Source organism: Hyperolius riggenbachi, chromosome 1 (assembly GCF_040937935.1).
Source record: "Hyperolius riggenbachi isolate aHypRig1 chromosome 1, aHypRig1.pri, whole genome shotgun sequence".
NCBI lineage: Eukaryota > Metazoa > Chordata > Amphibia > Anura > Hyperoliidae > Hyperolius > Hyperolius riggenbachi.
Window position 1 is genome coordinate 341819567 of NC_090646.1, and position 144179 is coordinate 341963745.

Sequence of the window (144179 nt, forward strand, 5' to 3'; positions counted from 1 at the left end):
ACAGGGCAATCATACGGCCGATGAGGTGGAAGAGAATCTGCCCCAGCTTTATCCAAGACATCTAGGAAATCATGGTACACGGCAGGGATAATGTCCTTCTTAGGGGAACTCAAACAAAACAGAGCTCCAGCTCGAGAGAAACAATAACGTAGACAGTATTTGGAGCGAAAGGACACTTCTCCAGTAGTCCAATTGATGGCAGGGTCGTGGATACGTAACCAGGGCATACCCAGGATCACAGGAAATAAAGGTGATGGAAGTAAATCGAAGGATAGGTACTCCTGATGCTCCTCTTGAATGGTCACTAGTAATGGTAGGGTCTCGGAGATGATAGGACCAGACCCAAGACTGGATCCATAGGCCAGTAGGATGGTAAGCGGTTGGCGTCTGGAACGCGTAGGGAGTTGGAGTCTTTGAGCCACAGACAGATCCAAAAAGCAGGAACAGGCTCCAGAGTCAATGATGGCTCTAATTTCGATTGTCCTTCCTCTGGGACCCTGCAACGAAAGCATAAGGGGAATATGAGTAGATGCAGGCGGAAGACAGGGAACCCTGTAGAATCAGGCTCACCCGAATATGCGGACAGGGCAATTCAACCGGAAATGGCCAGACGCTCCACAGTAGAGGCACAGATTGGATGCCCTTCTACGTTGCCTTTCCTCAGGGGAGATAGCTGGCCGAGCCAACCCCAATTGCATTGGTTCAGGCTCTTCAATCGCGAAAGTTGGGTCAAAGACCGGACCAGGGAAGCTAGGAGGAGTGGGAAGACTCCCTAAGGGACAAGAACTCCCAGACCTCTCCGCTCGTCTCTCTCTAAGACGCCTGTCTATCTGGATGGCAAGACGAATAAGTTCCTTTAGGGTGTCTGGAACTCCCGCCCTGGCCAGTTCATCCTTGAAGGCATCTGATAGCCCTTGACGGAAACGGAACTTTAATGCAGAGGCATTCCATGAAACGTCAGCCTCGCAACGTCTTAACTCCGTGACATAATCCTCTACTGGCCTTCTTCCTTGCCGCAGGGTCTCAAGAGCCAGCTTAGTAGATGAGGCTCTTCCCGGGTCGTCATACAGCTCTGCCATGGTAAAGAAGGAATTCAGATCGCTCAAGGCGGGATGCTGCTGTTCCACCATACGGAGTGCCCAGGCCTGTGGTTCTCCTTGCAGCAGAGAAATGACAGCACCCACTTTTATCTTCCCATTAGAATAGGTCCTCGGGAGTAATGAAAAATGAAGTCGGCAGGCACTCTGGAACCAGCGAAACTTCGTGCGGTTGCCAGAAAACCGCTCGGGAAGAGGCAACCTCGGTTCAGGTGCGGGCCCCACAGCACCTTGCACTGGAGCAGAATCAGGACTGGCAGGAGGAGCAGGAGCAAGCACAGCGGATCCGGCAGGCGGAGTAGGGGTGCCCGTAGCTGGTCTCGGATCTCCATATAACCTTTTTGGACCTCATCCACAGACAGACGTAACTGCGCAACGAGTTTGTATAAGATCTCCACCGGTGAACGATTCTCACTAGCGTCCATTCTGGCTGCTCGTTACTGTTAACGTTGATCTTCAGGCGCTGTTGACCTTCCCACTGAAGGGAGAGGCGTTACCCAGTAGTGGATCTAAGCGACCACGGGTCTTCGCCCACAACCCCTTGAGGGGAGTGCAGGATTTAGCTGCCTAGTGCCCAGCCAGGTCACTACTAGGATAACCTCAGCAAGTGGTCAGGAGAACAACGACGCTAATGTGTGAGAGGAGACAGACGTAGTCAGACAGTAGCCAGAGGTCTAGGGCAGGAGATAGCAGCGTAGTCGGGTCGCAGGCCAGAGGTCGGGCCAGGTGGAGAACAAGCAGAACGAGGTCACAATCCAAGAGTCGGGGCAGGCGGCAATCAGCAGGAGTCAGGGTCACAAGCCAAGGGTCAAATCCAGGAGTCATTTAGAGAAATAAACAACAGAGTTTCCACGGGGCTTATGCCAAGCTGTCAGAACGAGCAGCACTGGAGTAATGGCCAGTGCTGCTTTTATACAGGATTTTGGTGCCGAAATTAACGCCCTGCGCATGCGCAGTGCGCGCCCCGTGCAACGCCGCGTGCCGCCAACCAGGAAGTCCACACACAAGACCTAAGGACCCCCTGTGCGTGCGCGCCCCCGGAACGGCCACGAGACAGTCGTAGGGACCTGGAGCGGTGAGTGTGACAATAGTGTTGTGTGTTTCTTCCAAACAACTCAACTTTGGTTTAATCTGTCCACAGAATATTTTGCCAGTACTGCTGTGGAACATACAGGTGCTCTTTTGCAAACTTTAACCACTTGAGGACCGCAGGCTTTACCCCCCCTTAAGGACCAGACCCTTTTTTTCCATTCAGACCTCTGCAGCTTTCACGGTTTATTGCTCACTCATACAACCTACCACCTAAATGAATTTTGGCTCCTTTTCTTGTCACTAATAAAGCTTTCTTTTGGTGCTATTTGATTGCTGCTGCGATTCTTACTTTTATTATATTCATCAAAAAAGACATGAATTTTGTCAAAAAAATGATTTTTTTAACTTTCTGTGCTGACATTTTTCAAATAAAGTTAAATTTCTGTATACATGCAGCACGAATGTGGACAAACATGTTTTTAATTTAAAAAAACCCATTCAGCCTATATTGATTGCTTTGGGTAAAAGTTATAGCGTTTACAAACTATGGTGCAAAAAGTGAATTTTCCCATTTTGAAGCATCTATGACTTTTCTGACCACCTGTCATGTTTCATGAGGGGCTAGAATTCCAGGATAGTATAAATACCCCCCAAATGACCCCATTTTGGAAAGAAGACATCCCAAAGTATTCACTGAGAGGCATGGTGAGTTCATAGAAGATTTTATTTGTTGTCACAAGTTAGCGGAAATGACACTTTGTGACAAAAAAGAAAGAAAAAAAGTTTCCATTTCTGCTAACTTGCGACAAAAAAAAAAAATGAAATCTGCCACGGACTCACTATGCTTCTCTCTGAATACCTTGAAGTGTCTACTTTCCAAAATGGGGTAATTTGTGGGGTGTGTTTACTGTCCTGGCATTTTGGGGAGTGCCTAATTGTAAGCACCTCTGTAAAGCCTAAAGGTGCTCATTGGACTTTGGGCCCCTTAGCGCAGTTAGGCTGCAAAAAAGTGCCACACATGTGGTATTGCTGTACTCAGGAGAAGTAGTATAATGTGTTTTGGGGTGTATTTTTACACATACCCATGCTGGGTGGGAGAAATATCTCTGTAAATGACAATTGTTTGATTTTTTTTTACACACAATTGTCCATTTACAGAGATATTTCTCTCACTCAGCATGGGTATGTGTAAAAATACACCCCAAAACACATTATACTACTTCTCCTGAGTACGGCGATACCACATGTGTGGCACTTTTTTGCACCCTAACTGCGCTAAGGGGCCCAAAGTCCAATGAGTACCTTTAGGATTTCACAGGTCATTTTTGTTTCAAGACTACTCCTCACGGTTTAGGGCCCCTAAAATGCCAGGGCAGTATAGGAACCCCACTAATGACCCCATTTTAGAAAGAAGACACCCCAAGGTATTCCGTTAGGAGTATGGTGAGTTCATAGAAGATTTTATTTTTTGTCACAAGTTAGCGGAAATTGATTATAATAGTTTTTTTTCACAAAGTGTCATTTTCCGCTAACTTGTGACAAAAAATAAAATCTTCTATGAACTCACCATTCTCCTAACGGAATACCTTTGGGTATCTTCTTTCTAGAATGGGGTCATTTGTGGGGTTCCTATACTGCCCTAGCATTTTAGGGGCCCTAAACCGTGAGGAGTAGTCTTGAAACCAAATGTCGCAAAATGACCTGTGAAATCCTAAAGGTACTCATTGGACTTTGGGCCCCTTAGCGCACTTAGGGTGTAAAAAAGTGCCACACATGTGGTACCGTCGTACTCAGGAGAAGTAGTATAATGTGTTTTGTGGTGTATTTTTACACATACCCATGCTGGGAGGGAGAAATATCTCTGTAAATGACAATTGTTTGATTTTTTTTTTACACACAATTGTCTATTTACAGAGAGATTTCTCCCACCCAGCATGGGTATGTGTAAAAATACACCCCAAAACACATTATACTACTTCTCCTGAGTACGGCGATACCACATGTGTGACACTTTTTTTTGCAGCTTAGGTGTGCTAAGGGGCCCAACGTCCTATTCACAGGTCATTTTGAGGCATTTGTTTTCTAGACTACTCCTCACGGTTTAGGGCCCCTAAAATGCCAGGGCAGTATAGGAACCCCACAAGTGACCCCATTTTAGAAAGAAGACACCCCAAGGTATTCCGTTAGGTGTATGGCGAGTTCATAGAAGATTTTATTTTTTGTCACAAGTTAGTGAAAAATGACACTTTGTGAAAAAAAACAATAAAAATCAATTTCCGCTAACTTTTGACAAAAAATTAAATCTTCTATGAACTCGTCATACACCTAACAGAATACCTTGGGGTGTCTTTTTTCTAAAATGGGTTCACTTGTGGGGTTCCTATACCGCCCTGGCATTTTACGGGCCCAAAACCGTGAGTAGTCTGGAAACCAAATGTCTCAAAATGACTGTTCAGGGGTATAAGCATCTGCAAATTTTGATGACAGGTGGTCTATGAGGGGGCGAATTTTGTGGAACCGGTCATAAGCAGGGTGGCCTTTTAGATGACAGGTTGTATTGGGCCTGATCTGATGGATAGGAGTGCTAGGGGGGTGACAGGAGGTGATTGATGGATGTCTCAGGGGGTGGTTAGAGGGGAAAATAGATGCAATCAATGCACTGGGGAGGTGATCGGAAGGGGGTCTGAGGGGGATCTGAGGGTTTGGCCGAGTGATCAGGAGCCCACACGGGGCAAATTAGGGCCTGATCTGATGGGTAGGTGTGCTAGGGGGTGACAGGAGGTGATTGATGGGTGTCTCAAGGTGTGATTAGAGGGGGGAATAGATGCAAGCAATGCACTGGCGAGGTGATCAGGGCTGGGGTCTGAGGGCGTTCTGAGGGTGTGGGCGGGTGATTGAGTGCCCTAGGGGCAGATAGGGGTCTAATCTGATGGGTAGCAGTGACAGGGGGTGATTGATGGGTAATTAGTGGGTGTTTAGGGTAGAGAACAGATGTAAACAATGCACTTGGGAGGTGATCTGACGTCGGATCTGCGGGCGATCTATTGGTGTGGGTGGGTGATCAGATTGCCCGCAAGGGGCAGGTTAGGGGCTGATTGATGGGTGGCAGTGACAGGGGGTGATTGATGGGTGGCAGTGACAGGGGATGATTGATGGGTGATTAACCTCATTAGCGGTATGGACGACTATATACGTCCATTACCGCCGGAGGTCGCCGCTCAGGCCCTGCTGGGCTGATTTTTATCAAATAAAAAGCAGCACACGCAGCCGGCACTTTGCCAGCCATGCGTGCTGCCTGATCGCCGCGAGCAGCGGCGAAAGAGGGTCCCCCCAGCCGCCCGAGCCCTGCGCAGCTGGAACAAATAGTTCCGGCCAGCGCTAAGGGCTGGATCGGAGGCGGCTGACGTCAGGACGTTGGCTGACGTCCATGACGTCACTCCACTCGTCGCTATGGTGACGAGGTAAGCGAAACAAGGGAGCCTGCTCATTGCAGCCTTCCTTGTTAATTCTGATCGCCTGAGGCGATCAGAATTACGCTTCAGGAGCGCCCTCTAGTGGGCTTTTGCTGTGTCATTGCTGTGTTATACTTTATACCAGTTCCGGGTGTTGTGACCAAGGACCTCACACCCAAGCTTAGGAATACTGTGTCATTGCTGTGTTATACTTTAGACCAGTTCCGGGGTGTTGTGACCAAGGACCTCACACCCAAGCTTAGGAATACTGTGTCATTGCTGTGTTATACTTTAGACCAGTTCCGGGGTGTTGTGACCAAGGACCTCACACTCAAGCTTAGGAAAACTGTGTCATTGCTGTGTTATACTTTAGACCAGTTCCGGGGTGTTGTGACCAAGGACCTCACACCGAAGCTTAGGAATACTGTGTCATTGCTGTGTTATACTTTAGACCAGTTCCTGGGCGTTGAGACCACAGACCTCACACCCTAGATTAGAATCTTGTTCTATATCTGTTATGACCATTTGCTCTGTCGTAATCTGGAAGCGTGAATTCCCAGGTCCACCTGGTTCTAACACACTGTGGGATCTGACTATGGTCTGAGTGCTCACACGTATGTATTCGCAACGGCAGACAACCTGAAACTGACCAGTGAGATCTATATATAGTGCAGCGCTCCTCAGTGCCACCCAGCGCCACTCAGCCAATGACAATCTGCGCTGGGATCAGCTGACCAACCTGATCAGCTGATCCCTCTCCTCCTGGCATAAAGGTCCTGCCTCCCAGCGCGCGCGCGCGTAGCTCTCCATCTGTGTGCACTGGAAGGCTCAGACAAACCAGACGCATGCTGCTGTGCGGAAACCGCCGGTCTGAACGTGGAGACAGCCGCCCTGCCGCCAGACCGCGCGGCGGGATCTCCGCAATCCTTTACAGCAGGGCAGCTGTAACCAACGCCTCCAATCTCATCTCATTGATTGGACTCCAGCTGGCTGACACCTGACTCCAATTAGCTCTTGGAGATGTCATTAGTCTAGGGGTTAACATACTTTTTCCACCTGCACTGTGAATGTTTACATGGTGTGTTCAATAAAAACATGGAAACATTTAATTATGTGTGTGGTATTAGTTTAAAGAGAAACTCCAACCAAGAATTGAACTTTATCCCAATCAGTAGCTGATACCCCCTTTTACATGAGAAATATATTGCTTTTCACAAACAGACCATCAGGGGGCGCTGTATGACTGATTTTGTGCTGAAACCCATTCCACAAGAAGCTCTGAGTACCGCGGTACTCTGGGCAAACTGCCACAATGTAACAAGGTTCACAGACAAGACTTAGCTGTTTACAGTTGTCTCTAACAGCCAAAACAGCATGCAGCAGCTACATAACCTGCCCACAGTAAAAAGGTCACCATGTAATAAATGTCAGAATGTTAATCGGGGAGAGGAAAGATTTTACAATGAGCAAACACTGACTAAATCATTTATACATAATTATTGTAAAAATGAAGCACTTTTTTATTACATTATTTTCACTGGAGTTCCTCTTTAAGCAGACTGTGATTGTCCATTGTTGTGACTTAGATGAAGATCAGATCACATTTTACAACTAATTATAGAAATCTATATAATTCTAAAGGGGTTCACATACTTTTTCTTGCTACTGTACACATATTCCTAGCATTGCTGTGCAGCCAAGACTTGCGCAGTTGAGGACAGAGTGGATAAGTCGGCACTTGCTGTAAACTTCCATTTATTCCAAGAGGTAGTGACACATCATATCAATACAGTGTATCAAAGGTAAACATACCATATACAAAGGCTGTGCGGTGGTGGTGGTTGCTGGGCCAGAGGAGCCTAAACCCAAGACTTGCAACAAAATATAGCTTTATGTTTGCATTTGTCTAAGTGAGATGATTAAACAGAAGCTTGGAGGATATAGCCCTATTACCAGGAATATCACCACTTCTCCAGATTTATGCTGATATCACCCCAATAACCTTACCTTAGACTCCCACTTGAGCTGGGTTTCCTAGTAAGGGCGCGTGTGTGACGTTGTATGTAGATCAGAGTGCGTCCGGAGCCAGCAGAGGGACAAGCGGAGGTCGCGGACAGGTAAAGGTATGGCCAGGTGGCCATATATCAGGCGATTTGGTGGCCAATCGACCATCCGATTCGATTATTATAATTGAATTGGATGAAAATCAGTGCTGTCAAGTGCATGCCCAACCGACAACGTGACCAATTTCAGGACAAAAACTAGTTGCATTGTCAATCACGCATGCTGCAAGATGTTGGGCCGACTTGCTCAATCGGGTGCGTGGCGGGAAAGGCGTGCAATTTTGCGATAATCGACAAATGCGGCAAAACCCCGGCGCTGTGCCCCCAGTTATGAATGTCCCCCCAGTGCCCCGTGCAAGGTATATATTACCTGTCCGCAACCTCCACTTGTCCTTCCACTGGCTCTGGGTGAACTCCAATCTACATACACGCACGCCCTGTGTGGTTTCCTAGTAAGGGTGTGCGTGTGACATCACACACACACGCCCTTACGAGGAAACCACATGGGGTGCGCGTGTATACAGAGGAGGTATCCCGGAAGCAGCGGAGGGACAAGAAGAGGCCGTGGACAGGTAATGTATATCTTGCAAGGGGCACCAGGGGGACATTCATCATTAGAGGACAGCGTGAAGATGGCAAGGCGGATGGATGTGGCATCACAAGGCTGATTCCGGATCGATTTCTGCGTGAAATTGATCGGGAATCGACCTGTGGCGTATGGGCAGCTGTCAGATCTCTCTTATCAGATTCGATGAGAGATTTGTCTCTTGGTCGAATCTGCCCATCATCGCTAGATGTATAGCTACCTTTAAGAATAAAATAAACAGAAAAACAGCTTAAAGAAGCAGCACAGCATTGTTCTACTATTATCTGGCCATGCAGGCTAAAGGTGCCCATACATCTAGTGATTTTTCTGTACGATCGACCATTCGATTCCATCAATTTATCAAATCGAGATGGAATCGAGAGAGGAGCGAGTGTGTTGTGTTCCAGTATGTCCAATCGATGAAAAGTGGCTGATAACATGTCAAATTGACCTGCTTAGTCGAACGAGCAGGTTGCCAGATATCAGTCAATCGCACAAGAATCGGCTACTGTTTACACATCATTCGATCAATTCTGAATTGATTTTTGCATTCAGATCATGGAGTCATAACATCAGTCAGATTGATTAGTGAAGGTGAATCGCATAGGAATCCCTTGTGTGGGACACTAGTTGATCGACCTTCTGCGCATATGCAGAAGGGCCGCGCACGCGCAGAAGAGACCGAAGGTGCGATTGAGCCAGTTACCGGGACTGCTAGCAGAAGAACGGAGGCACTCGGCAGGGGTGAGAAAAAAAAAACATAGGATATAATGAATTGTATGTGTAGTACGGATAATTAATAGAACAATTAGTACCAAAGAAAAGAGTCTCATATTTTTATTTTCAGTTTTCTCCCCCTTTTGTGTCTTGGAAATCATTACTTTTATCATTGTCATTACCAATTCTGTATTCTGTATTTGTCACCAATTATGTATTTTGTATATTAGTGTACACCATTGTCTGTATTATTATGTACCCCATGTTCGTTTCTTACTTTGTACAGCGCCACGGAATATGTTGGTGCTTTATAAATCAATAATAATAATTATACAGTATTAATAAAAAATACTTTTCCATCTCAGTCTTCTTTCAGTTATAATGTTCTGCTACTAGTAAAAATAATCACACAGCTTGCTTGAAACCATGACAGCAGTATATGATTTGATACGCAGCACAAAACTTCTAAAAAAGAATTCTCATCTCTCTGTGTCACTCCAGGCTCACCCAGAAATCTGAACAATTCAGAAAGTACAATTTCTAGTAATTCTAGGCCTACAAATTACTAAGTATGGTAAATAAGATGCTATTTATTATTATTTTGGTTTATATAGTGCCTACACATTGCTAGACAATAAATAAGGTTACAGACAATGGTAATAGGGTGACAGACAACACAATACAGGTAATAATAAGCAGTAAGACACAATGCTAGGTCATACTCTGGAGTAGTAGTCCAAGTAATTCACGTTCACATTGTTCTGTGAGCAGGATGCAGAATCAGGTAGGATACACAAGGAGTGAGGGCCCTGCCAAAGGCTTAAAGGATACCCAATTAGTGACATGTGACGTGATGAGATAGACGTGTGTATGTACAGTACCAAGCACACAAATAACTATGCTGTGTTCCTTTTTTTCTTTCTCTGCCTGAAAGAGTTAAATATCAGGTATGTAAGTGGCTGACTCAGTCCTGACTCGGACAGGAAGTAACTACAGTGTGACCCTCACTGATAAGAAATTCCCCTTTTTATCTTTTTCTTGCTCTCGGAAGCCATTTTCTGCTAGGAAAGTGTTTTATAGTTGGAATTTCTTATCTGTGAGGGTCACACTGTAGTCACTTCCTGCCTGAGTCAGCCACTTACACACCTATTTAACTCTTTCAGGCAGAGAAATAAAAAAGGAACACAGCATAGTTATTTGTGTGCTAGGCACTGTATATACACGTCTATCTCATGTCACGTCACTTCGGGTATCCTTTAAATTCTTAAAGGATGTGGGCTAGGGGCTGACATGATAGAAAGGGGGGTGTATAAAGAGGTTCTTGGCAGAGAGAGTTAGGGAATCGATGAGGTGGGGCAGGCCTTCTTAAAGAGGGGAGTCTCGAAGGCCTGTTTGAAGATGCTAAAAGAGGGGGCAAGCCTGTTGGGCAATAGGAGAGAGGTCCACAGGATGGGGGCGGCTCTAGTGAAGTCCTGTAGTCATACATGGGAGTGGTAGATTCGTGGGGTAAATAGGAAGAGGTCGTTGGAGTGACGGCCAGGTATGTATCTTTTGACCAGGTCAGAGGTGTAGGTGGGGCAGGACTTGTATCTTGTTTATAGATCTGTAGGCCAGACATAGGATCTTGAAGCTGGGATTTTGAAGCTAGCTCTGAAGTAGATTGGGAGCCATTGGAGGGATTTGCATTGTGTAGTCGTGGAGATGAAGCGGTGGGAGGAGTAGAGGAGTCTGGCTGCTGCGTTCATGATGGAATGTAGGTTCAGAGGGAGGCCTGACTGTAGGGTGTTGCAGTTGCAGCAATCCAGGCTGTAGATGATGAGGCTTTGGACAAGGAGTTTAGCAGTGTCTAGCATCATAAAGGTGCCGAGTCCAGGGTGACACCAAGGCAGCAGGCCATTGCGTCCGGGCACATGATTTAAGCAGTGCAGGAAGAGAAGAGGTTAATCTGAGAGATTTGCAAGTTAAATTACACAGTATGAATACCTTGTGTGGTAGATAAAAGCCAGCAGCTGTTACTTTCTGGACAACCACTGTATATTGGCTACCACTTCTGTATGATGTACCAATGTCTAAATCTTTATTAATACCAGTTCATGTATTTTATGTACCCAAGTTTGTTTAGATTACATTTCCACTGAAATTGATTCACAACATTTCCTCACATTCTACTACGGAAGCAGAATTGCAGCCTATTGACATCAATAGGCTGTTTTTAATTTTTGCGCAGGGGAAAAAAATAGAGCCTGCTGCATTTTTTTGGACAACACATCCAAGTCCTGGTAGCCATGGGTGGCACAGCTAGGCAATTCAGTTGCTATTTGATCAGCACAAGTGTTGGCATCTGTCTTGCAAGCGGATGCTGGTAAAAGTGGAAACAGGGTCTTACTCTGTACAGCTCCACAGATGATGTAATTATATAAATTATATATAAATCATTAGTAATCATAATAGTGCTGTTTTAATTGGGTGTCAGATAAGACCAGCAGAATATTGCTAAAGTGTGATTATTGATATTCTACTGTATTGACTTTGTGACAATGCTTCATCTGGGTTTTTGTTGTTTCTCCCATCTCCCCTAAATTATCCCCTTTTCACGTCTAATTACCACACCACTAATGCTGCATACACACTTGAGATAAAAGTCTTTGGAAAAGGCAAGATCACAGACCAATTTACCCCCTTCCATGTAGTATGAGAGCCATACCTACACAGTCTATTCTATGGAGCTGAACTCCCCATCAGATAAAATCTTTGCAAGATGCTGCACATAAAGATGCTGTACACATTCAAAAGATCATTATCTGCAAAAGATCTCTTCCTGCAATAGATCCATTCCTGCAAAATGCATTCATAGTCTATGAGATCTGCAGATCATCATACACACCTTGTTTAACAGGCAATCATCTGCAGATCAGATCCACCAGGATGGATTTTCAGATCTGCAGATGATTGCCAGATATGCAGATGAAGTCTGTTAAACAAGGTGTGTATGAGGATCTGCAGATCTCATAGACTATGAATGCATTTTGCAGGAATGGATCTATTGAAGGAAGAGATCTTTTGCAGATAATGATCTTTTGAATGTGTACAGCATCTTTGTGTGCAGCATCTTGCAAAGATTTTATCTGATGGGGAGTTCAGCTCCATAGAATAGACGGTGTAGAGTATTGCTCTCATACTACATGGAATGGGGTAAAATTGGTCTGTGATCTTGCCTTTTCCAAAGACTTATCTCAAGTGTGTATGCAGCATTATATAAAGGCCCATACACATCAGTGTTCTCCCCAGGCTCTTTTAGCTGGGTGCTCCACCCGGCTAATTTTGGTGAGCACCCGGCTGTCATCAGCTCACCTCCTCCTATGCTCTAACAGAGTTGCGCCAACCCTGCATTCCCCTTTCATGCCCCACCCGGCTACTTTTTCATGCCACCCGGCTAAAAGAAAAATCTGGGGAAAACACTGCACATGCTAGACAAATGTCGCCCGACGAGAATGGGGACCTGATCCCTTGTGCAACATTGCTGCGTCAAGGCGGTACAGACACATAGTTAGTCTGCACGGTGGGGGGAGAGGATGGCTGATAGAGGGGTGCCGATGTAACGTCACGCGGAGGCCTGGATGAGCGGTGGGCATAATTCATAGGCCTGGCGGTTTGCTGGCCAGGCGGCAGTTGGGGGCTGCTGTATACATGCCGGATCATCGGCAGAGGTGATCATTATTGGCTGCTTCAGATGACTTTAATCTAGACGAGCCTTAAAGCACACCTGAAGTGAGAGGAATATGAAAGCTGACATTAATTTCATTTTAAACAATGCAAATTGCCTGATTGGCTGTCCTGCTGATGTTCTGCCTCTAATACTTTCAGCCACAGACCCTGAACAAGCATATGCAGAGCAGGTGTTTCAGCATGCCTGTTTCTGGTGTGATTCAGACACTTCTGCAGCCAAATAGATCAGCAGGGCTGCCAGGCAACTGGTATTGTAATAAGAACATATACATAATAAGAATGGTACAAGAATATATGGAAGCCTCCATATGACTCTCACGTTGTAATTTGATCCTTTAACTGTGTCACCTGAGACAAAGACAGGATGTTAACAATGTCTACTTCCATGAAAGCAGGAAGTAGACAAACTGCAGATGTATTGCAGGATTTGTATCAGTTGTAACACAGGGGTGTTTTTCTTTAAAGGTTATTATGCTGTTGCTTATCTTTTAGAGCAGAGAGGAAGTTGTGAGTTCAGTTTTGCTTAGTGGTTTAACAATGCCCATGATAACCTTCTCTGGTGCCTGATCAAAGGAAAATCTATGTGGATGGTGATGACAATAGTCAGAAATGTGACCAGGGTTGTATCAGCATTACAATGCATACAACTCGTCCACAACAATAATTTATTGAACATCAGATTGGGACAGTATTTCCTCTTGTGATCCACAGAGGAGAGATCTACAATTATCTTCCAATTTACTTTTAACAGACATGAGCAGAACATATTACCATTCACACTTCCAATAAAACAAAGTGAAAGCTGCTTGCAACACTAGTGTGTTATCTGTTGCCCAAACAAAGAAGAAACCGCAGCCTATCACATGGATCCCATCATTTCGTAAGTCTCCAAAGTACTCCCTATGATGCACGTTCTCGTTCCCATATGTCCCCATTATGCCGTAGTATGCCACCCGTTACTTTGATCCTCACATGCCCCATTGTGCAATTATAAATAACAGGTTCGGGAAAACCGTTTTTCCAGCTTCCTACACGAGCGCCGCTGAAAAGGCAAGCCCTCCATATGCGCGGCACCCATTTCACGAGTGGCCGGTCACCTGACGTATTGTCTCTGACAAAATGGCTATACTTGGGAACACAAACAGGCAGCGTGTCTGTCCTCTAGTGTTCAATAAACCTCTCCTCAGCTCCACCCCCTCGAGCCGCTGCGCTTCTACCACAGGGACTACGTACGCACTCTTCCGTGATTCGCACATGCGTGGTAACGTTGACGCCGCCCCCTGCCTGGAAACCCCGTAGCCTCGCGCCGTGTTACCGTTGGCCGGAGTTAGGGAGAGAAGCGCCGGATAGTCGCAGTCTGGCCACGGAGAAATGAACAGTCAGAGCGGGGATGAGATCGGGTGAGTGGGCGCCAGTGGCGCACGGAGAGCAGGGCATTTCCACTGGCTGGTTCAGCCTGGCCTTTTGGGAAGCCGAGGCCTACTGTGACCCTGAGGAAGTGTGCGGGGACTGCCAGGCCCGAGTGTATGGTGCGCCACAGCGAGCACTGCAGCCGGGAGGTCAGGCAGGACAGACAGGGAGACATTGCGCGCCAGATGTTAGGAGGATGGAGTGCTGCTGAGACGGATGTATGGCTCTTCCTGCTCAGCCCACATGCAGTGTCTGCCTCCGCTCAGCCAGCTCTCTCACCATAACCAACAGGGATCACTTGTTCTGACCTATTTTTATTTCTGCGCACCGATAGGAAACGGACAATAAAGGTTACGCCTATAGTGCTGATACTTGTCTATTAAATATTGACCTTTATTTTCAAATCTAGAAGTTGAAAAAATGTTTGCTGTAAAAGTGTTGTTTTTTTCTGGGCAAAATAAATAATTGCCCCAAGGGATAATGATACTTTACAGTATGCTCCCCTATACGCCCATCTCATCCTTTATTATTGTTGTGATTTTACATTTGAACTCAGCTTTTTTTGTATATGAAATGTAGAGATGAGTGCCACTGAACTGTCTCTTTACATTTAATCAGATTTGAAAGCATATTATAAACAAGAATCAACAACTTAATTCATTAATAAAGCTGTCTGTTAATCATTGCTTTGAATCTGATTAGTCCTGTGCATCATTCTAGTTCAGCGCTTGTTAGTGCTGGCTCTCTGATTCCCATGGATGGATCAAAGTCCAATTTTACACTCCTCCCTATTCTTTAGACTGAGAGCACACTTGGGTCAGTAATGTTGCTTTCATTTTCAAAGTTTCTGCTTTTGGTTTTATGATCATGTGCAATAAGGTTTACCGATTTAATAATTGCAATTTTTTAATGATTGTGGCACAATACATTTAAAAGAGAAATACATGAGGTCAAAAGCAAATTGCTGTCACATTTTTTTCATTTAATTGTAGCAAAATGCGTAAGTGACATGATTTCTGAGCAAACCATTCAAATCAATGGCCAACGTAGCTGTGTCTGTTGTGAACAATTCTGTCGAATGTACTTCCAGCATCAATCTAAAGGAGCCCATACATATAGTGATATATGGGCAGATCAACCATCAGATCTGATCAGACAGAGATCTGTTGCCTGCCTATAAACTGCAGTCTGATTCCTGATAATCAAACAGGAATCAGCCTAGCAATGTCACCACCTGCCTGGCTCTCCCCGAAATGTTAAATGGAGTGGCCAGGAATTGCACCAATGGACAGGTGAGAATTTTCAAAGTGGGGAGTGTTTAACACTTGGCGGGACAGTGGCTGGGGATCTGTCACTATATTGTACACTGTTACTGTGCCGCACAACTGATAGCCCACGTGCAACCAAGATTTTCCATCATGTCTTGTCAATGCTTTCAACTGATTTGGGCCCAAAATGGATTGTCATCGATTGAGTGGGCAGGTTGTGGCACCAATAAACTTAACAAAACAAATGGTTGATCAGGTCACTAAATTAGTAGTTTATGGCTACCTTAAGTGCTCAGTCACATTATAAGCACTTTTTGGCCCTAAGGGCTTTCTCATAGCTTGTTATAAAACGCTCTCATTGCCTTACATTAAAATCGCAGTAAAATCACGCGATTTTAATGTAAGTCAATGGGAGCATTTTTTAAAAAGCCAAAAAACGCTTATTGTTTGTCTGAGCCCTTTATCTATTCTTACCCAGAACCATGGCACATCTCCCAATCCTGAATGTTCTGCTTTGAGAAAGAGGGACACTCTTTGTGTGTGTGTGTGCAAGCAGTCAAACAATATACACACTCCCAGACTGACATGGCATGAAGAAACCAAGGGCAATTCTTTTTTTATATGCCTGTCATTTTGTCCATAATTAATCTTCCATGAGATCAAAAAGTAGCACCTAACGCTGGAAATACACGGCTCGATTCTGGAACATTTAGATGACTCAATGGATAATTTCTGACATGTCCGATCTCCCGTCTGATCGTTTCCGTGCTTGATTCCGCATTGAAGACGATGGAAAAAAGATAAGAAAAACGAGCGGAAGATAAGAGAACCGCATGTGGAGTCGAGCGGGGAATCGATTGGGCGGGAGAATCGAGCGGCAAAATCGAGCCGTGTATGCCCAGCATTAGAGAGATTTGTAAATGATGTGTTTTGTGGGGGGCAGTGTTGATTTACTTAGTGGGCTGCTCTGTAGCCTCTCTTTACCTTTCTTGCTTTAGTTCACTGCTCTTTATATTCCAGAACTTTTTAGTTAATGGGGCACTGTAGTGAGATGGATATTGAGACTGCCGTATTTATTTCCATTTGAAGAAATTCACATTGCCTGGTAATTGTCTTTCTGATTGTTTTAGCTGTAGTTGTGTTTAAATCGCATATCTGAAGCAAGTGTGATGCTCATACTAATTCTGGGTCAGTGACTAAAAGGAAGTTTTCATAGCGTAATAGGGAAAAAAAATACAGCCTTTTTCATTCCACTTACAACAGTGTCCTTTTTTAATTTGTCATTCTTTGGCTTCTGAATCTGGCTGTGAAGTATGTCCCTTCAGTGGTGAGTCTTTTGGTAGCCTTGACAGCATGCATGTCCTCGGGAGCCCGGAAGATGTAGTCATAGCAGAGAACTACATTTACTTGCATGCAGGGCAGCGGAGTAATGAATTAAAGGAGAACCCTAGGGTGGTAAATAAGCATTTTCCTTTGCAAAAACACTGCCAATTCTATTTTTATAGTATACTTAATATTGCAATAATGTCTATTTACTTGGCCAGTATTACAGGTGCATACACCTGCATAAAGGATGGTGGCCGAAGGGATCATGACTTGATCCCTCAGGTGATAGCAAGACTCTCTCGCTCTCATATTATAGCAAAACAAATCATTTTTCTGCAGGGAAGGTAGGAGGGTCAACTGCACGGAGGTGCAGCTTCATGTGGGAGGAGTAAGAAGGCAAAACAATGTGCTTGAAGGTCGCTGCCGGATCTTTTATATAGCATATGTATTCAACTTTAGTCTAATTTAAAGCAAACTTGAGCTCAACCTTTCTTTACTTGATCTCATCTCTACCATAATTTAACACCTAATGTAATTTTACAAATGCACTGTATGCTCATAGGATTCTCAATTCCTTTGACGGTTTAGGACGGAGCGGTGCTTTTCAGCGCTGCTAGATGTAGGTGCAGCTGGCGCCTCCATAGACTAGAATAGTAATTACTTCTATCAGGCTCTCAGTGAGTAAGTGAGGTTGCTTAAAAAACATAATAATTTGGCCTCCAGCAATCGCTGGAAGCCGAATTATATCATTCCCCCACTATCCATGGCGGCCTGGAGGGGTAATAGTAATTAACATGGCCCGGACTTGTGCAGCAGCAGGATCAGCCATATACTGGCTGTATCCTGCGCCAAAATCTACCGGTGCCCATTTCATATGTATGTGGTTAGGACCGTCAGTAGCATAGAGTACACGTACTGGATAGTGTAATGGCTAAGGGCTCTGCCTCTGACACAGGAGACCAGGGTTCGAATCTCTGCTCTGCCTGTTCAGTGAGCCAGCACCTATTCAGTAGGAGACCTTAGGCAAGTCTACCTAACACTGCTACTGCCTATAGAGCGGGTCCTAGTGGCTGCAGCTCTGGCGCTATGAGTCCGCCAGGAGAAAAGCACTATACAAGTGTTTGTCTTTTAGAGGCTAGCCTCACATATGTCCCTATAAAGGGAGGAAGCACAACAGCAGCTTCCAGATGGCAAGGTAATTCGAAAAACCATGCACAATGGGGATCAGTTGGAAGTCACTTAAGATCTGGTGTGTCGGGAGGAACCTGTATACACACTAGAATTTTGGCCGATGTGGTCCTTAACAGCTGCCTTGGCAGAGTTTAAACAAGCATGTGTACTTAATTCATGCAAATTGCCATCTAACCTTTCTGGCCAGAGCTGCAAAATGTGTTGACAGTTTTATTATAAGGCTGCCAACTTGCCTTATGCAGATTTTGAAAATCCTTCTTCTGACTCCAGATAGTTAAATCCTGTCTCTTAAGCCTAATTTATACACATACTGTTTAAACAATTACGTGTCCTTAAACTGCTCTTGCGTGAATTCTTCACTAGTGTGGATGTGCCAGTACGCAAGAGGCGTTTGATTCCCTCTGTTCTCTGCATGTGGTTCCTAGATTTTGTTAAAATGGATCCAGCAATGCAAGTTGGCCATACACTAGTAGATTACTGGTAGATCAGGTAAAATATTGATCTTTGGTTTTCGCTGCTACAGAAAATCGTATTTACACAGCTGTGTATTGTGTATTTTCTGCTGTACTTGAAATTTGTGTTACTTTACTGAGTACTGCGTGTCCTATCTCATACTGTAAGTCCTGTATGTGCCAAATCCAGCATGACCCAATTGTGCTTGGCAAATAAAATGATCCTGATTTATGTATAATAAGGCTTAGCAATGTTGGATGTCAAGGTCCATAGACACACACGATTAATTGCTTCCTGTCCGCCTAACGCAGGATGGCGTCAGGAACGTGGCTCTCTCAGGTCTCTGCGACGCCATATGGCGTTATCTCGCGAGGAGCAAGATTTGACAGGAGCTTGCATGAGCTCCCGTCAGTAAACAGAGGGTATCCCAGCCATCAGCCTGCCAGCCAGCGATCGGAGCTTGCAGGCTAAGTATTTAATGATCATATATAGCGATGACATCTTACGCAGCGCTGCAGAGTATTGTTTTGTCACTTAACTGTCACTCGGAGGGGTTCACAATCTAATCCCTAGCATAGGCAAATGTCTATCTATGATTTGTGTAATGTTTGTATCGCAGTCTAGGGCCAATTAAAGAGGAAGCCAATTAACTAATCTGGATGTGTATTTTTAAATAAATGCAGATATTTTTTCATTAGAATAAACTAAACCTAACATCAGCAATCACATACCACCAAAAGAAAGCTCTGTTTGTGAGAAGAAAAGGAGATAAAATTCATTTGGGAGTAATAAACCATTAAAGTTGTGAAGTGCCGAATTGTAAAAAATGGCCTGGACACTAGGAAGGTATAAACCTCTGGTCCTCAAGTGGTTAAAGTCGGCTGAAGTGGCCGATAACAACCGCCTCGGTCTGAACAAGACCCTGAACAAGCACGCAGTTCAGATACTTGACTGCAATTACTGCATGCTGGTTTCAGGTGTGTGATTCAGTCACTACTGATGCATCAAAGATCAGCAGTACTCCAGGCAACTGGTATTGTTTAGAAGGAAATAAATAGCCTCTATATTCCTCAAGTCAGTTGTCCTTTAACTCTTTGGATTTGTCCCCTCAGACATAGGCCTCAATTCACTAAGCTTATCTCCTGTCTTTAATAATGTTTCTAGAGTTATCCCTATGGTGATGAGGCAAGTAGTATTCAGGAAACATGTTACCTCAGGCAAACCTAAAGTTAACTCTTCTGTCTTTAAGTTAACTCTTCGATCCTTACAATAACTCCAGAATTCTAAAGTTAAAGACAGGCTGTTATTTAACTGCATGTGAAAATAACTACAGAGGAGGTAACTTAAAGAGAAACTCCAACCTAGAATTGAACTTTATCCCAATCAGTAGTTGATACCCCCTTTTACATGAGAAATATGATTTTCACAAACAGACCATCAGGGGGCGCTGTATGACTGATTTTGTGCTGAAAGCCCTCCCACAAGAAGCTCTGAGTACCGCGGTACTCTGGGCAAACTGCCACAATGTAACAATGTTCACAGACAGGAATTAGCTGTTTACAGCTGTCTCTAACAGCCAAAACAGCTAGCAGCAGCTACATAACCTGCCCACAGTAACAATGTCACCATGTAATACATGTCAGAATGTGAATCTGGGAGAGGAAAGATTTTACAAGGAGCAAACACTGACTAAATCATACATAATTACTGTAAAAATGAAGCACTTTTTTTTACTACATTATTTTCACTGGAGTTCCTCTTTAAAGAATGAAGAGATAAGATAACTCTCTCACTGTGTGGAGGTAAGTTTTTTTTCTCTTGCCTTATTATCTCCAGCATGATCTTAGTGAATTGAGGCCATACCGCCGCCTAGTCATCAGTCTGCCAGGTGGATCAATTCGACCACACTACAGCCGATGGGTTTGTTCTCCCCTCTCGCCCTGCAACAGAACGCATAATCAACCTGTTGGCTGCCTGTGCATCTGCACAGCCACGGCCCAGCGATGTTACCTCAGGGATCGGGTCCGATCCTTGTCGGGCGACATCAATCTAAGGTGTATGGGCCTAAAGTCTGACATTTGATCACCACCATCCCCATGCTGCGCCAAATAGTGTCAGACCAAGTCCCACACTTTCAGCTCCTTTGGCACAACTCTGCTGTGCATAATCACTTATTACACTGGTGCACGTGCTTTGTGGGGCGCTGCTACAGTGTGAGAGTTGGCATTCTTAGATTTTTTTTTTTAGAGGAAAACCCCTCTGGGGGGATACTTATCTCGGGAGGGGGAAGCCGTAGGGTCCCAATGAGGCTTCCCCGTCCTCTGTAGTTGGTCACACCGTTGATCGGGCATGCTCTTGGCAGCACCGATAATTATCAAATCGGATGGTTAATCACCAGCCAAGTCGAATAGTGCATGTCCACTTGAAGGATTCACAAGTGGACATTTGTTTGTAAATCAATTTGGACACATTCATAGAAAAATATATTGAAATTTGAAGGGTCCTCAGAACTTTCAACACTGTACATAAATATGAAGCTTTGTGTAATTCATATGCAACCACTTATCAGAAGCTTACCTATTTCTATTCTAATATGCTTGTTCTCTATAAAGCTCTAATTACTATATGTGATGCACCTGTGCTACTACAGTTCCTCCTTTTTATGCTTGGCTGACATGAATGCCAAATACAATTGTTTGGCAGGTTAGAATGCCCTGCGTTTACAGCTATCCCTGTTTATCATTTGCCTTCTCCAAGGTTTGGGATAAGAACAGGCCTGACAGGTTTTTTTCTTTGTTTGATAATTGCAGTTCACTGCACCTGCTTATTATTCTGATTAGGTAGTAGATGCTGTTCTAGCACATGTAAGGTATATGTAGACCCACAGGGGGTATAGAATTCTGCACTGCCTTTAATGGAAGAAGATCCCTACAGACTTCATCCTCATTCCCTGTTCTAAAAGTGTTTTCATGCAGAGTAATTGCCTCAGCTCCCTGAAAATAACTGATTATCATATGTACATTTTTCCCTTCTTCATTTGATTTCTTTATTGTAGTTTCTTGTTATTTTCAGGACAAAATGTACCAAAAATACATTTGCTGTACTTGTTATTTCTAAGTAAAATTACAAGACTCATTGTTATGGTATATTCTTTTTGTCTGCTGTATGCTAGCGCCTCTAGATGTATAATAATCCAAAAAGATGTAAAGAAACTATTTGCCCAGTGTCCTTAACCACTTAAGCCCGAAGGGTTGAATTTTTTTTTACATCCGAGCAACTTTCACCTCCCATTCATTTGCCAATAACTTTATCACTACTCATCACAATGAATTGATCTATATGTTGTTTTTTCCGCCACCAATTAGGCTTTCTGTGGGTGGTACATTTTGCTAAGAGCCACTTTACTGTAAATGCATTTTAACAGGAAGAATAAGAAAAAAACGGAAAAAATTCATTATTTCTCAGTTTTCAACCATTATAGTTTTAAAATAATACATGCCTCCATAATTAAAACTCACGTATTGTATTTGCCCATATGCCCTGGGTATTACACCGTTAAAATTATGTCCCTATCACAATGTATGGCGACAATATTTTATTTGGAAATAAAGGTGCATTTTTTCAATTTGCGTCCATCACTATTTAGAAGCCCATAATTTATTAAATCATGTTGATATACTCCTTTGACATGCATATTTAAAAAGTTCAGACCCTTAGGTAACTGGTTTTTTTTTGTTTTGTTTTTTTTTATTATTGTAATTTTTTTTTTTTTAATTTAAACTTGTATGTGGGTATTTTTTGGTGTGGGAGGTAAACAGGGAATCGTAAATGTTTGTAAATGTATTTTATTCAGTGTTAAGTTTTTTTGGTGTAGTTAGCTATTTGGCCACAAGATGGCCACAATCAAAAAGTCCTGGGAGCGATCGATCTCGCTCCCAGGCAGAAGAAAGGAGACCAGAGCGCAAAAAAGCCGCAGCGTCTGAAGAGACGCTGTCGGCTTTTCTCCGGGGGGGTCCGATCAGCGAAAGGGATTTATAATCCCTTTCACTGATCGGTGGGCTAGCGGCCAGCAGCGGGGGTGCGCACGGGGGGGCCCGCGGGAGTGCGCGCAGCCTAACTGGACGAAAATTTTCGTCCAGTTAGGCTTAAGTGGTTAAAGTGAACCCGAGGTGAGAGTGATATGGAGGCTTCCATATTTATTTCTTTTTAAGCAATACCAGTTTCCTGGGTATCCAGCTGATCCTCTGCCTCTAATACGTTTATCCTTGAACAAGAATGCAGCAGATCAGGTGTTACTGACAATACTGTCAGATCTGACAAGATTAGCTGCATGCTTGTTCCTGGTGTAATTCAGCCACTACTGCAGCCAAATAGATGCAAAAGGCTGCCAGGCAACTAGTATTGTTTAAAAGGAAATAAATATGGCAGCCTCCATATCACTCTCACCTCAGGTTCACTTTAAAGCAGACTTGTCAGAGAAGGCTGTGTTGATACTTGCTCTTAGTCAGAACAGAGTAAAATTACTAGTTAGGGCCCTTTGCACCATATGTGTTGGATTTTCACAGACTATCAACATACTCTCCATGTTGTGCTATGGGATCATCATTCACATATATCTGTCGCTTTGCCGTGTGAAATAGCGAGGCCCTTTTGCATGAACTGTAGTTAATAGCAGTTGCATTTACCATTTATCATAATAAATGCCACTGATACTGCAGTGGAAATGTCTGTGCGTTGTGCTAAACTACACACAGCATACATTACTCAGTTGAATTGAATGGGAAAAATCAATGATCGTATGGGTACCACACGTGTAAACTAAACCCCAAGCTACAGGCTATGGATGATCATTTAGATGCATTTAGTTTCCCCTTGCATTCAAATTTCATGTAAATTATATGCAGCTTCAGTGTTCTCCCCAGGATTTTTTTCCAGCCGGGTGGCATGAAAAAGTAGCCGGGTCGCGTGCGATGGGGAAGTGCAGGACAAGTGCAACTCTGCTTACAGCATAGGGGGAGGATGAGGAGACGAGCTGATGTAGCTGCTAGGTACACACGATGCAATTTTCTGACTGATTTACTGTCGCATGGACTATTTCCAACATGTTTAATCTGATTTTCAATCGATTTTCCGATTACTTCTATGGGAAATCAAGCTGAAATTTGATCAGAAATCAGATTGGACATGTTGGAAATAATCCATCTGACAGTAAATCTGTCAGAAAATTGCATCGTGTATACCTAGCATTAGGGAGAACGTATCTCAGATTACGGTGCTCAGGTTCCTTTAAAGCAGACCAGCACTCAGAACTTCCTCTCTTCTCTAAAACCTAGGTTCTCAATGTGTGGTACGCGTACCCCAGGGGGTACTTCTGATGATTCCAGGGGGTACTTGGGCTTGAAAAACTTAACTAAGAATAACAAATTTAGAGTTTTAGAAAAGGATAAATACTATTTAAACACCAAATTAGTGTTTTAGCTAATTCAAAGCCATTGTAAATGTTTAGAAATTGTTTAGAGCCAATTATCATGTACTATGATTAAATATATATTTCTCAAGGGGTACTTGGAATAATGTTTACTAGGCTAGGGGGTACTTGGCAAGTACAGGATTTGAAAAGGGGTACATACCAATAAAATGTTGAGAAACACTGCTCTAAAAGATAAGCAACAACATAATAAACTTTAATGGAAGACATTTCATTGTTACAGCTGATACAAATTCTACAATAAATCTGCACTGTTTCTACTTCCTGCTTTCAAGGAAGCAGACATTGTTAACCTCCTGTGCTTTCAAATTAGTTTATCTGCCATAGCAGTCAGGTGACACGGGAGAAATAAAACTACAAATTGTGATTAGACAAGAGGGTTAATTAGACAGGCCAGACTCTATAAATAATGCAGGGTATATTTCACTGTTTTCCTTCTATGCAAGAGTTCAGGTCCACTTTGTTCCTGCAGAGTGATTGTTGAAGGGGGGATCATTACTGACAGGATGCAAGCTGGGGGGGGGGGGGGGGGTAGATACAGACACAGCAGGAGAGATTGCTTTTTTTTCTTTTTACTTTAAGTTTGGGACAGAGCAGAAAAGAGCTGAGTGCAGAGGAGGCTGCCTCTGAAACACCGTCACTGTACATGCCCTGTAATGCTCGATCCTCCTCTTCCCCAGCCCGAGAGCTGCCAGCATAAAATAAAGCCTGTTTCATTGGAGGGCGGGAGGCAGAGACGGAGCAGAAGTTTCCAGCTAGATAACATGCATGGTGCCGCCCCTTACAACCCGCCCAGCCAATCCCTGCTCCACCAGACCAGACAGCGTGAGGTGACGGGAAGAGGAGCGCTCCTCAGCTCCTGCAGTGTACAACGTCAGCTCTCCCTATTGTGCGAGAGCTGGACGCTGATTGCTAGCAGGCAATGGAGCGCTCCTGCCTGGGTTTTTTTTGTAGCTGGGTGGGTGATTAACAGCTGGGCTGGGTCAGAAAACAGCCGGGCGGCCCGCCCACTTGGCCCTGGGGAGAACACTGAGCTTGAATCTGGACCAATCAGAATAACTTTCTGTCAATTTTTAATGGGCCAAGTTCAAGCTGCATAATATTTACATGGAATGTGATTGCAAGCAGATATTCTTTGAAACTCATTGATCATCCCTAGTCTGTAGCCTTGGGGATTGGTTTACACTTTGTGTACCCATATGCTCACTGATTCTCCCATTTGATTCCCTGCAGGTTTGATTCATCGGCTGGGGGTCGAAACCCCGCAAATATCCCATTTATCTGCTTTTGTAGTATTGCTGTAGAATAGATTGTAAGCTCGCAAGGGCAGGGCTCTCTCCCCCTTTTGTGTCTTGGTAACCATTATACATTTTATTCATCATGTTAATTTTATCACTGTCATTACCAGTTCTATAATTTGTATTTTGTATCATTCTTTGTATTTTGTCACTAATTATGTATCTTGTATATTGGTGTACACCATTGTCTGTATTATTATGTACCCCATGTTTGTTTCTTACTTTGTACAGCTCCACGGAATATGTTGGCGCTTTATAAATCAATAATAATAATATTGCTGTAAAGTATTGAGCAGACAGGACTGAGGATTGGGGCAGAGCAGGTGTGGCGGTAGATCGACAGCTCATGTCGTTACATCGCATAATACATTTTTCTGCGCTCTCTCTCTGTTGCAATGCATTTTAATGTTCTTTTATATGTTTCTGGTCCAAACTTTGTTAAAATGCATAGATATAAACTGAGACAAAGGGAAACACGCACACTTTGATGTGCATAAGTTGTCCATTGGTATTTAACCACTTCAGCCTGCAGTCGTTTTTCACCTTATGCATCCGAGAAATCTTCACCTCCCATTCATTCGCCAACAACTTTATTAGGCTTTCTTTGGGTGGTAAATTTTGCTAAGAATTATTTTTTCCTAAATGCATTTTAACATGAATATTAAGAAAACATTGAAAAAATTCATTATTTCTCAGTTTTCGGCCATTATAGTTTTAAAATAATACATGCTTCCATAATTAAAACCTACGTATCTTATTTGCCCATTTGTCCTGGTTATTACACCATTTAAAGTATGTCCCTATCACAATGTATGGCGCCAATATTTTATTCGGAAATAAAGGTGCATTTTTTTATTTTTGCGTCCACTATTTACAAGCTTACAAGCTTATAATTTCAAAAAATATTAGTTGTATACCCTCTTCACATGCATATTAAAAGTTCAGACCCTTATGTAAATATTTTTTTTTTAGTTAACATTTTTATTTGGGTAATTTTTGGTGTGGGAGGTAAACCGTTAATTTTAAATGTAATTAGTTTTTCCATCCTGCAAGCTCACAGGAACTACAAGGAGGACACTGCCTCTAAAAATAATCAGGCGGTTTTTCTATCGGGGACTTAGATCAATGAATGGGAGCATTGTTCCCATTCATTGATCTCCGGACTACCGGGGGGGGGGGGGGGGCTGCATGATCACGCGCGGGGGCAGACCAGCAGCATTTTGGACGTGAAAGTCACGTGCAAAAGGCGAAGATGTGTAAACTCACTACAACTGATTCACTTTACCTTGATAAGGGTATGCAGCTTACAGTGCTGTGAAAAACTGTTTGCCCCCTTCCTGATTTCTTATTCTTTTGCATGTTTGTCACACTTAAATGTTTCTGCTCTTGAAAAACCGTTAACTATTAGTCAAAGATAACATAATTGGACACAAAATGCTGTTTGTTTTTATTTTTTAGTGAGAAAAAAACTCCAAATCTACATGGCCCTGTGTGAAAAAGTGATTGCCCCCCCCTTGTTAAAAAAATAACTTAACTGTGGTTTATCACACCTGAGTTCAATTTCTGTAGTCACCCCCAGGCCTGATTACCTCCACACCTGGTTCAATCAAGAAATCACTTAAATAGGAGCTATCTGACACAAAGAAGTAGACCAAAAGCACCTCAAAAGCTAGACATCATGCCAAGATCCAAAGAAATTCAGGAACAAATGAGAACAAAAGTAATTGAGATCTATCAGTCTGGTAAAGGTTATAAAGCCATTTCTAAAGCCTTGGGACTCCAGCGAACCACAGTGAGAGCCATTATCCACAAATGGCAAAAACATGGAACAGTGATGAACCTTCCCAGGAGTGGCTGGCCGACCAAAATTACCCCAAGAGCGCAGAGAAAACTCATCCGAGAGGCTACAAAAGACCCCAGGACAACATCTAAAGAACTGCAGGCCTCACTTGCCTCAATTAAGGTCAGTGTTCACGACTCCACCATAAGAAAGAGACTGGGCAAAAACGGCCTGCATGGCAGATATCCAAGGCGCAAACCACTTTTAAGCAAAAAGAAAATTAAGGTTCATCTCAATTTTGCTAAAAAACATCTCAATAATTGCCAAGACTTTTGGGAAAAAACCTTGTGGACCAACGAGACAAAAGTTGAACTTTTTGGAAGATGCGTGTCCCGTTACATCTGGCGTAGAAGTAACACAGCATTTCAGCAAAAGAACATCATACCAACAGTAAAATATGGTGGTGGTAGTGTGATGGCCTGGGGTTGTTTTGCTGCTTCAGGACCTGGAAGGCTTGCTGTGATAGATGGAACCATGAATTCTACTGTCTACCAAAAAATCCTGAAGGAGAATGTCCGGCCATCTGTTCGTCAACTCAAGCTGAAGCGATCTTGGGTGCTGCAGCAGGACAATGACCCAAAACACACCAGCAAATCCACCTTTGAATGGCTGAAGAAAAAGAAAATGAAGACTTTGGAGTGGCCTAGTCAAAGCCCTGACCTGAATCCTATTGAGATGTTGTGGCATGACCTTAAAAAGGCGGTTCATGCTAGAAAATCCTCAAAGCTGAATTACAACAATTCTGCAAAGATGAGTTGGCCAAAATTCCTTGAGCGCTGTAAAAGACCCGTTGCAAGTTATCGCAAACGCTTGATTGCAGTTATTGCTACTAAGGGTGGCCCAACCAGTTATTAGGTTCAGGGGGCAATTTCTTTTTCACACAGGGCCATGTAGGTTTTTAGTTTTTTTTTCTCACTAAATAATAAAAAACATCATTTAAAGCTGCATTTTGTGTTCAATTATGTTATCTTTGACTAATAGTTAAATGTTTCTGCTCATCAAAAACCGTTAAGTGTGACAAACATGCAAAAGAATAAGAAATCAGGAAGGGGGCAAATAGTTTTTCACAGCACTGTAGAAAAAGAGAGAAGGAAAGGTTTCATTCCGACTGTCTTGGGCTTCTTTTATATATTTTGGTTAGAATAACTATTGTAATTCTTCTTGATTTAGCATTATAAATGACTACCTTGGCACAGAGAGGGGTATGCAGATTGGGAGGAAGTTCAAGAACAAAATATTTTATTTACCATATGCGAAGGACCCCATGGGACAGCTCCCCCCACGTGACACCACGTCTACCTCACAGCATGACACATCATTGCACAAATGCATGCACAGTGAAGAGAGACATAAGGAGAGGGGTGTGCTGCAGAGTGCTCCTAAGTAAGGGTGCATACGCCCATCAGACCATAGTCTTTGGAAAATGAAAGCTCACAGACCAATTTTACCCCCTTCCATGTAGTATGAGAGCCATACTTACACAGTCTATTCTATGGAGCTGAACTCATCAGATAAAAATCTTTGCAAGATGCTGCACACAAAGATGCTGTACACATGCAACAGATCAGTATCTACAAAAGATCCGTTCCTGCAAAATGCATTCATAGTCTGATACCTGCAGATCTCGTACACACCTTGTTTAACGGACAATTATCTGCAGATCAGATCCACCAGGATGGATCTTCAGATCGGCAGATAATTGTCTGATCTGCAGATGAATGTCCGTTAAACAAGGTGTGTATGAGATCTGCAGATATCATAGACTATGATTGAATTTTGCAGGAACAGATCTTTTGCAGATACTGATCTTTTGAATGTGTACAGCATCTTTGTGTGCAGCCTCTTGCAAAGATTTCTATCTGATGGGGAGTTCAGCTCAATAGAATAGACTGTGTAGGTATGGCTCTCATACTGCATGGAAGGGGGTAAAATTGGTCTGTGATCTTTCATTTTTCAAAGACTATGGTCTGTGTGTATGCATCCTTAACCTATTTCGGTTCCTGGACGTAGACTACGTCCAGGAACCATGCGCGCTCCTGCAGCCGATTGCACGCGCGCTCCCGGCCCGCGGTTCATTAGCCAGGCAATCAGTGAATCGGGCTATGGTGCCCGATCACTGATTCCTCTCCTCCGCTGAAAAAGCGACAGCTTCTCTCGGAAGCTGCGCCTTTTCTGGCTGTTACCTCCCCCATGCGTCGCTCTAAGCGTATGTTACGCTTAGAGTGACGTCATGTAAACAAACTCATGGCCGCCATCTTGTGGCCAAAAAGTAAAACTACAACTAAAAGTAAAAAAAAAAAAAAAAATCAACACACATTTACATTATAAACCTATAGTTTACATCCCACCCTCCCAAAACTACCCAAATAAAATGTTGAACATATAAAAAAAAAACCATTACAATAAAAAAAAAACAAAAAAAGTAACTATTTACCTAAGGGTCTAAACTTTTTAAATATCAATGTAAAGATATGTTTCTATTTTTTTTTATTTTAAACTTGTAAATAGTGATAAATGCAAAACGAAAAAAATGCACCTTTATTTCCAAATAAAATTATTGTCGCCATACATTGTGATAGGGACATAATTTTAACGGTGTAATAACTGGGACATATGGGCAAATACAATACGTGAGTTTTAATTATGGAGGCATGTATTATTTTAAAACTATAATGGCTGAAAACTAAGAAAAAAACGGAAAAAAATCATTATTTCTCATTCTTCCTGTTAAAATGCATTTACAGTAAAGTGGCTCTTAGCAAAATGTACCCCCCAAAGAAAGCCTAATTGGTGGCGGAAAAAACAAGATATAGATCAGTTTATTGTGATAAGTAGTGATAATTATAGGCTAATGAATGGGAGGTGAACATTTCTCAAGTGAAAACGACGGAACGCGAAGTAGTAGTGGTTACCGTGGAGAAAAAAACGTATAGCTGGCCATACACTAATAGATTTCCACCCAATGTTCCAAAACAATGAATTCCTTTCTGACAATAATTCGGAAGGAATCGATTACTATACACTGCACATCAATTTCTAATACATACCAGCAGGAAATCTATTGAAAATTGAGCTGAATTTTCAGTCCTGTCTGATCGATTCTTTACTTTTTTGGGGCAAAGTAGTTTGATCTGACATTTGGTGGAATCGACTCCCAGCAGATTAATCTAGTGTGCAAGGGATTGATTGGGAAAATCGATGAGTGTATGGGAACCTTAAGACTGCTCAGATGCTGCATGTTTAGGTGGTATTCTTTACAGTTTGTGCTACCAAGAACATGATCAAGCTAAAATCTTTTGGATATATGATTGCTGCTGGCCTGTGTAATGAACGTGCGTTTTTTTCCCCCTCCTCCAGAAAACTTTTCGTTGGTGGACTTGATTGGAGTACAACGCAAGGTAAGAAAGACCTCTCCTTTTGGGATAGGTTTTGCAATTTAAAATGAGTATTGCAAGTCTCATGAGAGTACCAGTGCTGACTGAAGTACCGTAATAGTATTTCAGCCATACTTAAAGGGAGTGAGGTTAGACTAAGATTTTTCAGTGGCGTAATGGTGGACCAGGAAGTTGCGTTCTAAATCAAATTGCATGGTGACATCACCCTGTAGTCCAGTAAAGTTTTACATATTTTACTAAAGAAAAAAAAAATTGGTAGCCACAAGTTTTGGTTGTCCTATGACTGAAGCATGTGTGACCATCTTGGACTTTTTGAGGTTTAAAGTGAATCCGAGGTGAGAATATGTAGGCTGCCATATTTATTTCCTTTTAAGCAATCCCAGTTGCCTGGCTGCCCTGCTGGTCTTCTGCCTCGAATACTTTCAACCATAGACCCCGCACAAGCATGCAGCAGGTCGGGGGTTTCTGACAGTCTTGTCATAACTGACAAGATTAGCTGCATGCTTGTATCTGGTGTAATTCAGTTCACTACTGCAGCCAAATAGATCAGCAGGGCAGCCAGACAACTGGTATTGCTTAAAAGGAAATAAATATGGCAGCCTCCATATTATTCTCACCTCCGGTCCCCTTTAAGGAGGCAGAGAAGAGAACAATTGTTTTAATACTACATGTTTAGTCTTAAAGAGAATCTGTATTGTTAAAATCGCACAAAAGTAAACATACCAGTGTGTTAGGGGACATCTCCTATTACCCTCTGTCACAATTTCACCGCTCCCCGCCGCATTAAAAGTAGTCAAAAACAGTTTTAAAAAGTTTGTTTATAAACAAACAAAATGGCCACCAAAACAGGAAGTAGGTTGATGTACAGCATGTCCACACATAGAAAATACATCCATACACAAGCAGGCTGTATACAGCCTTACTTCTGAATCTCAAGAGATCACTTGTGTGTGTTTACCTTCTGTCCCCAGCTTCTCTCATGCACTGAACATTACAGGCTTCCTGCAGACAGCTCTACCTATGTCGTTAATTCCTCAGTATGTGACAGACCAGCTCCTTTCACAGCCTCCAGAGGAGGATTTTTATCCAGCTCTCTTCTATCACTGATAAGATAGCAGAGAAGCTGCTGGCTTATGTAAATAAAACACACACTGGAGTGTGCATAGAGGAACAGTTCAACACTGAAGAACTTGGCAGCCTTCCAGACACAGGCCGACAAGTCTGACAGGGGAAAGATACATTGATTCATTACAGAGATGGTTATAGTAGAAAGCGCTACAGTGAGGGCTGGTTCAGACGGACGTTTGGAGGCGTTGCGTTTGCTGGCGTCGCGTTCAGCAGCGTTCGTGTGCGTTTGGATGCGGTCGCGTTTTTTCTTCCCCTAGGGGGACATTAGCCGTCGCGGTTAACCTCCCCTGGAAGCTACATGTAGCTTCCAGGGGCTCCTTGAACGCCAGAGAAAATCGGGACCCAAACGCCGCGTTTGTGTAAACGCGCTTGAAAGCTTGGTACAAACGCTCCCATTCACTTGAATGGGAGCGTTTAACACCAAGCCCTGAACGCTGGCTGTAAACGCTCTGCAAACGTCCGTCTGAACCAGCCCTGAGCCAGAACACATAAGAATAGGTTTAGGAACTTGTAGGATGGTAGAAAAAACGTTGTAATTTTTGTTAGTCACTTTAAGATTTATGCTTTGTATGTTACATTTTCTATTTTTCTTCTCACTGCCAAGTATTCTTGTCATTTTTCACTTGCACGAATAAGTGCTCTAGGGCAAAGGCTGTGTGACATTAAGCACAGCCTAAACCTCACATGAAGGGAGACCACATACCAATAAGGTTATTATAACGTGTTTGACACTGAACATATGGTTATAAAGTGTTTGACACCTAAACCAAGATATTTAATTTAAAAATGGGTATCTTGAATAATGTTTTGCTATTACAGGTGCTTTTTAAAGAGTACTTAAATTATAAATTATGATTTTCTTTAAAGCGAACCCGAGGGGGGTTCTAAGAATCCTAATAGCAGACAGAGGCTGGCTTTGCATATAATCACCAGCCTCTGTTGCTCTATATTGTCCCTCCAGGGCCCCCCTGCGCTCTGCCCCCCAGAAATCACAGCCGCGCTGTCGACACGCAGCGTGTCACCACCCGACTGTTTACAATTGCGGACAGGGACCGGCGCTATGGAGGAGGCGGGGGAGCGGCGGAGATTGATAGGCAATTGTAAGCAGTCGGATGGTGACACGCTGCGTGTCGACAGCGCGGCTGTGATATATGGGGGGCAGAGCGCAGGGGGGCCCTGGAGGGACGATATATAGCAACAGAGGCTGGTGATTATATGCACAGCCAGCCTCTGTCTGCTATTAGGATTCTTAGACCCCACCTCGGGTTCTCTTTAAACCTAATAAGTTTCCAAGATATATAAAATGACACTTGATAAAGCGTGATTCTCTCACCCCCAGAGTCCATATTTAACATATGGTCTTGAAATCCCCGCCCCCAGTGTGAAATTGGGCCCTGGCATTTTTTTTTCTTTCCAGACCATATGTGCAAAGCAGGGCTGTGGAGTCGGTACAAAAATCATCCGACTCCTCATTTTATGAAACCTCCGACTCCAGGTACCCAAAATTGCTCTGACTCCTTAAGTCTAATTTTTACAAAGGCTATGGAGTTGGTTCAAAAATCATCCGACTCGGACTCCTCAGTTTACTGAAACCACCGATTCAGACTTCAACTCCAGGTACCCAAAATTACTCCGACTCCTCAACTCCAACTCCACAGCCCTGGTGCAAAGGATGCTGGGGGATTGATGTCATAACTTCACCCCTCATGTCCTAGTGATCTAATCTAGGCAGGCAGACAGACAGACATCTGAAATAAGAATTAGAGCAAACAGACTTGCTAAGACAGACTACAGCAGTTCTCCTGTGTCTCCTCTCGGTTACATACTGTGAAAAGAAAAGTAATTTGATCCAGGCAGGGGAGGGAACCAGGCTGGAGGGAAGACACAAAGCTTCAGCTTCAGGAGGAATAAGGAAGTGCTGCTACAGATATAAATGTGAGTCTGTTCTATCCACTATGATGTACCAGATGTAAACTTTATATGTTCATCTAACTCTACACAGTGCATAGACTACATAAATGTATTGCCATTCAGACCTTTTTTTTGCCTGGAGGTGGTCTTTTAGCAGATTACATAAACAAATATGTCTGAATTTAAAAAGTGCATATTTATAAAACCGCGAAATCCAAGTAAATGCAAAAAATAAGTGTTATATCTTATAAACCAGGGCTGTGGAGTCGGTACAAAAATCATCTCACTCCTCAGTTTATTGAAACTTCCAACTCCAGGTATCCAAAAATTATTCTGACTCTACAGCCCTGTTACAAACTGTACTTCTTAGATGTAATTAGAATATAATAATGTGTCTAAAATTTTTGCTACATTTTACGTGTGGCGATGTATAGTGTCATAGTAAATATATTTACAGTATATGTTGGTGGTGCGCTCCAATTTTGCATGTGGTGATTGTGTTTGAAGAGGTATATGGTTAACTTAATTTTTCTTTCATTAAATTTTGTTAAATGTTTTGTTTTTTCCTCTTTATTCATTTTGGCACTAGGGGGCATGCATATCCCCCGTGTAGTAGCTTGTTTGACAGGGTCTTTTTATTAAGACATTAGATGGAAAATTTGACTTCTGATGCTTCCAGTGTTTATAGCAGGGGGCATCAAAACAATTACAAACGAATACTATGGTTTTTCCAGAGCCCTCATATGCTGCGGATGCCTAAGGAATCGGTGCAAGCCTATGTGAACAGACACTGTCCGTTCTCACTAGGCTATTTCCCCCCCTCTGTTCTTGATCTAGTAACCTGTCTTCTGTGTCTTCAGTCGCCATTCGGGTCCTCTGGCCGCTGCTGGGCTCAGGGACAAATGGAGGCTTCGGTGTCCCGGTAGAAGCGCAGAGGTCTAACATTGGATTGCAAAACACCGATCCATAGCACCAGGGAGGATTCTAATTGGTTCAGTGGTGGACCAATGAGAATTCTCTATGTTGCTAGGTAGGATTCCCATTGATCCAGTGGTAGCCCTATGTTTCTGCTGGGGCTCTAAGCTTACCGGTGCTTGTCCATGAGCACAGCGGGCTAAATGCACAACGGTGGTGAGTGTTATCTTGCCGGACACTGCATCAGGGCACAGCATTTCTACCCAGGATACGCTGTACACACCATTGTGCATCGGCGTAGTGTAGACCTAGCCTAAATCTATTACTTACAAAAGAAGGCTCTGCACTAGTTTTTGCATTAATTTCCTGAAATTTTGTGCTTGTAAAACATTCATAGAAATACTGGTAAGTAGTTTAAACCATTTTTAAATCTCGTGCAATGCTGCCACACTGGGAGATTGAACTGTCAGCGTGTACGTGCTTTCATTCCCCACTTGATTGAATTAAAGTTATTTTAGTGCTGTCAGTCACATCTCTTCCTTAAGGCTACTTGCACACTAAGACGTTGCGTTAGGTGCCACGTTAAGGTCGCATAACGTGCACCTAACGCGACGCCTGGTGCTCTTTGATGTGGACGTCAGAGTGAGCCGCGCTGTGCAGCTCACTCTGGCGTCCGTGATGCGTACTCTTGTGCGCATGCGGCATCACGTGGTCCCGCCGGCCAATCACCGCACAGAGCGGCCGCTCCAGGAAGTAAACACTGCATGCCACAACGTGCAGTGAATATTAATTAGCCATGTGCCTGGCCGTTCTCCGCTCCTCCCCAACATGACTGCGCATGTGCAGACAGTCTAACGCGGCTTAAGCCGCTCTAACGCCGTAGCATGCTGCACTTTCGGGAGAACGTGCAGCGTTACATGTAATGCAACGTGGGCTGTGTGAACAGCCCACTTGTGTTACATTGCTGTGCGTTGGGGGAGCGTTACAGGCGCCTGTAACGTCCCTGTGTGTAAGCAGCCTTAATCTAGGCTAGCTACAATACTGTGAGATGGGAGAAATCCACATTATTTTATGAAAGTTGGAGTATCTGGACTGACTGACATAATTCAATTCACCCAACGCTAAGAATTGGTCTGAGTCTTTACCATTAAAATACTATTGTGAGTCCCCTATTTTTGTTTTTATAGCTTTCACAGTATATCTTGACTCAGAGGACTCTCTCTCATAGACTGCACTAATTCTGAGAACCCTACCTATCTCCTTTTTGTTTTACTACAGTTTTAATACGAAACTGCACTATTTTTAGACATCTGAAACAGTTCTTCACTGATTTCTAGAAACCTCCTAAGATTTTTTATCTCCGGCACCATTGATAAATCTGCCCAGCTGCCACCCCCCACCCAACACCAGTGCTGCCTAGTGCCCATGACCACATTTCTGGATGTGTACTATGTAATCACTTCTAATGTAAAGCAACAGTGTTGTTGGCTGTGCACCAATGGTTTAGCAGGGGGCATTCTATTCCTGGATGTTGTAGGAATAATTGTGTGATTTACAGTCTCCTAACTACTTCTACTGAATGCAGAGAGCTGACGGGATGAAAAAAAAATAGCTTGAGATCAGAGCCAGTAGTTTTTCAGCCCTTTAAAGGGATACTGTAGTGAGGAGGATATGGAGGCTGCAATATATTTCTCCTTATAAAGTATGCCAATTGCCAATCTGTTTGGCTGCAGTAGTGTCTGAATTGCACACCTGGAACAAGCATGTGGCTAATATGACCACTGGAACAAGCATGTGGCTAATATGACCACATCATGATGCTAATACTCATTTTGGGTCAGTGAATGAAAGTATTAGAGATGATGGTAACAATAAAATTTCTATAGCGCTTTTCCTCCCATAGGACTCAAAGTGCTTAGGGTCTCTTATGGTGGCCATACATGGTACAATAAAAACTTTCGATTATCCCATCTATTCGATCTAAGTGATCAAATCAAATGAAAGTTGAAAATATTTTTTTTTCTTTCAATCAAGAAATTTGAACGATTATCCCATTTTTTTTCGAGAAAAATCAGATCGGACTTGCTAGAAAAATCTTTATATTCGATCTAATGGAATAATCGAACTAAATTATCTAATCGAAAAAAATGAAAAATTGTACCATGTATGGTGCCCTTTAGATTAATTATTAGGTAGTAGGATGAAGTATTAACACAGAGGATGCTTGATGTGACTTCATCAATTTCCTTGACGTTTGACCAACGTGTTACGTTGTCTTTGCTAATGTTTTTCGGCGCTATATTAGGCTCAGATGCTGTAAGTTGGATGGCAGACTGGATAGCAGAGACTTTGCCTTAGAAGAAATGGGCAAATTGCTCACAGAGGTCCATTGAAGATTAGATATTACATGTTTGGCATGCCGGGTTGCAGAGATTTTCTAATGTGCCTGGTACTAGCTAGCCGGTTAAGGTAGTATATCGGCGCACTTTGGGTATAATTAGACTAACTGATAGGCTGTTAGTAGCCAATTGGCTAGCAATTTTTGTTTTTACTTTGGACATTTGGGTGCCAGGGGGTTAGTGTTAGGGATTAGAAGGGGAGGTTACTGTAAGAATAGGGTGCTGGGTAAGGCCTGAGACACACTGCAGAGTGCTTTTTGGCCCGTCAGTGCTGCATTTCCATTAAAAAAAAAAAAAAAAAAAAAAGCTTCCATTGATTTAAAAATCGTGATTGCGGGCAATTTTGCCATATTTCCTGCGATTTTAGTGCAACTCAAAGGGGCAGTTACATCACTGACTGATCAAAGAGCGCTCTGCAGTGTGTCTTAGGCTTAAGTCTATATTGAAATATTACATTACCAATATTTTCATTATCTGTACCAACACAAAGAAGCCCTAACGGGGCTGGTTCAATATGAAAACCCCCTGCTGGGTTAATTAAACAAAATCAATACAATCGTAATGATCACAATCCATCATATAAGAGGTCAAATAATGTCATCAATTTTGTTAGGGACTTATCCCATAAAAATAATTCAATTAAAGTCTTCCTAGAAGCTGAATATAATTAGCACCCCTCATAGCAATGTGCTGCATATAACATACATAAAAAATGACAGTAAATGGTATATTGGGGAGCCTCACACAGTGCTATACCCCAGAAAAAAGAAAATCAATGCAGATACAATATAAATATATAACCACCAAAAAAATCAGTGCAAAAACATCAAAATATAAAATGAACTACAACATATGTTAAACCACAAACTGCGAACTACCACAATGAGAACAAAGCGACCTGTGCATAGAGCATGGAAAAGTGAATGGCAATGAGGTAAATACAAAAATGATTGTATGACCATCTATAAAAAAAGTGCCACAGTCCAAAGGAGGTCGTAAATAATATTGGCTCGACCAATCGTTGCAGCGCCCGGGGAGGGGAAAGGTAAGGGAGACAGCTATTTCGAATAGCCTTAGATGTACACTCTGTTTTATGTATCAGTTTATGCTCTATTTTTGATTTACACAATACTTCAATTATCCGCAATACCCGGTGCCCAATTCAAGAGGTGGCAGCGCTGTATGTAATCAGGAAGTTGACATAGTTTCAAGGGGGGGTGGGGGGGAGGCAGCCTTTTAGTCCCTTCACTATAGTTTCTTTAAATGTCATTATGGTAGACTTTGTCAGTTGCAGTCTAAGGGCTTGATTCACAAAGCGGTGCTATCTGTTAGCACGCTTGTGAAAAGCCCCTCATCACACCTAAAGAAACTTAACGCGTGCTAATTAGCGCTCGTGCGCAAAGGCCGGTGCGCGCAAAATGAAAACGAAATGAACCCTATGCGCCTATAAGGACGCATTAGATGTGCCCTAAACGTCGCACCCCTGCGACGTTTAGGGCGCATCCAATGCGACCTTCTGTCGCACCCGGTGTGATGTTTCAGGCGCACCGGTCTTTGCGCGCGTAAAGTTTTGCGTGCTGTATTTGGCGCGCGATCTGATTCCGCTTAGCACCCTAGTTGGCACGCCCAAAGCCTTTAGACGTGCTAACTAGGTTAGCACCAGCTAGTGAATCAGGCCCTAAGGGTTCAACCTTACCTGAAGAGCAAAGTAATCTGCACAGTTTGTAAGAATGGTATGCCAGGATCAAGGGAAGCTAGGAATGAGAACAAAAATGTTGAAATATTGGTCTGGAAACTGCTGGAAGGCTGCATTCACAATACCAATTTTAACAAAAGAAAATGTAAAAATATATATTTATGTTTGCATGCATTTGTACGGGACATTCCATGCTATGCAAAGTGTTGGTATGCACAAACTTTTGAAATCCACACCGTTTGGACACTCTTATCTCTGCTAGGGCATATATTTCCTTGTCCGGGCTCTGTGGATTCCTGCTGTGATCGCGCTGCCGCCACAACTACACTCAGCTGTCGGTGACAGCAGAGCTCCATTAGCCGGTTAGGTTCCAATTAAATTGTGAGTCAATCTGTTATCACTTTGTAAAAACAGAACGAAAGGCACTGGTTCCTAAAAGACTACTGAAGTGAGAAGGATATAGAGGCTGCCATATGTATTTCCTTTTATTTAAGTATTTATATAGCACCGACATATTACGCAGCGATGCGCAGAGTATATATTGTCTTGTTACTAACAGTCCCTCAGAGCGGCTCACAATCTAGTCCCCACCATAGTCCTATGTCTATATCTTGTAGTGCATGTATAATAGTCTAGGGCCAATTAACTTATCCATTAACTTGTTTTTGGGATGTGGGAGGAAACCGGAGTGTCCGGAGGAAACCCACACAGACATGGGGAGAACATACAAACTCCTTGCAGATGTTTTCCTGACTGGGATTCGAACTGGGGACCCAGTGCTGCAAGGCAAGAGCGCTAACCACTATGCCACCATGCTGCCCTTCCTTTTAACCATTTCAGCCCGCGGATATTTTTCATCTTATGGACGAGAGGAATTTTCCCCTTTCAGCGCTCCTCCCTTTCATTCCCCAATAACTTTATCACTACTTATCACAAATAAATTATCTATACCTTGTTTTTCCCGACACCAATTACCGTATATACTCGCAAGCAAGCCGAATTTTGACCCACAAAAAGTGGGTCAAAAGTTGGGGGGTCGGCTTGCTTGCGAGTGATGTGCCTGAGGGTCGTCCCGCCCTCTCCCACCCGCTCCCCCCGCGGCCGCTGCTATTACCTTAGCTCTGCGGCTTCCTATTCCCTTGTCCTGCTCTTCATTCACAGCAGCTCGCCCCACGGTGGCTGCTGCGTGATGACGGAGGAAGTGCAGAGAGAGGTTCCCATAGTAACCAGGAAGCCGCTCTCTGCCACTTCCTCCGTCATCACGCAGCAGCCACCGTGGGGCGAGCTGCTGTGAATGAAAAGCAGGACAGGGGAATAGGAAGCCGCGGAGCTAAGGTAATAGCAGCGGCCGCGGGGGGAGCGGGTGGGAGAGGGCGGGGGGTGCTAAACTCTCTAACCTGGGCACTTTACAAGCTATCCTGGGCACTTTACAAGCTATCCTGGGCACTTTACAAGCTATCCTGGGCACTTTACAAGCTATCCTGGGCACGATACTAGCTATCCTGGGCACGATACTAGCTATCCTGGGCACGATACTAGCTATCCTGGGCACGATACTAGCTATCCTGGGCACGATACTAGCTATCCTGGGCACGATACTAGCTATCCTGGGCACGATACTAGCTATCCTGGGCACGATACTAGCTATCCTGGGCACGATACTAGCTATCCTGGGCACGATACTAGCTATCCTGGGCACGATACTAGCTATCCTGGGCACGATACTAGCTATCCTGGGCACGATACTAGCTATCCTGGGCACGATACTAGCTATCCTGGGCACGATACTAGCTATCCTGGGCACGATACTAGCTATCCTGGGCACGATACTAGCTATCCTGGGCACGATACTAGCTATCCTGGGCACGATACTAGCTATCCTGGGCACGATACTAGCTATCCTGGGCACGATACTAGCTATCCTGGGCACGATACTAGCTATCCTGGGCACGATACTAGCTATCCTGGGCACGATACTAGCTATCCTGGGCACGATACTAGCTATCCTGGGCACGATACTAGCTATCCTGGGCACGATACTAGCTATCCTGGGCACGATACTAGCTATCCTGGGCACGATACTAGCTATCCTGGGCACGATACTAGCTATCCTGGGCACGATACTAGCTATCCTGGGCACGATACTAGCTATCCTGGGCACGATACTAGCTATCCTGGGCACGATACTAGCTATCCTGGGCACGATACTAGCTATCCTGGGCACGATACTAGCTATCCTGGGCACGATACTAGCTATCCTGGGCACGATACCAGCTATCCTGGTCACTATACCAGCTATCCTGGTCACTATACCAGCTATCCTGGTCACTATACCAGCTATCCTGGTCACTATACCAGCTATCCTGGTCACTATACCAGCTATCCTGGTCACTATACCAGCTATCCTGGTCACTATACCAGCTATCCTGGTCACTATACCAGCTATCCTGGTCACTATACCAGCTATCCTGGTCACTATACCAGCTATCCGGGTCACTATACCAGCTATCCGGGTCACTATACCAGCTATCCTGGTCACTATACCAGCTATCCTGGTCACTATACCAGCTATCCTGGTCACTATACCAGCTATCCTGGTCACTATACCAGCTATCCTGGGCACTATACCAGCTATCCTGGGCACTATACCAGCTATCCTGGGCACTATACCAGCTATCCTGGGCACTATACCAGCTATCCTGGGCACTATACCTGCTATCTTGGGCACTATACCTGCTATCTTGGGCACTATACCTGCTATCCTGGGCACTATACCTGCTATCCTGGGCACTATACCTGCTATCCTGGGCACGATACTAGCTATACTGAGGCACTACCTTCCCATACTGGGCACTATACTAGCTATACTGGGACACACTGGGGGGGATCATGCGGCCAGCATTCCTACCCCCGACTTATATGATGGTCAATCATTTTTTCCTGGTTTTTCAGGCAAAAGTTGGGGGGTCGGCTTGCTTGCGAGTATATACGGTAGGCTTTCTTTGGGTGGTACATTATGTTAAATTTTTTTATTCTAAATGCATTTTGACAGGAATAATACAAAAAAATGAAAAAAAATCATTTCTCATTTTTCGGCCATTATAGTTTAAAAATAATACATGCTACCGTAGTTAAAATCCACACATTGTATTTGCCCATTTGTCCCGGTTAAAACGTTAAAATTATATACCTAGTATAATGTATGGTGACAATAAACAATGCTACCGTAGTTAAAATCCACACATTGTATTTGCCCATTTGTCCCGGTTAAAACGTTAAAATTATATACCTAGTATAATGTATGGTGACAATAAACAATACCTGTTGCCTGGCTGTCCTGCTAATCTGTTTGGCTGCAGTAGTGTCTCTGAATCACACCAGAAACAAGCGAGTAGCTAATCTTCAGTCATATCGGACAATGTCATAAAACACCTGATCTGCTGCAGAGTCTGGCTAAAAGTACTAGAAGCAGAGAATCAGCAGGATAGCCACACAAATGGTAATGCTTAAAAGGAATAAATATTGCAGCCTCCATATGCCTCTTGCTTCAGTGGACCTTTAAAGGGAACTGAGATGGCACGATAGAAGAAACCTGCGCAGGCACTTGCCAGGTTGGCATTTTCTGCACGGCCGAGCCACTCGCGATTGTGCTCATGTGGCCTGGAGAGTGTAGAAGTACTGAACACTCCAGGCCACGTGAGCGGCTCGGCCTCGCACTTACGCAGGAGCAGCAGATGCCAACCTGGCAAGGTCGGCATCTGCAACGGAGGGGATCCCGGGACACAAGCTCTGGAGAGGGACAGATAGGCTGCCAGGGACTGGACAAAGCCCCAGGTAAGTATATCTTGTTTGTTTTTTATTTTTTTATTTTTTTTTCCACCTCGTACCTGTCCTTTAAATACTTGCGCCCTGAAATGCATGTGCACAACAGTTCATGTTGCTTACCTTGTGCCTTACCTTTAGGTAGGCCAACACTTCCTTTTTAAACTGCTTTTAATTATATTCTACTTTCATGCATATATATTAGGTTCTGAGCCTCTTAGCCTAGCACCACACTATGCCTGTAAGCCAATTTATGTGGAGCAATCAACACTCAAACTTACCATTTATAAAACTAAGAGCAATAGATTCAAGACAGACAATATTTCTTTCAAACAAATATTTGCACAAAAATGCAACTGATCGTTATTTTCAGCATAGTCCATTTTTAAAATGGTTTGGGTTTGAAAGTTTGCTCTATGTAAATTGGGTTGCGTAATAGGTTACCCTGCTCACAGCCTCATATGCTTCCAGTTAGGTATGAGAATTGAAGTACTGTATGCGCTTGCTGTGCTGTTTTGTTGCATGGTGTACTGTAGGGACCAATTTAATGGAGGAAACACTTTTTTTTTTTTAGCACAAAATATTGTTGTTTTTTTGTCTTTTAGGTTGTTTTTTTTTTTTTTTTTTTTTTTTTTTTTTGTTTGTTTTAGAAAGGCAAGAAGTTTTTAATCAGAATACCATTTATTGGCTAGAGACTCGGTAATTACAAAAAGAAAAAGAAAAAAGTTCCCCCGGGGGGTACTCACCTCAGTAGGTGGAAGCATCTGTATCCTATCGAGGCTTTCCCCATCCTCCTGTGTCCCACTGTGGTCTCTGTCTGCCCCTTTGTCAGGCTGTGCAATATTTACCTTTCCCTGGCTCCAGCGGGGAGCTGTTGCAGCTCTCAGCTCAGAAATAGGCGAAAATCGCCGATCTCAGTGGGGTCCGCTCTACTGTGCAGGCTCCGGAGTCTTGCCCAGTACGGACCCGACTTGGATTGGATATTTCCGAGCCGCTCCTGCGCTGGAGCCGGCAAGGTAAATATTTACATGTCCGCTGTTCGGAGGGGCACAGCGAGACCACCGTGCGACACAGGAGGAGGAGGGAAGTCTCGATAGGTTCCAGAGGCTTCCCCCTCCTGAAGGGAGTACCCCCCAGGGGAATTTGTTACTGTTACATATCCTCTTTAAAGAATAAGTGTAAGCTTTCGGCTATTCCGCCTTCTTCAGACTGATTTAAAAAGGAAGATGCTTATAAAATTGGTGTTTTTAACTGCTGTTCATGTGGCAAATTTTGAGCATTTTTCTCCATTTGGTTCATGTCTTCAACAGAAACCTTGCGCACATACTTCTCACAATATGGTGAAGTCGTAGACTGTGTTATAATGAAAGACAAAACAACAAACCAATCGAGAGGGTTTGGATTTGTCAAATTTAAAGATCCCAATTGTGTTGGGACAGTTTTAGCCAGCAGACCTCACACGTTGGATGGAAGGAATGTAAGTACTTCACTTTCTATCAACTTGTATGTCTTAAATGATCAGCTCTTGCCAATTGCAGTGATATCAGACAAATGTCTTAGGCTCCTTTCACATCTAACAACGCGTGCAGGAGCCGTTCTCCTGCTCGCGTTGACTAGCCTGCGGCTGTCATCGGGAATCTGCGGTGCGACGGTAGTATTAATTAACCCGACGGGAAAACGCTGTTTCCCGACGAGAAACAGCTCCTGGGTGCGTCGTACCGAAACGCAGCGTTGGGTGTGAAAGGTAAAATGAAAGTCTATGGACTTTCCTTTTACCTTGGTTAACGCAAAGTATAGACTTTGCGTTAAAACGCTGAAAAAGGGCTCTGATGTGAAAGAGCTCTCAAGGCTTCTTTGTTATGAATTAAAAAATGGAGGTATTGCTTTTTTGGGGGGCTTTGATGATTTGGCACATGAACTACATCAGTGCTGTCCAACTTCACGGGCATGGAGGGTCTTTTTTCTTCAGACCCCATGGTGGAGGGCCGAAGGTTCTTGCTAGAGCCGCAGACACTCCCTCCCCCCTCCTCAGGAAAAAAAATGCAATTAAAGGACAATTAGATTGGCAGCAATTTTAGATTTTGGTGAAGTTGCGTGGCGCACACAGCGTGCCAAAAACCATGGGGGTTCCGTTGCGAGTAAATGGGTGTGGCCATGGACCAGAATGTGGGTGTGGCCACGGGTGGAGACAAATTTACATGTACTTAGCAATGTGGGACATTAGATTAGGACAGTGGTGGCGAACCTTTTGGAGGCCGAGTGCCCAAACTGCAACCCAAAAGTCACTTATCTATCGCAAAGTGGCAACAGCAATTTAAACTAAATACAAAAACCTCCCAGTTTTATTTTCCGTTTTTAAAAAGCTAAAACAGGTTTAATGCTATTGTCTCATGATGATGATTCAGCTTTTCCATAGTCTTGCAGTTCGCAATCATGTGACCCCCAACAAGAGAAATTCAGCAATCATGAGGCCCCCAACAAATCATGAGGCCCCCAACACGACAAATTCAGCAGTCCCGAGACACATAAATAGAGAGCATTTCACATAAATAGGCAGACATATGGTATATGGTAGACACCTCTCACCTGGCTTCTGTATTCTCCTCTACTGGCTGCTGTGCCTGGCTGGCCTGGCAAGTGGTTTTGGCCAGATTTTTGATGATGTGTAGGCTGAAAGGCCTTGCGGTGCTGCTGTGGCCGGGCTGGCGGTGATGCTGTGGTGTGGCCGGATGAGGTAGTAACAAGTGCCCCCCCCAGTTAGTGACAGGTGTCCCCCCAGTTAGTGACAGGTGTCCCCCTAGTTAGTGACAGGTGTCCCCCTAGTTAGTGACAGGTGTCCCCCTAGTTAGTGACAGGTGTCCCCCTAGTTAGTGACAGGTGTCCCCCTAGTTAGTGACAGGTGTCCCCCTAGTTAGTGACAGGTGTCCCCCTAGTTAGTGACAGGTGTCCCCCTAGTTAGTGACAGGTGTCCCCCTAGTTAGTGACAGGTGTCCCCCTAGTTAGTGACAGGTGTCCCCCTAGTTAGTGACAGGTGTCCCCCTAGTTAGTGACAGGTGTCCCCCCCCAGTGAGATAGTGACAGGTGTCCCCCCCCCCAGTGAGATAGTGACAGGTGTCCCCCCCCCCCCCCAGTGAGATAGTGACAGGTGTCCCCCCCCCCCCCCCAGTGAGATAGTGACAGGTGTCCCCCCCCCCCCCCAGTGAGATAGTGACAGGTGTCCCCCCCCCCCCCAGTGAGATAGTGACAGGTGTCCCCCCCCCCAGTGAGATAGTGACAGGTGTCCCCCCCCAGTGAGATAGTGACAGGTGTCCCCCCCCAGTGAGATAGTGACAGGTGTCCCCCCAGTGAGATAGTGACAGGTGTCCCCCCAGTGAGATAGTGACAGGTGTCCCCCCAGTGAGATAGTGACAGGTGTCCCCCCAGTGAGATAGTGACAGGTGTCCCCCCAGTGAGATAGTGACAGGTGTCCCCCCAGTGAGATAGTGACAGGTGTCCCCCCAGTGAGATAGTGACAGGTGTCCCCCCAGTGAGATAGTGACAGGTGTCCCCCCAGTGAGATAGTGACAGGTGTCCCCCCAGTGAGATAGTGACAGGTGTCCCCCCAGTGAGATAGTGACAGGTGTCCCCCCAGTGAGATAGTGACAGGTGTCCCCCCAGTGAGATAGTGACAAGTGTCCCCCCAGTGAGATAGTGACAGGTGTCCCCCCAGTGAGATAGTGACAGGTGTCCCCCCAGTGAGATAGTGACAGGTGTCCCCCCCAGTGAGATAGTGACAGGTGCCCCCCCAGTGAGATAGTGACAGGTGCCCCCCCAGTGAGATAGTGACAGGTGGTGCCCCCCCAGTGAGATAGTGACAGGTGCCCCCCCCAGTGAGATAGTGACAGGTGCCCCCCCCCCCCAGTGAGATAGTGACAGGTGCCCCCCCCCCCAGTGAGATAGTGACAGGTGCCCCCCCCCCCCAGTGAGATAGACAGGTGTGTCCCCCCAGTTAGATAGTGACAGGTCCCCCCCCCCCCGTTAGATAGTGACAGGTGCCTCCCCAGTAAGTGACAGGTGCCCCCCCCCCCCAGTTAGATAGTGACAGGTGCCCCCCCCCCAGTTAGTGACAGGTGCCCCCCCCCCCAGTTAGTGACAGGTGCCCCCCCAGTTAGATAGTGACAGGTGTCCCCCCAGTTAGATAGTGACAGGTGTCCCCCCAGTTAGTGACAGGTGTCCCCCCAGTTAGTGACAGGTGTCCCCCCAGTTAGTGACAGGTGTCCCCCCAGTTAGTGACAGGTGTCCCCCCAGTTAGTGACAGGTGTCCCCCCAGTTAGTGACAGGTGTCCCCCCAGTTAGTGACAGGTGTCCCCCCAGTTAGTGACAGGTGTCCCCCCAGTTAGTGACAGGTGTCCCCCCAGTTAGTGACAGGTGTCCCCCCAGTTAGTGACAGGTGTCCCCCCAGTTAGTGACAGGTGTCCCCCCAGTTAGTGACAGGTGTCCCCCCAGTTAGTGACAGGTGTCCCCCCAGTTAGTGACAGGTGTCCCCCCAGTTAGTGACAGGTGTCCCCCCCCCCCAGTTAGTGACAGGTGTCCCCCCCCCCCAGTTAGTGACAGGTGTCCCCCCCCCCCAGTTAGTGACAGGTGTCCCCCCCCCCCCCAGTTAGTGACAGGTGTCCCCCCCCCCAGTTAGTGACAGGTGTCCCCCCCCCCAGTTAGTGACAGGTGTCCCCCCCCCAGTTAGTGACAGGGCCCCCCCCCCAGTTATAGTGACAGGTGTCCCCCCCAGTTATAGTGACAGGTGTCCCCCCCCAGTTATAGTGACAGGTGTCCCCCCCCAGTTATAGTGACAGGTGTCCCCCCCCAGTTATAGTGACAGGTGTGTCCCCCCCCCAGTTATAGTGACAGGTGTGTCCCCCCCCCAGTTATAGTGACAGGTGTGTCCCCCCCCAGTTATAGTGACAGGTGTGTCCCCCCCCAGTTATAGTGACAGGTGTCCCCCCCCCCCCAGTTATAGTGACAGGTGTCCCCCCCCCAGTTATAGTGACAGGTGTCCCTCCCCAGTGAGATAGTGATAGGTGTCCCCCCCCCCCCCCAGTGAGATAGTGACAGGTGTCCCCCCCCCCCCCCCCAGTGAGATAGTGACAGGTGTCCCCCCCCCCCCCAGTGAGATAGTGACAGGTGCCCCCCCCCCCCCGTGAGATAGTGACAGGTGCCCCCCCCCCAGTGAGATAGTGACAGGTGTCCCCCCCCCCAGTGAGATAGTGACAGGTGTCCCCCCCCAGTGAGATAGTGACAGGTGTCCCCCCCCAGTGAGATAGTGACAGGTGTCCCCCCCGTGAGATAGTGACAGGTGTCCCCCCAGTGAGATAGTGACAGGTGTCCCCCCAGTGAGATAGTGACAGGTGTCCCCCCAGTGAGATAGTGACAGGTGTCCCCCCAGTGAGATAGTGACAGGTGCCCCCCCAGTGAGATAGTGACAGGTGCCCCCCCAGTGAGATAGTGACAGGTGCCCCCCCAGTGAGATAGTGACAGGTGCCCCCCCAGTTATGGTGACAGGTGGTGCCCCCCCCAGTGAGATAGTGACAGGTGTCCCCCCCCAGTGAGATAGTGACAGGTGTCCCCCCCCAGTGAGATAGTGACAGGTGTCCCCCCCCAGTGAGATAGTGACAGGTGTCCCCCCCCCAGTGAGATGGTGACAGGTGCCCCCCCAGTGAGATGGTGACAGGTGGTGCCCCCCCCCAGTGAGATGGTGACAGGTGCCCCCCCCCCCCCCAGTGAGATGGTGACAGGTGGTGCCCCCCCCCAGTGAGATAGTGACAGGTGCCCCCCCCCCAGTGAGATAGTGACAGGTGCGTCCCCCCAGTTAGATAGTGACAGGTCCCCCCCCCCCCCCGTTAGATAGTGACAGGTGCCTCCCCAGTAAGTGACAGGTGTTCCCCCAGTTAGCGTCCATTGACTCTGTGCGGGTAATATGCGCACTCTGTTTGCCTCAGTCGCCACGATCTGTGAGGTCTGAGCTGTGAGGCAGCGGCAGCGGGGGACACAGGAGAGGCCACACAAGAGGGAGCAGGCATGGCGCCCATAGCGCACGCCATGCCTGCATCTCGGGGAGAGAAGCGGGCCACAACAAGAGGCCCGGCGGGCCGGATGCGGCTCGCGGGCCGCCAGTTGGACAGCGCTGAACTGCATCAACCTAGCAGAGCATAGGAATATTTATTTAATTCCCTGACAGTGTTATACTGCACCCACATAACTAAAGGCTTCTTAACCAAAGATGGACAAAATCATTGTGAACTTTTCCTTTTTTTTTTCCAATAGAAAAGGTTTCCAAAAATATAGGGCTGGGAAAACCTTTGTGCTTGAATTTGGGTTTTTAGAGTTGGATTGTACAAACAGATGCTGTTAAGATTTTCATTCATAGACCAGTGCATACATTTTATTTTCAGATTGATCCAAAGCCTTGTACCCCTCGTGGAATGCAGCCAGAAAGGTCACGGACGCGAGAAGGATGGGTAAGGGCTGCATATGAAAGTATGTTTAAGGCTTCGTACACATGCCTGACTAAAGGCGGCTAATAGGGGCCGCCTCAGCCGATAATTAGGCATGTGTACAGCGGCTCACAAAGGATCCGGTAGATTAACTCGCCCCCAGCGACGGTCGATCATTGCTCATACCGCTCCTGTGCCCGCCACATGACGCCATGCAGGTGTCGCTTTATCGTCCCTCCGTGTCCCCACATAGCATCACAGCGCATCGTCAGCTACAAAGCTGATATGCGTCTTTGCAGCTCAGCAATGCTTCCCAAGGTAATCAGGTCCTGATGCCCAACGGACGACATCCATCAAAGGTGTGTACGCACCTTTAGGAAATAACGGGTTTTAAAATTATCAGCAGTGGAAATCCCTCATGTTGACAGTATTTGTCTGTTTTCACAGCAGCCGAAAAGTCCACGAACTGAAAGCAATAAGTCTAACAAGGTGTTTGTTGGTGGAATTCCACACAACTGTGGTGAAGCTGAGCTTAAAGAGTACTTCAAGAGATTTGGTGTGGTAAGTCCTTATGCGAAGTTCATATGCAGTTTTTTTTTTCATATTACCATGTAGACTACAAGGTAAAGTGGACCTTAACTGGCATGTGACATGAGATAAACATGGGTACATAATAATACTAGGTCTACTTAGAACCTGCCTGTATTTACTCTAGCAAGAGAGAACTGAAATAGTTTTGTTCAGTTTTATTTTATTGACTGGTGAATTAACCAGATTATAGTCACACTGAAATAGATGCTGTGCAGACTTCAAACTTGAAATTTAACTCCTTAAATTGAAAATTGGAATAGGAGACTACATGGAGGTTCTTTATACTATTGCTGTTACACATACACTAATCTCATAGGTTTATTCTCAGTTCAGGTTTGCTTTACGTTTGGCATAAAATTACTGTAGAACAAAATAATTAAAGACCGCACCCTACTTGCAAACGACCCCAATTACAAACGTCTGTGCTTTAAAGTGACACTTAAGTGAAAAAATGAGTTCTACTCACCTGGGGCTTTCCTCAGCCCCCTGCAACTGATCAGTGCTCTCGACGTGTCTCTCCGATCCTCCCGTCCCCGCCGGCGGCTACTTCGGGTTCCGCCGTCAGGACCAGACAGGCTGGGAACGCGAGTGATTCTTTGCGTTCCCAGCCACAATATCGCCCCCTATGTTGCCATTGTGACCATAGCAGCATAGGGGGCGATATTGTGGCTGGGAACGCGAAGAATCTCTCGCGTTCCCAGCCTGTCGAGTCCTGACGGTGAAACCGGAAGTAGCCGCCGGCGGGGACGGGAGGATCGGAGAGACACGTCGAGGGCACCGATCAGCTGCAGGGGGCTGAGGAGAGAGAGTTTTTTTTTTTTTTTTTTTTTTTTTTTTTACTTTAAGAGGAACTCCAGTAAAAATAATGTAGTAAAAAAAGTGCTTCATTTTTTACCATAATTATGTATAAATTATTTAGTCAGTGTTTGCTCATTGTAAAATCTTTCCTCTCCCAGATTAACATTCTGACATTTATTACATGGTGACATTGTTACTGTGGGCAGGTTATTTAGCTGTTTCTAGCTGCTCTGTCTGTTACAGACAGCTAATAACAGCTATTTCCTGTCTCTGAACATTGTTACATTGTGGCCGTTTGCCAGCAGTACCGCGGTATTCAGAGCCTCTTGTGGGAGGGGTTTCAGCACAAAATCAGTCACACAGCGCCCCCTGATGGTCTGTTTGTGAAAATCATTGTATTTCTTATGTAAAATGGGGTATCAGCTACTGATTGAGATAAAGTTCAATTCTTGGTTGGAGTTTCTCTTTAAGGTTCACTTTAAGTAGTTTAAAAGGACACCTGAAGTGAGAGGGATATGAAAGCTGACATATTTATTTGTTTTTAATCAATGCAAATTACCTGTCTGTCCTGCTGATTCTCTGCCTCTGATACTTTTAACCCCCCGCGCGTACGTATTTCTCCGCCCCTTTTTCCATCCTTTAACAACCAGGGACGGAGAAATACGTACTTTCCGCGTTCCCGACGCTGCCCGCGCTCCCGCTCGTAAACACGCCGCCCGCCGCTAGTAAGTACGCCGCCGCCCGCTCGCCCAGAGATCAATGAACGGGAAAATCCATTCCCGTTCGTTGATCTAAGCCCCGCAATGATCCGCTGCTCTCCTATGGGCAGCGCGATCATTGTGAGAAAAAACTCACGTGTCCAGCCTCCTTATTCTTCCTCCAAGCTTCCGGAAGGAAGCTTGGAGGTCGCATTAAAACAAAAAGTTACTGTGGCCATCTTGTGGCCAAATAGTAAACTACACCCTACACATTTTTCACATACAAATAAATGACTTTTACACACAAAATTAACTCATTACCTCCCACACTCCCCATTTTTTTTTTTTTTGTAATTAAAAAAAAATTAAAAAATTTACAATTAAAAAAAATACATAAATAGTTACCTTAGGGACTGAACTTTTTAAATATTTATGTCAAGAGGGTATAACACTGTTACTTTATAAACTATGGGCTTGTAATTAGGGATGGACGCAAAAATGAAAAAAATGCACCTTTATTTCCAAATAAAATATTGGCGCCAAACATTGTGATAGGGACATAATTTAAATGGTTTTATAACCGGGACAAAAGGGCAAATACATTTCATGGGTTTTAACTACAGTAGCATGCATTATTTAAAAACTATAATGGCCGAAAACTGAAAAATAATTATTTTTTCCCCACATTTTTCCTATTTTCCCATTAAAACACATTTAGAAAAAAATAATTCTTGGCATAATGTCCCACCTAAAGAAAGCCTAATTGGTGGCGGAAAAAACAAGATATAGTTCATTTCATTGCGATAAGTAATGATCAAGTTATAGGGGAATGAATGGAAGGAGCGCTGAAAGGTGAAAATTGCTCTGGTGCTCAGGGGGTAAAACCCCTCAGTGGTGAAGTGGTTAAACATAGACCATTAATAAGCATACAAATTATATGTCTGACTGGATTTGCTGCATGGTTGTTTCCAGTTTGTGATTCTGACACTACTTAAAGAGGGACTGTTGCAAAAATCTTAAAATTTTAAACGTATACAAATAAGAAGTACATTTCTGCCAGAGTAAAATGAGCCATAAATTACTTCTCGCCTATGTTGCTGTCACGTACAGTAGGCAGTAGAAATCTGACATTAACGACAGGTTTTGGGCTTGTCCATTTCTTCATGGGGGATTCTCAGCAGGGCCTTAATTCTTTATAAAGACATTCTCTGAAAATTATTAATACAAAGATGCTGGCCAGCCTCCCTGCTCGCTGCACACTATTTTGGCAGTTGAACGGAGCAACTGCCATTCACCAAGTGCATTTAAAAATGAAGAAAACCCTGAGAACCCCCCTATTAGAAAATGGGCTAGTCCAAACTCTGTTGGGAATGTCAGATTTCTAGTACCTACTGTAAGTGACAGCAACAAAAGAGAAAAGTAATTTATAGCTCATTTTACTCTGGGAGAAATGTACTTTTATTTGTATGTGTTGTAAATTTTAAGATTTTCGCGACCGTTCCTCTTTAAGCCAGAAACATCAGCAGGGCAGCCAGGCAACAGGTATTGTTTAAAAGGAAATAAATGACAGCCTCCATATCCCTCTCACTTCAGGGTCTTAAAAGCACATGGAAAACAATCAAAACATATTGTTTATACGATGTGTCCACATCCACAGTTGTCTGAAAGTAATCTGCTTGTACCAGTATGCATAGCACATGACTCAACTTGCAAACAAATTTAACTTAAAGGACCACTCCAGCGAAAAAAAGTAAGCTGATTAAAGTCTGACAGAACCGACAGGGTTTGACTAGTCCATCTCCTCATGGGGTATTCTCATGGTTTTCTTTATTTACAAAAGCTTTTCCTGAACGTCAGTTTAACTGCCAAAATAGTAACATGCCAGCCTCGCTACTCACTTTCACACTATTTTGTCAGTTAGACTTAGCAACTGCCATTCAGGGAATGCTTTTGAACGCCAAGAAAGCCATAAGAATCCCTCTTGAGGAAAAGGAGTAGTCCAAAACCTGTCAATATTGTAAAGGGAACCAAGGGCCACTTTTTTTCCTGGTTTCTAATAGCTATATGAACTGCCTTGTTCCCCCTCACTTTCTAGCTGCCTTTGATTCATCCAGGGGAGGTGTGAAGATAGCATCTGTGGCTTCTATAAAGTCTTTGAAGCCTAATGTCCTACATCCCCAACCCCCCTGCTGATGAAAGATTTTGTTTGCGCTCTGCTAATGTGTGCAATAAAATAATTACACTTTTTTTTCCTGGTTTCTAATAGCTATATGAACTGCCTTGTTCCCCCTCACTTTCTAGCTGCCTTTGATTCATCCAGGGGAGGTGTGAAGATAGCATCTGTGGCTTCTATAAAGTCTTTGAAGCCTAATGTCCTACATCCCCAACCCCCCTGCTGATGAAAGATTTTGTTTGCGCTCTGCTAATGTGTGCAATAAAATAATTACATCAGTCCTTATCACCCTGCAATTTCTGTGAAATTGAAGGGTTTTTTTAGTAATGAGTCACTTTATTGACATGCATTTGTAATGTGCTGTTAAGATGCCCTGGGTGCTAAAAATGTTGCTTTGTTCACTTAAAAGGACAACTGAAGTGAGAGGGATATGGAGGCTGCCATATTTATTTCCTTTTAAACAATACCAGTTGCCTGACAGCCCTGCTGATCTATTTGGCTGTATTATGCTGGGAATACACGGTAAGATAATGCGCTGGAATCGAGCCAGCGCGTCCCCGTTGGTCGCTGAGGCCGCCCGGATCGATTCCCACTTGTCCCCGCAGGCACTTCTTATCGGCTGTTCGTTTTTTTTGCATTGTCCGCCCGCGGGGATCGAGCGCGGAATCGATCCGCTGCGGTGATTGGACACGTCGGAAATTATCAATCGAGCCATTAGCGGCTCGATTGATAAGGAAAAACTCACCGTGTTTGCCCAGCATTCGTGTCCAAATCACACCAGAAATAAGCATTCAGCTAATCTTGTCAGATCTGACAATGTCAAACACCTGATCTGCTGCATGCTTGTTCAGGGTCTATGGCTAAAAAGATTAGAGGCAGAGGATCAGCAGGGCAGCCAGGCAACTGGTATTGCTTAAAATGCTTAAAAGGAAATAAATATGGTAGCCTCCTTAGTCTTCTCACATCAGTTGTCCTTTTACGGTTTACTTTTTCCGATGGAGAGGTATTTAAAAAAAAAAAAAAAAAAAAGCTTCCGGAATGGAACCTGTTTGTAAGTAGGGGACTGCCTGTACTGAATTTTTTATGTGTATAGTTAATAACTATATTTGATCTACCTATAAATTGTTGTGTGTATACATGTTTTAACTCATAATTCTGCAGGAGACTACATAAATCACAATTCCAGACAAACCGAAATCATTTTTTTTAACATAGATCCTACAGGTGCACAAAGCTAAGACACAAACATTATACTTTCATTGGCTTACATTCCAAATGCTGAAAATCAAACATCTACAGGACAATTTACCCCATCTAAATTGCAGTTATTCTTTTTCTAGCATTACTATGCACAACATTAAAATAACTAGTTATAAAATAAGCATTAACATAATTCACTGGTATTACATTTAAAAACTTAAATGCTAAGCTAGCTGTTGGGAGTTGAGACTTATGTTCTACAGATGACCAGTTTTGGTACACTCGCGCACCAAAAAATATGTAGATGTTGACACTATAATGCCTATAAAGTGTTTTTTCTTTATGCTAACAGATTAGGTCTGTGTAGGCAAATGTACAATTTCCAGTCAGTAAATGCTTGATTCCTGACATTTACTTCTTTTTAATGGAATACACACTGTGAGGTCTTTTTATATATGAGACATTTTCTCTCTCTCTTTCTGTCACAATTAATTGAAATGATTGCTGCTGTCTCCCCAATTGTATATTTTTATAAAGATATTAAATATAAATGACATTTCCCATTTTGATAGTGGTGGACAACTGCAGGCTTCAATGAGGAGTATGTAGTGCATTTTTAGCACATTCTTATTGTAATTAGAAACTTGAATTATTATGTCGAAGTAAAGGTAGTCCCCAGTTAACGAACGATAGGGACTGTGTTTGTTCTGAAGTCGGAATGCTGGGACATCTTTGTCCCCTTTGCCTGCTTCCTGCCCTTCAGTGTTCCCTCCCCATGCCTCCGTTTGCCCCCATGTGCCTCTGTTGCCCCTCCCGGTGTGTGCCTTTATTTCCCCCTCTGTTCCCCCCCCCCTCCTTTTTCCCCCCCATGTGCCTCTGTTCCCCCCCCCCCCCCCCATGTGCCTAATTTCTCCCCATGTGCCTCTGGTGTTCTCCTCCTCCCCTAGCCCCCCACCCCCCCCCACCCTCCCCACTGTACTCCGTTTCACCTTCCTTAAAGGGGTTCTTTCGCGAAAAAAGTAGGCAGTTAAAAAATGTGACAGATGACAGGTTTTGGGCCAGTCCATCTTTTTAAGGGGGATTCTCAGGGCTTTCTTTGTTTTCAACAGCATTTCCTGAACAACAGTTTAACTGCCAAAATAGCAAGATACCAGCCGGCCTCCCTAATCACTTGCACACTATTATGTCAGTTAGATTTTGAAACTGTTGTGGGAAATGCTGTTGAAAACAAAGAAAGCCCTGAGAATCCCCCTTAAAAAGATGGACTGGCCCAAAACCTGTCATCTGTCACATTTTTTAACTGCCTACTTTTTTCGCGAAAGAACCCCTTTAATGCTTCGGTTTGCCGACCATGTGCCTCCATTTGTCTCCCCTTAGTGCATCGATTTGTCTCCCCTTTGTGCAAGTAGCAGAGCTGAACTCTCCTTCCAGCCTGAGTCCATTGCTGTCTGTCTAGCCACTCCTCCTCCTGAAGCCTTTAGTGTACCACACTGCTTCCTGTATGTCATGTGACATACAGGAAGCGATGCTGTACACAAGAGGCAGAAGGTGGCGGAGAGAGGATGACTGACAGAGTTGGACTCTATTCGGAGGCGAGTTTAACACTGCTGCTGTGGGGGACATGCGCTTGCACTCGGGTAAAGTATGAAGCCGCTTCTTCAAATTTCCCCTCGCGGAAATGACATCGCCATGGGATCGGGCCGTTTGTACCTGTAGTTTTGTCTTATGGGGAGCTATGTAATCTATCTATACACAGTGGCAAAATTTTGGCTTTTCTTCAAATTGCAATGTGAAACCAGCAGGTGGAGATCCAAACTTTTTTTTTTTTTTCCCCTTGTTTTGGTGCTTCATATTTTTTTTTATTTTTATTTTTTTTTAATTTTTGTAAATGTTGTTCTATTTATAATGCTAAAGCTAATACAATTATCTGAAATCCTGATTGGATGCTTCTAACTGGCTGCAAGTTCTTCTGTTTTCTTGGAGAGGAAAATTCCCCTGCATAATTATCTGTTTATATGCCATGCAGGCAGAATTGATGCATATTCTTTCTGTATTGCTAGAATGTGTGCAGCTTATATACTGTAGGTCTACTGTGATAACCTTTGTTCACTTTAGCAGCTGTTGTCTTTTTTACCCATGTCACCATCAGCTGTTTGATTCTAGTTCATTTGTTGCAGTTTTGTTAGAACATGGGCTTAGCAAGCCATTGACTGTATGTTCTTGGTGATGAACAAACGTCAGATGACCATGACTCTTTTACTAAAAGACCTGGTAGCACAAACACAATGCAACCAAAGCACAGACATGGTGTAATCATGCCGTGGTTGTTCTCAAACACCTGTTTCTTGTTCTTTTATACTTATTATTTTAAGTGATCCCGGTGGGTAGCCTCTGTTGACAACTGAGCTTCCCTGGCTCCCAATGGGTTTCTAAAGTATAAGTCTGACACAAGACCCGACTTTTGGGCTGTCTGCACCTCATCCCATCTAACCATCACACAGACACTGCATTGATTTAGATATCTATAATGCAGAAGAGGACATGGCAGGCTTGGCTGACTTGAAGTCCAGCTAGTTTCAAAGAACCCACTGTGGCTCAAAGGAGTCTCTGAGCAAAAAGAAGTTGCAGGGGGAATGGTAAGTCGGTATAGTATGCTGTTTTTTTTCACTGGTTTTAGCATAGTAAACCACTACTGTATATTACCTTTTTTTAAAACAATTACAGTAACTGAAAAACTATTTTTCCTGTAGTTTTTTTTAATTCTTTCATATTAACCCATTCAGGTTCCATCGTTTTCACGTGAGAAATGTTCACCTCCCATTCATTAGCCTATAACTTTATCACTACTTATCACAATGCACTGATCTATATCTTGTTTTTTCCGCCACCAATTAGGCTTTCTTTGGGGGGTACATTTTGCTAAGAGCCACTTTACTGTAAATGCATTTTAACAGGAAGAATAAGAAAAAACGGAAAAAACTCATTATTTCTCAGTTTTCAGCCATTATAGTTTTAAAATAATACATGCCTCCATAATTAAAACTCACGTATTGTATTTGCCCATATGTCCCGGTTATAACACTGTTAAAATTATGTCCCTATCACAATGTATGGCGACAATATTTTATTTGGAAATAAAGGTGCATTTTTTCCGTTTTGCATCTATCACTATTTACAAGTTTAAAATAAAAAAAATATAGAAATATTTTATCTTTACATTGATATTTAAAAAGTTTAGACCCTTAGGTAAATATTTACATGTTTTTTTTTTTTTTTTTATTGTAATGGTTTTTTTTTATTGTAAACATTTTATTTGGGTAGTTTTGGGAGGGTGGGGGAGGTAAACAATAGATTTATAATGTAAATGTGTGTTAATTTAAAAATTTTTTTTTACAGGTGTAGTATTACTTTTTGGCCACAAGATGGTGGCCATGAGTTTGTTTACATGACGTCACTCTAAGCGTAACTTACGCTTACAGTGACGCATCGGGAAGGGAATGGCCAGAAAAGGCGCAGCTTCTGAGAGAAGCTGTCGCTTTTTCAGCAGGGGAGAGGAATCAATGATCGGGCACCGTAGCCCGATACATTGATTCCCTGGCTACCGAATCCGCGGCCGGGAGTGCGCGTGCACGCGCGCGATCGGCCGCGGTAGCGCGCATGGTTCCTGGACGTAGAAACTACGTCCAGGAACCAAAATAGGTTAAATAGTTTTTTTGTTAAGGTAGGGGTAGATTAAAGAAATCTCAAAGTGAATTGCTTAAATTAGGTTGTGGAGGTGCACACTAAGCAGCCTTTCTATTTTTTTCTTCGCAACTATTACATTCTTTTAAATAGGCTGTAATTCCTGTGTAAGGGCAGCCATCCCCATTTTGTATGCTGCCGTACCACCTATTTTAGCTTGTGCAATCACTTAAATATGTCAGTGTACTTGCGTTAAAGAGTATATCAAATGAGAACTGATTAATAAGGGCTGGTTCAGACGGATGTCTGGGTGGCGTCGCGATTGGGGGTGTTGCGGCGGCTGCGCGGTCAGGCTTTTATTAGCCGTCGCGTTCTGATGCAGTTGCGTTAGCTGCGTTAGTTGCGCTAGCGAAAATCGGGACCCGAACGCCGCGATCGTGTAAACGCACGCAAAATCTCTGTGTATACGCTCTTATTCACTTGAATGGGAGCGTTTACAGCGACGTTCCGAACGCTTGCGGTAAACGCTCCACAAGCGTCCGTCTGAACCAGCCCTAATGCAGTTTATAATATATTTTGCCCTATTTGATAACATACTGGCATCACCCCTTGTGTGTACAACAAAAGCTGTTAGTGTGCTTGCGCTACTAGTTATTTATGGCTTGCCACTGTTTACATTGCAAAATTGAATCAAGAAGAGGACATCACACAGATAAATATTAGCACAAGCACACTGGAACAGCTTTAAGAGCTGGTTCACACTGCAAGAGCTTTTTAAGCACTAGAGATTTGAAAAGCTCTTGCTAATGCAATGCTATGGGGGAAAACACATCGCTCCAGTGAGATCACCACACAGCATTACATTAGCAAGAGCTGTTCAAATCACTGGCTCTTAGAAAAAGTGAACCAGCCATTAGTGTGTGGTGGGCTCGTTTTGCCTCTGTTTTGCAGTGTAAACAGTGGTAAGCCCTAAGCTTGTATTCTAGAGCAGAAGCCAGATAAGTAATATGACCAGAGTGTCATTGTAAGTTGTCCTACAAAAAAAGTTTGGGTTTTTGTGTATTTATTTTTTGACTGTATACAATGACAACTTTCGGCACAATCAGAGGACATGTTGGCCAAATATTTGCCTTTATTCTCTAAACTCTGTCAGTTTCTCAATGGGAGAAAGTGACTTCACGCAGAGTGCATGGGGAAAACCGTGCTTTCCACCGAAGTGATCCATCAGGATAGATTGCTAGCTGTGCGGTCTGTGGCTGTTATGCACATGTTGGATTTGTTTCATCAAGCATGTCTGGGTCTCTACATAGAAAACCTTACAGAGTTTAGAAAATAAAACAAATATTTTACCAAGCAAAGTGTTCTCTATGATTGGTCATCAAGGTATGGGAATCAAACAAGTGCCCTTTAGCATTCCTTTTTTTAATCATATTTTTAAATTATTTTACCTCTTCTGTAAACACAACTGCCATTCATCCAAATTTTACTTTATACGACAAATGTCAGTCTAGTGTTCTGAAAACCAGTATGAGATTCCCTTTTCTCCTTTTCTTTATAGGTATCTGAGGTTGTGATGATTTATGATGCTGAGAAACAAAGGCCCAGAGGTAAATAAAGGCTGATCCATCTTACTCTGCAGTCTCATCATTCTTTTCATTTAGATGGCAAACAATTTTACAAGTGACAGAACTCCACACATTCCTCTCTTCACCTTCCTATGGGATTTTATTCCTGCTCCATTTTGCATTGGAGATGTTACTATATCATACAAACCTATGAGTCAAAAATTAGGAAAGTAGAATTCTTTCCCAAATTGTGAGCAGTACTGTCAGTTGCTGCAGGATCCAATTTGGGTCATTTCCAAGCTGTGTCTCGGACATCTGACATTTTCCACTTTCACATAAACTATTTTTTTTAATCTACCACCTTTGCTTTTCCTTTGTTACACATGAATGGCACTTCTGACATAGTGCCAGCGCACCAATCAGAATGCTGTGTCTTCTGTATTGCGTGCAGGAAGCATAATTTGTGTCCTCTTGATGTGTCCTCTTTGAACAATTCAATGTTCTTCTCCTGAGCTCAGGATACATGCTGGTACTGGCTGCAGAACATTCATTGTTTGTTCCATTTGTAGTGTCAAATAGTTTGCCATCTGAATGTCCTCCTGTCCATTTCATCATTACAACATTGATATGGTAGAATGCTCCTTGCTTTTTAAGCTAAGTTATATTGTGTTTCTCATTTTACATTCTTACTCATTTAAGTTAAAGTAAAGTATTGTTAAGTTGTCTGTTTTGTTTGTTTGACTGTGATTAATGTTATTTCTCTAGCTCTTTTTTCTCTAGGTGTTTAAGCTCTATCACTCAGGTACAGGCCAGTTCATTAATGTAAGGGACGGGCACTGTAAATTTGGGGTCTAAATGAAGTGTCAGCGGATTAAGATTTTGTCACAAATGTATGGTGTGTATGAATTTGGTGTGTATCATTCGGTCTGGTGAGTGGAAAGCATATCTTTACACTCCCAAAATGTTACAGCGCAGACAGACATATTTGCCATGCACTAAGCAGGGCACAGTTTTAAGTTTCTCAAAATGGCATAGAGGAGGATAAGCCATTTCAGTAAATCAAACTTTTCTGTGCTTTTATTTAAAGAACTGTGACTGCAAAGATGTAACTGTCACCTGTAATCAGTCTCTTACTTTTTTTTTATCGAGTGTTCCCTTCCCAGATAGTTTCTGTCAGCTTTTAGTGTAATTTGGACAGTGTTACGTGTGGGTGGATGTCCTCATCATAATTCTTTAGTTCTCGCTCAGTTTGAAAGTGTAAGATCTACTAGTTGGGCACTTAACCCCTTCCTGACCACCTAACGCTGTTCAGTGTCGGGAAGGAAGCTCCCCCAGGACTGCCGAACACCGATCGGCGTCAAGTCCTGGAGGCTGAGATTGGCGGGATCATCCCAACTGAGTAACGGAGCTAACCTGTCGCGGCTGGCAAGGCTGTAGGACAACAAAAACAAAAATTGCTTGTACAGCGCTGCGATCTAGTGCAGCGCTGTACTGGGGACAGCTCTGTCACTGAACTGTCCCCAGGGGAGGCTCAAAAAGCGATCCCTCTCATAGGCTGATGTCTATGAGACAATGTTGCTGATTTGGGTCTGAAGGGGTAGGCATAAATTAAAAGAATAGAGATTTTTATTATAAAAAAGTACAATTAAATTAATTAAAAAAAACAAAACACATGGCAGCAGCAATCAGATGCCACCAAAAGAAAGCTCTGTTGGTGGCAAGAAAAGGAGGGCAGATTCATTTGTGTGCTAAGTTGTATCTCCGTGCACGGTGAAAGCTGCAGTGTGCTGAATTATAAAAAATCGCCTGGCCACTAAGTAGTGTAAGCCTGTGGTCCTCATGCAGTTAAGCTTTATTAGCTGCAAGAAGGTGTTTCTTTAAAGGTCATTATGCTGTCGCTTATCTATTATAGCAGAGAGGAAGTTCTGAGATCAGGTCTGCTCTAAACAATACCAGTTGCCTAGCAGCCCTGCTGAACTTTCTAATCAGTAGTGTCTGATCACACACCTCAAACAAGCATGCAGCTAATCTTGTCTCGTTTTTATCAGAAACATCTGATGTACATGCTTGTTCAGGATGAGTTAGACAGTGGATCAGGAGTGGATGACAGCATCCGTCTCTTACTTCGGGTTCCCTTTAATGCTGGGCATACACGGCGCGTTTATGGCCTGGAATCGATGCCGGCAAGTGTCCGTGCGGATCGATTCCCGCTCGTCCCCGTGGGCACTTCCTTATCTGTGCTGCGCTTCTGTTCATTGTCCGCCTGTGGGAATCGAGCGCGGTATCGATTCGCCGCAGTGATCGGACAGGTTGGGTATTATCAATCGAGCCATCAGCGGCTCGATTGATAATATAAAACGAGCCGTGTATGCCTAGCATAAGTGTCATGCACACTTTCAATGACTATCATCCAAAATGACTCTCACAGATCATTTCAGGTGTCTGTTTACAAGTGAAGGGGTAGAAAGAATAAGTTTGAGGTGCCCTGCTGAGGGAAAGAGGAGTATCAATAGTGTTGATCGTTGGTGATCCAATACAATCACAAATGACTGTCATCAGCAATCTTTGGGGGATGTGTTTACTGACACTAGATTGTCTGGAGCAGTCATGAACGATCGTTTTGGACAATGAAACTCCAATGTGTGAGCATGGTTTGTTTTATCCATCTCATTGCTGCTGTCCTTTGGCTTGTGGGAGAGAAAAGTAGGTAGAATCTACAGAAGTAGTATGCCAATTCAGATAACTGGCTTCTTCATAAATCACTACCTCTGTGCCACTGTATTTGTGTAAAAAAGCTGGGGGGGGGCAGTAACAACAACCTTGTGACAGCAATGCCTATTCTGCAGTATTGTGATGCTTTTGGGGGCCAGCATCTTGGAGGTACAGACAGTGTATTATTCATATACAGGTTGTGTCTGTACAGGGAAGAACTAAAGAACAGTGTAGGTCAGTATAAAAAATGCACTCGTGTATGTCCACCCACCTTGTTTCTTTTACTACTACAAGTGGGTGGATCTGAAGAACTGGTCATGAGGACATCCAACCATGCATACTTGGTGTGGTCCTATTAGGGCCCTTTTCCACTAGTGCAGAAAGCGGGTCGAATCCGCAGAGTTTCCCCGCAGGCAAATCGCTCGGGGAAACTCTGCCATAGGTAATAATGGCGCCGCCGGCCAAATCACTTGCCCTAGCGATCCAGCCAGCATTGCCCTCATTTTTCGCGCAGGAGGCAGCGAATCATGCATGGCTTCTGGGATTCGTCTGCGTACCCGCAGACCCGGTAGTGCTGCCGCGTGTCTCGCAACCGCGCGCGGTGGCTAGTGTTCACATTATTTTTTTTATCATTTACGTAAAGCTGACATATGTACTTATTTTTAAATGGTTAATTTGCATATATTCAGCAGTGGTGCCTGGGAGACATCTCGAGCTCACTCTAACCTGAATTATCGCAAATTCTTTCTGTTTTAGGAAAGCAAACGTTTGTTTTTCTTATTTTTAAAGGGGCACTATGGCGAAAAATTGTAAAATGTAATAAAAAATATGTACAAACATATACAAATAAGAACATTTTTTTTCCAGAGTAAAATGAGCCATAAATTACTTTTCTCCTTTGTTGCTGTCACTTACAGTAGGTAGTAGAAATTTGACAGAAGTGACAGGTTTTGGGCTAGCCCATCTCTTCATAGGGGATTCTCAGCAAGGCTTTTATTCTTTATAAAGATATTCCCTAAAAGGGATTTAAACAATGATGCTGGCCAGCTTCCCTGCTCCCTACACAGTTTTTTTGACAATTGGACGGAGCAACTGCCATTCACGAAGTGCTTTTGAAGATAAATAAATCCCTGAGAATCCCCCCCCCCCCCCATGAAGAGATGGACTAGTCCAAAACCTGTCACTTCTGTCAGATTTCTACTACCTACTGTAAGTGACAGCAACATAGAAGAAAAGTAATTTATGGCTCATTTTACTCTGGAAAAAAATGTTCTTATTTGTATATGTTTGTACATATTTTACATTTTGCAATTTTCCGCCATAGTGCCCTTTTAAAAAACTGACAATAGTAACTGAAAAAAGATTTTTAATAGTCACAAACTATTATATCTGTAGTTACTTTTTTGCATTTACTTCAACTGAATTCCCTTAATAGTTTACATAATAGTCCATACATATTTAGCATTTGTAGGGACTGTTATGTTTATAAGTTTAGTTATATGATTTTGTCAATTGTCCCATCTGCATACTTGTTTTTTTGAAGGAGATTTTTTTTTTCTTGTCCGAATTCTGCAGTACATTCAAATGTAAGGGCTCTTTTAGACTGATGACAAAATGTGTATTGAATTGTACAGCTATCCATCCAATTGTTGGGAGTAAGCCTCTCTTTGCTGCTCCATAATGAAATTAAATGATAGCGTTTCTAACGTCACACGTCTGCGGTTAACTGGTGACGTGGTTACTGTATGAGGGATAAAAAAAAACATCGTATGTCACATTGAAAAGGTAGCTTCTGCTTGTTCAGATGAGATGAGTACCCATGCTGAATCCATATAGCAGGGTGTAAGCACCCGGCACATAAACATGAGTGGCTGATGGGCAGTAAACCCTACTGCTGTTATGCCCATGTGAAAGAGGCCTTATTGCAGTCACTTAAGCACTTGTGCGGGTCTTTCTGGTAACAAGGAAAAATAATGTATCCGGGTTATTTCTATATGAAGCTACACACACACGCTAGATTTTTGATGTCTGAGATGATCGTTTGTGATGGTTTTAAGTTAAAACACTGCATCTTCAGTGGGAAGTTGAAGATGATTCTCACTAGTATGTGGTGCATCTTGGCTACAGATGTCAAAGTTATAAAGTTATAACTAGTCAACACAAAGTTTGATCCTATAATTAAACATTTTCATTAAGCATAGTAATTCAGTAAAAGTTTAATCACATAGCACAAGTTTGTGATCTATTTTGTTGACTTTCTGAGTACAAAATTAGGTATAGGAAAGATTCTTTACTTTTGGTGGGCATATGCCAAGATGCTGAAACACTGGATCTTGTGATCACAGGCAAAGGAGCTGAGGGCTGTGGCCTTGTTGCAAAGTTGGCAGGCCAGCTGATTTTTGATCCTGTCCTTTCGCTGACACCACCTAATGCTTCAGCATTTGGTAACTTTAAAATCACCAATGATACTATAAATTCAAGCATACTTCCTTCCCATATATATATTTATATACTCTTTTAGGAACTAGCGCTATAAGATTTTTTTATTTTATTTTTTTGATGGTAAAATCACTGCTGACACTTCTTTTACACTTCACTCCCTGTAGTGTGGGAATTGCAAAACTTTTTTTTCTTTTGAGTATTCTTTTTATGATGTGTTTTTTTTGTTTTTGTTTTTTTGCTCTTGCTGCTGACAGCAGGTTTTGTCCTGCTGCATATCAGCTTGGCCTGTATCTCTGTGTTTTTTATATAGCTTTCTCTCCAATACAGACTTTGGGCTTTCCCAACTTAGTTGGTAAAGCTTTGAGAGTCCTTAGCTGTTATAGATATTGTATCTGTTTAACGCTTTAGAACAATATATGGCTGCTGTCAGCACTAGCTGCAAAGCAAAATGCCGCCAAGGTGGTAGCTCCAGGACCTTCAAGCAACTTCACAGCACTTAATCCTCACATATTCTTTATAGGTTACTACATTTAAATTATTATTTTGACTATATTAGTCATAAAACATTTTTAGTTACAACTGTAAATACAAAGCAGTTGAATAGCATAAGACACCAAGCTTTGAAGGAATTGCTGCAGTTGCTCCAGTGTGGTCCTGCGGCTGTAGCCTTGGTTCTGCTCCTAATACTGTTCATCATCCTGTTTTGTGTCACAACACCCTGCTACCTTGATTCACTCTTCGTCGTTGGCTAGGTTTTGGATTTATAACTTTCGAGGACGAACAATCAGTGGACCAGGCTGTCAACATGCATTTTCACGACATCATGGGCAAAAAAGTGTGTAGTTGTAGTTTTATTTTACCTTAAGACTGAACCAAGTCTTGGGTTGCAGTCAATGTCCTTGGTGAATGGCTTATACAGAGTGAGGGATGTTGGGAGGTTTGGGATGATAGCTTAAAAATATATAAATATGTGGATTTTCATTTTTTTTGTATATAGATTTTCTACATTTTATTGTCCAGCTCAGAAATTCTGTTGACATTTTCTTTGGCCCCCAAGGACATCTCTGCTGCTTAAGGCTTGGTTTATTGCCACTCCTTCTGATGTCATTTTCATTTCAAATTTGGAGTAGAGGGTGGAATTTAATGATGGAAGTGTTTGGGATTAACGTATGCTCCATTTAATTTGCACAGACCTCATGAAGGACTGGTTGCTGTTATTGTTTCATTACTTGGTCACTTACTGTGAATCTTTGGTACAAAATGACGTTCTCAGTAGTTTAAACCATTCTGCAGTAAAGTGATCTGTTCATACTGTGTTGTCAGGTCTAATGTATAGCCACCTCACATATTGTCTGTTGGCTGTGGGGAATCCTAGACAAAAGTTTGGTAGCATAGCACTAGTACAACAAATTAATTTGTTTCCAGTGATGCATTATCAAAAGGCATATTTAATATGTATGCAAAAGGCATATTTAATATGTATGCCTTAAACTGGATTTGCACTGTGCGTGTTGCATAACACTTGCGTTATAAGGTCTGTGAACTAAAATGGTGACTGAACATAGAGGTTAATTCAAAGCTTGCACGTAGAAAGTTAGAATAACAGGATCCATTAGAATGCACAGATGAGAACAACTCCATAACTCCATTGTATAGGTAGTGAGTTGACATGTAGAATTATTCTGCAATGCAACTATAGTGTGAAAGGATGCTTACTCCGTTTGCTTTACTTAAAGGAATACTGTGTAGGGGGGTCGGAGGAAAATGAGTTGAACTTACCCGGGGCTTCTACGGTAATGGTCCCCCGCAGACATCCTATGCCTGCGCAGCCACTCACCGATGCTCCGACCCCGCCTCTGGTTCACTTCTGAAATGTCAGACTTTAAAGTCTAAAAACCACTGCGCCTGCGTTGCTGTGTCCTCGCTCCCACTGATGTCACCAGGAGCGTACTGCGCAGGCACAGACCATACTGGGCCTGTGCAGTACGCTCCTGGTGACATCAGCGGGAGCGAGGACACAGCAACGCAGGCGCAGTGGTTTTCAGACTTTAAAGTGAACCGGAGGCGGGGCCGGAGCATCGGTGAGTGGCAGGCACAGGTTGTCTGCGGGGGACCGTTAGAAGCCCCGGGTAAGTTCAACTCCTTTTCCCCCAACCCCCCCCCCCCCTACAGTATCCCTTTAACAACTTAGCTTATTGTTACCCTTTTAACTGGCTAAAATAGCCTGAAATCTGTTTAGCTTTTTTTAAATTTAAACTTAAAAATTGGTTCTCTAGATGAGACGTGGGACACAATGGGAACGTGCTAATAATGTTTAGATTCAAATTTAAAACAAAATGATTTACTCTTTGTGTAGCATCTTGATCAGAAATCTTCTGTATTTTCATTCTCGGGAAACGGAACTGAAATGTTTAGATTTTCACTTACCTGGGGCTTCTGCCAGCCCACTGCAGCCTCCCTGTCCCGCCCCGTCTCTGAACGATTCTCTAGTACCTCGGCGCAGCTCACTTTGTTTCTCCTTCTTTGAAGTCGATTGTAACTGTGCTTGCACAACCCCTGGCTACGCGCGCCCTTGTTCATGCTCCTGCTACGAGAAAACTGCGCCTTTGCAGGACGCTCTTGGTGAGGGGTACGCGAGCAAGGATGCAGTGGCCATCAACTTCCCATACTGAAAGTAAGCCACGGCGGGGGAACGGAGGATCATTGAGACGGCACGGGACAGGGAGACTGCAGGGCACTGGCAGAAGCCTCAGGTAAGTGCAAAACACACACACACACACACACACACACACACACACACACACACACACACACACACACACACACACACACACACACACACACACACACACACACACACACACACACACACACACACACACACTCTTTTCAGTTCCTCTTTAAGTTGAGCCAGATGTAGTTTATTTTATTTCCGAAGTCTGGAGTCTGGTTTATAGCATCAGATAATGTGCAAGTATACTTAGAAGCTTTTTTTTGTTGTTGACGTTTAATTATTGGTGTCGGTAATAAACCTGCTACTGTCAAGACCATTGAAACATGATAGAAAAAAATTACTTATTTGCCATTCCATGAAATTCTGTAAAAATTCCCTTACAGATGTCCACATTTATTGTAAGAGAACTCAAATGAAAACTTTTTTAAAAACAATTTTAAAGGACAACTATGTAAAATGTGCATTTCATTCAGAGTAAAATGCACTATAAATTATTTTTTCCCTATGTTGCGGTCACAGTAGGTAGTAAAAAGCCGACAAATTTTGGAAAACTGTATCTACTCGGGATATTCTGTATTACCTTCTTTCCAGAAGCACTACCTGGAACAAATCTATACAAAGGTGATGGCTGGCCTCTCTACTTGTTTATACACTATTTTGGCAGTTGGACTGAGCAACTGTCATTCAGTAAGTGTTTTTGTAAATAAATACCTGAGAATGTCCCATGACAAGATAACTTGTCCAAAATCTGATTTTTACTATCCACTGTAAGTGACGGTAATTTCGAGTAAATTTTCCTCTGGGTGAAATCTCCATTTTATGTGTGTGTATCTTACATTTTACAATTTTCAGCAATAGTTGTCCTTTACACTCCTGGACTCTGTAGAAGGTCTGAGACCGTTATGTCAAATAGCTATAAGTTTTCTTGCACAGGAATGGTACAATTTCCCGAACTCTCGACCATCCGATCGTTGCAATCTATAGAAGACGATTGTTAAAGCGGACCCAAACCCCAAAAATGTTTTAATTCTAAATATTTAGTTGCACCGCTCTGACACATACAAAGATAAATAAACACTCCTTCAAGCCTATGAGCATTTCAGTGCCTGCTTTTCACCCTTCTCTTTTCATAACTAGGATTATACTGGGGGCAGCCATTAGCAATTCCTCCATTGCCGGACACCACCTACTCCACCAGTTTGCCGGATTCTGTCCTGGCAATATGAAAGGAAGGGAGGAGTTCCTCCAATAAATGTAAAACATTTTATATTTGTCATCATGCAGCTGAAAAAAAGGCTGTTATTATAATTTAGAAAATAGATTTTATTTCTGAAATCTTGTATTTTTAATTTGGGTCCACTTTAAGGCCCAGAAACCAAGGGGGAATAAAAAGCAATCCAATCAGACCAATAGAATCGGTATGAAATTCAGAAAACAATTAACTGTACCTGATTCAATCGATTGTACGGCCGATCATTCGGGAAATTGTACCAGTAATGTACACCTTTAGTTTGTGGCCAAATACCTCAAGTGTCAGCTACTCTTTAAAGTGTACCTGAACTGACTCCAGTACCAGAGGTAGACAGGTTTCCTTAATGGTTTAGTTGCCCTCTTCCTCCTCTATACAGTTCCCTGGTGCCTAGTGACTTTCCTCCCTCACCTATAGGTTTCCATGCTGTCTAGGGTCACTCCCAATACATTTCCATTGTGTCTAATGGCTCCCCCCTCCATTCCCTTATAGATTTTACGGCTTTCTAGTGGAGCCCCTGTAGGTTTCCTTGGTGTTTAGTGGCATCCCCTCCCTTCCCTATCCATTTCCCTAGTGTCTAATGGCACTCGCTCCCTACCCTGTAGATGTCACTGGTGTCTAGTGGCACTCCCTGCCCTATAGATGTCCCTGGCACCCCACTTCTATCCTTCCTCTCAGTGAGGCCCCCTTTTTTCTGTGCCCCCAACCCCTCCCATATGCAGAGTTACAGAGCACAAAAAGCAGGGGGTTGCAATAGACCCTCACCTATAGTCTGTCTTCTTTGCAGCTCAGCTCGTTCCCTATTTCCGGTCTCTCAGATCAGGAAGTAGAGAATGGGCAGCACTGTAAAGAAAACAGACGGGACCTCTAGTGCCTGGAAGAGGTGTGTACTGTAATCCTCACTCGCTGTACCAAAACTGCATATGGAGGGGGAGAGCAAAGCAGGGGGGCCCAAGGAGAGGGAGGGAGAATATGACAGACCACCAATTCTGTGCCCTGAGGCTGGAGCCTATCCACCCTCAGCATGGCTCTGCTTGTGATGTGATGAGATAAACCTGTACTGTATATAGCATGGTAATCCTACAAAGAAATAACCTGTCTCCAGGTCCATTTCTATTTTTACTTTTATTTTTTCTTCATACCGTGGTAAAACCTAGCTAGTGCTTTTATCCATGCAATCTAGAATTCGGGGGCTCTGCTATTCTTTTCTCTCTCTCTCTCTCTCTCTCTCTCTCTATTTGGGGCAACTGAATTATGCAGAGTTTACCTCAGACTGTCATTGCTGACATTTAGAATTCAGACTGAGCTATTCAGCCCGGATCAAACTGAAAATAAAAGCATGAGATTGTTCTGTTACTAGTGTTCGATTTATCATTAGACTACACAAACAATTATCTTTTATTTTCAGGTCAGATTTGCTTTAATATTTCTCACACATATATTGTTTTATGGTCACTCAGCCAGTCTTTAGGTTCAGTTGATAACTACATATGATACTGTAAACCAGGGGGTTTCATAGTCTCAGAAGCAGCCAGTGTACCATGCTTAGCATGGCATTTGGAATTTCCTCTGACATCATGTCATCTTTACTGCTGATGATAGATGATAGATGTACTCTGAATAAAATGAGTCATCTTTACTGTTTTTAGTTCAGTGACACTAGTTTGCATATATGTTATACATTGCCAATTTTGCAAGTTTATTTATGACTTTACTGCTGCTTTGCCAGCTCCCTTATATTGAATACAAATGTAGAATACAAATGCCTTGTTATAAGGGTTACATTTGTAGTGTAATTACTATAAAAAAAAGTTTAATACTCTTCTACCCTGCTTGCTATCAGAAGCCAGAAAGTTAATGGGATTTAGGATTAAATATGTATTCACAGTCTGATATAACTGAACAACACAGTATGAAGAATATGCTTCTTATTGACCAAACTGTCCATTTTGTATTACTTGCATGTTTTGTTTACTTTTTTTGTTAGATATAGTGTAAGATTCTCTTACCACATCCATTCCCTCTGACATTATTTGCAAGTTAATTAAATTGAGATTCTTAAAGCGTTAGCCTGGGGAAGGTAAGTCTTTATCTTCCATTAGCTTTTTCTGATACAGCCAATCACCAACCTCCCTAGCAACATTCCAGTCCCATCTTCTTTTGTGATTCTTGATTGTGAGCAGTATTTAGACTGCTCTATACATGAAGTCCACCTGTCCTGCACATTGACCCTGGTGTTGTCCTGCATCCACAGGACACAGCAATCTGGATACAGGTTCTGCTTCCTTGCTTTTTATAGAGTCATGGTAGGAATCCCTAGCACAGTTATACTTCCCTACAAAGCCATATATTGTGCCTATTAAGTATTACACTGACACTCACTATATGTAGTCCTTTATTTATAGAGTTAAAGTTAAGTAGTAGTATAAGTTTAGTTATAAGTATAATTTGGGGATTCAAACCCGAGGGGAAAGGGCAAGCACTGTGGAGCTATTTTGTGATGTTTGTGTGTCTTTATTTAGGTTGAAGTAAAACGTGCTGAGCCTCGTGACAGTAAAAGCCAAAATCCTGGTACACCTGGATCTAACCAGTGGGGCAGTAGAGTTATGCAGGGTACAGCCAATGGATGGACTGGACAGGCTCCCCCAACATGGCCACAGAGTTATAGTCCTCAAGGTAAGATTGTTGTGAGGATGACAAAAATGAGTAGAATATGTTTTGTAGAATTAGTTTTTGTGGATCCTGTGACTTAGTAGAAAGTCAGTCTTTGTACCAATGTCACTCAATTTCCAATAAGAAAATTTCTGACAAGGCAAACCTAGCATACCACCTCTTTCCCGGTTTGTGTTAAAATATATATATCAATCTTGTTGTTAAAGGAAACAAAATGTTGATATCCTTTCGATGCAGCAACATCCATGCATACTTAAAAAAAAAAAAAAAAAAAAAAAAAAAAAGGTTTTTCTGTACAATTGAGTAGCATTAATGCTACAACATTCAATGCTTATAAAGTACACTAATGGTTTTTCGGGGCCCACCTTTTTTTTTTTCCCCAGACACCATGCTTGAGGATGAATGCGATTCTGAAGGAAAAATATTTGCATCTCACTAGCTAATTGTAAAAAGGTTGTGTGGTGTCTGAAAATGTATAAGTTGGCAGTTTGTATCTAATGCAAATTTTTCCATGCGGTAAAAAAAAGCAAGCCCGTTGATTTACATGTGCTGTCCATACTAATGTGAATATGCATTGTGGGAAAAAGCAAGTAGATCATGCAAGTGTGATTCCTGCCTATGAACTACATAGTGAATAACAAAAATTTAATGAATAGTATATTTTACATTTTACTAATTTTCTCGACAGAGATTCTTTAGGGCAGGGTTGTGATGTGACAACACAGAGGGGGTGAATACTTTCAAAAGACACTATAACTGATGCTGCAACTCTGTCCTCAGTTTCTTAAACCCTTTTAAGCATCAACAAAACTGCAGCCCTTCCCTTGGACTTGAAAGAAAGTTGTGAGGGTCAATGAATTTGACTTTGTGCACATAAATAAGGTCTGTAACACCGGCTCAGCTCACATGATGCTCAATGGATGCATGCAGTACTTTTATTTTTTTTTAATCTTTTTTTTGGGAGGGGGGGGGGGGGGTGCATTGATGTGTGTCTGACCAGCTTAAAGAGGAACTTTAGCGAAAAGGGGAAGAATCAATACTTAGCAAATTAAGTTAAAAAAAAATAGAAGCGAGATCAAGAAATGATTGATATTCGCCATGTAATTTGTTCATGTTTTTTGAGCCACAATCAGCCTTCATGTCATTATCTTTACTACTGGCAGACAACCAGGCAGCACCAACTGCCATAATTTATAACCACAACCACTAACCTTGGAATAGGCGGAAAAGGTTTTTGTTTTTAATTTATAGATATATATATATGCACAGAGAGATGCTGGTTGCTTGGCAGTTGGAAGTAGCTGCCATTTCCCATAATGCAACAAGGTTCACTGAGCACAAACTCCTGACATCACACAGGTTTCACCACAACACACACACACACACACACACACACACACACACACACACACACACACACACACACACACACACACACACACACACACACACACACACACACACACACACACACACACACACACATCTATTCAAGAAAAAGTAAACATTTATTATTGGAAGGGGGGTATCAGCTACTGATTGGGATGAAGTTCAGTCCTTGGTTACAGAGATAAAGTGTAGAGAAACCGAGAGCCCAATATAGTGTAGTATGTTAAGCATAAATGAAGTAAAGGTTATCGTGAGAAAATTATACTCACAAACATGGGTTACCACACAGGCAACCACTGTATAGGCAGGTGAGGAGATTAGACCTGTCCTCACTCAGGGATAAGAAGTCGCTCTCTGGAGATGCGAAAGGGGGTAGATCACCCCTCCACCAGGGGTGGACACGGTATAGCAGTAGGAGAACAGAGGCGCCAGCAGGATAAAAGTGGATTAAAACTTTAAAATTTGCTGGGAGGAAGCGGTGGACTTACCTCCATAAAGCAGACACGAAAGACTGTCTGAATAGTAGTCACATTTATTAATTAGTACCCCAAAACAGTGCAACGCGTTTCGCAGGCCCAGCCCGCTTCATCAGGCAATAAAAATGGGGACAAGACAGAATTTCAGCAATAGCTGGTGTAGCGCCTCAGTGACTGAGGCGCTACACCTGCTATTGCTGAAATTCTGTCTTGTCCCCATTTTTATTGCCTGATGAAGCGGGTTGGGCCTGCGAAACGCGTTGCACTGTTTTGAGGTACTAATTAATAAATGTGACTACTATTCAGACAGTCTTTCGTGTCTGCTTTATGGAGGTAAGTCCACCGCTTCCTCCCAGCAAATTTTAAAGTTTTTATCCTGCTGGCGCCTCTGTTCTCCTACTGCTAGTCCTTGGTTACAGTTCCTTTTTACGTCTCAAAACTAGCAGGTTTAATTCTGCATAGAGGGCTGTGGAGAATTTAGGCTACTTGCACACCAAGACGTTGCGTTAGGTGCTATGTTAAGGTCGCATAACGTGCACCTGACGCAAGGCCTGGTGCTCTTTGATGTGGACGTCAGAGTGAGCCGCGTTGTGCAGCTCACTCTGGCTGCCGTGATGCGTACTCTTGGACGCATGCGGCATCACGTGGTCCCGCCGGCCAATCGCCGCATAGAGCGGCCGCACCAGGAAGTAAACACTGCACGTCACAACGTGCAGTGAATATTAATTAACCATGTGCCTGGCCGCTCTCCGCTCCTCCCCAACATGACTGAGCATGTGCAAACAGTCTAACGCATAGACTGTGCAAACAGGCTTAAGCCGCTGTAACGCTATGGTATGCTGCACTTTCGGCAGAACGTGCAGCGTTACTTGTAACGCAACGTGGGCAGTGTGAACAGCCCACTTGTGTTACATTGCTGTGCGTTGGGGGAGCGTTACAGGCTGCACTAACGTGCGCCTGTAACGTCTTAGTGTGTAAGCAGCCTTAAGTCAAATGAACCACTTTATTTTGGATAGAAGTCTTAAGTTTCAATTCACACATGGCCAAATTACATGCTCTCTCAAGGCAGCAAATGTGAAGGAACCTTCCGATTCAGAAGGGCACTGAACATAGCCTGACCATTCCAAGCTGTCCATAAAGTAACGCTAGTTTGTTTACAACTTAGTCTGCATAGACCTCGCACCAGTCAGTCATGTTAGGTGTCCACAGTATGAGCTCCAACATTGCAGGTAGATGAGACGGGAGCCACCCACACTCCACTACAATATGGAGATGTTCTATGACTTGAAACAGCTAGGGCTGTGCTATAATCCCTGCACTAGCCCTGCTGTCTGTTTTTATATTTTGTCTTCAAAGGATGGCATTTCTATAAATTACATAACTATCTTGATTTGCGGGATTTCATGAAGTACACTTTGGCAATCTGGAGCCTGTGATAATCCTTGTAAAATGGAGCCTTAATTGTTTATCTTTAAAACTGAAAGACAACGACCCAAAATTGCAAACACAATGGTGATGTGTATAATGTTCTAAACTTGAGGTGCCTACACACGCACAAATATTGTTGTACGTAGTAATCGGGAGACTATCTTGAGCAACCGTTCAGGATCGAGAACCATACGGATATTTTTGTGAGTTATAGCCTCATAATGTGCTGGAGGGGGAGGAGGGAAAGCGTCTATCTACATGATGGAGCAGTTTCTAGCAGGAGAGTTTGGGGGGAAACTGAGACAGACTAGTCTGGATCTCATGGCGATGCATCAAGGTGGCTATACATGCTCTAGATTTTTTTTTAGCGAGGGCCCTAATGTGCCATTTTGGCCTAGAACTCATCTGTGTGAGACTTTAGCTTATAAAATGGAGAACAACAATGCAGCATCTTTGCAGCTACAGCGTTGCCCAGGTCTGACACATCCTATATTTTAATGAAAAAAGAGCAGAAGGTGTTAGCATTTTCCAGACTGCCTTTTTTTTACATGAATTTGAGCAGTGTTCTTATTGAAATGGGAGTATAGATCAAGCTCTTGTGGGATTTGCTTAGAGGGTTACATCACTGGATTGTGGCTTTGAGGACAATGGGCTCTGGCAGAAATAGCTGAGCCTGATTGGGTTCTCTCTACTACGCAGGAAAAGTGGTTTACTATCTCACTGGATACTGGAGAGGGTAAAAAAAGGAGCGGGAGGACACCGGGAGCCCGATCTGGCGTATTATCGCAGGAAAAACGAGTAAATATAAAATCAATATTCAGATATACTCACAAAGCCGGGTTGCCCAAAGTGCAACCAAACTAAAGCGCATGTGGGGAAGTACCGTCCCCACTCAGCCTTGTGGTCTTTCTTCGTTGGTCGCAGCTCCTTAAAAGCAATACCATCTGCCGGATGGTGACCCCCAATACCCTTGGGGGTGATGAGCAATGAAAGAAGGTAGGAGGCGCCCTTGGGTTTCTCGTGTGGTAATCTGTATATCACTAATTTACTGAAATCACTACAAAAGCCCCTGAGGGCGCTTATGTATAAAACAAAACAAAAAAAAAGATAAAAGGTATGGATAGATCCTACCTTGTATAAAATGTTCAGTCGGAGTATAATATAAAGAATACTTTAATAAGGCACTTTAAAATTGACAACGCGTTTCGCGGCTACACCGCTTCATCAGGTCGAGTATCGTGCCTTTAAGAGAAAACAGGAACTTTTCTAGATACAATACACTATAAAAACATCATAAAACAACATAAACATCAGAACATCATGATAAAACAGCATAAATGTATCATGTTTTATTATGCTGTTTTATCATGATGTTCTGATGTTTATGTTGTTTTATGATGTTTTTATAGTGTATTGTATCTAGAAAAGTTCCCGCCTCTTAGTGCCTGTCTGTTTTCTCTTAAAGGCACGATACTCGACCTGATGAAGCGGTGTAGCCGCGAAACGCGTTGTCAATTTTAAAGTGCCATTTTAAAGTGCCTTATTAAAGTATTCTTTATATCATACTCCGACTGAACATTTTATACAAGGTAGGATCTATCCATACCTTTTATCGTTTTTTTGTTTTGTTTTTTGTTTTATACATAAGCGCCCTCAGGGGCTACGGTTTACTATCTCAGAATTGGTAATACATTGTATATTTATACAGACACATTTGCTGGGACCTTTGCATATTTCTTTGCACTTATCCTCAATCAGTTTTTGAGAGTTGCTAGAAACAATTGCCAGACTGAAAAAAAAAAAAGTATTGTGTGTTTTCAAAGTGGTATGGTGTTTTGATATTTACTTGCAAGGTATGCTGATGTGATATTGGAAGTGCAATCTAGACGAGGGGGTGCCTTTACTCTGTATGCATTTTCATCTTTCAGATTTCATTACATGGGTGGGTAGTCTCAGTTGTGGCATTACACTTTTTCCTATTGTAGTGGATGATTGGTGTCAGGACACCTTCTAAGGAAAAGGCACAGGAAACAAAAAACACGGGAGCCCAATAGTGTAATATGTTTAGTCAAAATTGTCAATGTAGAAGATAAGAATCTACTCACAAGAGTGGGTTGCAAGGGGGCAACCGACCACAGGAAGCAGGTGGAGACAATTAACCCGACTCCACTCGGGGAGGTCACTAGGGACCTGGATGCGGTCGCTCTCCTTAGAAAAAAGAAGGGAGGCAGATGTCCACCGTGGTGTAAACCACATATGTTCTGCCTCCACCCCTCACACGAGTAGAGAGAGGCTCCCTTAGCTTGCTATTTCAATTGGCCTGGCACTGCTATTGGCCTTAGGAAGCGGGCTCAGACCCGTGAAACGCGTTGCCTGTGCTACCAATAAAATCTTTTGTTCCTACAAAGATTTGTCGTCATTGAGGTAAGCAACCTCAAACCTTTCTCGGTTTTAAACTGCTTTTAAACGCTTTTATATACCACCAGGGCGCCTCTTTAAACCATTTAGTTTTTCCTATTGTGTTTGTTACATTACAAATATAATTTTTTGCATTCTAGACCTTTTATACATACTCATTCTAGAAATCTCTTTCTCAGGTATGTGGATGCCAGCAGGACAGACTATTGGTAAGCCATCTCCCATGAGTCATTGTTGTATTTCTGTAACTCAGGTGCAGTTCACTTCATTCTCTCCTACCTCTTTTGGTTCTTCCTAATGCAGTCTTCTCCACAGGCGGGTACGGGCCTCCTGCTGGCCGGGGTGCTCCTCCTCCACCTCCTTCTTTTACCCCTTTCCTAGTTTCAACACCTCCTGGAAGTTTTCCTGCACCTCAAGGTTTCCCAACCGGTTATGCAACACCACCACCTTTTGGTAAATATTTTAGTTTTCCAATATTTAGGTAAGCCTTGTCATCATGTAGATGTGACCAATGGCATCATGTGTATTTTTATGTCCTTGCAGGCTATGGCTATGGTGCTCCTGCCCCAGATCAGTTTGTCTCATCAGGTGTTCCTGCTCCACCTGGTACTCCTGGAGCTGCCCCACTTGCTTTCACTCCAGGACAGACTGCTCAAGATCTTAGTAAACCCCCTGGTGGTCAGCAGGACTTTTCTTTTAGCCAGTTTGGTAAGTAATAATAGTAACCTTTTATATTGCACCGTCCTAAAAATACATCACGTCAGTGTTTGGGTGGGTGAAGCTTTGCAAATGTTTACTACTGATCATGAGTTTTGGTAAGGATGTATGAGGAGCCCATACAGATTTTGTTAATATTTGTATGTCCTATCTTGTGCTAAAACATGGGGATGAACCATTCCATTCCCAACATTGCCATGCATTCGGCTTATTGCCCGGCTGGTTAGTGTTACAAGTGGGGGTTGTAGTGCATGCCTTCATCATCCCGCATAAAAAGCCTGAAGAAATCACTCTTTTTAGGAAATGCCTGCTTTGTGAAATTATCCGAGTGGATTTGAACTCTCTGTGAAGGACACAAAAGGTAAGTGTTGGTAGGTAGTGATAGATAATTATACTTAAATATTTACATTTTAGTAAGTCAAGCCCCCAATAATTAACTTGAGGACATTTTGTCTTTTTGTAATGCATTGCTTTAATAACCACAGCCTGGTAGCATGTTTGACAAAAAGTTTCAGGTTTAAAATAAAACTGCCTTCAGGCATTTTAATTCTAAACTTATGTACAATTTAAGGTATGCTGTAGTGCACAGTAGCTATATATAGATATAGATGTAGCCAGTTTTCAAGTTGCTGCAAAAGGCTAGTCTGCTCTGCCTGAAGTTGTTTGCTATAAGGCATGGTATACCCCTCTTGACTTGCATTTGTCTTTGAGGATATTGTCGAGCAGCCTTTTTGATGCATGGGTCAGAGGAATTTTTAAAGTCTGGGTCGCAATTAATAGAGGGCAAAAACACACTCACAGTACCCATAGCATTGACACATGCTGTTAACACAGTAAGGACGACTGGGTATTAGAACTCCTGAAGTGTCTGGCAGTATGCAACTGCTTATAATCACCTGTGGCCTGCTCTAACACCTTCACCACTTACTACCCTACGTCATTACAGTACCCTTTGTTAGGTCATTGGCTGAAGTTCTTTATTGAGAATATGGTTGCTGTTAAGGCCCGTACACACGCCGTACTAAAGGCAACGACTGGTCTGTTGTCACCTCCCGCTGGACGGGCGTTCCAGCGACAGTCCGGCATGTGTACAGTCTGTCTGCAGACTGATAAGGCTGTTTCTGAGCGATCCGCCCGGCGGATCACTCAAAAACAGCCTTATCAGTCCGCCAACAGACTGTACACACGCCGGACTGTCTGCTGAAAACCTGCCCAGCGGGAGGTGATGGCCCCGTCGTTGCCTGCAGTCAGGCGTATGTACAGGCCTTTAGTGGCCTAAAGAGCCACACGCATATCTCAGCTGCAGACTTCAGTCACAAAAGATTCTTATTTCAGAAGATAGGGCTTCATAAGCCTTCCCTTCAACGTCCGTCTTGTGCTCCCACTGAAGTTGTTCATGTGGGTTCTAGAGACCCTGCGTCACTGCAGCTAGCTGCTTTCCATCATACACAGCTAGGCAACTAGGAATGCATTTTTTTCTAGTGTAATATAAGAATTGGAAACTGTGTGTCCTAACCAGCGTTGGAATCCAAAGGGATGAGTATTTGCCGTTGTATTTAAAGGATTCCCGACGTGGCATGTAACATGAGATAGGTGTGTGTGTGTGTGTGTGTGTGTACAGTGCCTAGCACACAAATAACTATACTGTGTTCCCTTTTTATTTTTCTGTCTGAAAGAGTTAAAGCGGATCCGAGATGAAAAACTAACTAACAAGTAACTTGTCTATATATCATATCTAAAGTTTAGATAGTTTACACAGCAAATCTAGCTGCAAACAGCTTCATTAGAATATGATTATTTCTTCCTGTGATACAATGACAGCAGCCATGTGGTTTGTAAACATTACACACAGGATAGCTTATCTGCATCTTCAGCACTCAGCCTGTGAAAAAAACCTAATCGCCTAATCCTCCTCCCCCCTCCTCCTCCCCCTGAAATCTGACTAGTAACCCCTCCCCCTCCTTCTGCCCAGACTGAGCTCCCATGAGCCCTTGCTACTGTCTGAAAATGCCAATGCTCTCTGAAAAGCTGTGGGCGAGGCCTGTTTAGTTTAAAGGGAATTAGAGTATTAAAACAAAAACAAAAAAAAAGTATTTGGCTTGAGGAATGCCCTATAAACAATAGGATTGGAACACAATTATGCAATGAGTAAAAGTTCATCTCGGGTCCATTTTAAACATCAGGTATGTAAGTGGCAGTTCCTGTCTGAGTCAGGACTGGGTCAGACTACAGTGTGACCCTCACTGATAAGAAATTACAACTATAAAACACTTTTTAGGAGAAGGATAGATACAGTGGTTTATTTCATTAGTTTATTTTCACCTCAGGTGTCTTTAACAATTTAGCTTTGAGATAACTTATGACCAGCGGCGGTTTTACTTACATATAGCTCTGGTTCTCTAGTGGCCATAAAGTTACTTTCTAGCAACTCTGTACCAGATGATTATCATATTGTCATTGTTTGCTGTAGCTGCAGCAAGCATGATTTTTTTTTTCTTTTCAGTGCATTGCAGTCATACAAAATGCTTCAAACCTTCAACTGAGGGGCTGAAATTGCGTCAGAGGCCTTGTTATGAAAAGCTGTTTGAGTGGTACCATTTGTACCTGGCTATCAAACAGGAAATAAAGCGGAACAGTCACCACTTATACTTTGTCTGAAATGAAAGAATTGCATTCCCTATAACAGAAAATCTGTAACTGCAAAAGTAATTGTAGTTTTCTAATATCAAGTCTTACTTTTGTTTTTACTGTACTAAGATCATAGGATTACATTGCTATTTCTGATACATTTTGGAAGAATGATCCAGTATCATCTGGTGAAGTTTTTTCCCATCTTCTGAGTTGGCAGCTTGTTCTAGCTATAATTTTTTGGCTGCAGTCCAGGGAAGATGACTAAAGCCTTGTTCCTGCTACACGATACGATTTTTCGAGCATGTCTGTTTTGCTGATCATAAAGTGGACACTGTTTTACAATGAAAATCATGGTAGTCTGCTCCTGGTAATGTAATGTGATGTGATTCTTGCTGAATTGCAAATCTAGAAGAGCAAATGTATAAACATTGCACAAACATGCTGCATGTTTATACATTTGCACATTTATTTAACCACTTAACGACCACCTAACGCCCATAGGCGTCGGCGGGTCGTTAGTGGTATAGCATGGAAACGGCCGCTCGATTGAGCGGCCTTTCCATGCCAGTTCACAGAGGCTGTCTCCGTGAACATCCGGAGAGCCGCCGATCGCGGCTCGCCAGCGAACTGTAAACAGGCGGGGAAGAAATCCCCGCTGTTTACATCACATGGCGCTGCTGCGCAGCAGCGACGTGACGTAGATCGGCGATCCCAGGCCTCTGATTGGCCGGGGATCGCCGGCATATGATAGGCTGAAGCCTATCCTTCAATGCGCAGGACGGAAACCCGTCCTGCGCAGCCGCTGGAGGGAGAGGGAGGTAAGGGGAAGGAGGGAGTGCCAAAAACGCTGCGGAGGGGGGCTTTGAAGAGCGCCCCCCCCCCGCAGATCAAAAACAGCCGGCGGCGATCAGACCCCCCCAGCAGGACATCCCCCTAGTGGGGAAAAAAGGGGGGAAGTCTGATCGCCAAGGCTAAATCCTGATCGGTGCTGCGGGCTGGAGAGCCCACGCAGCACCGATCACTGCAGAAAGGCCTGGTCCTTAAGGGCCAGTTCACACGGACGGCAGGAGGCGTCTACCGCCAAGCGTTCGGGACCCATCGGCTAAACGCTCCCATTCAAGTGAATGGGAGCGTTTAGCATTGCGCGGTTACCGTCGATTACCGTCGATAGCATAAGCGCGGCGTTCCAATCCCGATTTAACGCGTCGTTTCGGCCGTCCCTAGAAGCCGCATGCGGCGTCCAGGGACGGCTAGCCGACGCGGCTTCATGTCCCCCTGCGGGGAGGAGAAACGCCGATCGCGACTTCCTGGCCGCCCCAACGCCGCCTGCCGTCCGTGTGAACCGGCCCTAAGTACAAAAACCCCCACATACAAACGCTGCAAAATATTTTTCAGTGCAGTTTTACTAGATTAGCCAATCAAATTGATTCTCTTGACAGAAAATGCAAGTGCAGAAAGTAAACCACAAACACATTGACAAAGATGCATACATTTTTTTTTTTTTTTTACAAACTCAGCAGATGACATAGGCCTTTCCCGGATGGTAAAACTTGGCTTAATCAGCACGTTGCCAATTGTAGGAATTCAGTTACATCATCGTTTGCCATCCATTTTTATTCATTTAATTCTAATTTTCTATCATGTTAAACTATATAGCATGACTAATTGAAATAAAGCCAAAACAAAAATCTAAACTGATAAAATATTGGGCAGTTTGCTTATTAATATCTCAAAAACAAATAAGCTACCAAAGTCTTTTTACCTAAGGGGCTCGTTAAATACGTCATTATATATTCCAAGTAGACAAAGATACATATATTAATCAAAAAGCACCAGAAATTGTTTGGCCCAAAGTTGGCGTTGCATTCTGTGCCTGTACTGTGTAGTGGGAACAAGGCCCAAGGATTGTTTTTAGCTTCAATGATAAAATTACTTATTTATGCTTTTTCCCCCCCTCCCTGTTAAATAAAGGGTATGGCAAGCTTCCTGCTGGCCCATGTACTGGGCATCCTGGATTCTGTATTTGTCCACACCTGGTGTATGTGGTGACTTAAGTTCTACTTTAAAACTTTTGACAATAGGTTTGAGGTGCAGGTGTGGCATAGCAATAACATGTCATGCCTGCTGCAGATACACCTGGTCCTGCTGAATTACAAACCTCACAGCCTTTCTTTAGTTTAAGGGACCTGTAGCCTTTGAGTATTTGAGGTAATAGCTTCCTTTATGTGCATGCTCTGGCTCAATTAACATTATTGTGTCACAACAGAGGGACTTACCAAACGTCCAGTGCTGGCATGGCATTTTACAGAAAGGCTGGTATGTTCAGATATTTTTGTTGGCTGTTTAGATTTTATGTTGTCCAGTATGCAGTTAGCTCAATTATAAAACTGCAGATTGCACTCCAGTTCCACTGTGGTATTCATATATTGAGAACACATAAACATAATTACTACAGTCTTTGGCCTTTGTCAGCAGTCCGATCTAGAGTGCCTACAGCAATCCATTTAGCCTCTATTTGTAATTTCCAGATCCTTCAGAGGTTAATGTGCACCCCTACCTGACATGCACAGTTGACTGTAGGTACTCTTTCAGAAAAAAAGTTGCCTTGCTTCTATATCTCAGTCCAGTACTGCACACTGTGAGATTGCTTCCCACCAGTTTACAGGATCCATCAATTCACAGCAATGTATTCTCTTTGAATATTAAAGGACACCTAAACTAGCAGAAAATTTTTATTTACCCGGGGCTTTTTCCAGCCTCCCATATTATGTCAGTGCCTCAGCATCCTCTGGGTCCCCTCCGTTCTACAGCTGTGATATCTGGAATATCTGGACCTCTAGTTGTGCCTACTCCACATGCATGGTTCTGTCCACGTGTGCCCAAAAGAATGAGCTACACATGCGCAGAATGCTCCCATTGACAGGTGTGTGGAGGTGCATGCGCAGTGACAGATATTTTTGAGCTGACAGTGGGAGATCGGAGGGGACCCAGAGAACGCCAAGGGACCTGACACTCTATGGGGGTAAGTAAAAATCCAATTTGTTTCTGCTAGTTTAGGTGCTAGTTGAGGTGTACTTTAACATCTATGTTTTGTTCCATAGATGAATCTATGGATTGTATTAAAAATCTCCTGTGGGGAACCTATATTTTTATGCAGAGCTAATTACTCTTTCTGCATTGCACCTGACTGTAATTTATTTGAAGATCTGTTATTTTTTTAATTGAACTAGGTGCATAGAAGCAGGATATGTTTATTTACTCTGTCTGCTCTTTGCATGTTTATGTTTAGGCTGATGTGGTTGGATGTCTAAAGCTAGGTATCCATATTACACGGTTGTTTCCCGAGATGTGACAATGTCACCAAAAAATCAAACACTTAACGACCGCCTAACGCCGATGGGCGTCAGCAGGTCGAGGTGGTGTTTCCATGTCAGTTCACGGAGGGTGTCTACGTGAACATCCTGCGAGCCTCCGATCGCCGCTCGCAGGCGAAATGTAAACACGCAGGGAAAAAATCCCCCGTGTTTACATCCTACGGCGCTGCTGTCGCAGCAGTGCCGTAAAGGAGATCGGCGATCCCCGACCTCTGATTGGGCGGGGATCGATAGCATCTGATAGGCTGAAGCCTATCGGAGGCGGTACAGGACGGATCGCCGTCCTGTGCCGCCCATAGCGAGAGGGAGAGAGGAATACTGCTGCAGAGGGGGGCTTTGAAATCCCCCCCCACACTCGGCCACACAGAGCGGCGGCGATCAGACCCCGGCCAGCAGGACATCCCCCTAGTGGGGAAAAAAAAGGGGGGGGGGGGGGAAGTCTGATCGTCCTGCCACAATCCTGATCTGTGCTGTGGGCTGTAGAGCCCACGCAGCACAGATCAGCCAAAACGGCCCTGGTCCTTAAGTGGCTTGGCCTGACCAAGTTTGTATATTTGCTCCTGTGAAGATGGGAGAGACAGACATCTGTTGTAGAGGGGTACAATGGCAATAAAACAAACAAACCCTCCACCCAGTGGATTGCCTACTGTCTCTACATAGCTATATATTAAAGGTAGGTTACAGCAGGTAGGGACTGTGCCTGAAAACCTGTCATTTTCTGCAGAAAGTAATTTGTAAACCACTGTACACTTTTTTTATTTAACTATAAACTGATTGAGCAGCCTTTTTGTATTTGTAGTGCTTAGCATTTTCTAATGCATTAAATCAAACTTGTTACCTTAGTCTTAATACTTGCCTGTTTGATTGCTACAGGATATGGCCAGGATATGAGTGGATTTGGGCAGAGTTACTCTGACCTTAGCCAACAAACCCCCTCATACACAGGAACGACTGCACCAGCATCGACAGGCCCGCCTGCAAGTGGAAGCGGTTTAGGAAGAGGACAGAATCACAACGTGCAAGGCTTCCATCCTTACAGACGTTAAGATCAGGGAAAGGAACACACAGTGGAAACAAAAGGACGCATCAACCTCTGAACTTGTGACAATCACCTGGTGAAGACGCATTCTGCTAGAGACTTGTGGAGGTTCTATGATTGAAGGATAAGCTGTGGGTGTTTGGACAAGAGTTTTTACATTTTTTTTGACCCATCAGCACAAATATAGCCAATGAGTCACTGGTTCCAAACAGGGTTTTGAAACATCTGCAGCTTTAATGGAACTCTTCAGGTTTATTGGTTCATATATTTTCCTTATTTTGGGGGAATTTTTTTCTGAGCCTTCGTTTTACCATATATTGTAAACTTTTATGTTTAAAGATAAGAAATATATACATTTACAAATTGTGAATTTTTTAAAAGAAGATTTTCTACTATGTATGCAGGTTTATTTTTTAATTTAATGGCAGGGTTTCCGGTGACACTGGAGTTCAGAAAAGTTTTAACTCCTTGCTTCTGAATATATTTTTCCTTTATTTTATTTTGAAGGTTGTGGGTTGTTGAGTGCAATAAGTCAGCATCTCCGAGTTACCCAGTGATTTCCTACTGAGTGTAGTTCTTGATTTTGTTACTTGACATGAGGCAGAGTGCAGGGATTCGTCGCCTGCTAAAGTCACTAATGCAGACTTGATTTGTGCCCCTCACTTGTTGCATTCTTATTGCAAGACTTCTGGGGTAATGGAGCCATCTCTAGATGTAAATTCCTCAGGCTGAAGGTGTGCAGTGCTTTTTGCACTAACTGGTGAATACCTCCTGGTTTGAATAAAAAAATCATTTTGGATGATAAACTTTTGGTAGTGCGTTTGTGTATTTTTTTCAAAAATAAAACCTTCTTTTATAATGGAAATTAAAGCAGAAGGAGCATAAAAAACGTTAAGTGCATAGATCAGTTTTTCAGAGAGGCCCTCATATGCCTTTGCCATGTTACACAAGAAACTTAACGTACAAGCTAGGAATAACCTGACAAGTTACTTAGCTGATAATGCCATCCACTCCACTACAGTTGCTAACCACTGTGGCACATAAGAACAAATGACTGTTTCAGCTCTAGTGTGCTATATTTGTTAGCAGCTGCACTGGATAACATTTGAGACCTTATTGCAGGTACAAAGTCTCTCCTGTGGCACAGCACTTACATTTTAAATTCACTTATTTCTTTCAGACACAGAGGAGGGAAACTGTAGTCGGCTACACTTATTCATAGCTGCTATGTATAAAACACCATAAAAGAAGGTCTAAAGAGAGAATCACAATTGAAGTCATTCAGCACTGGTTTACTATAGCAGACTTCTGCTAAACTCCACTGCTTTGAGATCCACAGGAACTGGATGCATAGTGCACATCCAGCTTGTGTAGGGAAAATGCAAGGATTGTTTCTGGTAGTCAGTTTGTAAAGTCAATTCAGTAGAATCAGCACCCACTATTGCAGCTGTTGGCACTCACTCTAACAAAACAAAACCGAGCACTTGTGTGCTAAGCAAAACCAGCGAGAGTATTGCTTTCCCTGGCCCCTATTAGCTAAGCACTATGTCTAGCTGATTTTATACTATCTGCCTGTTACTATGTAGGCCCTCAATCTGTTAGTAGTCACAGTTTGTCTTCAGTTAGGGGAGGACTAGATAGTGGTGGGTGAGATATATGAAGATAGTGGGATTTGGTCGCAATACAGTGGCTTTCACCTTACACCACTAGATCCCTTGTTTCAAATCTGGGCCAGGACACTCTGCATGGAGTTTCTATATTCTCCCTATGTTCATGACTGTTCCTCTGTACTTTGGTTCATCCTACATCCCAAAAACCTGCAAATAGGTTGCACCCTCACACCCCCCCCCCCCCCCACCTCTTCCCAACCCCCTCCCCCCTCTCCCAAAAAAAAAATGCCTTAGTCATTTTCTTCTGTTTCTATTGCAGTCTAACTACAGTATGCCTGTTCTTGGTAAGTTTTCCTGTAACTTACCAAAATGTGTCAAGGATGGGTTTAACCACTTGCCGACCGCACACTCATACCGTGCGGCGGCAAAGTGGTAGCTGGAGGACCAGCGACGCTGATCTGCGTCGCCAGGTGCCTCCCTAATTAATCAGGAAAGGCCGCTCGCGTTTCCTGTCAGATCACAGAGCGGTCTCCGTGAATAGCCTGCAAGCCGCTGATCGCGGCTCGCAGACTAAATGTAAACGTGGGAGACGTATGTCTCCTTTGTTTACATTGTACGGTGCTGCTGCGCAGCAGCGCCGTAAGGCAGATCGGCGGCGATCAGCGGCCGGGGATCGCCGCCATGTGACGGGGGCAGCCTGTCACTGGCTGCACAGGACGGATAGCATCCTGTGCAGCCTCGATCACCGGGGGGAGCAGATAGGAGAGGGAGGGGGGAATTTCGCAGCGGAGGGGGGCTTTGAGGTGCCCCCCCCCGCAACATGCCTGCAGACCGGAGCGATCAGACCCCCCTGCACATCATCCCCATAGGGGGGAAAAAGGGGGGCGATCTGATCGCTCTGCATGTAACATGATCTGTGCTGGGGGCTGCAGAGCCCATCCAGCACAGATCATAAAAAGTAGCGCTGGTCCTTAAGGGGGGTTAAAGGGTGGGTCCTCAAGTGGATAATATACATTTTGAGTATGCCTCCTCAAAATCTCTGATCATTTGCACTTCCGAGCTGCAACTGCTCAACCTGCAGTAATACGAATGTAAAGGTGGCCATACATCTAGCGGTGATGGGCAGATTCAACCAAGATACAAATCTCTCTGATCGAATCTGATTAGTGAGATCTGTCTGTTACCCATACACCGCAGGCTGATTCCTGATCGATTTCAGCATGAAATCTCTCGGGAAATTGGCAGTGTATGCCGCCTTACAGCTGCCCCCCTAGTCTATGAATGTACCCCGTGTTTGCATTTACACATTACCTGTCCTGTGTCGCCCACTGAGGTGCTCATCCATCTTGGGAATCCCCCGCAGGTTACTGTATCGGATTCAATAAAAAAAAGTTTGCCGCTAGACCCTGGCATAAACACTGATCGTCAAATATGTTACTATCGGAGGTACACAACAAGGTTATAAGTGCCCCCAGTATAGTTTAGCAAGCTATAGGTGCCCCAGTATAGGTTAGCTAGCCATAGGTGTTACAGTGCAGGTTAGCTAGCCATAAGTGCCCCCAGTACAGGCGCCCTCCTCCTCTCCCTCCTCAGTGATAGTGACAGTACAGGATACCCCCTGCAGCGTTGTCCCACCCTCTCCCTCTACAGCGATAGTGGGTGGCCGATGCTGTTTATCACCATGCCTCTCGCCCACGCTGATCAGCTCTGTTCTCTGACCAAGCTGCATGCCCCGTTACTGTGGATAGAGATGATTGGAGCTGGTGGTGTGATCAGCGCAGATGAGAGGCATGGTGATTAACTGCACCTCCTACATTCTATTGCTGCTGTGGAAAGTAGAGGGGATATACGCTTCAGGGGGGATCCTGTGCTCGCGCTATCGATTTGGAGGTAGAGGCGTAAGGATAGAAATTACTGAAGGGGGGGGGGGGGGGGGGGTCGCAGAGAGGACGACACCTATAGCTAGATGACATGTACTGGCCCATTTATAGCTATGTAACCTAATCTGAGGCGCATAATTCATTACAAAACCTTCTGAGCGGCATGGCAGCCTCCTTGTTACTCTCACTACAGGTTTCCTGCAAAAGGAAGCATATAGTCTGTGCAAAACATTTTTTTTTCTCTTTTAATCTTTAGATTTAAAAAATATTGTATACATATGGTCTATGGTTGTTTTATATTTTCCAATTTGTGCCAACAGGTAAAGCTCCAAGTACTCCTTTGCTAGGGATGTTCAATGAAATGCAAACAATTCAGAGTTGATTCAGGATTCTGCAAATGTATGGATCTTGAAAAAGGAACAATCGAATTTCATATTCCTGGTATTAAATTGGTCCATTTTCAGGGTGCATACATTTACATATACAAATTGTCATTTTGCATCAACTTGAAATTTGCATCTCATTTGACCATACCTACTCTAGTAGTAATCTAGTAACAAAGATGGACAATGTAGTGTAATAAGATGCATACTCATGCTAGATTTTTGTCAGTTTATGGTTGCTCTTGAATTCTCCAGGTGATAATCTAGTATATGTATATACACAAGCACGCACGCGTCCTTCTCCCTTGATCCATATGTTGCTATATACAGGTGTCGCCTGACATTTTTGGCCTTCCTATCGATGACCACATTGTATACATAGCTTTCCAACTGTGCTGACTTTGAATATCCAGTGTAAGGCCTCTTGCACACTACATGCGATTCCGATTTTGACCCGATTTTACACCTGATTCTGATTTGCAATTTTTAATTGGTACTGCATGCTGTTTTTTTCTGCGTTTTTTCTTCTTGTTTAGATAGCGTCCAGGGAAAATCAGAATCGCAAATCGGATTTGCAGTGTGCAGGGGGCCTAAGGAAATTCCTTTCCCTTGATCCAAGTATGTTTGAAGTACTGTATATATCTTCGTGGGGTACGTCCTTTAGGAAATCATCCTATTTAAAGGACAAATGTAATGAGGAAGATGGAGGGTGCCATATGTATTTCCTTTTAAGCAATGCCAGTTGCCTGGCTATCCTGCTTATCCTCTTCCTCTAATACTTTTAGCCATAGACCCTAAATAAGCATGCTGCAAATCAGGTGTTTCTGACATTCAGATCTGACAAGATCAGTTGCATGCTTGTTTCTGGTGGTATTCAGACACTACTACAGCCAGATAGACCAGCAGGGCTGCCAGGCAACTGGTATTTAACCACTTGAGGACCGCAGGCTTTACCCCCTTAACCACCCTGGCGTTCTGATTAAATCGCCAGGGTGGCTGCGGGAGGGGTTTTTTTAAATAAAAAAAAAACTATTTCATGCAGCCAACTGAAAGTTGGCTGCATGAAAGCCCACTAGAGGGCGCTCCGGAGGCGATCTTCCGATCGCCTCCGGCGGCAAGAGATAACACGGAAGGCCGCAATGAGCGGCCCTCCGTGTTTCGCTTCCCTCGTCGCCATGGCGACGAGCGGAGTGACGTCATGGACGTCAGCCGACGTCTTGACGTCAGCCGCCTCCGATCCAGCCCTTAGCGCTGGCCGGAACTGTTTGTTCCGGCTACGCTGGGCTCGGGCGGCTGGGGGGACCCTCTTTCGCCGCTGCACGCGGCGGATCGCCGCGCTGCAGCGGCGATCAGGCAGCACACGCGGCTGGCAAAGTGCCGGCTGCGTGTGCTGCTTTTTATTTGGTGCAAATCGGCCCAGCAGGGCCTGAGCGGCAGCCTCTGGCGGTGTTGGACGAGCTGAGCTCGTCCAGACCGCTCAGCAGGTTAAGGGCCAGAGCCTTTTTTTCCATTCAGACCACTGCAGCTTTCACGGTTTATTGCTTGCTCATACAACCTACCACCTAAATGAATTTTGGCTCCTTTTCTTGTCACTAATACAGCTTTCTTTTGGTGCTATTTAATTGCTGCTGCGATTTTTACTTTTTATTATATTCATCAAAAAAGACATGAATTTTGTCCAAAAAATGATTTTTTTTTTAACTTTCTGTGCTGACATTTTTCAAATAAAGTAAAATTTCTGTATACATGCAGCACGAAAATGTGGACAAACATGTTTTTGATAAAAAAAAAACCCCAATCTTTTGATTTTTTGTTTACACACAATTGTCCATTTACAGAGATATTTCCCCCACCCAGGATGGGTATGTGTAAAGATACACCCCAAAATACATTATACTACTTCTCCCGAGTACGGCGATACCACGTGTGGCACTTTTTTGCACCCTAACTGCGCTAAGGGGCCCAAAGTCCAATGAGTACCTTTAGGATTTCAAGGGTCATTTTGCGGCATTTGGTTTCCAGACTACTACTCATGGTTTAGGGCCCCTAAAATGCCAGGGCAGTATAGGATCCCCACAAATGACCCCATTTTAGAAAGAAGACACCCCAAGGTATTCTGTTAGGAGTACGGTGAGTTCATAGAAGATTTTATTTTTTGTCACAAGTTAGCGGAATGTGATTTTTATTGGGGTTTTTTTCACAAACTGTCACTTTCTGCTAACTTGTGACAAAAAATAAAATCTTCTATGAACTCACCATAGTCCTAACAGAATACCTTGGGGTGTCTGCTTTCTAAAATGGGGTCACTTGGGGGGTTCCTATACTGCCCTGGCATTTTAGGGGCCCTAAACCGTGAGGAGTAGTCTTGAAACCAAATGTCTCAAAATGACCTGTGAAATCCTAAAGGTACTCATTGGACTCTGGGCCCCTTAGCGCAGTTAGGGTGCAAAAAAGTGCCACATGTGGTATCGCCGTACTCGAGAGAAGTAGTACAATGTGTTTTGGGGTGTATTTTTACAGCTATCCATGCTGGGTGGGAGAAATATCTCTGTAAATGGACAATTGTGTGTAAAAAAAAAAAATCAAAAAAATTGTCATTTACAGAGATATTTCTGCCACCCAGCATGGGTATATGTAAAAATACACCCCAAAATACATTATACTACTTCTGAGTACGGCGATACCACGTGTGGCACTTTTTTGCACCCTAACTGCGCTAAGGGGCCCAGAGTCCAATGAGTACCTTTAGGCTTTACAGGGGTGCTCAAAATTTAGCTTCCCCCCCCACTTACCAGGACAGTTAACAAACCCCACAAATGACCCCATTTTGGAAAGAATACACAACAAGGTATTCCATGAGGGGAATGGTGAGGTCAATGAAAATGTTGTTTTTTGTCACACGTTAACGGAAAATGACAGTTTGTAAAAAAAAAAAAAAAAATTCTGCTAACTTGTGACAAACTAAAATCTTCTATGAACTCACCATGCACCTCACAGAATACTTCATGGTGTCCTCTTTCCAAAATGGGGTCATTTGTGGAGTCTGTCCTGGCATTTTAGGGTCTCTGCAATCATTACATGTATGGCCAATATTAGGAGTTTCTGCTATACTCCTTATTGGGTATACGGGTAATGCACTCTGGGCTGAAAGGAAAAATGAGCTGCAAACATACCTTGCTCCACATCAATGGCAGATCTTCCTCCACATCAATGGCAGTGATGACCTCAGGAGAGAGACACACCGTGCCACCCTGCACTCAGGGTGAGCCACCAACTTATGTGACTGGGCCTTAGAACTTTAGTATACAGCATTATGCCTGCCAATATAGATGACTCTGTGTGGCATTAAAGTATCATCATAGGCCCAAAGTAAATCACATATAAACCGGGGGTGTCCACACTCAAGGGAAATTCAAACATGCCGTCTTCTATCGCCAACCCAGCACAGATCAGCAATATCAAGCATGGAAACTGATCCTTCTGACTTTTATGCTTACCTGTTTGTTTGGTTTTCAAGCTTACCTCTCCTTCCCCCTGGACAATGTGCGAAATACCACTGTGTCTGGAGTTCCCTAGGTTCTAATAATGTACCTGCTCGTGGTACCTCTCAAAACACTCTCCTAGGCATAGGCCAGGCTGGTCAGGACATTTGGGACAATAAAAACTGGTGTCAGTCCCTCTTCTAGCACTGCTGCAGACACGACAACATTTTCTTTGGATGCGTTGACCTGGGGTACTTGTAAGCTGATAGGCGTAATGCCTTCCATGCAGTCGGCTAGTTGCATTTGGGGGGGTGGCTGGCTGGCATCTCCTGGATACAGGAGGTCCAGAATGATCTGTTCCTGAAACTGAAGGAAAGATCCAGTTCTCCCAGCCTTACCGTAGAGAACAAAGCTGTTGTAAACTGCCAATTGAATCAGATAAAAAGACACTTTCTTATACCAGCGTCTTGTTTTCCGGGAAATTAAATAGGGCGCTAACCTCTGGTCGTTGAAGTCCACCCCTCCCATGTTGACATTATATTCGTGGACGACAAGGGGCTTTTCAATGACCTCAGTTGCCCGTTGAATTTGGACTGTCGTGTCTGTGTGAATAGTGGCCAGAAAGTAAATGTTCCTCTTGTCCCTCCATTTCACAGCGAGCAGGTCGTCAGTACGCAAGGCGGCCCTCTGCCCCCGGTCAAGTCTGGTGGTAACGAGCCGTTGGGGAAGCCCTGGCGACTAGGCCGCGCAGTGCCACAGCATCGGATTCCTTCTAACTTTAAGTGCTGATAGAGGGCCACACTTGTGTAATAGTTGTCCACATAAAGATGGTACCCCTTCTGGAACAAGGGTGGCACCAAGTCCCACACAACCTTTTCACTGCTCCCCAGGTAGTCAGGGCATCCGACCGGCTCCAATTTTGAGTCTTTTCCCTCATAGACCCTAAAACGACATGTATAGCCTGTGGCCCTTTCACAGAGCTTATACAGTTTCACCCCATACCGGGCGTGCTTGCTTGGGATTTACTGTTTGATGCCAAGGCGCCCGGTAAAGCGTAAGAGGGACTCATCTACGCAGATGTTCTGTTCAGGGGTATAAGCATCTGCAAATGTTGATGACAGGTGGTCTATGATGGGCCAAATTTTGGGGAGCCGGTCATAAGCAGAGTGGTCCTTTTTATGACTGGTTTTGTCGTTATTGAAGTGCAGGAAGCGCAGGATGGACTCAAATCGTGTCCTGGACATGGCAGCAGGGTACAAGGAAACATGATGTACTGGGTTCGTAGACCAATACGACCGCAATACATTCTGTTTCATTAGTCCCAAGTGAAGGATAAGGGCCAAAAAGATTTTAAGTTTGGAAACTTGGACTGGTTTCCATTGCTATCCGGGTTCTCGGTGATGAATTGTGTGGCTTTACGGTTGGTCTCGACCACAATTGAGTCCAAGAGAACCTGGATGATGAACAGCTGCAAAAAGTCTAAGTCCGTTCCTAAATGAGCTGTCGCCACCTGGACTCCAGACTGGGCGGTGAAAGGGGGCACTACGGGTGTGGCGGAATCAGGGGATTGCCAATCTGGATTTGCCAGCACCTCTGGGAGTCTATGGGTACTACGGGCCCGTCTACTTCTTGGTGGCTGCGACGGGGGTACTACTGCACGTGCCACCGTACCAGATTCATCTTCCATGCTGGTGCTCACCACTTCACCAGGGTCTACGGAAGTACTGGTACTAAGTCCAGGAGATGCTGCGCTGCTGGTGCCTGCCTCACCAAGAAAACTCTCATCAGCGCTAGCACCACCCTGCTGCCCTTGAGGCGGATCCTGTGCCACCTGCGGTCTAACGACATGGGGTCTGGTACGCCTGGCTCTAGCCGGGACCAAAACCTCGTCATCACTTTCGGTCAGAGAACCACTGCTTTCCACAGGTTCAAATTCGGACCCGGATGATTCGTTGGCTTCCCAAACGCTCTCATCCGACTGGTCCATGTACCTGTATACCTCCTCATCGGAAATCCCCCTTCTTGCCATTGTGGACTGCTAAATTTATGGGGTTTTCCTCCGAGACTACCCAGAAAAAAAAAGAGCACCTACCTAGCAAAAGGGAGTATTTGAGAGGTAGAAAGCTGTGGTCACTGAGTTTTGATTAAAAAAAAATCAAAACTGATCTTTACAGCGCCACAGCTAGTGTACAGTGTTTTTGCAGTGATCAGAAAAAAAAAATCTGTCACTACAGTGGGGCGGCTGAACGCAAGTGCGGGCGAACGATCAGGCCTGATCGGGTAAACACTGCGTTTTTAGTGGAGCCTACACTAAGGTGACCCTAATGTACTGCTATAGATCTGTCTGCGATCAGGAATGATCACTAGATACTATATAGTACCAATGCTGATTAGCGACAGTGATGGCACTAATCGCTAACACTAGCTAACTGGCCTAACTGCTAATACTAGTGATACTAAAAAAGTGTCAGTTTTCACTGATCACTGTTTTTAGATCACTAGGATAGTAACGGGGATGATCTGAGGTGGGGAGTTTGGGGGTGGTGGCGAGTGGGGTCTCAGAGGCAATTAAACAATCACGGGACAATCAAAGCCGATCACAGTACAAACAAATACGATTACATAACAATCGGATCCAATCACCGCACAATCAAATCTGATGCACTCGGAAGGTGGTGGGGGTGGTGGTGGGGAGGGGGGGGTTTGGGTTGGTGGGAAGTGGGGTCTCAGAGGCAATCAAACAATCACAGGACAATCAAAGCCGATCACGGGACAATCAAAGCCGATCACGGGACAATCGAATCCAATCACAGCACAAGCAAATCTGATGCACTCGGAAGGTGGTGGTTGGAGGAGGTGGGGGGGGGGGGAGAGGTTGAGGGTGGTGGGAATTAAACAATCACGGGACAATCGAAGCAGATCACGGGACAATCAAATACAATTGCAGCACAATCGAATACAATCACAGCACAGTCAAATACAATGCACTCGGAAGGTGATTAGGGGGGGTCTGAGGGCGATTTGAGGGGGAGGGGGGTTGATCAGGAGCCCGCACGGGGCAGACTGAGTCCTGATCTGATGAGAGGCAGACACGGGGTTAGTGATTGCTGGGGAGGACAGATGTAAACATGCGCAGGGGATGTAATCAGGAGGGGGATCTGATTGCAATCGAGGGTCTGGGCAGGTGATCGGTTGCCCCCGCGGGGCAGTTAGGGTCTGCTCTGATGGGTGGGGGTGCTGAGAGGTGATAGGTGATCAGAGGGGGATCAGGGGGTAAGCTAGCTGTATACAGATGTATACAGTATACAGGGAGGTAGTCTGGGATTGGGTCTGGGGGTGATCTAAAGGTAGGGGGGGGGGAACAGGGGTGATTAGGAGGCAGTTAGGGACCTAATGTAGGGGATAGCGTTGATAGTTAGTGATCGGGGGGGGGGGTTAGAGGGGTGCAAGGGTGCTGGCAGGGGTCTGCTGGGGTGATCAGGTGGGGTCTGAAGGCTGGGATGGGAGATCAGGGGGGCTGTGTGGGAAAAAAAATGTGTTGTGCTTCCTCCTCGCTGGTGGTCTCTGGAACAATTAGACCACGAGGCGAGGAGGAAGCGTGTATAAAGCACTTTGTTTACCTAACAAAGTGCTTTATACACTGTAATTGGCCGCATTTCGGAATTCCTCCACCCGCCGGCGCTGCTAATTGGCCAGGGGCTGGAGTCTAACTTCCCAGCCATCGATCGCTCCGCCCATGCCCCTAAAAGGACCGCCGCCTCTGTGCGTACGGCGGTCCTTAGGGCTTCCACTTTCCGACCGCCCCTGTGCAGTGGGCGGTCGTTAAGTGGTTAAAAGGAAATAAATATGGCAGCCTCCCTTTTGTTACAGTTGTCCTTTAACTACTTAACGACCGCCCCACGCCAATGGGCATGGTCGCGGCGGCAGCCCCAGGACCACCTAACGCCAATTGGCGTCAAGTCCTGGGGCTGGGATTTGCAGGAGATCGCGCGCATCTCCTGCTTGAGGGGCGGAGCTCCACCTCGACTTCAGTCTCCGAGCGGCCATTGCCGCTCAGATGACTGTTAGACGGCGAAATCTTTACACAGTGTACAGCTCTGCGATCAGCAGCAGCGCTGTACTGGGGACAGCCGTATTTCACGGCTGTCCCCCTGGGGGACTCAGAAGCGATCCGCTGTGATAGGCTGAAGATAAAATAATGACACAGAAAATGTTTGTTTATAAGCAAACAAACAAACCTGGGGGGATCACTTGTGTGCTGTGTTGTGTGGCCCTGCAGCTTGGCCTTAAAGCTGCAGTGGCCATTTTCATAATAAAAGGCCTGGTCTTTAGGGGGGTTAATCACTATGGTCCTCAAGTGGTTAAGTCAGGAAAAATACTCTCTTCTCCCCTATACCCCAGCAAAGTAGATGAGATGGATTTGTCCTATTTATATGATTACTAGGGATGGAGTTATCATATTCTGGAGATGGCAGTACATTAGTTAACCAATTAAAGTGCACCTCTGGTTTAACCATTTCCGGACCGAGATGATAGAGATCTACGCCCTGTTTTGATGGGCTCCTGGCTGGCAGGGCGTAGATCTCTATCACCGGCGCCGCCGCTCCCCGCCGCGATCGTGCGCACCGCAGGGGCAAATCCAGGATTTTCAAGGGGGGGGTTCCTGATAGGTCTCTTTTGGCAAGCCGCACACTACCGCGCATGCGTTTGCCCACAAAATCCACATGATGCACAGCATTTCTCCACAAAATACACACAATGCGCAGTGTTTCCCTACAAAATACACATGATGCAGTAGCGTCTCGCCAAAATATATATAATGTGGCAGTGATTAAGTAGCCAGATAACCCCCCTTTATTATGGATAACGAAATTACCCCACCCCTCTTTAGTATAGGTGACCAGATGACCCCCATTTATCACACAGGTAGCCAGATGAGGCCCCCCCCCCAGTTAGGATAAGTAACCACATGATCCCCATTTATAGTATATAGCCAGATAACTCCCCGTTCAGTACATTCCCCCTTGTATTTCGCCAGATCCCCCTTGTATATATGGCCAGTGTATATAGTCAGATCCCCTGTATATATAGCCAGAGATCCCCCCCCTGTATATACCCATATACCCACTGTATGCAGCCAGATGCCTCCCCCTGCATATAGCCAGTGTATATAGCCAGATCCCCCTGCATATAGCCAGTGTATATAGCCAGTTCCCCCTGCATACAGCCAGTGTATATATATAATCGTAATGTGGGCAGCAGCCATCAGAAAATAATCGTAATGTGGGCAGCAGCCAGCAGTCATCAGAAAATAATCGTAAAGTGGGCAGCAGTCACCAGAAAATCACAATGTGGGCAGCAGGCACCAGAAAATCGCAATGTGTGGGCAGCAGTGACCAGAAAATCGTAATGTGGGCAGCAGACACCTGAAAATCGCAATGTGGGCAGCAGACACCTGAAAATCGCAATGTGGGCAGCAGTCATCAGAAAATCGCAATGTGGGCAGCAGACACCTGAAAATCGCAATGTGGGCAGCAGTGACATGAAAATCGTAATGTGGGCAGCAGACACCTGAAAATCGTAATGTGGGCAGCAGACACCTGAAAATCGCAATGTGGGCAGCAGACACCTGAAAATCATAATGTGGGCAGCAGACAACTAAAAATCGCAATGTGGGCAGCAGTGACCAGAAAATCGTAATGTGGGCAGCAGACACCTGAAAATCGTAATGTGGGCAGCAGACACCTGAAAATCGCAATGTGGGCAGCAGAGACCAGAAAATCGTAATGTGGGCAGCAGACACCTGAAAATCGCAATGTGGGCAGCAGTGACCAGAAAATCGTAATATGGGCAGCAGACACCTGAAAGTCGTAATATGGGCAGCAGACACCTAAACATCGCAATGTGGGCAGCAGTGACCAGAAAATCGTAATGTGTGCAGCAGACACCTGAAAATCGTAATGTGGGCAGCAGACACCTGAAAATCGTAATGTGGGCAGCAGTGACCAGAAAATCGTAATATGGGCAGCAGAGACCAGAAAATCGTAATGTAGGCAGCAGACACCTGAAAATCGTAATGTGGGCAGCAGACACCTGAAAATCGTAATGTGGGCAGCAGAAACTAGAAAAAAAATGCACCTGTGGAAAAAAAACAAATCACTTACCTGACAGAAGTCTTCTCCTCTCCCGGCATCTGGCTCGCAGCTCCCCGATGATCCTCCTGCAGCACATCTCCCGCGCTGACAGGCAGAGTGCAGGGCTACGGCAAGATGGCTCCCGAAAGCCCTGTACTGGAGACACAGTCTCCAGAGCAGGGCTTCGGCAGCCATCTTGCCGTAGCCCTGATCTGCCTCCGGGAGACTGCGGGGCTGCGGGGAAGAAGCAGCATATCTGGCTGGGGGGTCCCTCAATAGGGAGGGTGACAGCGCTCCCCCCCCCACGGCTAGCGGGCCCCCCTACTGCGCACACACATGAGCAAGCGGCAGCTGCACTATTACATTCAGTGGCTGCCGCTGCTCAGATTCTGGAGGCACTTCCGGTCTAGGTGCAAGGGGGTGGTTCCAGACACCCGGAACAACCCCTTCCGTGCGCCAGTGCACCGAACCGGCTGCACTTAGCTGTCTTATGACAGCTAAGGCTTCCGGGTATCGGCAGGAGCCGTCACTGATTGGCTCCCTGCCGTGTGATCGCTGTGAGCCAATCACAGCGATCACCCTCCGAAAGGCAACATAGTTGCCGTTCCGCCTCCCTCTCCGCCTCCCTCTCCCTGTCACTGTGGATCTTGTGTGACAGGGAGAGACGCATAGCCTGCAGCCGTGACAGGCTGTGCGATTTTAGTGTAAAAAAAACACTTTTTTTTTATCCAGATCTCCTCCCCATGTATCCCTTGATCCCATCATCCCATCCCAACCACCTATAGATAGATAGATAGATAGATAGATAGATAGATAGATAGATAGATAGATAGATAGATAGATAGATAGATAGATAGATAGATAGATAGATCTATAGATAGATAGATAGATCTATAGATAGATAGATAGATCTATAGATAGATAGATAGATCTATAGATAGATAGATAGATCTATAGATAGATAGATAGATCTATAGATAGATAGATAGAGCTATAGATAGATAGATAGAGCTATAGATAGATAGATAGATCTATAGATAGATAGATAGATCGATAGATAGATAGATAGATCGATAGATAGATAGATAGATAGATCGATAGATCTATAGATAGATAGATAGATCTATAGATAGATCTATAGATAGATAGATAGATCTATAGATAGATAGATAGATCTATAGATAGATAGATAGATCTATAGATAGATAGATAGATCTATAGATAGATAGATAGATCTATAGATAGATAGATAGATAGATAGATAGATAGATAGATAGATAGATAGATAGATAGATAGATAGATCTATAGATAGATAGATAGATCTATAGATAGATAGATAGATAGATCTATAGATAGATAGATAGATCTATAGATAGATAGATAGATCTATAGATAGATAGATAGATCTATAGATAGATAGATAGATCTATAGATAGATAGATAGATCTATAGATAGATAGATAGATAGATAGATCTATATATATAGATAGATAGATAGATAGATAGATAGATAGATAGATAGATAGAGGCGGCGGCAAAGTGGAGCCCGCAACGACCGCAATACGCCGATCGGCGGCGGCTCGTTGCGGACTAGCTGGCCGGGGATCGCACGCTGGATGTGCCCACCCGCGACGTCAACCCGCCAGCCAATTAGCAGCGGCGGCGGGTTGTTAACCCCCGATCTGCCGCATGTAAAGCGGATAATACGCTTTGTAATGTATACAAAGCGTATTATACAGGCTGCCTCCTGCCCTGGTGGTCCCAGTGATTGAAGGACCACCAGGGCAGGTTGCAGCCCTCCTAGTAAGTACCCAAGCACACTGATCCTGCCCCCTGATCGCCCACTGCACCTATCAGACCCCCCCTGCCCACCCCTCAGACACCTGTTTGCACCCAATCACCCCCCTAATCACCCATTAATCACTCCCTGTCACTATCTCAATGCTATTTTTTAGATTAGGTCCTAAACTGCCCCCTGGGGGCTCCTGAACACTCCCCCCCACACCCTCAGATCCTCCCTAGACCCTCCCCCCTGTGTACTGTATACATCTATTCTTCCCTATAATCACCCACTGATCACCTGTCAATCACCCCCTGTCACCACCTGTCACTGCCACCCATCAGATCAGACCCTAACCTGCCTTTTGTGGGCACCTGATCACCCACCCACACCCTCAGATTGCGTGCAGACCCACCCTCAGATCACATCCGAAAGTGCATTGTTTACATCTGTTCTCACCTCTAATCATCCACTGATCACCCATCAATCACCCCGTCACCACCTGTCACTGCTACCCATCAGATCAGACACTAATCTGCCCCTTGCGGGCACCCAATCACCCGCCCACACCCTCAATTAGCCCCCCAGACCCCCTCTGATCAACTCCCCAGTGCATTGCTTGCATATATTCTCCTCTGTAATCACCTACTGATCACCTATCAACCACCCCGTCACCCCCTGTCACCACCTGTCACTGCTACCCATCAGATCAGGCCCTAATATGCCCCCTGCGGGCTTCTGATCACCCGGCCAAACCCTCACCCGCCCCACCGCAGTGACAGAAATTTTTTTTCTGATCACTGCTGGTACGACTTAATTGCCATGTCCAGGTCACGATTTGAGAACATTCCTGCACTTCAGTGCCAATACAACCTGTCATCTAAGAAGCCACCCTGCTTATGACCGGTTCCACAAAATTCGGCCCCTCATAGACCACCTGTCATAAAAATTTGCAGATGCTTATACCCCTGAACAGTCATTTTGAGGCATTTGGTTTCCAGACTACTCCTCATGGTTTTGGGCCCCTAAAATGCCAGGGCAGTATAGGAACCCCACAAGTGACCCCATTTTAGAAAGAAGACACCCCAAGGTATTCCGTTAGGTGTATGACGAGTTCATAGAAGATTTTATTTTTTGTCAAAAGTTAGCAGAAATTGATCTGTATTGTTTTTTTTTCACAAAGTGTCATTTTCCACTAACTTGTGACAAAAAATAAAATCTTCTATGAACTCACCATACACCTAACAGAATACCTTGGGGTGTCTTCTTTCTAAAATGGGGTCACTTGTGGGGTTTTTATACTGCCCTGGCATTTTAGGGGCCCTAAACCGTGAGGAGTAGTCTAGAAACCAAATGCCTCAAAATGACCTGTGAATAGGACGTTGGGCCCCTTAGCGCACCTAGGCTGCCAAAAAGTGTCACACATGTGATATCGCCGTACTCAGGAGAAGTAGTATAATGTGTTTTGGGGTGTATTTTTACACATACCCATGCTGGGTGGGAGAAATCTCTCTGTAAAGGGACAATTGTGTGTAAAAAAAACCAAAACATTTTAATTTACAGAGATATTTCTCCCACCCAGCATTGGTATGTGTAAAAATACACCCCAAAACACATTATACTACTTCTCCTGAGTACGACGATACCACATGTGTGACACTTTTTTGCAACCTAGGTGCGCTAAGAGGCCCAACGTCCTATGAGTACCTTTAGAATTTCACAGGTCATTTTGAGGCATTTGGTTTCTAGACTACTCCTCACGGTTTAGGGCCCCTAAAATGCCAGGGCAGTATAGGAACCCCACAAGTGACCCCATTTTAGAAAGAAGACACCCCAAGGTATTCAATTAGGTGTATGGGGAATTCATAGAAGATTTTATTTTTTGTCACAAGTTAGTGGAAAATGACACTTTGTGAAAAAAAACAATAAAAATCAATTTCCGCTAACTTGTGAAAAAAAAATAAAATCTTCTATGAACTCCCCATACTACTAACGGAATACCTTGGGGTGTCTTCTTTCTAAAATGGGGTCACTTGTAGGGTTCCTATACTGTCCTGGCATTTTAGGGGCCCTAAACCGTGAGGAGTAGTCTAGAAAATAAATGCCTCAAAAGACCTGTGAAATCCTAAAGGTACTCATAGGACTTTGGGCCCCTTAGCGCAGTTAGGGTGCAAAAAAGTGTCACACATGTGGTATCGCCGTACTCAGGAGAAGTAGTATAATGTGTTTTGGGGTGTATTTTTACACATACCCATGCTGGGTGGGAGAAATATCTCTGTAAATGGACAATTGTGTGTAAAAAAAAATCAAAAGAAATCTCATTTACAGAGATATTTCTCCCACCCATCATGGGTATGTGTAAAAATACACCCCAAAACACATTATACTATTTCTCCTGAGTAAGGCGATACCACATGTGTGACATTTCTTTTGCAGCCTAGGTGCGCTAAGGGGCCCAAAGTCCTATGAGCACCTTTAGGCTTTACAGGGGTGCTTACAATTTAGCACCCCCCAAAATGCCAGGACAGTAAACACACCCCACAAATGACCCCATTTTGGAAACTAGACACTTCAAGGTATTCAGAGAGGGGCATGGTGAGTCCGTGGCAGATTTCATTTTTTTTTGTCACCAGTTAGCAGAAATGGAAACTTTTTTTTATTTATTTTTTTTTGTCACAAAGTGTCATTTTCCGCTAACTTGTGACAAAAGATAAAATCTTCTATGAACTCACCATGCCTCTTAGTGAATACTTTGGGGTGTCTTCTTTTCAAAATGGGGTCATTTGGGGGGTATTTATACTATCCTGGAATTCTAGCACCTCATGAAACCTGACAGGTGCTCAGAAATGAGAGAGATGCTTCAAAATGGGAAAATTCAATTTTTGCACCATAGTTTGTAAACGCTATAACTTTTACCCAAACCAATAAATATACACTGAATGGGTTTTTTTTAATCAAAAACATGTTTGTCCACATTTTTCGCGCTGCATGTATACAGAAATTTTACTTGATTTGAAAAATGTCAGCACAGAAAGTAAAAAAAAAATCATTTTTTGGACAAAATTCATGTCTTTTTTGATGAATATAATAAAAAGTAAAAATCGCAGCAGCAATCAAATAGCACCAAAAGAAAGCTTTATTAGTGACAAGAAAAGGAGGTAAAATTCATTTAGATGGCAGGTTGTATGAGCGAGCAATAAACCGTGAAAGCTGCAGTGGTCTGAATGGAAAAAAGGCTCTGGTCCTTAAGGGGTGAAAAGACTGCGGTCCTTAAGTGGTTAAAATACGAAAAAAAACCCTAATGATATAAAGTTAGAATATCTGGGCACATTCTGTTAGTAGTATTACCAGAACCACAAATCAGTTAGGTTCCAGGACATGTAGCGTCTTTATATTTGATATATTGTGTGCAGATATAATGCAAATTGAATGCATCGTGCAATTAGGCAAGTCAGAATCAGGAAGTAAACTTGCATGCAAGCCAGAATTATTTGCATCTCATTGGCCTCTCTATTTTTCACCCAAAATTCTGTACATGCACAGTGCATCTACATACATGTACTTGTACTTCTGCCAGCCCTGCTACTTTGCCAAGACTTTAGATGTTTCGCAGAGGATAGCCAGTTTAAAGTGAACCTCCAGACTAAAAATCTACTCAGCAGCACTGAAAAGGATTGGTGTTTCTTTAAGTTTCACAGCATCAGAACTTTGTTTTTCTTACCAAAGCCTCATTTTTAGCTGAACAGAAGAAATCTGCCTGGGCATTTTCCCCCTGATGCTGTGCAAAGCATGATGGGATTTCTGATGTTGTTTTCCTTCTGCTGTTTTGGCGCAAATTTGTTTTTTTTGTTTTATTTTGAATTTGAGATTTGAAGCCTAGTGCACAGCTGGGAGGGGAATGATCAGGACACAGGACAGTTGGAACTGTCTCATGCTCCCTTTCACCTCAGTTCAACCAAAAAGATGGCAGCCCTCATGAAATCACAAACATTTGCCTGTTCTTTGAAAACGGTGTGGGTAAGAGATTATATTACCTATTTTAATTAACATAACTAATGTAACTTAGTGACAGTATGTTTGTTCCTATTTAAGTCACCTGATTGTACAGATCACATGGTTGGGGAAAGACATGATGCTGCTGTAGGTTGTTCTCTCCTCATTGTAGTTGGAGAGAACACATAAGGCAATGTTCACAGTGGTGCAGTACAGTATAAAATCTGCATTGTAATGCACTGCAACCACATTTCACGCTGCAAAAGGCAAAAACATGCCTGGTAGTTAATCGGGAAGCCTCGGATGAATATCATCTAGAGTGTATACCTTGCTTTTGGGGGGGAAAAAAACTTTTTGTTTACTACACCAAATATTGTAGCACATTAAGGAGAAATCCCAAGCTGAGGAAGGGTAGGAATGCTAATATTTCAGAATCTCACCATTTGTATGCAGTCCTGGGGGCATGTTTTGCTGGGATTTGCTTGCGGCGATCGCTGCTACGGACTGTTAGACAGTGAAACCGCCATCTATTAACACTGTACAGCGCTGCGATCTGCGGCAGCACTGTACTGGGGACAGTTGTATGACACCGCTGTCCCCCTCTGGAGGCAGGGAAGCAATCCGCTGTCATAGGCTACAGCCTATGACAGCCAATCACGCTGATTGGATGGCGGGAGGAGGGAGGGCAGGGATTTAAAAAAAATAGGCATGTTTATTTAAAAAAAACAATAACAGGGGGGGGGGGAGGAAATCACTTGTGTGCTGAGTTGTATGGGCCTGCAGCAAGGCCTTGGTCACTAGAGTGTAAGCCCAGGGTCCTCTAGTAGTTAAATAGGAAAAATAATAAGTGTCATCACTCTTGGCTTTAGGAAAATGCAAAATGAGCCTTTATTACACTAATATGAAAAAGTCTACAGACCAACCAATTTAAAACCAATTAAAATCTGCCTGTTGGTGGAGCGCTTCCACACAACCATCCACACACTACACTCATCCTCATAGATCCACCCAGGTACCAGATCAGGCCTCTTAAGGTGCATACACACATCAGACTATAGTCTTTGGAAAATGAAAGATCACAGACCAATCTTACCACCCTTCATGTAATATGAGAGCCATACTCTACACAGTCTTTTCTATGGAGCTGAACTCCCCATCAGATAGAAATCTTTGCAAGATGCTGCACACACAGATGCTGTACAGACACAAAAGATCAGTATCTGCAAAAGATCTGTCCCTGCCAAAAATCCATTCCTGGCTCTTATACTACATGGAAGGGGGTAAGATTGGTCTGTGATCCTTCATTTTCCAAAGACTATAGTCTGATGTGTGTATGAGCCTTTAGGCCTTGTTCACATTATGAATCGCCCGCAATTTTTTTGTGATTTTTAAAATCTCCTTTCCCTACGCTTTCTAAGCGCTTAGAAAGTGCTTTTTTTAAGTTCACTTCTTGACGTCAGTCAGGAAGTGAACTCTTGTACCACACAAAGAATAAACACAATGTATTTATTCATCAGAGTTTTTACAAGCGCTTTGCGATTTCCCTATACCTTCCATTACAGGCAAATCGCCCTGAAAATGGTACAGGCAGCACTTTGGTGAGCGGATCATAAGCGCTCATATGTGAACTCATAGGGAATCATTGCACAAGCGCTTTTAGGGCGATTTCCGAAATCGCCTGCGCTCAAAAAACATCCGCAAACGCCCTTAGAGTGAACAAGCCCTTAGAGGACACCTAAACTGAGAAGGAAATGGATTTTTCCTTTTAAAATAATACCAGTTGCTTGACTCTCCTGCTGACCCTGTGTCTCTAAGGGCTCGTTCCCACTGTTGCGACGCGATTTCGGCCGCATTCCGACGCTTGTAAAAACGCATGCGGATGCGTTTCCACATGCGTTTTTACCCGCGATTTCGCATGCGATTTCGCATGGCAGGGTGCCATGCGAAATTAACCATGACACTGCCAGGGCTAAATAAAATTGAAAAAGGTGCGAAATCGCACGCGAAATCGCGGGTAAAAACGCATGTAACAAACGCATGCGTTTTTACTATTAAATACATTAGCGGCGATTCGCACGGATTCCCGACGCAGGCAAAATCGTTGGCTCTTTTGTGCGTTTTTTTCACGCTGAAAAAAACGCACCTCAACAACGCTACAGTGGAAACAGGCCCATCCACTTGTATTACATGTGCGGATCTGCATGCGTTGGACGCATGCAGATTCGCGATAGTGGAAACGAGCCCTCATACTTTTGGCCACAGCCTCTGAACAAGCATGCAGATCAGATGTTCTGACTGAAGACAGACTGGATTAGCTGCATGCTTGTTTCAGGTGTGTGATTCAGCCACAACAGCAGCCAAAGAGGTCAGCAGGACTGCCAAGCAACTGGTATTTAACCATTTCAGCCCGTGGGGATTTTTCACCTTATGCATCAGAGCAATTTTCACCTCCCATTCATTCGCAAATAACTTTATCACTTAACACAATTTATTGATCTAAGGGCTGGGGCACACCGAGCGGCTTTTTGAGCGTTTTTGCAGCCGCTTGCGGCTGCGGATACGCTTGGTCAATGTATCTCAATGGGGTGGTTCACACCAGAGCGGGAGGCGTTTTGCTGAAATGCATACTCCTGGGGTGAGGCATTTTTTGGATTGTGGAGGCGTTTCTGCCTCCAATGTAAAGTATAGGAAAAACGCAAACCGCTCTGAAAAACGGCAGTTCAGAGCAGTTTTGCAGGCGTTTTTGTTACAGAAGCTGTTCAGTAACAGCTTTACTGTAACAATATATGAAATCTACTACACCAAAACCGCTTCACAAAACTGCAAAATGCTAGGTGAAACGCTACAGAAAAATAAGAAAAAGCGTTTCAAAATATGCTAGCATTTTGCGGATCTGCTAGCGGGTTTTGGTGTGCACCAGGCCTATATCTTGTTTTTTCCGCCACTAATCAGGCTTTCTTTGGGTGGTATATTTTGCTAAGAATTATTTATTTTATAAATGCATTTTAACAGGATTAAAAAGAAAAAAAATGGGAAAAAATTCATTATTTCTCAGTTTTCGTTCATTATAGCTTTAAAATAATCCACGCTACCATAATTAAAACCTATGTATTTTATTTGCCCATTTGTCTCGGTTATGACACCATTTAAATTTTGTCCCTATCACAATGTATGGCGCCAATATTTTATTTGGAAATAAAGGTGCATTGTTTCCATTTTGCGTCCATCACTATTTACAAGCTTATAATTTAAAAAATGTTCGTAGTATACCCCCTTCAAATGCATATTTAAAAAGTTCAGGCCCTTAGGTAACAATTTTTTTTTTTTTTTTGTAATTTTTTTTTTCCCCAAAAAAATGTATTTGGGTAATATTTTGGTGTGGGAAATAAACAGTTAATTTTTAATGTTATTATATGTGTAAATTGTAATGTAAAAAATATGTAGATGTAGTTTTACTATTTGGCCACCATGAGGTTTTTTTTTTTCTCCTTGTGCTTCTCGCTAAGCGGAAGCACAAGGGGGACGCGAAAATTTTTTTTTGCAGAAAGACTGAAGCCTCTAGTAAGAGCGCTTCGGTTTCTCTGCTGGAGACACGGATCGGTGATCGGGAACCATGTTCCCGTTCACTGATCTCAGGGCTACCGGGGGACAGCATGGGGGCGCGGCCGCGATCACGCCGAAGCGCGGCACCGCAGCAGAGCAGCCGCCTGGATGTGAGCATCACGTCTGGGCGGCTGAAATGGGTAAAGAGAACCCGAGGTGGGTTTTAAAAAACCTAATTGCTCACAGAGGCTGGGTCTGCATATTATGTCCAGCCTCTGTTGCTATATCGTTCTCCCCCAGATCCCCCCTTTGCTCTGCTGACCCCCATAAATCAAATTGCCGTGCTAGCGACGTGCAGCGTGTTGATAGCCGGCTGTTTACATTGCCACTGTCACTCTCTGCCGCTCCCCCGCCTCCTCTGTCTCCGCTCCCCGCCTGCATCCCTTCCCTCCAATCAGCGGGGAGGGAAGGGACGCAGGTGGGGAGCGGCAGAGAGTGAAAGTGGCAATGTAAACAGCCGGCTATTGACACGCTGCGTGTTGCTAGCACTGCGATTTGATTTATGGGGGGCAAGCAGAGCGCAAGGGGGGGGGGGTCTGGGGAGAACGATCTAGAAACAGAGGCTGGGCATTGTTTGTAGACCCAGCCTCTGTGTGCAATTAGGATTTTTAAAACCCACCTCGGGTTCTCTTTAAAAGGAAACATCCATATCCCTCTCAGTTAAGGTTCCCGTTAGGGGATGGTGCACACCAAGAGTGTTTCTGAGCGCTTTTAAAAAGCGCTTGGCTAATGTATTTGAATGGGATGGATCACACCAGAGCGATGTGATTTGAACACAAATGCGGGTCCTGCAGCATTTCTGCTGATTTCTGAGGCGATTCAAGCTCAATGTTAAGTATAGGAAGTGAAAAATCACTAGATCAGAACGATTTTCCAAGCATTTTTGTGTCAAAACCAGTACACTAGCAGCTGTACTGTATCTTAAAAAAAAAAAAATAAAAAAAATAAAAAAAGCTACACAAAAACGCTTCAAAAATCACTAGGCACATCGCCTTGAAAAACCACTTAAAAAAGCACTGAGCATTTACAATTACGCTGGCGCTTTTTGGTGTGCACTGGTCCTAAGAGAGGAGGAGAGGTCGTTGTTTTAGTGTGGAGGGATGGTAGGGCTTTTTCCTTTTACTGGCTTTTGCCGTGGAGCAGTGATGCTCACCGGAGGCGGGTACGAGTGATTCAAATGAAGTTTAATTGGCGCAGGTGTGCAGCGGAGATACAAGGGGTTATTTACCCATAATTCCGCCATCCGCCCGGCATTCTAACGAGCTTGCATGCGTCCTATTGGTCGCGTTGCAAGCCTTACACCGGCGCACTTCCTTCTTCCGGCTCGAAGGAGGAAGTGCGCCGGTGTGAGGCTTGCAACGCAACCAACTGGACACTTGCAAGCTCTTTGGAATGCAGGGTGGGCGATGGAATTATGGGTAAATAACCCCTTGTATCCCAGCCGCACACCTGCGCCAATTAAACTTCATTTGTTTCACGTAACAGCCTCCGGTGAGCATCACTGCCGTGGAGGAAATCACTGCCGTGGAGGAAATCACTGCCGTGGAGGAATATGTAAGCTGGATCTCACCACATCCAGAATTCTGGATATTAAATAATCCAGGATCCGCTGTGGCTGCGACCGCAAACTCCCCAGTGGCTGTTCTTTTGAAGATTACCGCTATACATCGCCCCACTGAGCTGTCTTGCGCTGTGTCACATCTCAAGGAATCCCCAGCCATGCCATAGGATACAATAGGGAGCATCAGTTACACGAATGTATGGCAGCGCAATCTGATGCCATGTGTTCTCCCAATCTCCCCACAGAGCAGAGAGCCATCCTTTTGCGGTAAGCTGCAGCTGGCAGGGACACACACGGCGACAGGTCCTGGTGCCTGGCAGTTGGTGCATTCCGACTATTGGGGGAATAAAAATGCGTCTTATAGTCTGAAAAATACAGTAGTTTCACCTTTTAAGTTGAATTACTGAAATAAATTAACTTTTGCACGATAATGTAATTGTTTTGAGTTTCAGCTGTACATGCTACCACTTGGAAAAATCATTCATAATCACAGTCTGACATGTCCTGGGCCATACCAACAATTCGTGCATTCTTTTAAGATGGTTGACCTGCACAACTAACTCAGCTTTGGAAGGAGAGGTCTGTTGTTTCCATTTTCTAGCAAGTAATAGGCGGGCACCAAAAAGAATATGCCTAAAGATGTATTTTTTTGCGTTGGCTATAGAGCCCGGGATGGCAGACAGGAAGGCTATTTCAAGATTGCAGGGCAGCGGGTGGAGGTACAGAAAGTTGTGCAGATCAAAAACATCTGTCCAGAAGGGGCAAATGCGTTTGCATTTCCACCAAATATGAAAGTAATCGCCTATTTTGGTTCCACAACTCCAACATAGATTGGAACTGTTGGGTTGGAATTTAGCTAGTCTGGCTGGGTTTTTATACCACCTATGTACGATCTTGAAGTTCCTTTCTTGCGCATCGACAGAAGGAGACATTTTGTGAGCTAGAGTAAATATCTTGTCCCAATCTTCGGAGTCTAAAGGCTCATACACACATCAGACCATAGTCTTTGGAAAATGAAAGATCACAGACCAATCTTACCACCCTTCATGTAGTATGAGAGCCATACTCTACACAGTCTTTTCTATGGAGCTGAACTCCACATCAGACAGAAATCTTTGCAGGATGCTGCACACACAGATGCTGTACAGACACAAAAGATCAGTATCTGCAAAAGATCTGTTCCTGCCAAAAATCCATTCCTGCAAATTGCAATGAAAGTCTATGAGATCTGCAGATCATCATACACACATGATTTAACTGACATTCATCTGCAGATCAAGCAATCATCTGCAGATCTGAAAATCCATCCTGGTGGATCTGATCTGCAGATGAATGTCAGTTAAATCATGTGTGTATGATGATCTGCAGATCTCATAAACTATCATTTCAATTTGCAGAAATGGATCTTTGGCAGGAACAGATCTTTTGCAGATACTGATCTTCTGTGTCTGTACAGCATCTGTGTGTGCAGCATCTTGCAAAGATTTTTTTCTGATGGGGAGTTCAGCCCCATAGAAAAGACTGTGTATAGTATGGCTCTCATACTACATGAAGGGTGGTAAGATTGGTCTGTGATCTTTCATTTTCAAAAGACTATAGTCTGATGTGTGTATGCACCTTTACTCCTGACCTAAGTCGGAGTGCCAGCTATTTAGTATTTTCCTAAGACAGCTAGCCCCTGAGGAAGCTTCAAGGATGGTGTATACTTGGGCTAACATATGAGAGGGTCTGTCTTGCATGCAACATAGTTGTTCATAAGGGAGGAGGTCCCTATGTATCTTAGACTTGGGAACAAGGGAAAGGTGCAGTGTTCTGCTCAGAAATTTTTCCAGCCGGGTGGCATGACAAAATAGCCGGGTGGGGTGAGATGAGAGAATGCACGGCTGGTGCTTCTGTGCGCAGCTCTGCTTACAGCATAGGAGGAGGTGAGCCGATGACAGCCGGGTGCTCACCAAAACTAGCCGGGTGGAGCACCTGGCTAAAAGAGCCCGGGGAGAACACTGAAGGTAGAACCCTCTGACCTGGAAACTGCAAGGCAATCAGGGTTGCTTATCTGGGGGTTTGCCTTCCATGATTCTGGGGGCAGAAGGGAATGTTGATAATTTTTAATAAAATAAATGCACCAACAATAAGAACATTAATATCAATAAAATAGTAATAAAACACTGTTAGATTACTGTTAGGTATGTACCTCCAAACAGTCTACACTGAATCAGACCGCTCACATCACCTCTGCTCACTGCAGTGAGAAAAAAATAAGGAGAGGGGCCTAAAAATTTGAAAAAAACCTGTTTAAAGCAGACCTGAACACAGAACTTCCTCTCTGCTCTAAAAGATACGCAACAGCATGTTAACCTTTAGGCCTCCTTTCCATGGACTGTTGAACTGTGTGCTCAGCAAGCAGTGCCAGGCTGCAGTGAGCAGTTATATCAGGCTGCAGTAAGCAGTTACCAGGCAGCAGCAAGCAGTTGTGAGAGAGAGGCATTTCACTGCCTATCAACAGTCTGTGGAAAAGAGGCCTTAAAGGATACCCGAAGTGATATGTGAAATGATGAGATAAACGTGTATGTACAGTGCCTAGCAACACAAATAACTATGATGTGTTCCTGTTTTTCTTTCTCTGCCTGAAAGAATTAAATATCAGGTATGTAAGCAGGGCTGTGGAGTTGGAGTCGAGGAGTCAGAGTCGGATAATTTTGTACAAAATCCACAGCCTTGGTAAGTATTAGACTAAGGAGTCGGAGTCGAGGAGTCGGAGCCATTTTGGGTACCCGGAGCCGGTAGTTTCATAAACTGAGGAGTCGGAAGATTTTTAGACTAAAGAATATCCGCATGTCCGACATCACCATGAGATCGCTGGAGCATCCTGTCCTTGCCTGCGTGGACATGAGAGAAGGATTACTGGCAGTGGTACCTTTATTCCGTTGTGCTGTGACATCGCCCTTAAAGGGAACCTAAACTGAGAGGGATATGGATGTTCCTTTTTAAATAATACCAGTTGCCCGATTCTCCTGCTGATGTCTTTAGCTGCAGTAGTGGCTGAATCACCCACCTGAAACAAGCATGCAGCTAATGCAGTCTGACTGCAGTCAGAGCACCTGATCTGCATGCTTATTCAGGGGCTGTGGCTAAAAGTATTAGAGACAGAGGATCAGCAGGAGAGTCAGGCAACTGGTATTATTTTAAAAGGAAAAATCCATATCCTTCTCAGTTTAGGTTCCCTTTAAATGCACTGTAAAGCATAGTTGCCAGCTTGTTCTGCAAGTGCTGCATCCTTTCTGCCTTCTGGTGATTTGGAAACATCTCCGCCACTTTGTGCCTATACCGAGGGTCTAGTAGCGTGGCCACCCAGTACAGCTCATTCCCCTTGAGTTTTTTTATACAGGGCTCCCTCAACAGGCTGGACAACATGAAAGACGCCATCTGCTCAAATTTGGATCCAGACGTACTTTCCATCTCCTCTTGCTCTTCCTCAGTGACGTCAGGTAAGTTCTCCTCCTCCCCCAGCCACTAACAATACCACGGGAACGTTGAGCAGCACACGCCCCCTGCGACGCCTGCTGTGGTTGTTATTTTGCCGCCTCCTCCTCCTCCAAAAAAACCCCACCTTCCTCATCAACTGAGTCTGACTCCTCTTCCCCACCCGACTCTTCCTCCTCCTCCTCCTCCCCCCTCTGTGCTGCCGCAGGTGTTGAGGAAACATCTTGTTCTGATGAGAATTGATCCCACAACTCTTCCTCCTGTTCCTGTTCCTGTTCACGCTCATCCACAGCTTGATCCACCACTCTACGCACGGCACGCTCCAGGAAGAAAGCATACGGGATCAAGTCGCTGATGGCGCCTTCACTGCGACTCACCATGTTTGTCACCTCCTCAAATCGGCCGCATGAGCCTGCAGGCATTTCGCATGAGTGTCCAGTTCTTCGGCCAGAACATCCCCATCTCCGCAGAGTGTATCCTTCTACTGTAGTTGTAGAGATACTCGGTGACGGCTTTCTCCTGTTGTAGCAGGCGGTCAAACATCAGCAGGGTCGAATTCCAGCGAGTCGGGCTATCGCAAATCAAGTGTCTCACCGGCAAGTTGTTTCTCCGCTGAATATCGGCAAAGCATGCCATGGCCGTGTAAGACCGCCTGAAATGCCCACACAACTTCCTGGCCTGCTTCAGGGCATCCTGTAAGCCTGGGTACTTAGACACAAATCTCTGAATTATGAGATTCAGCACATGTGCCATGCAGGGAACGTGTCAACTTTCCCAAATTCAAAGCCGAAATGAGATTGCTGCCGTTGTCACACACCACATTGTCGATCTCCAGTTGGTGCGGGGTCAGCCACTGATTCACCTGTTTGTTAAGAGCAGCCAGGAGAGCTGCTCCCGTGTGACTCTCCATTTTGAGACAAGAAATGTGTAAGATGGAGTGACACCGTCATACCTTGCATGCAGCATAGGCCCTGGGGAGCTGGGGCTGTGTAGCTGGAGAGGAGATCGCAACACCAGTAGAGTTGAACTGCTACTCAGCCAAGGAGGAGGAGGATGATGACAGCGAAGAGGATGTAGCAGGAGAGGAGGAGGTGGCAGGAGGCCTGCCTGCAAGCCGTGGAGGTGTCACAAGTTGGTCCGCTGCACAGCCACGTACTCCCTGCTTGCCAGCGGTCACCGGGTTGACCCAATGGGCTGTGTTAGTAATGTACCTGCCTTGACCATGCTTGGCAGACCAGGCATCCGTGGTCAGATGGACCCTTGACCCAACACTGTGTGCCAGAGATGACACCACTTGCCTCTCAACTTCATGGTACAGTTTGGGTATTGCTTTTTTAGAGAAATAATTGCGGCCTGGTATCTTCCACTGCGGTGTCCTAATGGCCACAAATTTACGGAAGGCCTCAGAGTCCACCAGCTGGTATGGTAACAGCTGGCAAGCTAACAGTTCCGCCAAGCCAGCTGTCAGACGCCAGGCAAGGGGGTGACTGGCAGACATTGACTTCTTCTGCTCAAAGATTTCCCTCATGGACACCTGACTGCTGCTTTGGGCAGAGGAGCAAGAACAGCTCAAGGTGAGAGGCGGAGTGGAGGAGGGTGGCTGTGATTGTGAAGGTGCAAGGGAGAAAGAGGCTGAAGATGATGCACCTGAAGGAGGAAGAGGAGAAGGAGGGTGGCTTTTCTTTTGTGTGCTGCTTTTCCTCTGGTGCTCTTCCCATTGCAGTTTGTGCCTTTTCTCCATGTGCCTTCGTAAGGCAGTTGTCCCTACGCGGCTGTTGGCTCAATTTATGGAGGCAGAGAGAACAGATGGAATTGCTCTGATCTAAGGCAGACACACTAAAAAATTTCCAAACTGCTGAGCCCCCCTGTTGGCTGGCTGTACATAGGTGGCGATACATGGTGCCGGACACTGCCACCAGCTGTTTCTGACGATGAGCTCCCCCTGCTTCTTTCAGGAACTTGTCTCCTCTTACTCCTCTCTGACTCCCCCTCTGAACTGTCCCCTTGGTCATCTTGTCTCTTAGGATCCCACGTGGCATCCGTATCATCATAATCATCCTCCCCAGCTTCGTTTGCCTCAGACACCTCATAAACCGCACCGACAGCAGGTATTTCATCCTCCTCCTCACACCTTACGTCCATAGTGTCGCCTAACTCAGACATATGAGGTGGTGTAACTTGCTTAGCGCCTTCATCTTGTTGTAACAGTAGTGGCTGTGAATCAGTCAATTCCCCACCAAATAACTCCTGCGAAGTGTCAAATGCAGTGGATGTGGTGCATTTAGTAGCGCTGGTGGCGCTACTAGTCAACCACGTCCTGACAATCTTGGGAGTTGATGGGACATGCCTTCTTCTGAGCACTGAACTTTGGGCCAGGGCCACACGAAATCACATCAGCACGACCTCGAACAGACCTGCCGGGTGGCCTTCCTCTGGGTCTGCCTCTGCCTCTACTTGTTTTGTCCATATTGGGGGGGATGAAGTGAAAGGTATGCACTGACTTGACTATTACAATGTGCAGTCACACAGATGCAGTGAAAGGTATGCAGTGACTGGTATTACAATACAATGTGCAGCTGTCACACAGGTGCAGTTAACAGGTATGCACGGAGTGGTATATTACACAGCGTGCGGTCACACAGGTACTGTGAACAATTATGCAATGACTGGTATTACAAATGTGCAGCTGTCACAGACACACACAGGTACTGTGAACAGGTACAGTGACACTGCGTGAGGTCACGTAGGTAGGTGGGTGCACTGAACAACAGGTAGGTATATGCAGTGATGGGTATTACAAATGTGCAGCTGTCTCACACAGATAGGTACCGTGAACAGGTACAGTGACTGGTTCGTATTAAATATCACACTGCGTGCAGTCACGTAGGTAGGTGGGTGCATTGAACAACAGGTAGGTATATGCAGTGATGGGTATTACAAATGTGCACCTGTCCCACACACACACAGGTACCGTGAACAGGTGCAGTGACACTGCGTGCGCTGATGTAGGTAGGTGGGTGCAGTGAACAACAGGTAGGTATATGCAGTGATGGGTATTACAAATGTGCAGCTGACACACACACACACACACACACACACACCGTGAACAGCTACAGTGACTGGTGGTATTAAATATCACACTGCGTGTGCTCACGTAGGTAGGTGGGTGCACTGAACAACCGGTAGGTATATGCAGTGATGGGTATTACAAATGCGCAGCTGTCACACACACACCCAGGTACCGTGAACAGGTACAGTGACTGGTGGTATTAAATATTACACCGCATGCGCTCACGTAGGTAGGTGGGTGCACTGAACAACAGGTAGGTATATGCAGTGATGGGTATTACAAATGTGCAGCTGTCACACACACACAGGTAGTCACTGAATGTGCTGGGCCTGGCAGTGGCACAGTAGGAATTACCAAGGGGCCAAGGTCCAGCAGCTAGGACTGACTGACAGTGCTGTATATGCAACAAGTGTCTGTGGGACACACACACACACACACACACACACACACACACACACACACACACACACACACACACACACACAAATAGATCACAAGAACAACATTAGCGCTCAAAAGAGCTGTTGAGGATGAGAAGTGCTTTTTAGCAATAAGTATCAGCAAGAAACAGCAACCTAACACGCCTAACTGTAGCCTAACTAAGCTTTCCCTAATGTCTCTGCAGCACCTCTCCCTTCTCTAATTACTGCAGCCACACGAGTGAGTGAAATGGCTCACGCTGCCAGCATTTTATAAGGGGGGTGGGCTCCAGGAGGGAGTGTAGCCTGATTAGCTACCCTGAGCCTGCTGACTGTGATGTATAGGGTCAAAGTTGACCCTAATGATGTAGTATAGGGGGCGGGTCGAATCGCCATAAAGATAGCATTCGTTCGCGAACGCGAACCACCGAAGTTCGCGCAAACAAGTTCGCCGGCGAACCGTTCGGGCCATCTCTAATGTCAATTTCCGATTCTGCAGAAATTCCGATTTTTGCCAATGCCGATTACCGATTTCGCGGATTTCCGATCGGTTTCCGATTTCCGAGTTCGGATTTCTGAGTAGTGGGTTTTTTGGTCCTTTTTTGCATTATCTGATTGGCCAAATACTTCTGAGTTGACTTTGCATTCTCTGATTGGTCCAATGCTTCCGAATTCTGTGATTTGGCTAAAATTAATGAGTTGTGGTAATGCAGTGTTTCAGCAGAAATCAGATTTCCGAGTTCTGTTTTCCGATAGGAAATTCGGAAATAATCCGAATGAGCATCCGTAATAGGAAAGTGGAAAATCGCTCTGTAAAGCGCTAGATCAGTGCGATTTTCCAAGCGTCTTTGTTACAGTAGCTGTTCAGTTACATCTCTACTGTAACAAAATATAAAAAACACTATAAAAAAACGCTCCAAAAACCACTAGGCATGTTTAGAAAATCGCCTTGCACATGCCTAGAATCACTCTGTTTGCGTTTTGGCTATCGGTTTTTGGTGTGCACTGGCCCATGTGTGTATTGGGAGTGGGTGGGGGTACTACAGGGCCCAACATGCCTTATCCTGTATGTGAATATTGGGAGTGGGTGGGGAACTACGGGGCCCAGCATGCCTTATCCTGTGTGTATATATTGGGAGTGGGTGGTGGACTACAGGGCCCAGCATGCCCTATCTTATTCTGTTTAGGAAGCCTCTCTATGCCATGTATTTATTGGCCTGCTCTGTGTGTGTATTGGGAGTGGGTGGTGGACTACAAGGCCCAGCATGCCCTATCTTATCGTGTGTATTTGGAATGGGTGGTGGACTACAGGGCCCAGCATGCTCTATGTATGTGTGTGTGTGTGTGGGATCCGATGCAGTAAGCAAATCACACTTCTGTGCAGTCTACGATTATCCCGGGCAAACGGATGCGTTCCCCCATATAGCTCATCTGCCTCTGGCTACACCCGGGCCGTATTGGACCATCGGCTCCTGTTGGCTACATGTGGTTCGTAACAAATGGGGACAAAGCCTAACCGTGGCTGTGAAGCATACTTTCATTGTACTATATGCTTCACTGTTTGGTTCCACCACATGCTAACGCGTGATGTGACTTTTCGGTACAGTTGCACTGTGATGGCTTCGCAACGCAGTGTGCTCAGTGTGAAAGGACCCTTAACCTGTCAGTAGCATAGAAAGGAGGTGAGTGCAGGATCAAGTTATCATGTCTGAGTTCACAGTGAAAGACTAGCTGTTGGTCCTCTTCCTGACCACTTCATGTGATGACAGGATAGGTGAAGACATTTCGACAAAATATAGACTTCAATTCTTCCAGAGAAGTGTTATCTAACATTGGCATAGATACAGCGTGATGCGAAAGTTTGGGCAACCTTGTTAATAGTCAAGATTTTCCTGTATAAATCTTTGGTTGTTACGATAAAAAATGTCAGTTAAATATATCATATAGGAGACACACACAGTGATATTTGAGAAGTGAAATGAAGTTTATTGGATTTACAGAAAGTGTGCAATAATTGTTTGGGCTAAAATTAGGCAGGTGCATAAGTGTGTGCACTGTTGTCATTTTATTGATTCCAAAATCTTTAGAACTAATTATTGGAACTCAAATTGGCTTGGTAACCTCAGTGACCTCTGACCTACATACACAGGTGAGTCCAATTATGAGAAAGAGTATTTAAGGGGGTCAGTTGTAAGTTTCCATCCTCTTAATTTTCTCTGAAGTGGAGGTCTCAAAACAACTCTCAAATTACCTGAAGACAAAGATTGTTCACCATCATGGTTTAGGGGAAGGTTACAGAAAGCTGTCTCAGAGATTTCATTTAAAGGATTGCGGAGATGCCACCGCGCGGTCTGGCGGCGGGGCAGCTGTCTCCGCGTTCAGACCGGCGGTTTCTGCACAGCAGCATGCGTCTGGTTTGTCTGAGCCTTCTAGTGCACACAGATGGAGAGCTACGCGCGCGCACGCGCGCTGGGAGGCAGGACCTTTATGCCAGGCGGAGAGGGATCAGCTGATCAGGTTGGTCAGCTGATCCCAGAGCGGACTGTCATTGGCTGAGTGGCGCTGGGTGGCGCTGGGGAGCGCTACACTATATATAGATCTCGCCGGTCAGTCTCAAGTTGTCTGCCGTTGCGAATACATACGTGTTAGCACTCAGACCATAGTCAGATCCCACAGTGTGTTAGAACCAGGTGGACCTGGGAATTCGCACTGAGCCAGATTACACTTGTTTCATTATTGTGTTATACTTTAGACCAGTTCCAGGGTGTTGTGACCACGGACCTCACACCCAAGCTTAGGGATACTGTGTCATTGCTGTGTTATACTTTAGACCAGTTCCAGGGTGTTGTGACCACGGACCTCACACCCAAGCTTAGGGATACTGTGTCATTGCTGTGTTATACTTTAGACCAGTTCCAGGGTGTTGTGACCACGGACCTCACACCCAAGCTTAGGGATACTGTGTCATTGCTGTGTTATACTTTAGACCAGTTCCAGGGTGTTGTGACCACGGACCTCACACCCAAGCTTAGGGATACTGTGTCATTGCTGTGTTATACTTTAGACCAGTTCCTGGGTGTTGAGACTACGGACCTCACACTCTAGACTAGGCCTCTGCTTATATGTTATGACCCTTTGCTCTCTTGACCTCTCTCTTGTCTTCTGATTCGGTACCTATGCAAATCTGCCTACCTGTTGCCAAACCCTGCCTGTACCTGGTTACAGAATCAGCCTTCTGTCTTTGTACCTTATCTGCTTGTGTGTTGCCGACCCGGCCTGATCGACCCTTCTGGCTGTCACTCACCCCTTGAGTGCTCAGTCTGTCTGTACTACCTGTGACACGACCCTGCCAAGTGTCAGGTAGCTGCGGAGACCTCCTGTTCCTCAGAGAGGCCGCTCTGCAGTCCAGCCGGGGGCTCTATCCCTTTGGAGTCCTTTGGCTGCAGTATAGTCTGATTCCCAGTATTACAGGGAATCACTGGATAGCAACTTCTCTATCCCCTTTCCTAGGAGATAGTTCCTACTCTACCAAGGGCCACCTGCTCCTCAGGTGGTCCATGCTCTTTGTTATTGGCATCTCCCGCCCCACGGGAGACAGCCCACTGTTGCACCAAATCACTTACACTTTATCAGGTGTCCAGAGGTTAGTCATACTTGCATTATTGGTGATTCTGCAGATCATCAATAATCGGGTATATATCTGTATTGTTGGTGATACTGCAGATCACCAATAATCAGATTCTCTCTGTGTGCTGACACCAATTGTTACATTTCAGCTGTCTGTTTCCACAGTTTGGAACATATTGAGGAAATTGAAGACCACAGTCTCAGTTCAAATTAAGGCTGGAAGTGGCAGACCAAGAAAAATCTTGGATAGACAGAAGCGACGAATGGTGAGAATCTTGTTAAAGTTGAGGGACGCATGGATTCCACTCAGTATCCGCAGATTCTGGAGACCAATGTCCAGGAATCAGTGACAAAGCTGAAGCTGCACCGGGGCTGGATCTTTCAACAAGACAATGACCCTAAACACTGCTCAAAATCCACTAAGGCATTCATGCAGAGGAATAAGTACAACGTTCCGGAATGGCCATCTCAGTCCCCAGACCTGAATATACAGTAGTTGAAAATCTGTGGTGTGAGTTGAAGAGAGATTTATATTCTAGAAGGCCATCAAACCTGAATGAACTAGAGATGTTTTGTAAAGAGGAATGGTCCAAAATACCTTCAACCAGAATTCAGACTCTCATTGGAACCTACAGGAAGCATTTAGAGGCTGTAATTTCTGCAAAAGGAGGATCTACTAAATATTGATTTAATTTATTTTTTGTGGTACCCACATTTTGTTGAAACAATTATTGCACACTTTCTGTAAATCCAATAAACTTCATTTCACTTCTAAAATATCACTGTGCGTGTCTCCTATATGATATACTTAACTGACATTTTTTATCGTAACAACCAACGATTTATTCAGGAAAATCATGACGATTAACAAAGTTGCCCAAACTTTCGCATCCCACTGTAGTTTTGCAAACCCATCAAAACAGATAAACAAAACATCATGCCCTGCCAGCTATCATCTACTTGTAGGTGGCACAGTGGTGTAGTGCAGGGGTCCCCAAACTTGTTCGGTCAAGGGCCGGGTCTACATACTTCAGACTGCTGAGGGGCCGGAGTATACATAAAATGATGTAGAAAAGCATAACGTTGAGCCTAGATATTGTAGACAGCGCCTATTAACATGGGCAGCCCTCATGTCTCCCATTTAACCAGAGCAGATGTTATGCCCCCAACACACCATGTGCAGATAGTATGCTCTCCAACACAGCAAGTGCAGATAGTATCCCCTGCAACACAGCAAGTGCAGATAGTATCCCCTGCAACACAGCAAGTGCGGATAGTATCCCCTGCAACACAGTAAGTGCAGATAGTATCCCCAGCAACACTGCAAGTGCGGATAGTATCCCCTGCAACACAGCGAGTGCGGATAGTATGCCCTCCAGCACAGCAAGTGCAGATAGTATCCCCTGCAACACAGCAAGTGCAGGTAGTATCCCCTGCAACACAGCAAGTGCAGATAGTATGCCCTCCAACACAATGCAAATATCGTGACCTGAACATAGCAAGTCATATGTGAGCCATAATGTCATCCAATGGCCTGCAAAAGCCTGCAGCACTGCTTTCTGACTTCCATGTGTAAGGGTGGTACCAGAACTGCCATTCCATATGTGGGCCACCAGCAGCGACCACATCTATAAGTAATACATATTGTTTGAGGGGGGTCAGTAAAAAAGCCTCAGGGGGCTGGATACGGCCTGCAGGCCTTAGTTTGAGGACCACTGGTGTAGTGAGTGGAAGGCACAGCGAAGTACTCTTGCTTAGCAGCACTGGGTCCTTGATTCATCATCTCTGGTCAAGAACATTATTTTCATGGAGTTTGTATGATTTCCCTGTGTTTGTGTGGGTTTCATCCAAGCATGTCAGTTTTCTCCCACATCTCAAAAACATACAAATAAGTTAATTGGCCTTTGACTATAATTACACATGACAATTGACTACCCTGTTGATTAGATCCTGAGCTCCTTTGAGGAACAGTTAGCATCGAGACTACACACTACAGAAGATGTCAGTGCATAGATAGATAGATAGATAGATAGATAAATAGATAGATAGATAGATAATTATATATATATATATATATATATATATATATATATATATATATATATATATATAAAATATACATACCTCCTAAGTTTTTGAGATGAGAAAGCGGGACACTTAAAGGGAACCAGAGACGTTGGGAGGAAAGCTTTTATACATACCTGGGGCTTCCTCCAGCCCCATAAGCCTGGATCGCTCCCACGCCACCGTCCTCCGCTTCCTCTGTCCGCCGGTACTGGGTCCCGTCATTTCCGCCAGTCGGCGGGTAGACGCGACCAATATTCCGCATCACAGGGGCTCCCGCTATATCCTTACGCGTGCGCCTGCATACTACGCAGGCGTATGCGTAAGGATATGGAGGGAGCCCCTGTTCATGCGGAAAATTGGTCGCGTCCGCCAGAAGTGAGGGGACCCAGTACCGGCGATACAGGAAGCGGAGGACGGCGGCGTGGGAGCGATCCAGGTTTATGGAGCTGGAGGAAGCCCCAGGTATGTATAAAAGCTTTCTCTATTTGTTACCTAGCTTCCTCTCTGGTTCCCTTTAAAGAGACACTGAAGCGAAAAAAAAAATATGATTTGTTTGTGTAGTACAGCTAAGAAATAAAACATTAAGATCAGATACATCAGTCTAATTGTTTCCAGTACAGGAAGAGTTAAGAAACTCCAGTTGTTATCTCTATGCAAAAAAAGCAATTAAAGGACTTACAAGGCCAGGATTTTAGAAAAAAAAAAAAAAAGTTAGCTACCTGCGTCAGCTTGTCAGGCACGGAGGACGCCGTCCGCGCCCTCCGTGCCGTTCCGCCGGGTCCCCGCCGCTCAGTAGCCCCCCCGAACGGTCCCCGACCGCGCGGCCCGGGTCGGGCTCTTCAGCCAGTACAAAGATGGCGGCTGGAGCTGGCCGCGGCTGCACAGTACGCATAGCCACGAGTGCGGCTGCGCAGCTCTAAGGCCAACCCCTAATCCACGCTACTGTTACGTGGATCGGGGGGTTGGCCTTAGAGCTGCGCAGCCGCACTCGCGGCTATGCGTACTGCGCAGCCGCGGCCAGCTCCAGCCGCCATCTTTGTACAGGCTGGAGAGCCCGACCTGGGCCATGCGGTCGGGGACCGTTCGGGGGGCTACTGAGCGGCGAGGACCCGGCGGAAGGGCACGGAGGGCGCGGACGGCGTCCTCTGTGCCTGAGAAGCTGACGCAGGTAGCTAACTTTTTTTATTTTTTTTCTAAAATCCTGGCCTCGTAAGTCCTTTAAGCTCTACGACTTTCAAAGTCGTGGAGAGGGCTGTTTTCTGACTTTTATTATCTCAACTTTTAGTGAACAATTTTCTTTTTCTCTGCCAAAGGAGAGGTCATAAGTTCACAGACTGCTCTGAAATAATAATTTTCAATGCTGAGTGTTGTGTAATCTGCACATATTATAGAATGATGCAATGTTAGAAAAAACACTATATACCTGAAAATAAAGATATAATAATATTTTTTTTGCTGCTAATCTTCTAGTAATTATTCATAGTACACAACCAATTCATTATATCATATATTTTTTTTCGCTTCAGTGTCTCTTTAAGCCATGCCCCTGCCACACCCCTAATCACGCTCCCATCACACCCCTAGTCACGCATACCATACCATACGCATACCATAAAGAAAAATATGTTGTTTTATGATTCAAACCACACTGGTCCTTTGTATCCTGGCTTTTTCTTTATATTCAAATTTTAAAATTAGTAATATATCAATTTAAAGGATGGGAATGAAGTTTAGAGTTAATCAAACACATTTTTTTTAGTATATATATATATATATATATATATATATATATATATATATATATATATATATATATGAGGGACAAATGAGGAAGAAAGGGGGACAGAGCTCCCAAAGAGGGACTGTCCCTCCGAAAGAGGGACAGTTGGGAGCTATGTATATACTAAATAAAAATACTCAAAATAAATAACAGGCATGAAAAATACACGAGAAAAATGTTATTATCGGATATCTTGGACGTTCACACCTAATATATTTAAAGAAAGTATGTAATAGTTCAGCTATGGATCTGCAAACAGCAGTAGTAAACAGTTTTCCAGAATCAAACATGGCATAATACAGCATATCGGAAACAGTAAACCTTAAACAGGAAGTATTGTCCGGTCTCGCGATATTTGCTGTAGGAGGAACGTGATCTTTCTTTTCCTGGCTCTGCTGACAAGATGGTGGGTGCTGCGTTTTTATGGGCGATATTTAATCCAAGTCCATCAGCTACTGTGTTGGCTGAGTGGTATCAGGGATGGTGTCTGATGGCTGTAGGGATGTCTGGAGCTTTTGTTGAGCGGTCTAGGTGGCGGCTGTGAGCGTAGCTTGAAGTGATAGAGGATGATTGTGGGCCGGAATGCTTCGTTGCCCTGCTTGTGCCGGTGTAACACCGGGTGAGCGTTGCCTGCCCTCTGGTTTGGGGCATTGATTCAGCATTTTGTTTCCATAGCACAGGCTCGGTTCCTCGGCTGCTATTGGTGCTCCTGCTAGTCGTAACGTGGCTTAGGCGCTTATTGCAGCTCGTAGTAGCTGCTTCATCTGGGCAGGTTTACTCATACAAATGAATGCACATATGAAAAGAAAAGGCTGGTTGGTGCAGCCCGGTGTTCCAACATTTTAGCATACCCGACAGAATAGCATACAAATGCTACTGAGCATGTGCAAAGTCATGCAGGGCAGACATTAACCCCATAATACCCATCAGCAGCATTAACCTTTTCAACCCCAGTTAGCTGCCTGTGTGCTGATGTGCAATCTCCACTATCCAAGTGGACATAGAGTTAGAATAAAAAGTTGTCCGAGCGAAGCGAGGACCGAGCCCGCAGCCCAGCGAGCAAAGCGAGCGGGCAACGAAACACTGATTATACTAACAAGGGGTATATCACTTTAAATGTATGCTATTCTGTCAATGTATGCTAGTTAGTTGGAACACCGGATCATTGACAAGGTACCCTAGGCAGGTGTCTATGTCCCTAGCTGACATCTGTAACCTTTTGCCATCCCCCCCCCCCCAAAAAAAAAAGTAGCCTCTACAGTTTATAATGAGCTCCTTGACGATAATGCAATGTTATCTGCTACTAGAATATACAATCTTTCAATACATGGATCATGTTCTTATAGTCTTATTCAAACCTTCAGATTTGAGTGTTGGTTATTTGACTTCAATGGGGTATAGGCCAAGTGTACCTTGTATTGGCAACACTTAAGTTTTTTTTTTCTTTTCTTGTATGGGCACACTCAGTTGATGGTGAGAAAGTCAAATGAATTAGTGTTGTATAAAAAAAATGGCCCCCAACTGGTATGCTAACCTTCGAACTTTAAAAGTGCAGAGATCATCCCCAAAGAAAGCTCTAAATTATGGTGCATTCCCAATGCTACTAAACACTGCAATAAGTTTATAATATACTTGCTGCTTAATGCAACTTAATAAAATTTGATCAAAAAAAGGCTGTACAGTACTTTCCTCAGTCAAAAGTTGGGTGGACAGTTGGCAGTGGCTGCCTATCTATTTTTTGTCAGCGGTGGTGGTGTTCTGTTTAAGTTATGACTACTGTATAATGTTTTCAGCGATTGTTCAAAACGGAGGCGCCAGTAATGGATAAAATAAAAAGGACTTGCCTCCCACAAGTAAACACTCTCATAGACTGAGACGCTCATACCTGGTCTGGATCTTAGAGGATCTGTAACCTCAAAAAATCCCCTGGGGGGTACTCACCTCGGGTGGGGGAAGCCTCCGGGTTCCTAATGAGGCTTCCCACGCTGTCCTCTGTCCCACGGGGGTCTCGCTGCAGCCGTGACGTAATATTTACCTTCCTGGCTCCTGCGCAGGCGCTCTGACGGCTGTCGGCTCCGAACTACACGGAAATACCCGATCGCCGTCGGGTCTGCTCTACTGCGCAGGCGCAAGTTTCCGGCGCCTGCGCAGTAGAGCGGACCCGACTGATATCGGGTATTTCCGTGTAGTTCGGAGAGGAAATCAGCCACAGCGCCCCCGCTGGAGCCAGCAAAGGTAAATATTGAAATTACAGTCGGGCCTGTCGCCGGCTGTTCAGAGGGCTGCAGCGAGACCCCCGTGGGACAGAGGACGGCATGGGAAGCCTCATTAGGATCCGGAGGCTTCCCCCACCCGAGGTGAGCACCCCCCAGGGGATCTTTTTCATGTTACAGAGTCTCTTTAACAAGCTCCACATAATGCCTGATGAAACAGGAAGTAACCTTTGAAACACATTGCTAGCATTCTGGAGTCTACTTGAATAAAGATGTTTTTCAGTGAATAAACTGTGTCTACTTGTGGGAGGTAATGCTGGGCATACACGGGCATATGATGCTGATGGCTCGATTGATAATATCCGACAGGTCCGATGACTTGCCGGATCGATTCCCCGCTGGCGGACAATAGCAGGGAATCGAGCGGCTGATAAGGAGGGACGGGCGGGAATCAATCCGCGGGGACGCGGCGGGAGTCGATCCGCCGGATCAACCCGTGTATGCCCAGCATAAGTCCACCACTTCCTCTCCCTTTTTTAAAAGGTTTTTTTTTACTACCATGTTCTTATCTGGCGCCTCCCTTTTGAACAATTGTTTATTCTGAATGTCCACCCTTGGTGGAGGGGTGTTACCTCCTTACTTCTATGGAGAGTGACATTTTTAACCAGAGTGGGATCGGGTCTAATCTCCCCATCTGTCTGCTGAGTGGTTACCAAAGGTAACCCACCTTTTGTGAGTATATTCTTATATATTTAATCTTATGATCAATTGGTTTGACATACTGCACTATTGGGGCTTGGGGCTCTCAATCTGCTCTGTTTTTCAAGTATACTGTTTTAGTTCCAGAAAAAAAAATTAGAGCAAGCTTTAAAAGACTGGAAATTCACTATATTTATCAAATCTAAAGTCTTATCTTTACACACACGCACGCACGCACCTCTGCACCTGCAAATCACATTTAACTACCAAAACTTTTTTTTTTTCCTTCACTTTTTTAGGCTGATGTTGAGCAGAAGAAAAAGAGGACCTTCAGGAAGTTCACCTACAGAGGAGTGGACTTGGACCAGTTGCTTGACATGTCCTAGTAAGTTAACTATAAATTAGTAAGGACTGAATGTTACTGTTAAGTAATTAATTTTTACATTTCCTACTGTCTTTAGTACAGTAGAATACTGAAACCTACATTCTAGTAGTGTAAAATCTTCCCTATTTTTTTCCTGACTTAGTGAGCAAATCATGCAGCTCTATTGTGCCCGTCAACGCCGGCGTCTCAACAGAGGATTGCGCCGCAAGCAGAACTCCTTATTGAAACGTCTGCGAAAGGCCAAGAAAGAAGCTCCTCCTATGGAGAAGCCAGAAGTTATCAAGACTCACTTGAGGGACATGATTATATTGCCGGAAATGGTTGGCAGCATGGTGGGAGTATACAATGGCAAATCCTTTAACCAGGTTGAAATTAAGGTAAGCGGTGCTCCAATTTTATTTTTTTTTCACAGTAACAGCTGCTTTTTCCCCCATCTTGATCACTTTCCTGTGGTCTATTTGCTTGTATTGGAATGTTCTGGCATACCAGATGAAAGCGAAGCAGGACCTGGTGAAAACCTGCTGCAAGCCAATGCCGCTTTACCAGACTGCTTTGTTTTGAAGAGGCTTCCACTGCAAGTGCTGTGCATTTAATGACATACTATATATTTTATACATTTATAGCAGGTGCCACCTACTCCAGAGTATATATTTTGTGGTAAAGAATTACTGCCAGTGTTTAACCACTTCAGGACCACAGTGCTAAAGACCAGGCCATTTTTTTACTAAAAGGGCCACTGCAGCTTTAAGGGCTTGCTGCAGGGCCACACAGCACACAAGCGATTCCCCTCCCATAGGCTTCAGCCTATGACAGCTGATTACTCTGGAGCCAATGTAGTCACACGGCTGTCCCCAGTACAACGCTGCTGCGGATCGCAGCGCTGTACTAAGTGAAAAGACGGCAGTTTCGTCTTCTAACAGTCTCCCAAACTCTGCCTTCCGAGCAGGAGATACGCGCGCAGCCTGCGTGTGATCTCCTGCACAAGCCAGCTCCAGGACCTGGCGCCAATTGGCGTTAGGCGGTCCTGCGGCTGCCTCCGCGGTCACGCCCATCGGCGTGAGGCGGTCTTACGGTAGTTAAGGACTGGGACCCACTACAGGTGCTTTGTGGAAACGTGATGTGCCTGCAATTTGCATAATTGTTGGAAGTGCTGCTGTTTTCTGGAGTGATAGCAATTTGGCTGCTGTAGCTACTGAAGTGATCACTACCAAACTGCAGCAATGCTGCTTGTGGGACCACCTCATTTGGATCCACTGGTAAAGCGGATTGCCAGCGATTGGCATGCACTGTCAAAGCATGCCTACTGGCTCCTAGCCCTAATGCTAGTACTAATGCTTCTATTGGAAATCGATATGAAAATTGATTGGAAATCAGATCAGACATGTTGGAAATAACCTGTCTGGCAGTTAGGGCTCATTCACATCCAGGGCGTTTTCTGATTTTTTTTTATTTTTTATTTATTTATTTTTTTTAGTGGAAGCGATTTTCAAAATCGCCCACAACGCTTGTGCAATGACTCTCTATGAGAAGGTTCATATCAGCGCGTTTTGTCCACTTTGCGCTCCGCAAAGCTGTGTCTGTACCATTCTTGGGGGGGGGATTTTGCTCTAATGGAAAGTGTTGGAAGAGCTCTAAACGCTCACAAAATCGCTTTATGCAGCTATTGTTTGCGTTTAGAATACATTGTATTTATTAGTTTCCGGGTCAGAGTTCACTTCCTGAGGTCAGGAAGTGACAAAACAGAATCGCTCTGCGAAAGTGCTTTGCCCACCAAAATCGTAACACTGAGGGGGGGGGACGCAAAAAAAAAATTGAAAATCAATGCCGTCTTCGATATTAGATGTGAACAGAGCATAAATATGTCTAAAAATTGCATTGTGTGTACCTAGCATAAGTGACCTTCTATATCGATGTTAAGCGCTTGGAGGCATGTCTACTGCAGTCATGCTTTGCTTTCAGTAGGACTTATTGAAAGAGAGAGCATTGTCCTCAAACCTCTCACTAGAGTAGTAATTCAATTATAAGCAGGCAGACAATTTCAGTCTTATCGACTAATTTCCCGCATGACAGTAGATTTAAAAATACGCAGGCTCCCATGCCACTCTGGACTAGGCATATTCAGTAGCTGATTTTGGTCACGTGCTACCAGTCCTGCCCGTGGGTGGAGGTATCAAAGCCACTCACAGGAAGTGAAGCCACTCACAGAAAGCGAATGGCTGCCTCTATTCAGTGATTGCTACAGTTTTTAAGGTGCCCTGGATACTGTACTAGCGATTTGTCCAGCTTGACTTTATAGCCCACCAAATGTGCAAGTGCGTGTACTGTATCTCCAAGGGGAGGACAGTCCTTTGCAGCAGAGAATGTACCAGGGCATGCTGGGCCATTTCTAGGACAATTTCTGATATAGTAAACCACTTTTCCTGGTCCCTTGGAGTTTACTATAACGATTACACTGTAGTAGGCATGTTCAATTATGTCCACTTTTAACAATATCCGTTTCTCTCTGGGTTTTTAAGTAAAGCAGCTCTTGCCTTCGAAATTGCTGCATTGCCAGCTTATAACTGTTGCTTCTAAGTTCCTGTGTAATTACATTGGAGTTTAAATAATGCAACTCTCAAGACAGCAGAGATTACTAATGAGCTGCTAATAACTCAAGCTTGCCCATAATTTTAAAGCAGGTTGGAATTGAAACGACCAGAATTAGCATGAAGGTTGGCCAAATTCCAGACTGTGAAATTTGCACAAACGCCAGAACTTTTAGCGTCTCACTGATCACCCCTATTGGACAGGACTGTAATGCTTGCTGTTTGATGTGGTAGACACTATTGAGGTGTATGTGTAGTTGCACTCTTTGCACAGGTTCACATATTAGGTAATGTGTGTGGAGCACAAGCATAACTAAAGCCCAACTAAACTCAAACATGAGCAATGCAATTTTTTTAACGCTATGAGGTTGTGGTGCTGTCTGCATGGAGCTTCTATTCCCCCTCCAGGCCACCATGGCTAGGAAGGATAGATGTTGTTCGGCTTCCAGCTATTGCTGGCGGCCAAATTAGTGTTTTATAAGTTAGGCCCGGTGCACATCAAAGCCGCTAGCAGATCCTCAAAACGCTAGCGGTTTTTGGAGCAGATTTGAGAGCGATTCTAGGCATGTTTAGAGACGTTTTGTAAACATGCCTAGCGTTTTGGGAGTGTTTTTGTGTAGCAGATTACAAATATTGTTAAAGTAAAAGCTGTTACTGTAACAAACGCCTGGAAAAACGCTTTGATGTAGCTTTTCCAGAGCGGTTTGAACTTTTCCTATACTTTACATTGAGGCAGAAACGCTTCTGCAAGCGTGCAGCAGGAGGCACGTTTGCGGTGTGCACCATCTCATTGAAATACATTAGCCAAGCGTTTTCACAGGCGGATGCGGTTGGCGGATCGCTGCTAAAACCGCTCGGTGTGCACTGGGCTTAATTTGTGCTCAGTCTTTTGACGGCAGCCAAATTACTCACACTGCACCGCTATAGCTATAATTCCTATCCCAGCCTATGGTGGCGCCAGCTGTACCCCATTCACCTGCACTGGTTTTATACAGCTTATCCCTGCCTGGATAAGAAACCTGAGTTTGTTTACACCATAAATAGTGCAGTCACATTTATTTATCAATAGCGCAACCAATGTCAGTTTAATGGTTAAGCTCTTGTGACATTATAAAATATTGAAATGCATAGTGGTGCTGTCAGTTGGACCATTTTTGGAGTTTATTCTTTGCGATTTCTGCCGCTAATGGGATACAGCAAGTGACACTAGAAGCTCCTTGCAACGTCTTGGAAAATGTTACCGGCGCTGCTTGCGCGTAGGCGGTAATTGCATTGAGTTCCGTCCCGCAAAAAGATGTGGACGGCAGCCTTCTGTCTGAACCGGCCCATTCTGCTTGGAGAGGAAACTTAGAGACTCTTGTAATTAAAAAAAAAAAAAAAAAAAAAGGAAAAAAAAACCCTGGGGGTTACTTGGGGAGGGAGATGCCTCAGGGTCCCAATGAGGCATCCCCCGTCCCTGTAGCTGCAGGCAATCCAGCGCTGGCTCCCCTGAAGTTTTCTGCATTCCTCGCTCGACAAGCCAGACAAGGCTTGATATATTTACCTTCCCTGGCTCCAGCAGGGGCGCTGTTGCGGCTCTCTGCACAGAGGTGGGCGGAAATGGCCGATCTGTCGGGTCCGCTCTACTACACAGGCGCAGGAGACTTGCGCAGTAGAGCGGACCGACAGCGATCTGCTATTTCCATCTATCTCCGAATGGAGAACCGATACTGCGTCTGCGCTGGAGCCGGGAAGGTAAATATTTACATCCCTGCTATTCGGAGGGGCACAGCGAGACTGATGGGGGAAGCCTCAATGGGATCCGGAGGCTTCCCCACCCGAGGTGGGGACCCCCCAGGGGAACTCTTTATTTTTTTTTTTCACAGGTTTTCTTTGCTTGTCAGGCAATACTTGGGCTGGAATAGGGCACATAAGAGCGTGTGACTATGGTAGTGAAGGTGATGCAATTTGCAAACCATTCAGTGGATAGGTGAAGTAGTGTCTCCTAATACCAGCCCTTAGTGTTCTCCCCAGGCTCTTTTAGCCGGGTGCTCCACCCGGCTAGATTTGGTGACCACCCGGCTGTCATCGGCTCACCTCCTATGCTGTAAGCAGAGTTGCCCTGCATTTTCATCTCAACCCACCCGGCTACTTTTTCATGCCACCCGGCTACTTTTTCATGCCACCCGGCTGGAAAAAAATTCTGGGGAGAACACTGACTGTTGGCCATGAAAGAAAGTAATTTTTAAAAGGAGAAAGAGAGACTAGATGCAAACAGGTACATGGCGTAAGTCCTGTGTGCCCAATAGGTCAATCACGATCTACCCGGTAGATCGGGACCGTCTGCTGAGTAGCTTGTGGCCACCTGGCTGCGTCCTGTCATAATTTGAAGCCGCGTAGCCCCAGCTGTCAGATTTTGCTGCCTTAGCATCAATGAGAAGAGGGGAGAGGCTCTGCTGAAGGGGAGAAGAGGCAAATGGTCTTCCCTCCAGGCTGCCAGGCAAGTGAGAACGCTGTGGGCAAATAGCTTCAGGAGGATTCTGAAGCTATTTGCTATGTTTTGAAGGGGGGAGGATTGAACTGATTGGGGGGGGTGGGGTGGTTCAGGACATGTAGGGGAGAAGGTTCCTGCTGCTGCTATTCGCTAAGCTTTGCGAGGGGCAGGCTGAGAAGAATCCCTATGGTGGGGGGTTCTGAGAAGAATCCCTATGTATGGGGGGGGGGGGGGGGTGGAGACGGGCAATGGCCCATACTCACGGGCTACAATTGTCAGGTCGCCCGTGAGTATGAGTCGCAACACGGGCGCGCACCCCGAATCGTTGCTCGTCGCTGCTGTCGCCAGGCGATTGGCGCGGTCAATCGCCCGGCAACAGTTGCCGCCGCAACTTCGCCGCTAGTCCGCGTGAGTATGCGGACTAGCGACAGCAACATGATTGAAAATAGACGCCGCTTCCGGCGAGGGGGAGGAACATCGGCGACAGCTTCTGTCGCACAGCTGATCCCTCTTCCGCGTGTGTACGCGGAGGGACCTGGCGACGAGCTGTCGCGCTCACGTGTGCTGGCGACAGGCCACAAATGTAGCCCGTGAGTATGGGCCATAAGTCTTGTGGACACTGCTCATGAGCTGAAAGTGTGGGCACCCCTGGTGTACGCTAATGCTTAATATTACTAAAAACCTTCTGGAACTTGCTTTATACGTGCTTATTGTATATTAAAAGTTGAAATTTAAAGGAACTAAAATGCCTTTGTCACTGTATTAATTGATTAGATTGTGTTAGGTGGTATAGTCAAGATTCAGAAAGCGGTTATTGTAGAAATGCAACACTGTGGTCATTCTTTGCACATCATGTGGTGTTTGTTTTTGTTTTGCAGCCCGAGATGATTGGCCACTATTTGGGTGAATTCTCCATCACATACAAGCCTGTGAAACACGGCAGACCTGGTATTGGTGCCACCCACTCATCTCGTTTCATTCCTCTGAAGTAACCTGCAAAAGATGTAAATAAAGGCGTTTTTTCCAGGCTCTGCTGTCTTGTGTCGAATTTGTAATTGGATAAACCTCTCTCCTTCCAAGTATTTTGTTGAGTATAAACTTGGGTTTTAAGAGAACATTTAGGTTTGTTTTCCACGCCTCCTAAATATTGGAATTTTGCATTATTTAAAACCAAGTGAGTTTGATGTGTTTTAAAAACAGATATTCTCCTAAGGAGAGAGAAGGCACTGGGTTCTATAGAGCCTTCCCACTTCTCTCATGGTCCCCTCGTTCCACCTCAGGATACACCCTTCAAATCTTCTGTTCTCAAAGACTTCCAAAGCAGCAGATAGCAGTCTCCGACAAATCAGTCAGAATGATGGGGAGCCAGCAGTGGAACATGGGACTGTAGGAGGAATGGGAAGGCTCTATAGGACCCACAGTCTCCCCTCTACTTAGGGTGAGTATGTTGTATGTATGGTATCATTCAGTTTCTTGGTTTGGTGCATTTCCACAATGCTTAAACCTGACCTGCATCATTTCTATAGGAAAGCAGATGCCTTGTAAGTCATCCCTTAGTCGCACACATTGGCTTCCGAGTGTAGCTTACATTGTGATATACCTCCAGAGTGGTACAAGCGTATCTGTGGTATTTGAATATGCTGCTGCTCTGGCTTCCAACTGCCCTAGTGTGGACTGAGCTATAAAGGAAACTTTAAAATAATATGAAAGGTTCTGTCTAGCTTCAAAGACCTAAAAAAAAAATCAATGACTTGAAATTTACCCAAAGTCCTACACAAGAATCAGTAGAGCGCAGTTGAATGGCATTAGCCATCTTTTGCATTACAGTTGTCGTTTACTGCTCATTTTATCTGTATAGATCCTTGCATTTTATGCATACACTAAGCAGTCTTTTTTGGAAGTTGTGTGGCTCTCTCATGGGCTTTTATTGCAGCGGGTGTCGGCCGTATTTGCAGCTGTAATACAAGCTGCATTGTAAGCCAGAGACTACACATGCACACAGCAGGGATGGAAAGAGTACAGGTACAGGCTGCCCTTTATATTTTCTCCCTGCAGACAGATGTGAGGACAAGCCGCTGCTACTTCTTGCATTGGCTGTGCATCCTGGTAACCTACGAATATTGGCTGAACAAACCCCGAAGTAGCTTACTTTGCGATCTGGCCGTAACGTGCACATGGCTTTCAAAATCATGGGATTAATTTGCATATTCACTGTATGAACACTAAAATAATTATTTGGAGAATTATGGAGTAAAGACAATTATTTTATTTTTTACGCCCTAACAAGGGCGTAAATGGTTCCAAATCTATTTTCTGGTTTTCACACACTTACTTCATTATGAACCTTCTTTATTGGCAGGTTCATTAAAAAAAAAATCCTGGTGCTCCGTTGCCATTAGAGGAACTGAACTCTGAATAACAAACCAACTGAATCCCCTTTAAAAATCACAGGCAAAAAGTGAGCAATATATGATAAAAAAATTTAAATATCATTTATAATATAAATCATTTGATAAGCCTCTCCCACCTGTGATGTGTGCTGCCGCGGCAGTCATGTGATTAAAGTCTGGCAGGCTCGCAGAGAACACTGGGACCTTGCTGAAGGCAAATTCCTTCACGTTCTAATGTGCTCTTGCGAGAGTTCCCCTGTGTTTACACTCTGTCATCAGGTGTTGTCTGGTAGGATGTATGAAGAATGCTGACAAGGAGCAGACAGCGGGAGAGTGTCGGAAGCAGAAGTGTGGAGAGATGAGTCAATGAGCTGTTGGAGGTGGGGGGGGGTGGAAGAGCTGAGTAGCCAGGGAATGGAAGGAGGCGACTACACAGCGGAGGGAGGCTAGAGACTCAGAGAAGTGGCGAGGTGAGAGAGAAGCAGGCTATTGTAGAGGGAAGATTGAGCAAGAGAAGAGTGGAGGGACAGAAAGCCCAGCAGAATGGAGACTGACCAGGACACAGATGAGACTCCCCTTGCACAGCAGATAATCCAGCAGACAGAGGGAGAGAGTACACAGAACACTGCAAAGAGACACAGAGAGAGCAAGAAGCCAAGCAGGGAGAGGGAGGCAGGCAGGGGCTAATGAATGTGCTTATATTTATTTTTTTCTCCTGTGCTTGAGGGGGGTTGATTGTAGCCATAAATGATTCCATTATTACTACCTGTTCTTTGCTTGTTTCTTGACTGTGCTGCATACAACAGTAGATAAACACAATCTGCCAAACCCCCTCCAAATGACTTGTCTGTGGTGTGCAGTAAGAGGTGCGTGCGCGCGCTTAGGCTGAAAGTAAGCACAGAAAGCCTCTTCAAAAGTAGGCATGACGCTGATTCCTGCCTCCTGTGATATGCTATTTTGGGCTTTCTGTGGAACAGCATGGCTGTTGATAAGGGGAGACAATTAGGAGAGAGACTTGTCCCCCACCTTTCAGCTATTAGTAATTGTCTTTGGTGTGTGTTGTGGTGTGTACACTACTTATATCTGTACTTTGTGTCTAATGGTAGCCATTCACCTAGCGATGTATGGGCAGATTTGACCAAGAAACAAATCTCTCATTGAATCTGATAAGCGAGAGATCTGTCAGCTGCCTATACACCACAGGTAGATTCCGGATCAATTTCATGGTGAAATCATTGAGTGCCGCCTCAACACTGTAAATGGAAACTTTGCAGTCAATCGACCATCTGATTCCTTAATTACAGTGGGATGATAGAGCAGAAAATGACAGGCTGGAGAAAACAGGCAGACATTCATACACAGGCGCAGCCAGATGACCTCACTAACTGTACACTATCACAGGCTAATTTGCGTATTGGTTGGAGGAAGTGGAAATCGGCTGAATTGCACTGTAAACTTGCCAACTAACAGATGGCTGCTCACTGCACTAGAATGCAGTAACAAAAATAAGGTCATCTGACAGGTATATTACAGCAAACATACATTTTATTTATTTAAGCGACACATCAGATATTTTTATAGTATCAAATTTTAATATCAATTCCACTTTAAGTACAAGAGGAGGAAGAAAAGACTCGTATGGGAAGGTACATCTTGACTTGGCAAATAGAATTGATACAGGATTATAAGCTCCACCAAAGCCACTTAAAAGAATCAGCCAAAATAAGCTCCCCCCCCCCCCCCCCCCCCCACAATTTACTTACCTGGGGCTTCTTCCAGCCCTTTGCTGCTGATATGTCCAGCGCCGCATCTCTGATCCCAACCGCTGGCATGGAGTCCCCTCCGGTGCAGATGCCGTCAAGCAGCTACTGCGCAACAGCGCACAGTACACCACACCACATGCGAGTGATTGACAGTGGTGTTCGCGCAGGAGCAGTAGATGACAACCACCAGCAGGGACCCCGGGTCAGCAGTTTGGAGCGGAGCTGCGGTGCTGGACGTATCGGCGGTAAGGGGCTGGAGGAAGCCACAGGTAAGTAGATTGGGGTAGTATATTTTGGCTGATTCCTTTAAAGTAAACCAGAGATCTCAAAAGCTAAAGAATTGATACTTACCAGGTGCTTTTTTCCAACCCCATAAGCACGTGAGTCCCTCGCCGTCTTCCCGGGGTCTGCTGTTCTGCCGTCTGAAGCAGTTGCAGGGGTTGATGGCGGCTGAACGTCGGACCGCGGGAGTATGGCGAGGGACTTGCATGCTTATGGCTCTGGATGAAGCCCTGAGTAAGTATAGATTCTTTAGCTTTTGTGATTTCTGGTACATTTTAAAGCAGAGTTCACCAACCCTGTCCTCAAGGCCTACCAACAGTACGTTTTGCAGAAAACCAACATGCACAGGTGAGGTAATTACTGTCTCAGCAGAACTGATTAACTATTTCTGTGGATTTCCACAAAACATGCACTGTTGGTGGGCTTTGAGGACAGGGTTGGGGAACACTGCTTTAACCATTTAACGGCATCCTATCGTATTAAAACGTCATGCTTACCGCTATTAACAGCAACATGACGTTTTAATACGTCGCGCATTCCCGCTGCTGCTACCGCCCTGTGCGCGCCGCTACCGCCGCTGTTTCCGTCGGGATCCCGTGCTGGGTGATTGGGGAAGAAGACCGAACGGTCCTCTACCCAATCGCAGTGCCTGGAGTGAATGGACATGACCGTGAACAGCGGCTACGTCCATTCACAAAAACAGGAAATGTAACAAAGTGTAGTTAAAAAAAAAGTGAACACTGCCTATGTGTTCACTAGCGCCATCTTGTGGCCAAAAAGTATTACACCTACAAAATACATAAATTTTCAAGTATATACACATCATTAATAAAATTACACTTCCAACCCTCCCCCCCCCCCCCCCCCCCCCAAAAAAAAAAAAAACACTTGTTAAAAAAAAAATCAGCTTAAAAAAAAAAAAATAGTTGCCTTAGGGACTCAGCTTTTTTATTCTGTATTTTATGGGGGGAAATTAATTTTAATTTATTACATAGGGGCTTGTAATTATGGCCAGAAAAAAAAACAGAACAGAAAAATAACCCTTATATTTCAAAATAATATACTGTCGCCATACATTGTGATAGGGACATAATTTAAACGGTTTAATAATTGGGACAACTGGGCAAACAAAACGTTTGTTTTATCCACAGGAGAATGTTTTATTTTAAAACTATAATGGCTGAAAACTGAAAAATAATAATTTTTTTCTTTTTTTTCTGTTTTTCTCATTAAAATGCATTTAGAATAAAAAAATTCTTAGCAAAATGTACTATCCACAGAAAGCCTAATTGGTGGCGGAAAAAACGAGGTATAGATCATTTTATTGTGATAAGTAGTAATAAAGTTATTAGGGAATAAAAGGGAGGAGCACTGACAACTGAAAATTGCTCTGGTCTGTTAGGATAAAAACCCTTGGGGGTGAACTGGTTAAAGGATCACTATAACCACAAAAAACAAGTTTGATAAGAGAGAAGGCTGTTGATCCCTCAAAGCCTCCCTGTTCCTCACAGTCCCCTCATTCCAGCTTTAATGTTGAAGAGGCCATAATTTATTAATGGTTGTCCCCAACCATTAATAAAATTTTATGGTGTAGTAAGGCAAGGGCCATGATCTTAAAGGATACGGGTTGGTGGAAAAAGTGGTGTTTTACTCAACTGAAACTTCTTCCTGTCCCTCCACTGTGTATCAGGTCCCTCTGAGTCCTCCCTCTCCCCTCCAGTGTGCCGCTGGCCCCTCAAAGATCCGTGATTAGAAGTCAATTTGCAGCTACGGAGAATGTGCTGTCTTGTCTGCGTACCTCCCATAGCCAATAGCTTTCTGCGCATGGCCAGTTCACAAAAAATGTGCAGAATGCTGCAGCTACTAGGGTTTGAGTGAGGGCACTGCACACAAAGCAAACTTTTGAAGGATAGAGGTGCACTGGAGGGGATTGGGAGGACTCTGAGGAACCTGATATACTGTGGGGGGCTGCAAGATGCCCCAGTTAAAGTGAACCTCCGGACTAAAAATCGACTCGGCAGCACTGAAAAGGCTTTGTATTTCTTTAACCAGTTCCCTACCCTGGGGTTTTCCCCCTAAAAAACCCAAGCAATGTTCTACATTTCACAGGTCTCCCATTCATTAGCCCATAACTTTAGCAGTACTTATCACAAATAAATGATCTATATCTTGTTTTTTTTGCCACCAATTAGGCTTTCTCTAGGTGGTACTTTTTGCTAAGTATTATTTTACTTTGAATGCATTTTAAAGGGAATAAGGAGAAAAAAAATGAAAAAAGTCATTTTTTTCTCAGTTTTCAGGCATTACCGTTTAAAAATAAAAAGTATTACTGTAGATCAAGCCCACAAATTTTATTAGTCCATATGTCCTGTTTATTTCAACATTTAAATTATCTTCCTAGTACAATGTATGGCAACAATATAATATTTGTAAATAAAGGTATATTTTTTCCATTTTTTTGCTTTGCACTTTACTAGCAATTACAAGCCGTATTTTGCCAAAATAACAGTAATATACCCTCACGGCATACATATCTAAGTCCATTTATTAGCCCCCACTCCCGTAGTTAGCAAGATGTGCCCCTTTATTACCCTCCACCCCCCATAGATGGCCAGGTGTGCACCTTTATTCCCCCCCACCCCCCATAGATAGCCAGGTGTGCACCTTTATTCCCCCCCACCCCCCATAGATAGCCAGGTGTGCCCCTTTATCTCCCCCCCCCCCCATTAAAGATTGCCAGATGTGCCCCTTATTAGCCACTCCACTATAAAAATCCCAGATGTGACCCTTTATTAGCCAGATTCGCCCCTTTGTCCCCCTACCCCCATTGATAGCCAGGTTTTCCCCTTTGTTCTTCTCCAATAGGTAATCATATGTACTCTCTACTCCACCTCCCCCCCCCCCCCCCATGGATAGCCAGGTGTCCCCCTTTATCCCCCCAGTATAGCCAGATGTGCCCCTTATCAGCCCCTCCCCCAGTATAAAAGATATATATGTGCCCCCTTGACCCCCCATAGATCGCCAGGTGTGCCGCTGTATTCTCCCCCCTCCCCATAGATAACCACTTGAGGACCCACCCTTTACGCCCCCCCCCCTTAAGGACCAGCGCTGTTTGTTGGGATCTGTGCTGGGTGGGCTCTGCAGCCCCCAGCACAGATCAGCGGGCACGCAGAGCGATCAGATCGCCCCCCTTTTTTCCCCCCTATGGGGGATGATGTGCAGGGGGGGTCTGATCGCTCCGGTCTGCAGGCATGTTGCGGGGGGGGGGGGCACCTCAAAGCCCCCCTCCGCGGCGAAATTCCCCCCCCCCTCCCTCTCCTACCTGTCATGCCCAGTGATCCGGGCTGCACAGGACGTCCCCTGTCACATGGCGGCGATCCCCGGCCGCTGATTGGCCGGGGATCGCCGATCTGCCTTACGGCGCTGCTGCACAGCAGCGCCGTACAATGTAAACAAAGCGGATTATTTCCGCTTGTGTTTACATTTAGCTTGCGAGCCGCCATCGGCGGCCCGCAGGCTATTCACTGAGCCCCCCACCGTGAATTGACAGGAAGCAGCCACTCGCGCCAGCGGCTGCTTCCTAATCAATTAGCCTGCAGCCGGCGACGCAGAACTGCGTCGCTGGTCCTGCAGCTGCCACTTTGCCGACGCACGGTATAAGCGTGCGGTCGGCAAGTGGATAATCAATGTGTCCCTTTGTCATTGCCCCCCCCCCCCCATATATAGCCAGGTGAGCCCCTTTGCCCCCATAGATAGCCGAGTGTGCCCCTTTGCCCCCCTCCCCATAGATGGCCAGGTGCGTAATGATCCTCCCCCTTTGATAGCCCCCAGCCATTATGCCCCCTTCCCCTCCATGCTGCGATCGAGCAAGCAGCATGGAGGATTGGCATGTAAACAGCTCACCTTGCCTCGTTCCAACGCGATCAGTGTCCCCTCTGTGCATCACCGCTGCCTGTGTCATCAAGCCGGGACCCGATCTGTTCAGCATTAAGATACAGGCAGTGGTGATGCACAGAGGGGAGGCTGATCGCGCTGGAACGAGGTGAGGTATGTTGTTTACATGCTAATTCTCCATGCTGCCCGATCGCAGCATGGGAGAAGAAGGGGGGGGGGGGGGATGCTAAATTACAGGGGATCAGGCAGGGGGTTGGAGGATTGGACCCCTGGGAGGGAATCCTTAATTAGTGTAGTTAGAGGGAGGGGGGTTAATGAGCTCAGACGCGTGCTAGCATGCGTACTGGGCTCATTAAAGGGAACTGACTTATATTCACGTCATGTGGCTTTCAAGAGCCACTTACAATGACGTGAATATACTGTATGTAGGATGCGAAATGGTTAACAGTTTCACAGCATCAGAACTTTGTTTCTCTTATACAAGCACAGAAGAAAACTGCCCGGGCTTTTTTTCCCTGATGCTGTGCAAAGCATGATGGGATTTCTGATTTTGTTGTTCTCGTTCCGCTGTTTTGGTGCAATTTTTTTTTTTTTTTACATTTTGAATTTGACATTTGAAGCCTACCGTGTGCAGCTGGGAGGGGTAATCAGGACACAGGATAGTTGGAACTGTGTCTCCTGCTCCTTGTCACCTCCTTTCAACCAAAAAGATGGCAGCCCCCATGAATCACAAACATTTGCCTGTTCTTTTAAAACAGGGTGGGTAAGAGATTATATTACCTATCTATTCTAATTAACATAACTAATGTAACTTGATGACAGTATGTTTGTTTAGGCTGAAGTTCCCCTTTAAGTAAATCTGAATGTTTTTACACACCTCAGGTTCTCCTTGAACAAAATGGATTATGAAGCTGAGATTATGGGATTGTATATTTACTTAACCAGTTCACCCCCAAGGGTTTTTACCCTAACGGACCAGAGCAATTTTCACCTGTCAGTGCTCCTCCATTTTATTCCCTAATAACTTTATTACTACTTATCACAAGAAAATGATCTATACCTCGTTTTTTTCGCCACCAATTAGGCTTTCTGTGGGTAGTACATTTTGCTAAGAATTATTTTATTCTAAATGTGTTTTAGGGAAAAATAAGAAAATAATGGAAAAAAAATCATTTCTCAGTTTTCGGCCTCTATAGTTTTAAAATTAAACGTTCTCCTGTGGATAAAACAGACACATTTTATTTGCCCAGTTGTCACGATTATTAAACTGTATAAATTATGTCCCTAGCACAATGTACGGCGACAATATATTATTTTGAAATATAGGTGTTATTTTTGTTTTGTTTGTCTTTTGTCTGGTCCACAATTACAAGCCCCTATGTAGTAAAGTTAAAAGTAATTTCCCATCATAAAATATAGATTAAAAAACTGAGCCCCTAAGGCAGCTATTTATTTTTGAGTTTTTTATTTTTTTTTTATTTGGGGGGGAGGGGGCTTTGGTAATGCAAGTTATTCATTTTATTAGTGTTGGTTAAGTATGTATGTGTCTGTAGGTGTAATTTTACTTTTTGGCCACAAGATGGCACTGGCGAGCATTTTCCTGATATAGGAAATGTTTGCTTTTTTTTTTTTTGTACATTTAACCACTTGCCGACCAGTGGATTTTACACTGATCGGTGCTGCGTGGGCTCTACAGCCCGCAGCACCGATCAGGAGTCCAGCAGGGCGATCAGACTACCCCCCTTTTTCCCCACTAGGGGGATGTCCTGCTGGGGGGGTCTGATCGCCGCCGGCCATCTGCGTTTTGCGGGGGGGGGGGCTCCTCAAAGCCCCCCTCCGCAGTCATTTCTGCCCTCCCGCTCCTTACCTCCCTCCCTCCCTCTCTCCGTAATGCGCAGGACGGAGTTCCGTCCTGCGCATTGTAGGATAGGCTTCAGCCTATCATATGCCGGCGATCCCCGGCCAATCAGAGGCCGGGGATCGCCGATCTGCCTGACGGCGCTGCTGCGCAGCAGCGCCGTATGATGTAAACAGCGGGGATTTCTTCCCCGCCTGTTTACATTTTGCCGGAGAGCTGCGATCGGCGGCTCTCCGGCTGTTCACGGAGACACCCTCCGTGAACTGACATGGAAAGGCCGCTCGATCGAGCGGCCGTTTCCATGGTAACCCGCAGACGACCAGTTTACGCCAATCGGCGTTAGCTGGTCGTCAAGAGGTTAAAGAGAATCTGTATTGTTAAAATCGCTCAAAAGTAAACATACCAGTGCGTTAGGGGACATCTCCTATTACCCTCTGTCACAATTTCGCTGCTCCTCGCCGCATTAAAAGTGGTTAAAAACTGTTTTAAAAAGTTTGTTTGTAAACAAACAAAATGGCCACCAAAACAGGAAGTAGGTTGATGTACAGTATGTCCACACATAGAAAATACATCCATACACAAGCAGGCTGTATACACCCTTCCTTTTGAATCTCAAGAGATCATTTGTGTGTTTCTTTCCCCCATGCACTGAAGTTTCAGGCTGCTCTTTTCTTCCTGCAAACAGCTTCGCCCTTGTTTGTAATTCCTCAGTATGTGAAAGCCCAGCCGGCTCAGAGGACGATTTATCCAGCTTGTAAAAGATAAGAGAGAAGAGAGAAGAGAGAAGCTGCTCTAATCTAAATAACACACAGGCAGTGTGCAGAGAGGGGCCTGGAAGGGTGAGTTCATAGCAGAACCACAACACTGAAGAACTTGGCAGCCTTCCAGACACAGGCCGACAAGTCTGACAGGGGAAAGATACATTGATTTATTACAGAGATGGTGATAGTAGAACGTGCTGCAGTAAGCCAGAACACATTAGAATAGCTTTTGGAACTTGTAGGATGATAAAAAACAGGATGCGATTTTTGTTACGGAGTCTCTTTAAACACTATGTGACGGCTTCCTGTTTTATGAATGGATGCGGCCGCTGTTCGCGGTCACGTCCATTCACTCCAGGCATTGCAATTGATTCCTCAATCGCTCAACGCGGAAACCCGGCGAAGACGGCGGCGGTTGTGGCGCGCACACGTGCGGAGCAGCGGCGGGAACGCATGACGTATTAAAACGTCATGTTGCCATTAACAGGGTAATGCATGACGTTTTAATATGTTACAATGCCGTTAAATGGTTAAAATCCTAGCCCACAGCTTCTCCAAAATGTCAAGGCACTCAGGCCCATGTAGCAAGGGCTTATGGGAGCTCAGTCTGGGCAGGAGGAGGAGGAGGAAGTTACTAGCCAGCGATTTCAGAGGCAGAGGGGAGGGGTGGAGTGGCCGCTTTTATTGTATTACAGGAAGAATCATCTTAAACTGTTGAAGCTGTATGCAGCCAGATTTGCTGTGTAAACTATATAAACTTTAGATAAGATATATAGACAAATAACTTGTTATAGTTCGTTCATCTCGGATCCGCTTTGACTTTCATTTTCGACATGACTATCTCGGGTACGGGAGCCTATGCCGTTTACAAAAGATAGCAATCAAATCCAAAGATTTATAACAAACATTTATTTTAAAATAACTAAAGGGGCCCATACACGTAACGATTTTCCCGCCGATATACAGCAGATTCGATCACTGTGATCGAATATGCTGTGAAATCGTGCAAACGCTGACCGAACGATCAATTTCCGTCCGTGCGGAAGATTTTGCTCGATCGCCGGCGGGTCGGGATTGTGTCTGACGACCGCTGCGGCAATACATTACCTGATCCGGCCGGCGCGTATCCCCGCTGTCACCGCTGCTCCTTCTCCACTGGGCTCCAGCAGGCTTCACTTCTTCCTGTCCCGACAGGAAGTTTAAACAGTAGAGCGCCCTCTACTGTTTAAACTTCCCCGGACAGGAAGTACAGGGAAGCTGGAGCCCAGAGCGGAGAACAAGACAGCGGAGATTGGGGGAGTCGCGCCGGCCGGAGCAGGTAATGTATGGGGGGGGGGG

The 144179-nt window shown here is 44.6% G+C and overlaps 2 protein-coding genes across 7 annotated transcripts; both read left to right on the plus strand.

The window, feature by feature from the left end:
• The first annotated feature begins 13919 nt into the window (after nt 1-13919).
• Nucleotides 13920-85474, plus strand: DAZAP1 (DAZ associated protein 1). Of its 6 annotated transcripts, none has more exons than XR_011020513.1 (14): nt 13920-14073; nt 30305-30345; nt 43524-43690; nt 48639-48704; nt 49128-49241; nt 59380-59428; nt 65293-65375; nt 71046-71199; nt 77087-77116; nt 77223-77360; nt 77451-77615; nt 77925-77985; nt 82522-82571; nt 84503-84540. XR_011020513.1 is itself a non-coding variant. In XM_068234005.1 (13 exons), the coding sequence occupies exons 1-13, from the start codon at nt 14045-14047 to the stop codon at nt 84518-84520; spliced, it is 1116 nt and encodes a 371-aa protein (XP_068090106.1). In that variant the 5' UTR covers nt 13920-14044; the 3' UTR covers nt 84521-84615. The 6 variants fall into 6 exon arrangements, 4 of the variants coding, with proteins under 4 accessions (XP_068090106.1, XP_068090107.1, XP_068090105.1 ...); XR_011020512.1 differs by having other exon boundaries at nt 13921-14073; nt 77211-77360; XM_068234005.1 differs by lacking the exon at nt 77925-77985 and having other exon boundaries at nt 77211-77360; nt 84503-84615.
• Nucleotides 85475-123872: 38398 nt separating this feature from the next.
• On the plus strand, nt 123873-132922 carry RPS15 (ribosomal protein S15). The gene is made up of 4 exons (XM_068271221.1): nt 123873-123944; nt 126750-126835; nt 126978-127212; nt 132772-132922. Exons 1-4 carry the CDS (start codon nt 123942-123944, stop codon nt 132883-132885), a joined length of 438 nt encoding a protein of 145 aa, XP_068127322.1. The 5' UTR covers nt 123873-123941; the 3' UTR covers nt 132886-132922.
• Nucleotides 132923-144179: the final 11257 nt, after the last annotated feature.

Coding starts and splice junctions, on each gene's coding strand:
- RPS15 (XM_068271221.1), top strand. Junction 126,836..126,977: donor CAGTTGCTTGACATGTCCTA/GTAAGTTAACTA, acceptor TTCCTGACTTAG/TGAGCAAATCATGCAGCTCT. Junction 127,213..132,771: donor TTAACCAGGTTGAAATTAAG/GTAAGCGGTGCT, acceptor TTTGTTTTGCAG/CCCGAGATGATTGGCCACTA.
- DAZAP1 (XM_068234003.1), top strand. CDS start 14,045: ATGAACAGTCAGAGCGGGGATGAGATCGG. Junction 30,346..43,523: donor TGATTGGAGTACAACGCAAG/GTAAGAAAGACC, acceptor TGTCTTCAACAG/AAACCTTGCGCACATACTTC. Junction 77,117..77,210: donor GCCAGCAGGACAGACTATTG/GTAAGCCATCTC, acceptor TTCCTAATGCAG/TCTTCTCCACAGGCGGGTAC.